At 41.9% G+C, this 144,179-nt stretch overlaps 2 protein-coding genes across 10 annotated transcripts; one reads left to right on the top strand and one right to left on the bottom strand.

The window, feature by feature from the left end:
• Positions 1 to 22,626: 22,626 nt before the first annotated feature.
• On the bottom strand, positions 22,627 to 33,232 carry Nxpe4 (neurexophilin and PC-esterase domain family member 4). Of its 5 annotated transcripts, none has more exons than XM_070038110.1 (7): positions 33,151 to 33,232; positions 32,330 to 32,403; positions 31,991 to 32,096; positions 29,337 to 30,070; positions 28,131 to 28,192; positions 26,738 to 26,944; positions 22,627 to 23,556 (listed from the first exon to the last, which is right to left on the bottom strand). In XM_070038110.1, the coding sequence occupies exons 2-7, from the start codon at positions 32,380 to 32,382 to the stop codon at positions 23,021 to 23,023; spliced, it is 1,698 nt and encodes a 565-aa protein (XP_069894211.1). In that variant the 5' UTR covers positions 32,383 to 32,403; positions 33,151 to 33,232; the 3' UTR covers positions 22,627 to 23,020. The 5 variants fall into 5 exon arrangements, with proteins under 5 accessions (XP_069894211.1, XP_069894213.1, XP_069894212.1 ...); XM_070038112.1 differs by having other exon boundaries at positions 33,178 to 33,209; XM_070038111.1 differs by lacking the exon at positions 33,151 to 33,232 and having other exon boundaries at positions 32,330 to 32,624.
• A 2,837-nt stretch (positions 33,233 to 36,069) lies between these two features.
• On the top strand, positions 36,070 to 80,133 carry LOC138838952 (NXPE family member 2-like). Of its 5 annotated transcripts, XM_070038514.1 has the most exons (9): positions 36,070 to 36,152; positions 36,354 to 36,452; positions 53,776 to 53,895; positions 54,626 to 54,708; positions 64,616 to 64,721; positions 72,151 to 72,884; positions 74,823 to 74,884; positions 77,108 to 77,323; positions 78,049 to 80,133. In XM_070038514.1, the coding sequence occupies exons 4-9, from the start codon at positions 54,686 to 54,688 to the stop codon at positions 78,582 to 78,584; spliced, it is 1,677 nt and encodes a 558-aa protein (XP_069894615.1). In that variant the 5' UTR covers positions 36,070 to 36,152; positions 36,354 to 36,452; positions 53,776 to 53,895; positions 54,626 to 54,685; the 3' UTR covers positions 78,585 to 80,133. The 5 variants fall into 5 exon arrangements, with proteins under 5 accessions (XP_069894615.1, XP_069894616.1, XP_069894617.1 ...); XM_070038515.1 differs by lacking the exons at positions 36,070 to 36,152; positions 36,354 to 36,452 and adding an exon at positions 38,755 to 38,807; XM_070038516.1 differs by lacking the exons at positions 36,070 to 36,152; positions 36,354 to 36,452 and adding an exon at positions 41,320 to 41,399.
• Positions 80,134 to 144,179: the final 64,046 nt, after the last annotated feature.

Genomic DNA, 144,179 nt, shown 5'->3' on the forward strand with positions numbered 1-144,179 from the left:
TAGAATTCACATGTCTTAGTAAGTATGAGTGGATGAAAATTTAGGTCTGATGATTTTCCTGTGCTATTTCTCCTCTCTGGAATGGGATGGGGTAACATTAGTGGTTTGGAAAGCCAGACTGTGGGTAAATAGAACAGGGATTTTGAATCAACCTGTGGGTTCAAATCCAAGTTCTTTGATGTATTCAAGGATGTTGGATGTTGGTAAATTCATTTGTCTGAGTCTCAGTTTCCATTTCTATAAAGTTAATAATGGTTCCTAACACAAAGAATTGTTAAATACTGTGGTTCTGAACTTATCCCTTAGGCCACCATGAGCACGTTTTGTTTTGGCTGCTCCTGGGGTGTGAGCTCAAGGCCTCATACTCGCTCAGTTTTGTATGTTTGGCTGTCACTCTTCAAGTGGAGTCACAACTCCAGCCTTGCTTTTCACCAGTTATTTTGGGGATCAAATATTTTGGACTTCCTGCCCTGGCTGGCTTCCAACCTTAATCCTTAGATCTCAACTTCCTGAGTAGCTAGGATGATAGAGATGAGCCACCAGGAGCACCTTCAATTAACATCCAATGTTTATCAAGGATTTGACTCACCTCCAGGAGGTTTATTCTTCATTGTGATTGGTTAGTGTTGATCACGGGGCATTATCTTAATGTAGTGTTCATTTAATGCTTTTGAAGTGAACTGTGGGAAAGGTCACAAACAACAGTGTGCCCTTGACCTGACTTAGTGTTTCCAGCTAAAATTTTGTCAAGATGGTCTTTTTGCTTACTTCAGCTCTCAGGAATGTTGTAAAGTATTGCAGAAATAGATGTGAAGATGCTGGTCCGGGGAAAGAGAGTCCTAGGGACCAGACACTGCTCTGTGCCTGAGAATTTTTCCACACACCCTGGTAAATGAATATATCAGTTTTTTTTTTAAACTATTGAACCGTGCCATTCAGATAAGGACATTTCAGCTTCCAGTGAGAATTTTAAGTCTTTGTCATGGAATGGCCACTCTGGTGGCTGAATCCTCCATTTTGTACTTTCATTGTACAGTAGAGCTCTCTTGTCCTGCAGATGAAGCTTGGCATCCTAGCGAATGAGCAAGTCTGGTCTGATGCAGGTCTGTAGAAAGACATGATGTGCAGCGATTAGTTCATTATTTATTCTCCTGCTTAAAAAGAAGAAATGTAAATGTGTAGTGCTGGCACTTAGTGTTTCACAGGGGATTCTTGAAGCTATGAAGTGGTTTTTGTGAAATGAACTGCAGTACCAATTGGTTTTAAATATAACTTCAGCTTGAAAAACCCTGAGTGTGCTTGCTTAGCGGAGCCTGCCATTCCTTTGCTCCCGGGGCTGCTTAATGGTGGGGCTTCTGCCTGTGTGGTAATTATCCTGAAAACTTCATTCCCCAAGCCATGCAGATGTGTTTCCCCTGCAGTAGACTCAGAAGTGAATGAACTGGACTGTGCTGATCATCTTGTCCCTCATACTCCTTTCATGCTCCAGCCCTTGTCCTGAGTCTCAGCCAAAAGGCCTCCTTTTCCAGCAGTGGAGCCAGAGGAGATCAGAATGAAATCCAACATGCCTGTTTTCTTACTTACAAAACAATCTATTTTTAAACAGCTGACAGATTCATAGAAGAAATTTGCTCTTGGGCAAACGTAGTGTGTTTTTTTTTTAAATATCCATAAGCCGTAAAGAGAAAATAATAGCTAGTTGTAATGTTCGCATACAGTTTTGTCACACTGATGGCCGCGTGACCTGGGTCACTCCAGATCCCTCGCATTTTGAAATATTAATAATGATCTGAGACAGGGTTGTTGCCAGGATGAGCCATAGGTAGCAGATTGATGGGAGCAAAAGCAATTCTAGTTCTATCACTGTTAATGAGGGCCAAAAGAGTTGTGCTATGTATCTGTTGATAAATACTGTGGCTCTGCTATGACAATGGATTGCATTTTAGTTATGGGAACAAAGCCTTTAATTTACATGGTTCATTATAAACCTGTAGATCGCAGTGGTATATAAATAATAAGGAGCATTTCCTCCCGAGTAAAGGGACAATGTAGCTTGAATCCCCATAAGAAAGAATAGATGGTGTCTTCCAGTTGAAGAAGCCCATGCCTCATGCCTCAGTTACTTTCACAATCGACAGCTCACGTTGAACACAGGTTCAGCGAATGCAGGATTTAGCTTGGGCTGCGGGATAGTTTGTGCATTTTGATCATGCCATGGGTGATCTGGGATATAGAAAATGAGGGCTTCTGAAGGGGAATAGCAAATGAAAACGAGATTGAGAGCTGTGGAGAAGAAACAATGTTCTTTTGTGAGTGAAAACGTGTCATGAGCAGTCCGTGTGAGGGTCCAGGATCAGATACGTGAATTGGGTTGCACAATAATGTGAACGTGTGGCCTAGGTCATCAGCTGTGTGCTTGAATAAGACAGAATATGGTGAGTTTTATGTTTGTTTTTACCCATACACAAAACACACTTAGTTCGCCACAACCATTTTTGGAATGATCTTGTCTTAGAATCAGTGTGTAATGGGCACATCTTGGAGGAGCGGAACATAAACATGATGGATTAGAGCATCTAGAGTGAGACAGTTTTACTGCATGTTTCAAAGTGATTGTGTTATGTTATTTTTATTACTGTTTTGTTTTCTTTTAGTGACCTGCTGCAAGCACGATTTCTGAGTCAAGGCTAACAGTAAGAGAATTAAGATGTTCATGAAAATACACATGGAAAGGCTCACGGGATCTTCAGGCTTTATAATTTTTTTTGGGGGGGGGGACCTGGGCACTGTGCCTGAGTTACTTTTTATTCTACCATTTGAGTCACAGCGTCACTCCCGGCTTTTTCTGTTTATGCGGTACTGAGGAATTGAACCCAGGGCTTCATGCATGCTAGATAAGCACTCTACCAGTAAGCTACATTCCCAGCCCTGTTTTCTTTATTCTGTATTTACTGAATTAAGTTAATGAGACCTAGGTCATTCATGGCATGTTATTGGCTAATGGAAAATTGCTTTTTATTTCATATTATTCCCCATCTGTGATTCCATTCCCTGCCTCTCAATCCCTGCCATATTTAAACTGTTACTTCATACTACTCGTACTCTTGATAATACACAATAGTATGTGTGTATATTAAATTGGCACAAATGCTATTTATTTCTCTTAAATTAATTGCATTTACAAGGGCATATCTACCACTAAATAGGATTTTTGGTTTACACAATATTGAATGTTGAACTTTATTAAATGCCTTCCCTTTGTTTCTTGAGGTAATCATGTTTTCTTCTTTATCTATTCTTGTGCTAAAACACATGAAGATTTTTCCAGACATTAAGGTATCTTTATACTCCTGGAATAAACTAATTAAAGTATTGCTAGGGTTATTTCTTTATAAATATTTGGTTAGATTCTGCACTTGACTACATGGTCAGAGTGTGGTAGTTGATATTTAAGGGATTACCTTCCATGGTAATTTTCTTTTTTATATAATCCTCACCTGATTTTGTCCACCTGAACAATGAACTGGGTGTGGTTCAGTCTTTCTGAGTCCATTCATGTTACATAGAAATAATTGGTTCCAGGTTTGTAGGATTCCCTTGTAAGATCAGGCAGCTTTAAAAAAATTAGATTTTCAGATAACCTTCAATTTCTTTTGCCCTTCATTTCCCTATTCAGGTTTTCTATTTCATAATTAATAATTTTATATTTATTATATTTTCCTCAGTGTCCTTACTGTAGGTTTCCAAAAATATTTGAATTTAAATTCTTAGTAGAACTTTAAAGATCTTTACTTACATTATTTACATATTTATTTGCATTTTATTTTATTAATTTATTTATTTTGGTTAGTTGCCGGTCTTGAACTCTGGGCCTGGGCGCTGTCCCTGCGCTCTTCAGCTCAAGGTGAGTTCTCTACGTCTTGAGCCACAGTGCCACTTCCAATTTTCTAGTGGTTTATTGGAGATCAGAGTCTCATGGACTCTTCTGCCCTGGCTGGCTTTGAACTGCGATCCTCAGCTCTCAGCCTCCTGAGTAGCTAGGATTACAGGCGTGAGCCACCGGTGCCCAGCTTGCATTTTATTTTTATTGAAGTTTGCTTTCCTGATGCTATGTATACTAGTGGGTTTTTTTTTGTTTTTGTTTTTTGTTTTGTTGGTCATGAGGCTTGAATTCGGCCTGGGTGCTGTCCCTCAGCTCTTCAGTTCAAGGCTAGTACTCTACCACTTGAGCCATAGTGCCACTTCCGGTTTTTTGGTGGTTTATTGGAGATAAGAGTCTTATAGACTTTCCTGCTCGGGCTGGCTTTGAACTGCAGTCCTCAGATTCAGCCTCCTGGGTAGCTAGGATTATAGGCATGATACTAGTGGTTTTTTATTTTTATTTTTTAATTTGGTACAAGCTGATGTTTGCACTCTAGTGAGAGTACTTGTACTACTTGAGATACACATCAAGCTATTGTTTGCTATGATTATTTTTCTCATAGAGTCTGACATTCCCTCCCCCTTTACTCCTAGGTAGCCTGGGACTGTAACCTGTCTATGTTTCCTGTGTTGCTGTGATCACAGGCTCACATACACCCAGCTTATTGATCAAAATTGAGTCTTGCTAAATTTTTGCATGGGCTGGCCTTGAACCATGATCTTTCCAACCTCTGCCTCTCAAGTACTATAGTAGTTTTTATTATTGTTGTTGTTGAAGAAGCTTCTGGTGCTATGACTCTGTACCAGTGTATTATTTGTATTCATGTTCTGCCCTTCACTGTTTCCTTCTTTCTTTTCTCCTTGGGTGGGCAGTGGTCCCCAATCTTCAATTTTGTTTCCATGGTTCAGTTACTCATGGGCAAGAAGAAGAGAGCTGAGTACAGAAAGTATTTCGAGAAACATTATAACGTATTATTATGACTGTTATAAATGATTATCTCTTAGTATGCCTCATTTATAAATCTAAATTTTATTATAGGTATGGACTCAAAAGAGAAAGCGCTGTGTGCAGGGTTGGAACTGCCTGTGTTCTCAGACATCTCCGGGGTTCTTGGAGTGTGTTCTCTGTGAACAGGAGGAAGTGCTGTGTTCTTAGCTCATTTTCAGCTTATATTCTGATTAATCACAGTTTTTCTCCTTTTCCTCCTCACCCCCAGGTCCTGCACTTTCTCGTGACTTGTCAGTTTATAGTTGGTATTCTACCATGAGCCACAGCTCCGCTGATTGGAGTCTTAGACCTTCCAGCTCAGGCTGGCTTTGAACCATGATTCTTAGATCTCAGCCTCATGAGCTGCTAGCATTAAGACATGTGAGCCACCGGTACCTCATTTCAAGCAGCTTTTTCAAGTAGAATACGGTTCCCAATAATCTCAGCATCAGCTTTTCTTTCAGTCACACAATGAAGAGTTAAATATCAGAAGACTAATCATTGAGTGTTCTATGAGAATGATTCAATTAAACCATAAATCAGATATTTTGAATTTGCACATTTGTACAACTAAAGATAATTTTTAAATTTTTTTTAAATTTAAATTTTTATTTTTGTTGGTCGTGAGGGCTGAACTCTAGGCCTGGGCGCTGTCCCTCAGCTCTTCAGCTCAAGGATAGTGCCCTACCACTTGAGCCACAGCGACACTTCTGGCTTTTTTCTGCTTATGTGGTGCTGAGGAATCGAAACCTGGGCTTCATGCATGTGAGGCAAGCACTCTACCACGGAGCCACCTTCCCAGCCTTAAAGATAATTTTTAAAAGACAATTTTTTAAAGTTAAAATAAACCCTAAACATCAGTATCTAAAGAGTAACTGAAAGCTGGGCACCAGTAGCTCACTCCTGTAATCCTAGCTGCTCAGGAGGCTGAGATCTGAGGATCGCAGTTCAAAGCTAGCCCAGGCAAGAAAGTCCATGAGACTCTTTATTTCCAATTAATCACCAGAAAACCAGAAGTGGCACTGTGATTCAAGTGGTAGAGCGCTAGCCTTGAGCTGAAGAGCCCAGGGATAGCGCCCAGGCCCAGAGTTCAAGTTCAAGCCCCACAACGGATCCCATCTCCCTCCCCACCCCCTCATCCCCCAAAAAAGATTGTCATAGGGTTCCAAATAAGTCAGGTCACAGAAAAAAAAAAGTAGAAATTAGAAAAGTATTTGAAATATATTGTGGAAATAGCACATATAAAAACTTTAAGATCACAGTTAATGAATGCTTTGAACATTACAGCTATAAATCTTTAGGGAGAAATAAAGGTGAACAGAATAATAAAGTTATGGGCAAAAATGAATGAAATAGTAATAAAACTGACAAACATTTGGCAAGAAGGCTCGAGGAAAAAAAGACAGAACGGTTGGTAGAAATGGAAAGACCTCGAGGGTCCTTTGGAACAGCAAAAGGTAAAGGCCCCACACTCTAACTCTATGGTGACCCGTTGTCCCTGCCAAGGAGCCAAAAAAAAGTCTGAGAGGACCAGTAGTGGAATGAGGACACCGCAGCTACTTCCCGGAGCTGTTTGGTGTTCTCTGAATAGTTAAAACATTTATCCGCTCATTTTATCAAGCACTTCGGTTTCCAGGTGCAGGCACAACTTGTAAATAGATAATGCGAAGTTAATAGCAGCATTATTTACTGAAACAAAAAGCCCGGGAACATTAAATAAAACGTATTCTGAAATCAGTCCTAGCCATCCAAATGAGTGTGCTACTTACATCTATATGGAGAAGTTCCAAAAGGTGGAAAAACAGAAAGATGTCACTTGTCAAAGTGAGCATCATACTCCCTGGGGAACATGTGTATATCTGTTTGGGATATCGTTCAAGAGATATCGTTGATGAGGTAGGCTGGCACGGAGAGCACAGGTGCACAACAATGCCAGCTCTCCAATTGGTTTGAGTAAAACATAAAAGAGCCAGGTGTTGGTGGCTCACAGCTAGACCCTTTAACTACTCAGAGGCTCTACTATGAGGCTCCAGGTTCAAAGCCAACCTAGGCAGGAAAGTGCATGAGATTCTTCCCATTTAACCCCCAAATGCTAGAAATGGAGCCTATAGCTCAAGTAGTAGGTGCCAGCCTTGAGCAAAAAATCCTAAGGAACAGGCCCAGGTCCTGAGTTCAAGCCTTGGTACTTGGTATCAGCACAGAAAACAGTAACGATAGCTTGCATGAACCAATGATCAAAATGCCATGAAACGAGTTATGAGCTCAATACACCCTGAGAAATAATTTAGTATATTGACATAGGGGAAAAGTTCTGTGACCATCTTCATAGGTGTAGAAATGAAGTTTTAGAAATCAATATTCATTCATAATTGATGGAAAATAAACAAGGAAAACAAAGGAATTAACATGGCCATGGTTATCTACAGATACTACTTCAACCATTAGACCTTTTTTTCTCTTTTTGGAAATCGTGAGGATTGAACCCAGGACCTCATTTACCTCATCTAGACTCTACTAGTTGACCCATACCCTAAGTCCTTTTTCTTTTGGTGGTATCAAAATTTGAGTTCAGGTCCTTGCACTTGATTGGCAAGCCTCCTATTGAGCCACACCCCCAGTCATTTTTATTTTTCAGATTGGGTTGCATGATTTTTGCTCCAGACAGCTTTGAACTGCCATCTCCTATCTGCCTTTCCTCTGTAGCTGGGATTACAGGCTTGTACCCTACACCTGTTCTCTGTGATAGGGTTTGTTCATTTACTTGGGTGGCTTTGAACCATGGTCATCTTGGGGTCTGCCTCTTTATTATTTTTTATTTTTATTTTATTTGTACTAGTCAGGGCTTGAACTCAGGGCCTGGGCACTGTCCCTGAGCTGCTTTTGCTCAAGGCTAACACCTTACTACTTGAGTCACAGCACCACTTCTGGCTTTTTCTGTGTATGTGGTACTGAGGAACTGAACCCAGGACTTCATGCGTGCTAGGCAAGCACTCTACCACTGAGCCACATTCCCAGCCCCTATTTTATTTTATTTTTTTTTTGAGAGAAGGTCTTGCTACCTTTGTCTAGTCTGGTCTTTAACTCAAGATCCTCTTGCTAGTACCTCCCAGTGCCTGGGATTACAGTTATGCAACACCATTTCCAGTTTAGGCAGCATTATTATTTTTAATTTTGCCGGTTGTGGGGCTTGAATTCAGAGCCTGGGTGCTGTCCCTGAGCTTTTTCACTAAGATTAGGACTCTACCACTTTGAGCCACAGCACCACTTCCAGTTTTCAGGTGATTAATTGGAGAAGAGTCACATGGACTTTCTTGCCAGGGCTGGCTTGGAACCGTGATCCTCAGATCGCAGACTTCTGTGTAGCCAGGATTATAGGATTGAGCCACCGGTGCCTAGCCTAGGCAGCATTCTTAATGTTGAGGGTTCAAAATATTCTTAGGAGACTGGAAACTTGAAAAGTATGCCCAGTATTTGTGCTGTTTATCATCGCCTGGAGATATTTATGGCAGTGAGTCAATAGAGACATTGGAGATGCTGGGGTTGGGAGGAAAGTAACAAAACTCATTGTCCACAGGTGATGTGGTCATATGGGTGATTTTTTGGAGGGGGGCATCCCAGAAGGATTCCTATCTTCTTGAAATAGGAATTTAAAAGTTGGTTTTTAAAAGCCAAGAGGCAGAAGATAGTTGCATTATAATACAATAGCAAACATCTCATGTACCATTCACAGCAGCATAGAAAAATATGGCACACGTAGGAATAAATTTAACATACAATACTCTTAAGAGAGAAAATGATTTTAAGTGGAGCAGTTATAAAGAAAGTAGGGGTCAAGCTCAGGTTAGTTCCTCCTCTCTGGGAGAGAAGACATTGGAAGAGACTTACACGAAAGTTTCCAAGGATTGGGCAGTATTTTCTTCCCACAAAATGTGATGTTTGCCCATGCATCTGTTTTCTTGTTACTAATCTTGCTCTTTATATTTAGGCTTTGTTTCCATAAATACATTATATGTTACAATAAAACTATGATTGAAGAGTTGGAATGTGATACTCCACAAAGGCCTTAGCAAATGCATGGTGTATAGGAAATACTCAATAAGCATTTATTATTCGTTGTTATTAATATAAAAATGTTTCCCTCTAAATGTAGCTGTGGTTGCATCCACAGATTTTTTTTTCAAGTAGTGCTTTATTTAGCTTGAAGTCTTTTAGAAATTCTCCTGCTTTTCTCTTTAAGATAGGTAGTATGGCCGGGCGCTGGTGGCTCACGCCTGTAATCCTAGCTACTCAGGAGGCTGAGATCTGAGGATCACGGTTCAAAGCCAGCCCGGGCAGGAGAGACCGTGAGACTCCTATCTCCAATAAAACCACCAGAAAACCGGAAGTGGCGCTGTAGCTCAAGTGGTAGAGCACTCGCCTTGAGCTGAAGAGCTAAGGGACAACGCCCAGGCCCAGAGTTCAAGCCCCACGACCGACAAAAAAAAAAAAAAAAAAGATAGGTAGTATGTTGTGGGTTGTATTTGAGTTTGGGGGCATATAGGATGGTTTAATCTATTTTTTCCCTCTTTTCTCTTAAAACAGTGCTGCAGTAGATTTCCAAAACAATCTCTATGAAGGTAATTTTATGACAGTTATTGAATAATTTTTTATTTGTGGCTTGAAACAACAAAATGTACCCAGATGAATAAAAATACCTTTATTGAAGTTCCTGCAGTGAAAATAATTTTGGTATTACAATTTGAAATGCTGTTCTGTTCCCCCTTTGTCTGTTACAGCTTCAATTTTAGTGTCTATTTCTGATCGCCTGAGGTTTCTTAGTGATACACGCATAATCATATCACAGAATAGACTATATTTTTTTTGTTTATGTGTGTTGTTCAGTATTAATTTAGGTTGCCACTTGCAGTGTACATTTCCTTGTCTCTTGGTGGGTAATATTGGGAAATATTCAACAATAGTACTTGGTAATTTGAAAAGATTTTTTTTAGCTATATTCATTCCTTTTAAGTAAAGTTTAACTTTTTTTCCTTTTGTTCAGTTGTTACATTCTCTATGAATTTTTATATCCTTTACTGATTTTCTGTTGTGAACACAGTGTTTTTTTTAAAGACTTAATTTGTAAAACCAATTAACAAGAACATTTATATAAAGAGAGTACCAGTCCTTATTGCAATTGCCCTCTTTCAATTTAGTATTTGCTTTTCAGTTGTAATTTTTTTTTTTTTTGGACTGTTCTTCTTTCCATCCTTCATGAGCACATATCTCTGGCCTTCTTGCTTTCTTTTTTTTTTTTTCTCTTTGCCAGTCCTGGAGCTTGAATTCAGGGTCTGGGCACTGTCCCCGAGCTTCTTTTGCTCAAGGCTAGCGCTTGAGCCTCAGCACCACTTCTGGCTTTTTCTGTGTATGTGGTACTGAGGAATCGAACCCAGGGCTTTCTGTATGCTAGGTAAGCACTCTACCACTAAGCCACCTTCCCAGCCACCTCTTCCTGGTTTCCTGGAGCAGTTTAGTGTTCAGTTATCACAGGGAGAAGATGCTCACGACCCAGTGATGGTTGGGAGTCCAGATTGCAGAACTGAGTTAGAGGCTTGAAGCCCACCAGTTCTGATCTCAATGGTTTCCTAAGACAGTGAATGTCACCTCTGTTCATACAACTTTGGTATAATATATAACTCTGAAATATTATCTCCCCTGTGATGCAATAATAACCCCACATTTAAACATGTCAAGAAAAATGTTCTACTTCCATGTAATTTTTATCTCAAGTGACTTCATACTCTGCACAACTTTTATCGCGAAGTTCAAAGGAATGTATCTATCTATAGTTAAAGCATCATGTTAACGTTTCTCAGAAGTCAGAGCTTTAGAAATTTAACTTACACATGGATCTATAAACGGCTAGCATTTTTATGCTAGTAAAAGTGTTTTGGGACATGTTTTCAAAAACATGTCTTAGCTACTGTGTTTATAAGCACATTGTTTTTCTATTAAAATTTGATGTGTTCCACATTTATTTATTTATTTCTGAATAAAGCCAAATCTTTTTTCAGGGAAAAGGGACTATTTTTTTTTTTTGTGGGGTCCAATCATGGGGCCTGAACTCTGGGCCTGGGCGCTGTCCCTCAGCTCTTCAGCTCAAGGCTAGTGCTCTACCACTTGAGCCACAGCACCACTTCCAGCTTTTTTCTTTTTGCTTATGTGGTACTGAGGAATCGAACCCAGGGCCTCATGCATGCAAGACAAGCGCTCTACCACTGAGCCACCTTCCCAGCCCCCAAAGGGACTGTTTTTAACATCTACCCTAAAACTATGTAGAACAGAGGCGTAGGAGGCCTTCCCAGGCTTCCCCACATGTCTCAGCTGCTCAGTATGGTCACAAACTAGAACAGTTCCTCATGGTTCCAGAAGTGAAGAGGCCATTGTAGGCCACGGTACTGGAGAATATCTTCTGTAATCATAATCGCGATCACACTGTAATACAGGAGGCCCCAGGTTGAAAGAAGACATTAGGACTGGCTTTTTGAAAACTTACTTCCCAGAGGCAATCATGGGAGAGAGCCACTGAAATGATAATCCCTTCAAAAGAGGAGAGGAGAGTTGGTGAGTGTAATGTGGGTCAGAAAAGGCAGATCTGTTTTCTGTCAGGGCTGAGTGGTTTTGATCTTGCATCCTCTGGCATTCTATGTCAGTGATGGTTCAGTGAGTGCTCTTGGTTTTGTGCATCTTTTGTACCTTAGCATGGTTGCATGTCTTCTTTGTTTCAATATCAGCAGCTGGTATTGACAGTTTTTTAGAATAATTTTATTGAGATTTAAGTGATTACATAAATCTCACAGTATTGTGGGATAGTGATATTTAAAGTCCCAAAGACATTTTAACTTTCACGAGGCAAATTGTCATTATCATGGCCTATAAAGTTTGTGCATTCTATAAAACTTTGACAGTACAACTATTTCTTCCAAATCAGGTGATGTGTATATTTATTTCCTTTTGCTTAGTGTAAGCTGTTCCCTCTCATTCCCTCCTTCCCATCAATGCCCTTGAGTTGTTTAGTTCATTTTCATCAATGTCCAGTGCAGCTGACGGACCCCTCTGTTGTATTTTTTTCCCATTTCCCTCTGATTCTGTGTCCTCCTCCTAGCTTCCTTCAGATGTACACATGTTTATACCATTATATAAGGTCAAGAACATGGCAGTTTGGTCTTTTTTATTGTTAAGTAGCACTTCATTGTATGGTTTTACCACAATTTGTTTATCTATTGCCTTTTTGATGGATATTTGGATTGTTTCTAGATGTGGGCTGTAATAAATAAAGATAGCATGTTCAGTTATGAACAAGTAAGTCTTTGAATGGGCATGTGCTCTTGTTTCTTGGGAGAAAAATACCTAGGAATGGGATCTCTGGATCATAAGGTAAGTATATATCTAACATTTTGAGAAACTACGGTTTTCTGAAGTTGTTTTTCTGTTTTCCATTCCCATTGCCTATGTAGAGAGTTTAGTCGCTCCATACTTTCACCAACCATTTAGTATGGCTAGCCTAAATTCTTTAGAATTTTAATCTATCTTAGTAGCTGTGTACTGGTAACTTGTTATATTTCTAATTTGTATTTTCCTAATGCAAATGACAAATGATGTTGAGTATTATTTCTTGGGCTTATTTCTATCCAGGTATCTTCATTGCTGAGGTATCTGTGCACATGTTTTGCCTTTAAAAAAACTGGGTTGTGTATTCTCTAGAGGAAGATGACCAATGGTAGGGCAGGGGAGAGTTGTTTTTGCAGAACTGGCTTATGGGGCTGGCATGTCTGAAAGCCTCAGGAGGCATGCAGACAGATTAGGTCAGCCATTGGCATGGTTTCAAATCCAAAAGCTACCTCCATTTTCAGGAGAAAAAACTTTATTCTCTTAAAGTCTTCAACTCACTTGATGAAGCCTGCCCATATTCCATAAATTACCTTTATTCAAAGACTACTGATTTAAACAATGACAACAACAACCAAATCTTTCACAGTAACATCTAGACTGCTGTCTCAGTTGAGCCTGAGGACCAGGCCCTGCCACACTGACATAAAACCAAGTTTCAAGGGCTTTGATGAGGGTACTTTTCATATTCTGGATTTGTAGTTGGCAAACATTTTCTCTCAATTTTACTTGCATTCTTATTCCATTAGAGTGTTTTTCTAAGAGAATTTCTTAATTTTGATGTGGTCCAGTTATCAATATTTTCTTCTATGGAACAAAATTTTAGTCTTAACCAGACTAAAAGCATAAAGATTTTATCTTTTGTTTTTCCCTAGAGTTTGTATAGTTTTAGGTTTTACTCTTACGTGTATGACATTTTGCGTTAATTTGTATGTGTGTGTGCGTGCGCACATGCGTGCATGCATGTGAACATGTATATATACATGTGCTGGTATTGGGGCTTGAACTCAAGGCTTTGACCTCTCCCTTGACTTTTTCCCTCATAACTGGTGTTTACCACTTGAACCATACCTCCAGTTCCCCATTTATATATAAGATCTGAGTTAAAGTTGACTATTTCTGTATGAATATTCAATTTGTTTCATTACCATTTATCAAAAAGCAGTAGTTTCTTTTTTTTTGTACAAAAATGTGCAAGAAGCTAGGCACTGGTGGCTCACACCTGTAATCCTAGCTACTCAAGATGCTGAGGTCTAGGATCATGGTTCAAAGCGAACCCAGGCAGGAAAGTCTATGAGACTTATCTCCAAGTAACCCCTAAAAAACCAGAAGTGGGGCTGAGGTTCTAGTGGTAGAACATTACTAGCCCTGAGCAAAAGAAATATAGGGACAGTACCCAGGCCCAGAGTTCAAGTCTCAGGGCTGGAGCACACACGCACACACATATACATACACACAAAGTGCAAGACATGTATAAGGAAATACATATAATTATAATGTACCTTCATTTAGAGAGTAGGAAATCCTATGCAGTTTTTCCCCAAATATGTGGGGAGTGGAGTCCTGATTCTTAATTGACAGCTTCTAAACACGGGGTAGAGGGATGGAGCTATGTTTTTGTCTGTTGAGACAACCATAACCTTGCTGTCGACTGTAGTTTACTGCTTGCATTTCTGGAGGCAGGGGGCACAAAGTGCTGGAGTTTGGGAAAATAGAGACTGCCCACTCCCAGATTCACATACCTTTAGTGTTTCTTCCCAAGGTTCAAGGGACAGCTACCACTGCAGACTCATGACATTCATCCAGTCCTGAGAGCGCCACCTACTGGCAGGTAACTGTCCAAGAGCAAGTAACGAATGATTTGCTCTCCCAGGCCAAGTCTTAGCCTGTCATTCTGTCATGACCGGTTTTGTCTTGTTTGGGAAATACTAGAGAAGATTTTCTTTAAAAAAAATTGTAAATCTATTTTCAAATAATATTTCTGGTACTTACTTCAAAGGGGGCTTTACATTTATTTTAATTGCTTCTCATAATTACACATATTTATAGAGTACGGTGTGATATTTTGGTTCATGTATATAATGTGTGAGAAAGCTGGGTAATATGCATATCCACCGCCTCAAACACTCAGCATCTCTTTTTGGGAATGTTCTATTTCTCTCTGGGATATTTTGAGATGTGCAGTGAATTATTTTTAACTATAGTCACCTTACTCTGCTATACATAACTCCTCCTATCTAACTTCAGCTTTCTACTTATGAGCCAACCTCTGCCTCTTCCTCCCCTTGCCCACCAGGAAGTTTTTGTGCAAACAGCTTTGGAGTGCTATTCTTTTTTTGCAGCAGGATATCTGGGTAAGAGGCATGTGGCATTGGTGTAACTGAGGATCAATGGGTAACAGTCACAACCTGCTGATTCTTCGGAGGAAAGGAAGGTTATTAGATGACGAAGCGTGTCAAGTTTCACTGCACATCTCTCTCCACACCTGACTTTCCCCAGGTCAGACTTGGGATAGGGATTAAATCTGATTGGATTAGGTAAAGCATATGCAGTTGTCCTGTCTCCTTCCTAAACAAGTTTAGATGTTCACTCTCTCAATATTCTCTTCTTCAGAACGGGCTCCACAAGTGTAGATATTAAAAGAAACTTTGCAGTAGGCAACGGTGTGTGGTATCAGTGAAATGACAGGTGACATTTGTTGGGTATCTTTGACAGACCCTGGACGTGTTTCATTTCACCTGTGTGAAAGGATAGGGCCATGCAAACTACACTATGCAGAGGAATGGAATCATCAATGGGAAAGATTGTCATCTGTCTATGACCTTTAAACTTGTTTGCTAACATACTCAGAACTTTCATACTGCTATTTATGTATTTAGAAGTGAAAAAATGGCAAGGATAATATTTATAGTATATTATTGAAAGCCTAAACATTGGAAGTTAACATAATCATAAAAAAAAAAAAAACTAATCAAAAATAGTCTAAGGGGCCGGCACTGGTAGCTCGCTCATGCCTGCAATTCTAGCTACTCAGGAGGCTGATACCTGAGGATCTCAGTTCAAAGCCAGCCCGGACAGGAAAGTCCATGAGACCCTTATCTACAATTAACCACCAGAACACCGAAGTGGTGCTGTGGCTCAACTAGGTAGAGTGCTTGCCTTGAGCTGATGAGCTGAGGGACAGCGCCCAGGTCCAGAGTTAAGCCCCATGACTGACAAAAAAAAGAAAAAATTACCTGGCGCCAGTGGCTCATGCCTGTAATCCTAGCTACTCAGGAGGCTGAGATCTGGGGATTGTGGTTTAAAACCAGCCCAGGCAGGAAAGTCCATAAGACTTATCTCCAATAAACCACTAGAAAACGAGAAGTGGCGCTGTGGCTGAGGCGGTAGAGTGTTTGCCTTGAGCTGAAGAGCTGAGGGACAGCGCCCAAGCCCAGAGTTTTAAGCCCAATGGCCGACAAAAAAAGAAAAGAAAAAATTAGTCTGAGGGGCTGGGAAGGTGGCTAAGTGGTCAAGTGCTTGCCTAGCATGCATGAAGCCCTGGGTTTGGTTCCTCAGTATCACATAAATAGAAAAAGCTGGAAGTGGCTCTGTGGCTCAAGTGGTAGAGCACTAACCTTGTACAAAAAGTAGCTCAGGGAGAGTGTCCAGCCTCATTACTGTTTGTGCTGATCCTTTCTCCCATTGAACCAACTTCTGTCATTTTATCACCTCCTCTTTTAATATTGCGAAAGAAAACTATCTCCAAGAGTTGATTTCATGTGAGGTGTGTGCTGGTGTCATTTCCTCTGCGACACCTTCGTCCCTCTATAATAGCTTCTTTCCACAAGTTGGCCACAGTTTTCCCCAGGCTAGAATCTGGTATCTTTCCGGCCATGGCCTTGTCTGTAATTCCCACAGTCAGCTTTCCTACGGTGCCTTTTATAAATGTTCAGTTTGAGTTTCAGTTGAGCAAACCCACTTTCTGATTCTTTACTGCACTTTCCTCTCTGCTGGCTTTATCATTTGTAACCAGGAGTTCTAGGCCACACGCCCAACTCAAGTGGCCCCATATTTCAGGTCCAGACACGTATGCCAATACTCCTAAAGCTCGTGTCTGCACAGAAGCTGGGCTGAAGTGCTTGCTTTGCCCCTCTGATGGCTGCTCCATGTGGCAGTCATCTCTTTTCACTGTCCTTCCCCACTACTTATTTATCTGGAGTATTGGTCTGCCCTTTGTTATCCAGTGATACCTAAGAGGAGAATCTGTCCCTTTTTCATAGAGCTCAGAAAACTGGTTTGGCTAACAAAATGGTGTTTTATCTTCAGTGATGATCTCAGGAAGAGTGATATCCAGCACAACAGACATAGCTGCACACCTGTAATTCTAGCTACTCAGGAAGCTGAAATCTAAGAATTGTGCTTTGAAGCCAGCCCAGGCAGGAAAGTCCCCAAGACTCCAATTAATCACAGAAAAAGCCAATGTAGCTCTGAGGCTCAAGGGGTAGAGTGCTAGCCTGGAGAACTAAGAAGCCTTATTGAGTGGCTGGCCTACATCATCTGAACACTATAATCTTTGCACAGTGATGAAATTCACAGTAGTACCATTCTCAGAACCTACCCCTGTTGTTAAGCAGTACATGCCAGTCTGTAGAAGTTACATTTTTCTTTTTGATTGAATTAATATAGAAATTACACATGCATTTCTAAAATGAGAAAGTATAGGGGCTGGGAAGGTGGCTCAGCGGTAGAGCACTTGCCTTGCATGCATGAGGCCCTGGGTTCGATTCCTCAGCCCCACATAAGCAAAAAGAAAAAAGCCGGAAGTGGCGCTGTGGCTCAAGTGGTAGAGCACTAGCGTTGAGCTGAAGAGCTGAGGGGCAGTGCCCAGGCCCAGAGTTCAGGCCTCACGACCGGACCAAAAAAAAAAAGAGAAAGTATAGCGCAGGACATATTAAAAGAAGTCTTACTCCTGCTTTTATGCTTTTATGAATGACTTTTTAAGTTTACTTTTGATTTATCTTGTGGTTGTGTGTTATTGTTGCTAGCATAACTAAATACATTTAACTATAGCCTTTTTTTTATTACCCCAGAAGTTGCATAATACATATCTTGCAACATTCTTTTCTAACACTATGTCCTAGGGACTACAACGTTGTAGTTAATCATGCGTCCCTTCCTCTCAAAATAGCATTTATTTATTTATTTTTGGGTCTGGTCGTGGGGCCTGAACTCTGGGCCTGGGCACTGTCCCTCAGCTCTTCAGCTCAAGGCTAGCGCTTTACCACTTGAGCCACAGTGCCACTTCCGGCTTTTTTCATTTTGCTTATGTGGTGCTGAGGAATCGAACCCAGGGCCTCAGGCATGCAAGGCAAGCGCTCTACCACTGAGCCATCTTCCCAGCCCCAGCATTTATTTTTTTTGTAGAAATGTATTATCATACTTCGTTTTTCCCATCTTCTCTTGAGGCATTGACTTGTTTTCCTTTTTTTTCATGATTACCAGTCATGTGACAGTAATGTTTTACTAGTTATTTGTTTGTTATCTCTAGACTGGGTCAAAAGGTAAACAAATTAATACATAATTTTTCTAAATATTACCAAATTTCCCTTCTTTGCGACTGTTCCATTTTGAATTCCTATCAGCAATACAGGAGGGAGCCTCTTTCTTCACAGCACTATCAACACAATATACTTTCTAGCCGAGATTCTTGCCAATCTGATAGATGAGAAGTAATTTCTCAGTCAGTGCAATTTTAGTATGTATGTTTTTCTATGCTTAAAGGCGGCTTTATTTTTTACTAAATTTCATACATTTTTTTTGCTAAGTGTCCTTTTGTTTTTAACCATAAAAAGTAATATTTAGAGCTGGGCACTGGGGCTCATGGCTGAGTTCTAAGGATTGCACTTCAAAGCCAGCCTGGGCAGGAAAATTTGTTAGACTCTTAATAAATACTAGTAATAACTACTTAAGAACTCTTAATAAACTACTCAGAAAAAGACAGAACTGGCACTATAGCTCAAGTGGTAGAGTTCTAGCCTAGAGCACAAAGAGGCTCAAGGACAGTGCCCAGGCCTTGAGTTCAAGTCCCAGCACTGGCAAAAAAAATAATAAAATATATATACACACATATGCATACATACACATGTATGTGTATGTATATGTGCATGTGCATATATATGTATGTGTGTATATATAGGCAAGAACACTACCACTAAGCCACACACACACATATATGTATATACATACACATATATATTTAGCTTATTTTTCTCTGTGTACTAGTACTCTTTATTACTTCTTTATTTATTTATTTTTAGGGCCGGGTACTCTTGCTTAGGTTTTTTGCTCAAGGCTGGCATTCTATCACTTGTCCCATACCTCTACTTTTTGCTTTTTGTTAGCTAATTTGAACTAAGAGTGTCATAGAATTTTCTGCTCATACTGGCTTTGAACCAAGAGCCTCAGATCTCACTCCCCTAAGTAGCTAGAATTACAAGTGTGAAGCACCAGTGCTTGGCTACTTTGAGATATAGGTTAAAGTATTTTTCTCATTTGTCATTAATTTTTTGATCTCGCTTATAATTAGAAGGGCACACTCATATACATTTCATTTTATTACTGGATTTCATGCAATCAGACTGAAGATGAAAAAGATTATTGTATTGCAAATGCCTTTTTATGGTTTTCATTTTCTTTAGTAGCGTAGTCTGATGATCAGTTCCTAATTTTAATGTGCTGCCTCCATGCCTGCTCCTCATGGAGTGCTCGGTACTCGGTACTGGGTCAGTTCTTAGGAAACCATTTTGTCTTCATACATGTCATACTCAAAACTAACCTGTCCTTTTTTAGGAAGAGAGACTGTCATTGTCAATATGTGCTTATTTCTTTCTGTTTGTGTCCCCTGAACGTTCCCCCTTTCTTGTCTATTTCTTATTTGAGAATTCTTTGCAGAGACATGGTATTTTTAATTGCTTTTGATTTCCCTCCTCCCTCACAAACCCCAGGCAAGATTAGAGCTAGAATGACAGACCCTCCAGAGTTCTGCTAGTTCCCTGAAGCACAGTCTTCCTTACTTGGGGGGTTGGAAAAGTACCTGAGAATTCTTCCTCCCGCCGTTGTAGCTGGGCAAAACTCATTTCTCTCCCCACCCCCTTGTCTGTAAACAATTTAATTTGTATCAGAATATAGTCATTGTCACTTGATTTATTATTATCTTGGGGCATCGATTTGGAGAGACAATAAAAATTGTACCGAGTTCAGAGTTTCAGGTTGATAGATAGGAGGGTTAAGTCACGTTGTTTTATGGCACAGAATATGGCTATAGATAATAACAACATTGGATAGCAACAAGAGACTATTTGTTCTCACCAAAGAAATAAAAGATAAAATATTAGAGAAGATGGGCATGCTAACTAGCCTCACTTATCTTTCCACAATATACTAATGTATGGTAAAATCACATTGTACCCCATAAACTTACACAGTGATTTGTTAATTTCAAACAAAACTTTTAAGAAAAGAATAGTACAAATTAGGTGGTGATGTAACTCTAAAGCCTCTGGTAACCTGATGTTTCTCAGGAATTGTTTGAGAGTCTTATTTTCTCCCATTTCTTGGAGATGGTAATCTTTTTTTTTTATTGTGAAAATACTGTACAGAGGGGTTACAATTACATGGGCAAGATAATGAGTACATTTCTTATCAAGCAAAATTGTAGCCTCCTCCTTTGTTTCCCCTTCCCACCCCTTCCCATGGAGATGGTAATCTTCATTTTAAGACACCTAAGTTTCTTGAGATCTGAGTGTTAAGCATCCTCAGGGTGGATATGTGGATTTTAAATCCAAAATGCAAGGAGATACGACAAAGTAAACAGGGCTCAAGAAACAAAGGACCTTCACTCAATTTGTCAAATCATTTCTAAATGACTCCATGTTCTTGACAACATATTTGGTGTGTGTGTGTGTGTGTGTGTGTGTGTGTGTGTGTGTGTGTGTGCGCACATCTGAGGGAAGCTAGGAGGAGGACACAGAATGAGAAAGAAATGGGAAAAAAATACATCAGAGGGACCCATCAGCTGCACTGGACATTGATGAAAATGAACTAAGCAACTCAAGGGCAGTGATGGAAGGGAGGGAATGAGAGGGAAAGAGGGAACAGCTAATACAAAGCAAAAGAAAAGAAGTGCACATACCACCTAATGTGGAAGAAATAGTTGTATTGTCAAAGCTCATAGAATTCACAAACATTATAGATGATGATAATGACAGTTTGCCTTGTGAAGGTTAAAAATGAGTTTGTGACTTCAAGTATCATTATCTTACCACACTGAAATTTGTGGAATTTATGTAATCACTTAATGTCAATAAAAAATGGTTAAAAAGAATACTCAGGGTGGTTGTACTGGGAATGTGGCTTAGGTAGTGTGCTTGTCGGGCATGCATGAAGACCTGGGTTCGATTCCTCAGTGCCACATGAGCAAAATAAATTTTAAAAATTTTTGAAAGAATACTCAGGGTGGCTCACCTGCGTGAGTCAACTCACCGCTGAGAAACAGGAGACTGATGACAGCTCCCAGTTAGGGGGTGGGGCTTACTGCTGTGAACGTGCAGAGAGCACTAGACGGTGCAGACATAGTGATTTTTAGCTTATCCAAGAAACAGATGCATAATTACACTGTGGAGTAGAGAACGAAGGTATGGTTCATTTTCTTACTGCCTTCTTCTCCCATTGTAGTTTTGGAAGCTTCCTTTATCTTGTCTCCACTCATTTCCTTTGTCTTTTTTTCTTTTCCCTCCCTGCTTCCTCCTGCCCTCCCTCAACTGTCCATGATAAATAGAATAAATTTCAGATTCCTTCCCATGGCTCATCTAGGGTCTGGCACCTGCTTCCCTCCATCCCTCCCTTCTTTGTACTGATCTCTCTGATCAGCAATACTCTTGGCATCCTGGTCTCCTATTCTTTACACAAAACAATCTGTGCCCTCTCTCCTCCATGTCTCTCATGGCTTTCTCCTTTCCATCATTTTGATCCTGCTTGAAATGCTTTTCGAAGATGTCTCTAGCAAGGCAGTGTCTCCATCACCACAGCATGTGATGCTCTAACCACCTTAGCTGTCACAGACTTCAAATTTGTCAAAGTATTAGGAATTATTCTGCAATATTTTGGTTTCTCTTTTTTTCCTTTGTAGATGAGGTTGGATGGCCAATATTTTCAGGTGTCTTCTTGACCCTTCAATTTTCTAAGAATACACTGGCTATGCCTAAGAATTAATAAATGTTCTAATTGTTGTCTCCCAGATGTAGTGAGAGTGGGTCAGGGCCCAGTGTTAGGAGGTATACATGAAGAGTACAAAGTTATGACAATGATATTGTCTTATTCCATTGAAATTCTTTTTAATCAGTCTTTTTTGGTCAGACTTCTAGAAGTCCTAGAGTAAACAACTGTGATTAAAATGTTAACCATCATGAAAGGTGATATTATAGAAACTGGTATTGTTGATTTCCTACATAATGGCCCTTACCAACTTGTGTGAAAGTATGGAACTTTTTTTTAAAATCAGATCTAATGTTCGCCCAGAAATGCAATATACAGAGAAGATTGACTTTGGCAGAAGTTACAGGGATTCCTGTATTCTGTCCATCCCTCAAAGTAGTGTCCAGAGGACCACTTTCTGGCACCCCACAGCTACACATTTGGGAAACTGAGGCCCAGGGAATTGACTTGACTTGTATAGGGCCTTAAAATGATTGACAACTAGACTAAAGCCCAGCTCCTTGAATGGCAGCATTCTGTGACTTACCTGTTAGTCTCTGTAGAGAATGATTTTGTGTGTGTGTGTGTGTGTGTGTGTGTGTGTGTGTGTGTGTGTGTGTGTGTGTGTGTGTGTGTGTGTGTGTGTGTGTGTGTGTGTGTGTGTGTGTGTGTGTGTGTGTGTGTGTGTGTGTGTGTGTGTGTGTGTGTGTGTGTGTGTGTGTGTGTGTGTGTGTTTGGGGGGGGTGCCCACAGGGAGAGAAGACTGGGGCTTCCAGGACCATGCTCTTCCATGACAGTAGATGAATTACCTGATAGCACCACCCTTCTCATCTGAAGATCCTTTGGGGGGCATATTATTACTGGGAGAAAGAGAAAGACTGCTTTATCTGAATGTTTACTGTGTTACTACTTATTTCTCTGACTGCGTGTATTATAGAGAAGATCTTTACCCCGCGGGTGTCTTCTCATTAGAGAAGAATAGCATGGCTCTGATCAAGAAGGGTAGTGATTTCCAAATGACTCTTCTGAGCTTCATTTTTCAATTTAATTTTAATTATATTTTATTTTTGGGTCCGGTCGTGGGGCTGAACTCTGGGCCTGGGCACTGTCCCTCAGCTCTTCAGCTCAAGGCTAGCACTCTACCACTTGAGCCACAGCGCCACTTCTGGCTTTTTTCTTTTTGCTTATGTGGAGCTGAGGAATCAAACCCAGGGCCTCAGGCATGCAAGGCAAGCGCTCTACCGCTGAGCCACCTTCCCAGCCCCTCAATTTAATTTTTAATTGCTATTATATAAACGTGATAATACCGAAAGGTTACAGTTACTGAGCTTCAGTCCAGTTTAATATAAATTGTTTGGCTCAATTCATAGACCCTGTCAGCCGTAGTACAGATTACCCTCTCAGACGGAGAACAGACCTTTCTGTTAAATAATTTTCTGAGATATGTGAGATCTAGCAAATATAATTTAGGAATATATTAATTTCATTTGCAACTACGTATTGTGGTGGGTGGACGTCATTAGTGCCATATGCAACTGTCATGTCCCAGGCATCAATAATGCCCACATGGAGATCCTCAAAAATGTCCTTGATGACCAGATACTGGATGTATCCGTGGAAGTTGCCAAATCTTTCCACATCTATGTGCATCTCCCTGGTGTTTTCTGTTTTGATGATGACCACAGTGTCTGGGCTTCTCAGAAGAAGTCTCTGTACCGCTTTGTGGATGTTGAGGGCTCTTCGGATGAAAACATTGATGGGGAAGGGTCTGAAATGCTGGCCCAGAGAAATAACAATGAAAGTGTTCTTCTCTCCTCCCGTTCTGTCAATTACTCGTGCCATGTTTTCCATCTCTTTGACGGAATAGACCAATGATCCAATCAAGGGATAGCTATGTTTTTGCCACTGGATGTTGATATTTCTATCCAAATCCACAGCAAGCTGGTGTTTCAATTTTCCAAACTCATGCAGGTCCACGGGCTTCAGTGCTGTTGATAACAGGCGACCGCAAAATGAAATGAGTACAGAATTACAAAGATGTGCTAATCGGTAAGATAGAAGAAAATGTTTTGATGTTTGAATTTAAATAAGCAAATCTGATTTATCTCATTTATTATTACTATATATTATATAACATATATATCTGATTTATTATGTATAATGTCTATTATATGACATTATTATTATTATTCAGGGGGGCATTCTTTTGATGAATACTTAAAGAATTAAACCTACTATATGGACGTAGGAGATCATGCTTAACCTCTTGTAGAACCACACAGAAAATATCAGGGATGGTTAGTCATTGAGAGGAACACCAATGGAGGATAATGTGGTGAGTTTTGTAACAATTGCTTTTTTATAACTCATTAACTGTGGCTTGAACTCATTTGAAATAAAACTTCTAATTGATGTCATTAACATGGAGAGACTGACTTAAACCAATTTCCCCAACTGTAGATTTCATTAAATCTGAGATTATATTCTACACTTCTATTTATTTTCATATACATGAAATATTAACTTAGTATATCATCTTCAAAAAATGATAATAGTGATCATGAACTCCCTTTTAGTTTACAAAACATTTGTTTGGGCTGATACTGTCATGCTCTTCAATAAAAGTTATTGTGTTCATATATATATAATGTTCATAACTATATATATATATACATATGTATATACATATGTATATATATATATATATATATATATATATATATATATATATATATAAAATTGCCATGTTGTATGGAAGCAAACCAAGCAAGGAAGTCAAATTGTCCAAGCTCACACAGTTAGTGAAAATTTTCTGCCTTATTTTGACATTTTTGAAAATAAGCACAACATGCAGACTAAGATGAATTCTTTCCATTTTTATCAAGCTACTTAGATCTTTACCAGAATATCAGGGCTGGCTGTTTTACGCATAGAAATTATGAAAAAGAAGTCAAGTCAATAATTGTTAGTGTTTTGTACACGTACAATCTTAGATGTGAAGGGCTGTCTGAGGTCATAAGACATCGAGTTTGCAAAACAGATACTAAAGCATGTTTGGAGGGCAATGGCAGAGCTATTTGCTTGGTCTGCTTTCAGCTAACTTCAGCTTTCCAAACACTCCAAACATAAAGATGAGAATTTTTTTTGGTTGTTCTGAGACTAGGACTCAAACAGGGTACTGACACTTTGCTCTTTGACTGGCACTCTACCAACTGAACCATTCCTCCAACCCTGAAGGGTTGGTTATTTCCCTTTCCTTTTCTTCTTTTCTTTTCTTTCCTTTCCCTTTCCCTTGCCCTTTCCCTTTCCCCTCTCTCCCTCTCTCCCTCCCTACCTCTCTCTTTTCCTTCCTTCTTCCTTCCTTCCTTCCTTCCTTCCTTCCTTCCTTCCTTCCTTCCTTCTTTCCTTCCTTCCTTCCTTCTTCCCTCTCTTTTTCTTTTTCTTTCTTTCTTTCCTTCCCTCCCTCACTCCCTCTCTCTTTCTTTTTAAAATTTTAACAAAATGTTCAAGATATCTTCTTACTATATTGTGTAAGATGAGCTGAAGAATATAGGAAACATAGTAATTCCATATTTGTATGACCTAAGATGCCCATCATTGTAGAATGTAATGCTAAATGTTATCATGATGGCATCTTTATTTTTCAGCTGAGGGGTCTAAGATGATTAAGAGTTCATCATTTCTTAGAGGCCACAACTTAAAAGTCTCCCTCTGTGAGGAATCTTTTTGCCTGGGCACCAATAGTTCACACCTATAATACTAGCTACTCAGGAGGCTGAGATCTGAGGATCGAGGTTCAGATTATAACCTGGGAAGGAAAGTCCCTGAGACTCTCTGATTAACTACCAGAAAACCGGAAGTGATGCTGTGGCTTAAAAGTAGTTGAGTGCTGCTAGCCTTGAGTGAAAAAGCTCAGGGATAGCATCCAAGCCCTGAGTTCAAGCCCTATGACTGACAAAAAGAAAAGAAAAAAGAATCTTTTTGTAACTTGGTTCCCAAACCCTCCCAATTTCCCCCTTTTTGAGAAGATCAGCTTTTTATTTTGCACTGGAGCTTCCAAGAGTGGTCTCATATCAAGAAGGCCAAGGTAGAGACCTATAACTCTTATCATTGCTTTGTCCTTAATGATAGAGCCCGGGCCCAGACACTTAGATGGGCTGATAGCAATGATTTCTAAGTGAGATGGCTAAGATCTATTAGTGGATTCTGAATGACTGCTGGAACTTGCTTGGTTCAGTACATAAAGCAATGAAATTAGGGGTTTCACAACTGATTTTTGCCCCAACTCTGACATTAATCCATTTTAATAAGTGCTATTGCTATCACTTTTTGAATACTTTCTGTTTGCTAATGTATCTTGCAATATGTGTGATCCTTTCCATTTATTTCCTCCTTTCATTGTTGAAAGAAAGAGCAAGTGATATTATTGTTGTTGTTGTTGTTATTATTTTGATAAGAAAACTAAGGATGAGAAAACAAGCCACAAGCCCAAGGTTTCTAAGTGGCACAGCCCATGACTATTTACTCTCTACCCCATGCTTTTAACTGTATGCCTACTTGATGCACAAATGAGTCCATTAACTGTATGCCTACTGGATGCACAAATGAGTCCCTCACTTCTGCTACTGTCCTATTATCAGGTAATGATTAGACGGCCTATAGCTTGTAATAATGAGAACCTACTCCATGACAGATGGTATTATAAAGGCATCATAAGGATTACCTCAGTTTACCAGGTAGATAGTGCTTTCATTTCCAGTTATCACACTAGGAAACTGGACCTACTAATGCAACTTTTCCCAAGGTCATCCATATGCAATGTGAAGTCATGTTTGAACTCAGTATATTTGCATCTAGAATACCATTTAGTAGGCTAAATAATCTTTGTCTCCATCTGTCATTTTCTAAACATGTTATATAAATACTGAAGAGTAAATTCTCCAGAGATAATAGGCAATAAATATTACCTACACTGACTAGGTAGCCAGCTAACCGCACTAGCTCCCTTCCAGACAGATAAATGTATTCTTTTGAAGGAAAGGTAACCATTTTGTTTGGTGTGTGGTGATCAAGAAACGTGATAAACAAGAGACATTCCCCAAATTCCTTGGAAGTAGAAAGACAGTTTCAGAAAGGGATATGAATAATATAGCTTATGTGGAGCCATACTGTCAATACTGGATGTGAAGTACTCCATCCACTGGCGGATCGTGGAATCTCCTATTAGATAGATGAATTTTCCCCTGAGGCAGTCTTTCATGTTGACTTGAGCCAAACTACAGGAGACCGGGTTCCATGTGTTTTGCCAGACGTGCCCACTGGGGATTGTCGATGTGGTTCCAGGCTTGCATTTCTCTTTCACTGGAACTATTTCTTCTGCCAAAGAATGAACAAGGTAAGGGTCTAACAGCATGTATACTATCTTTCCTAAAAGGGTAGTTAGGGTTGGTGGTAGATAAGGTTTATTAATGCTTCCTCACCTCTGTATTTCAGTAATTTTTTTTCTGATGTGAGTTTCCTATATATTTCCTTTAATGGTAAGGTAACATGTTCTCTCCAAGAAAAGAACAAATGACCTGATGCTACCATGTATTCATCACCCTTGTTATGGAAGCTATATCACTGAGTCATACATAGCATGGAAGCTCCTTTAAACTACTAATTTAACTCACTTTGCCTCTACATCTGTCACACACTCCTGCAGTATCCTTCAGGGCCACCATCACACTATAAATGGTTTGACTTAGAGGCCAGGTGGTATAAAAAAAAAAACAAAAACAAAAAAGTTTTTTATGAATGATTGATTTGGCTTGTAAAGTGACCATGAGGGAAAGGATTTGTCTATAGACTAAAAAGAGCCCTGCAGGTCCAAAAAGGGCTAAGCATTCTTCTTTGGTCACTGGTTTGTGAAGGCTCTGAGCCGTAGGAAGGTGATGTTGGCAGGCTTGGAGCAGTGGCCGTGCGTCACCTCAAAGGAGTAAGTTAGTATTTTTACAGTGGGCATGAGTTTGGCCATGCATCTGGGGTGCAAAGGACCATTCTTCTGTCAGGGGCAATGTTTTTACTTCGGGGTGGACAAGGTTGTTTGGATAATTAGAGATATGTTAATGCTGAATTTAGACATAAAAGTTATTGCCTAAAATCCTTTTAGGTGGAGGTTTTCTAGAAGGTAGTAAATTATGTAGTATGATGTAGTAAGAATGTCTGGAAAGGTGACAAAGGATTTAGGAGGAGATAAGACTCCTAACTGGTAGGCTGGAAGCCTTAGATTGGGCCCATTGGCAACAAGAGATATGGGAGGGAGGTGAAGAATTAGGTAGAGTTCTTGACTTTGAGGTGTTTTAACATTGGCTGGTTAGTCTCAGATGATGAACACTTTGGTTATATTAGATGTAGTTACAGGCAGGTTTGTAAGATCCTCGTTCTTTCATTGCGACCTGGTACCATGGCCAGCCTTAGTTAAGTAGTTGAACAGAATGCAGAGAGGATAGACAGTTCATTGGCCAGTAGAAAAAGGAAACTCTTCAAGTGGTCTTCTAGCAAACAAACTAGGGGCACTTACCTTTGCATTTGGGAACATAAATCGGTTTGAATTTTTCTAAAATCTCCACACCTACATTTGACCTTAAAGAGAAAGATATTGCACACACAATTAGACCAAAGGAGGGTACTCTTAGGAGAGGAACACAAAGGCAAATTCTATGTGCATCTGATCATGTAAAATAATATTTATCAAAAATGAACTCCAGTTGGGCTGGGAAGGTGGCTCAGTGGTAGAGCACTTGCCTTGCATGCATGAGGCCCTGGGTTCGATTCCTCAGCACCACATAAGCAAAAAGAAAAAAAGCCGGAAGTGGCGCTGTGGCTCAAGTGGTAGAGTGCTAGCCTTGAGCTGAAGAGCTGAGGGACAGTGCCCAGGCCCAGAGTTCAGGCCCCACGACCGGACCCCCCCCAAAAAAAACCCAAAAAACAAAAAAAATGAACTCCAGGAAATGGAAACCAGTTTTTTTTTCCTTTTTTGCTATTTTTGATTTCTTTCCTTTTTGTCTTGTTTGTTAATTTATCTATCTTTGGGAAGATAAGGGGGGGGCACAGTTATACAGGGCAAAGGGTGAATAAATGCAGCAGTGGTACTCACCAGACATGATGTTGAAAATGAACTATACAACTTGTGGGTGTATGGGAGGGAAAAACTGGGCAGGAGTGAGGGGAGGGTTAACATGGTACACAAAGAACTATACTCTTTATCTGACTTATGTAACTATAACCCCTCTTTACATCATTGTTATAATAACAATACAATTTTTAAAAAAGACATTGCAATTATTCTACAGGTGCTCAGATCAAAATACACTCAAGAAGCTAGAGTATTCCATTATTAGTGATAATATTGTTATTTGTTAATGATAAACTGATTACTGTGGCTACTGTATCAGGCTACTTAGTGAATTTCCATTTCTCTACCTCTTAGATCGTGGAATATAGTTCCTCAAGAGTGTGCAATTCGGTGTATTGAGATCGAGAAATAATGTATTAGAGCACATACATATGTTTAGTACTCTTTGTAGTGTTCATTTTGCCTGTATTTTTTAAAATTTATTTTTGCCTGTATTTTTTAGCTCATTGATAAGGTCACCAAAGTTTGGTGACCAGCCCCAAATGAATTTATAATTCCTTTCCCAAAGAGCTCCTCTTAAACAATCCCTAAGCTGTGACACAGGGAGAATGTCCTTCTGACATATAGACCAAAACCCAGCAATAGTATCACCTTTCAAAGAGGCTCCTTTCTTGTTTGCTAAGATAGGAGACGTCCTTATTCTTGGAGTGCATGTGCGTGAGGGCAGCGCAGGGGACGTGCGGTGGTTTCACACAGTAGAAAGCTTCTTGGTCTTGAGCATCCAGGTACTGGCACAGCTCAGCACTCGAGTTGAAAGCCAGGGCACAATCGCTATAGACCTTGGTGGTGCCACTGAGAAACTGCCCGGTGAAGATGACCCTGTCATAGCCTTGGTTCCTTGCCCTCCAGAGAGCAGATACCCCTTCACTGGGGTGGATGAGCATGACCGACAGGGAGACCTGGCCTTCCCAGAACAGAGTAAAGCTGACCAGGTAGGTGCCGTTGTTGAAGTCGGTCACCTTTCCCGATGCACCTGCCTTCAGGGCTGGGGAGGACATCCTGGCCCTCAGGAAGTCCCCGCCATATTGCTTCCGATGTCCCAAGTGGTCCTTCATCTCCAGCAGGATGTCTAGCTGATCCCCCTTGCAGTACGTGTCTTGAGGGTTGAGGATGACGGCTCTGCTGTGTTTGGCACTGGTGGTGGTGGTCATGTGGGTGAAGGGTCTGGGTGGGATCATCTGGTTTAGTTTCCCTATGATCTCCTTGACTCTCGGCTCCATGCTAGCTGGTGAAACTGCTGGGTTCAGCGGTGCTTTGGGGCACGAGGACTCTCTGGTGACATTCCCGAGTTGCAAGGGGATGGGAAACTTGAATGAAGTCCATATCTGAAATGACAAGAAACAGGATAGAGCACATAGACAATGTTCCTATTCGTGTACTAATTTTTGTTTTGTAGATTGGCCAACTTTTATCTTCATGGAGTAATGAGAGGCAACAAACATTAAGCAACACTGTAGTTTCATGGTCATATATGTTTTCTATGCCAGGTGTTTTTTCTTTAGAAAGGTGACTTTAATTTTCATTGGCTAATCTATTTTGGAAGAGCTAGTCAACCCCAGACTCCTACAGGGAACTCTGAAAGTGAGGGTTATTAAATCTTCATTACAGGGAAGCTGTGAAAAGTCCATGTAGAGAATGAACGCTTTAACAAAAACCTTAAAACTAAAATTTAGTGAAAAATGATTTATCTCAAACAGAAGCCGAGTTGCTCATCACTACCACACAATCACACACCACATCATACCACAACTACCTTTACACAAAATGCTAAGGGTAGTTCTTGACACTGAAAGAAAAAAATGATATTAACAACACAAAGGCAAACAAAAGGATAAAATACACTGGTAACAATAAGAACCCAGTCAAAATTAAAATACTCTAATAATAACTTTTGTATGTAGGTTAGAAAACAAATACAGCTATCTAAGACAATACTTACTGTACATATACGTACAATATAAAAAAAGATGTACTGTGAAGACTCTCACAGTGAACAAAGCAAACACTGAAGAAAGAAACTGAAGACAGTAGGAGACACAAAGTTCTCATGTTCATGGATTGGCAGAACTAACACTTCCAAAGCCGTCTACAGATTCAATGCAATTCCCATTAAAATCCCACTGCTGTTCTCTGCAGAGACAGAAAAGTCAATCCTAACGTTTGTTTTGAAGCACAGGAGATCCTGATATGTTAAAGCAATTCTCAGCAAAAAGAGCAATGCTGGAGAAATGCTAATACCTGACTTGAAGTCATACTACAGAACCATGGTAACAAAAATCAGCTTGAATATCAGCACAAAAACAGATTGACCAGTGGAATAAAGTAAATGATCTGGGTATTAACTCACACTGTTCATAAGACTATCTCCACAGAAGAAGCTGGGTGTGGTGATGCTCACCCACCAGCTATGGCAGGAAGCATAAATAAGAAGATCATGATCCAGGCTGGCCCGAGCAAAAAGCAAGACCTTATTTCAAAAATAATCAGAGAAAATATGAGGCATAACTCGAGTGGTAGAGCTCCTGCCTTGCAAGAGTTGAAGCCCTGAGTTCAAACCCTAGTACTGTCAAAGGAAAGGACAAAGGTTGTCAAACAGAACATTTAAAAGTGTTCATGGAAGCTGAGCACTGGTGGCTCAAGCCTGCAATCCTCGCTACTCAGGAGACTAAGATCTGAGGACCACTGTTCGAAGCCAGCTCTTGCAGAAGCATGTTAGCGTCTTCTGTCCAATTAACTAGCAAAAAGGCTGAAAGTGGAGGTGTGATTCTAGTGGTAGCCTTGAGTAAAAGCAGGTGAGAGCAGAAGACTGAGTTCAAGCCCCAGTACCAGCACAAAAATCAGCAACTATTTTAGTAAATGTTTGGACAGAGAACAAACAGTCTGATATTAGAGTAGGGAAATGTTTCCCTTGAAAAGCATCAATTATGTTTTAAAGGCAGATACATAAAAACATAAATGCCCTATTCTCTAGAAACTGCCTTACAGGTTTGAAAAGATGGATGTAAATGATCGTTGGGATGCATAGGTCAGTGGAAAGGCGGGATGTCGGTGTGTAAACACCCCCCCACCTTGTCCCCAGCTATACTACTATTGTTTGACAATCAACAGCTGTATTGCTTTGTGTAAGCTGTTCAAACGACACTACTACAGTCTGTAGATCACCAGCCTGAACTTTGCTAGAATAAGAGAAATGCCGAGTAAAAAAGTATACTTTGTTTTTTAAGGACAAAGAAAAGAATCCCTACCTTTGTGGAGTTTCGGAAAACTGTGAAAGTAATCAAGGAGGCTAATATAAGCAATAGTACCAAGAGCGATCTACGACTTGCCACGGCTGTTTTCATGATCGGGATCCTATAGGAAACAATACAAAGAAAGTCACACAAACGTACCATGAAACAACACAAGGGAAACGTGGGAACATGTGGCATTTTTTAATGCCTTCTGATTATTTTCAGTCCTTGGATAAGTTACTTCTGGAACTAAATATTCCCCTCCCAGCTTCCGTCCCTGGCTATCAGCTTGTATGTTCCGTAGAGAAGATGTCCCAGCACCCACCATGAGCTTAAGAAAAACAAGTCAAGAACCTGAAGCATGCCAGCTTGCTGGTGTCCAGTGATGTCTCCAGGTTCCGTGTCATCACACTTCCTTATTCTCTTCCCTTAAACAGCAGGCAAAAAACTTCAACAAACTTTGACATATATTTGTCACAGTGCTCTTCAAGTGTATATTGATCTTTCCTACTTCCTAATTCCTGTTTTACCAGTCTTTGAAGCACTACGAAGCTTTGAAAAGATTTATTTTTTAAAGCTCCCACTTACTACTTTTCAAATACTTTGGAGTCTTTATCAGTGGTGTGTTGTTTCATTTTGTTTTGTGCTTTGTTGTTTTCTTTCCTTCAGATGAGTAGTTTTGGAATTTCAACTTGTCATTTGAAGCCACGATGCTTTACAAGACACTATGTTGAAAATGAACTGTACAACTTTAGGAGGGTGGGGGCAGCAGGAAGGTGGGGAGGGAAGGGATTGGCTGGGGAAAGACAAAGGAGGGTGTAACAATGCTCAAGAGGAAATGTACTGATGACCTTACTCATGTAACTGTAACCCCTCTGTACAGTATCCTTACAATAATATATATATATATATTTTTTAAAAAGCAGTAACATTTTAAAAAAGCCATATTGCTTTGGCTAGGGCTGGAAACCAGCCATAGAGCCTCCGTCTAGCATGCATGAGACCTCAGGCAAAACAAAACAAAACAAAAAAACATTGCATTGTTTCAATGTTGCCTTTCTAAAATTGTGTACCCTTCAAAAGAGCACCTACTTTATTCCTGAACGCCTTGCAGTGTTTTACATATATATTAAAGGGTTTTATGACATCTAAAGAACAAATGTTACCATTCTCACCTGCTCCACTTGTAAGTATTTTCATACCTTGAGTGTGAAGACTTTGTTCTGTCTCATGCCTAGGAACTCAGCAAGCTTAATGTGGAGTTTTTCTTCTGAAACTACCAGTTCACTACTGGGACATTTTCTCTCTGTACCTAAACTAGCAGATATAATAAGTTGCAGTGTGGTGAACACTGTCATTATGATTCATACCTTCTGCCTATTTATGCTTGCAGACGTCAGCATGCCAGCTCCACCTTAAGGAGGGGCCAGGATCACAAACTGGAGTTATCAGATCAAGTGGAAACAGGAGAAATGAAATGCTCCAAGAGTAGATAAAATGATTTCAGTATCCTGAGACTGTAGGATTCTAATGCTAGAAAGCTGGTGATTGATGTCTGACAAGGCAAAAGGGGCTACAGCCAGGAGTTTGAATGATTGCATGGTTACCCGTGGAAGAGGAAAACTTCCTACTTCCCATGTGAGCCTTGTGTTCAAAACCCAACTGCTGGGATTCAAGTGCATATTATCTACTCAAAGACTTTGCTGAATTGAGCTAAAAAGAACCTCAGTTTCAATGAAGTCCAGACAAAATACTGATTATTCCCCATAATAAGAGAATGAAAGCTCAAATTCTTAAGTCTGAGTCTGTCTGGGATTTGGGTACTTGTTAATTTTCTAATTTATTTTTGTGCCTGTGTTGGTACCAGGGCCTGGGTACTTTTCCTTGTCTTTTTCCTCAGGGATAGTGCTCTACCACTTGAGGCACAGGCTCCACTTCTGGCTTTTTGGTAGTGAATTAAGAGATAAGAGTCTCAGACTTTCCGGCCCTTGCTGGCTCTGCATCATGCTGAGCAGCTAAGATTACAGGTGTGAGCCACAGGTACTTGCTGAAATATTCTTAACTACAGGATAGCATACCCAGCTTTTAAACTATTTGAAGGAAAATGCAATGCATAAAAACAGAGCATTTAAAGCATAATCACTAAGAAAGATATTAACTAGAAGGTCTGCCTGAACTTGGCTAGATCACATGAGCAGAATGTTGAAAATGCCATGAAGCTGAGACTCACCCAGTGTCAAACCTCATCAGAAAACCTGGACAAATTATTTCAACGTTTTTCTGTGTACTCTCTTCTCCAAGTCAAGAATGTCTAGTATGCCTATCTCATACAACGATGCAAAATTCACATTAAAAAAAACTAGTGTCTATATGATCAAAGCATATAAAAATCATAAATCTAGGTGACTCAAAGTAGGGTGTTAGCATAAGTGGCCTCTGGCTCCTAAGGAGCAGCAAGTCAAACCCTTTTGCAAATATTCTCTATTATAGATGCCTTGGAGCACAGCTGAGCAACCCTAGACCAGCCATCTCATGTTAAAACAGCTTTAGAATGGTTATTAGGTAAAGACATAAAGAAGTATTAAAGCGAGCTGGGAATGTGGCTTAGTGGTAACATGCATGAAGCCCTGGGTTCAATTCCTCAGTACCAATAAATAGAAAAAGCCAGAAGTAGAGCTGTGGCTCAAATGGCAGAATGCTAGTCTTAAGCAAAAGAAGCTCAGGGACAGTGTCCAGACCATGAGTTCAAGCCCCAGGATTGGCGTGTGTGTATGAGTGAGATTACATAAGTCAGGTAAAGAGTACATTTCTTTCTGTGCGATATCACCCTTTCTTCATTCTCTCCTGATCCAACTTAGCATTTTTGTGTATTATTATTACTTATTTATTTGCTTATTGTTGGTTGTGGGGCTTGAACTCTGGGCCTGGGTGCTGTCCTTGAGCTCTTCAGCTCAAGGGTAGAACTCTACCACTTGAACCACAGTGCCACTTCCAGTTTTCTGGTGGCTAATTGGAGATAAGAGTCTCACGGACTTTCCTGCCAGGGCTGGCTTTGAACCGTGATTCTCAGATCTCAGCCTCCTGTGTAGCTAGGATTACAGGCATGAGCCACTGGCATGGCCTGGCTGTTTTTCTTAAATTATAGTCTTATTATCTTTAAGTAGTTGTACAAAGGGGTTACCATTCATCAGATCAGTTATTTTTGTTTTAGGTGAGGAGACCAAGGCACAAGATTTTTAAGCATAGTAAATGGAAGATGCAGGCTTTGAACCAGATTCCCAGGGTTGTGCTTCAAACCTCCATGAGGTACTTCCAGAAGTTAGGAGATGTTATGTTGCAGAAGAGAGTAGAGAGATATTAACTGCATAAATAGGAGGAAGGAACAACAACAAAAAATACTCCCCTAAATAAAAAATGATTCTGTTAGCAGAATGGTGGCACTTGACATTAAGTCTCCGCTGATGTGGAGTCAAAGCTCACACTAGGGATCAATGCCCTTCCCCCTTGGTCACCTGAAACACTTATGATCTCTGAAGGCACTGGGGTTCAGGGTATGTTGGGAGTCCAAGAAGAAGAACTCTAAGGTTCTCTAAGATGTGAAACTATCCAAGTTACACCAAACCAGTTGCATATAAATATACATACAAATTCTATTTTTATTCACCGACATTATAAAGCAACCTGTTTCCCATGAAGATAAGAAATGAAACAAGAAGACTGTGAGATAAAAACTGTAAGCAATAAGACCTTCTAGTCATATAAATTACAAAGCAAACATGTACCCTTCACCCCCCCTCGCCCCAAAATAAAAAAAAAAGTGGAAAAACTTGAAGGCAGATGATTTAGAAGGGGAAGGATTCCATTTTGTAATGTAGGTATATGCATGGCACATCATTACAAGATTTACTACTATTTGTTTTAGAGATAATGTTTTCTTCATTCTCAGTGTGGAATGTATTTCCCAGGATGTGTAAATTACTGTTTGTCCTTTCAGGGCTCTTTGTGTTCTCATTTAAGCAGCTGCTCATGGTTGACTAGGAATGGAAATACTAGCCAAAGGAGATGGTAGAATAAAGACATACAGGCCTGATTCACCAGTCATCTCTGTTTGGAGAAGATTATGAAGACTAATGGATTAAGTCTTCCCAACAGAGACTGTATTGAGCTATTGATAATAGTGAGTTGGTTTTAGGACTAGATAAACCAGGGGTTGTAAATGTATGCTGAGGATTATAGTCCAATCACCTCGTAGGAGCTTTGGCATAAACCATATCCCATTTGATATGGGGTATGGTTTATCTCTAATACATATTGTGTGAACTTTGCCTCTAATGCATATTATTTGCACTTTATCTCTAATAAATATTGCTTATCCTAGGAAAATGTCTATCTGAGGGGAGGAACTGAAAACTTATAGGGCCTTGCATTTTGGAGATAGACTACTCTTCTCATGGGGAAGTTCAATCTGGAGTTCAAGGTAAGAAGATTCTTAAGTTCTCTTTATTTTTTGAAGGATAAACTTATATTTAGGGAGATGATGGTAATTGTGATTCCTTTCTGATAGAAGACTTGTTGAAAATTATAACTTTATCTCAGCTCTATTTGGAAGAATGAAAATGCCTAAATGTGTTTCAGACAGAGAAAATAGGAAAGAAAGTGACCTGAGACTAATTCAGATCAACAAGATCTTCTATAGTCTCACCAGTGCTACCAACCAGGTAGCACAAGGCTGTTTCTGAGAAGAGATATCATGGCTGTAGTCATATTGGCTTATTTCTAGACCGTCTATTCTGTATCATTGGATTGTGTATCTGTTTTTGCTTACTATGGTCTTTGTTACTGTAGCTCAGTAGTATAATTTGTTTTAATTATCTTTAAGAAGTTGTACCTTGTCAGACATATAGCTGGCAGGTTGTAGTTTTAGCTTAGTAACTATGTCCTTCACTGTGCAGAAACTTTTAACTTGATGGAATCTAATTTATCAATTCTCTCTCTTATTTGCTGTTCACTTAGAATTTTACTTAGGAAGTTCCTGCCTGTGCCAGTAAGTTCTAATTTTTCTTCTATTTGTCTTCTAGCAGTTCCAAGGTCTCAGGTCTTACATCAAGGTATTGGATCCATTTTGAATTAATATTAATACAACTTGACAGGCAGGGATCCAGTTTCAGTTATCTGCATATGGTTGTCCAGTTTTCCCAACACGTGTGTGTGTGTGTGTGTGTGTGTGTGTGTGTGTGTGTGTGTGTGTGTGTGTGTGTGTGTGTGTGTGTGTGTGTGTGTGTGTGTGTGTGTGTGTGTGTGTGTGTGTGTGTGTGTGTGTGTGTGTGTGTGTGTGTGTGTGTGTGTGTGTGTGTGTGTGTGTGTGTGTGTGTGTGTGAAAGTCTTTGTTTGTTTTTTTTGGGTCGGGTCGTGGGCCTGAACTCTGGGCCTGGGCGCTGTCCCTCAGCTCTTCAGCTAGTGCTCTACCACTTGAACCACAGCGCCACTTCTGGCTTTTTTCTTTGTTGCTTATGTGGTGCTGAGGAATTGAACCCAGGGCCTCATGCATGCAAGGCAAGTGCTCTACCACTGAGCAACCTTCCCAGCCCTGTATGAAAGTCTTGTTTATGTGCTGGTACCAAGTTGTTTATATTTCTATGGCTCTGTAGTAAAGCTTGAAGTTTATATGATACTTCTAGCATTACTTTAAAAAAATCAGGATTGCTTTGACTATTTAGGGCCTTTTGTGGTTCCATATGAATTTTTGGGTTATTTTCTCTATCATTGTGAAAATTTGATGGGGTTTGTATTGAATCTGTACATGGCTTTGTGCAGTAAGGTCATTTTCATGATATTAATTCTTCCAATCTATGAACATGGGAAATCTTTCCATCTCCTTGTAGCTTCTTCAATTTCTTTCTTCAAAGTCTTAATAGTTTTTGTTGAAGAGGTCCTTTACTTCCCTGGGTTAGGTTTGTTTCTAGGTACTTTATTTTTTGAGGTTATTGAAAATATAGTTTTCAATTTTCCTCTCCATTTGCTCATTGTTGGTATACAGAAAAGCTGATTTTTGTGGGTTGATTTTTTTTTTGCTGGTCCTGGGACTTGAACTCAGGGCCTGGGCACTGTCCCTGAGCTGTTCTGTGCTCAAGGCTAGCACTCACCACTTGAGCCATAGCACCACTCCTGGCTTTTTCTGTTTATGTGATGCTGAGGGCTTCATTCATGCCAGGCAAGCACTCTACCACTAACCACATTCCTAGCCCTTGTGGGTTGATTTTATATCTTGTTACTTTATGAAAAGTATTTATCAGCTGTAAGAGTTTGGGGTGGAGTTCCTTGGGTCCTTTAGATATAGAATTATATCATCTGCAAATAGGAATTGTTTGACTTCTTTTTCCTATTTGGATCCTTTTTATGTCTAGTTCTTGTTTTATTGCTCTGGCTAGGATTTCCAGTATTATTCCAGTACTATAATGAATAGGAATAGAGAGAGAGAGTGGACATCATTATCTTGTTCCTGATATTAGGGGAAATGGTTTTAGTTTTCATGATTTAGTATGATGTTTGCTGTAGGCTTTCTTAAATAGCCTTTATACTGTAGAACTGTGTTGCTTCTATTTCTAGCTTCTCCAGAACTTTTTTTTTTCAGGCAGGAAAAGTTTATTTACAGAACTGCTGCCCCCCACCCCCCACTGTGGTTGAGAAGGAAGAGGTGTGGCCAGGTAGGTGAAAGGTGTTGGCCACACTGATATGACCTCAGAACCTAGGACCCTCCTATGGCCAGATGGGAGGCGTGACCAGAAGTGGCCCAGGATGTGAAGTAGCAGGAGGGGGAGGTGAATGCTTCCAGGTATGCCAGTTACCTCGATAACAGATACTGGGTGGAAATTAGCCAAGAGGTAAGAAGGTGTCTGCACAGGGCCTGGGTGGCCGAGGGCAGACCTTACATTCCAGCCTTTTGATAATTATGAAAAAGGATAAAGATTCTCTTTGGCTACTTCCTGCTGGCAAGGGGCTCCAATAATAGGGGTAAAAGGCTGAGATGTGGTCCCCTCCACGAGAAGGCAGAAGGCAGTAGCTGTCCCTTGGTGGTAGTTGTTGAAGTCTGGAAGAAGTCCCATGAAGCATTGAGGGTCAGAGTAGTGGTGTGGACGTGGATGTGAAGGGCAGCAATGGTATTAGTGAAAAGTCTCGCATGGTGTCTCAAAGCAGTTCGGCTCATAGAAAAGGGGTAGTTAGGAAATTCTAACATTTCCAACTCAAAAACCCCATCTGAGTCACAGCACCATATGTAAGGCATATTAGAATTAGGTAGATTTCATTAGCTAGCTGATGGAGAGAACACCACGCACTATTCAGGCAGGAAAAGAAGTTTATTTACCGAACTGCTGACCCAGCTATGCATAGTTGAGAGGCAAGGCCAAAAAAAAGCTCCAGAGCTTTTTGTCATAAAAGAATATTGAGTTTTGTCAAAGGCTTTTTCTGTGTCGGTTGAGATGATCATATAATTCTTGTTCTTGATTCTGTTAATGTGCTATATTATGTTTATTGATTTACATTTATTGAACCAGTGTTGTATCCCTGGAATAAAACTGACTCGATCATGGTGTGCAATTTTTTTGAGTAATTGTTGGATTTGGTTAGCAAGTATTCTATTAGGGTGTTTTGCATCTATGTTCATCAAAGATATTGGTGTATAATTTTTTTTCTTTTTTATTGAGTCCGTGTCCTGTTTAAAATGAGTATAAGGCTGGGTTCATAGAATGAGTTTGGTAGTGTTAACTCCCTTTTTTTTCATGGAAAAGTTTGAGGAGTACTGATAATACTTTTTCTCCAAAGGCCTTATAGAATTTAGCAGTGAAACAATCAGGACCTAGGCTTTTCTTTGTTAAGAGACTTACCCCTTTATTTACATCCACTTAGGTTTCATTTAGGTTTTTTTTTTTTTTAAATACCTGTTCTCATTGAGTTCCTTTATTTCTTTTTCAGTATACTCTTTGGGTTCATGAAATTGATTGTAGAGATCCTCTCTCATTTCATTGAACATTTTTATCAACAGTCCTTCGAGCTTAGTGTATGAGGTTTCCTCTGCTTCCTTGTGGTACTATTGTTTCCTGTGTGTGTATGTGGTGGGGGTTGTTATATTTCCCTGCTGTCTCCTCTTTCTGTGTTGGCACTTACTCCTTTGAAGTATGAGTTTTTAGATGCCTGAAATTTTCCTGATGGGTTGGTCTCTGAATTCTCAGTGAGTGGATGGTGTTCCCGCTGCTGTGGGAGGAAGTACCTCAGCTCTAAGGCTTTCTCCAAGTCAACACAGTGACATCTTTACATACTGTAGGATACCATTGGCAGCTTTATCTATATATTCAGTCTCACTGTACACACTGGGGCCTGGGACATTCCATAGTAACGGAGGGGTTAGGAGTAGAGAGACCTAGGGAAGAGATATGAGGAAGGTGGCTGGAGAGTGAATGGGTAGGTATGTAGTTCAGTTGTGAGGAGGGGTGGTGATGTCAGCAGTCAGAAACAAGTAGAAAAGCTGAAGATGCTACGGTAAGTAAAGGGTGAGGTGGGGTAGGTGGAGCAGGGACACAGAGAAAAAGAAAAGGAAGAAAGGAAAGAAGAGGGGGAAGAAAGCAAAAAACCAAAAATCAGTAGCCAACCAAATTGACAAACAATAAAAATAACAAGAGGTAATCCTCAACCCCGGAATAAAATGAAAACCACTCAACCCAAACCAAAACGTTTAAACATACACACAAGGAAAAGCAATGATGATGAGTATTCGTTTTTAAAAAGAATCCTCTCGTCCCACCCCACACAGTCAGCATTCTTTGTTGAGATTCGAATTGATTGCCCACTGAATTCTCTCTTCAAGATGACCTTTCCTGTTCAGTTTCAGCTCCATGATCTGATCTGGCTTGAACCAGTGTAATCGCTGGAGAGGGAGAGGAGGCACGGTCCTTCAGCGCCAGTTAGGATGTCCCTCCTGAGCTGGTGGTACCTCGGGCCAAAATGAGTTTAGCCCTCCACCAGGGCCTAGCATCTCCTTCTGAACTTCCCCACTGGGATCTGCTTGGCTAGCAGACCCTGATGGGACCCTGATGGGGAGGTAGGTGATGACTGGATCCCACAGTGATCACCTCTCTGGCTGCTCAGTATGTGTGGCCACGTGTCCTGGACGTGGGGTATACATTGTGGGGATATGCAGAAGGCTCTCCTCCCTGCTCCAGGGGGTTCTTGGGGAGCAAGTCACTCACCCTCGGTGGATGTTAGCTGGCCTCTTTCCTGGCTTCCTCTACTGCAGCAGCTGGTGTGCACCGAACAAAAATTCCTTTGTTTCCCGCTTCTCTGGGGTCCTCCGGAAATGGCTGCCTCCTTTCTAGGCAGCAGAGGCAGCTCTAGCTCTGGCCTTTGATGAACCTTGGTCCCTTCAGTTTAGGTAAGTTGTGTGCATGTGTGCGTCCACGCGTGCATGTGTGCGTCCACGCGTGCATGTGTGTGTGTGTATGTGTGTACACGTGTGCGCCTTTTCTTCACTTTTAGAAGTTTAGGATTCAATTACTTCTGATCCTTAGTAGACTGTCTGCTTACTGTTCTGCCTGGGTCCTTAAATTGGTTTGCCCTGTTTATGTAAGCCCTTGGGTTACCTGTTGGTTGGAGGAGATCCTTAATTTTCCTTTGTAAGTGCTCCACCACTATCTTCCCCCAAATCTCAATTGTGGACTTGAGTTTCGTAATTTGAAGTTAGTTATTGTCAAGCCTCAAACTTTTTTTTTTTTAATTTCCTTCCTCAGGATCGCTTTGGCTATTCACGGTCTTGTGTGCTTTAATGTGAATTTTTGGATTGATTTTTCTATTTGTTTAGAATTTCTGTGGATATTGCACTGAGTCTGTTGATTGCACACACAGTCCTGCTCATCTGTGAACAAGGGGTATATTTCCAGCGTCTAGTATCTTCTTCAAGCTCTTATAATAATAAACCTTTGCTAGGTTTATTCCTAGTTATTACATTTCTTGAGGCTACCATAAGATTGTTCTCCCGATCTTAGTCTGTTCCTAAAGGCTACCTTACCAAAGGTGTTTATCAAATTAAGGAGATTTTGCGGAATCCCTACAGTCTTTATTTGCAAATAACGAAAATTTAACTTTTCTCTGTGCTATCTGTATCCCTTTTCTTTCTTTCTCTTGCCTCATTGTTCTGGATAAGAATTGTGGCACTATATTGAATAAAAGTGGAGAGAGTGGACATTATTTTTCTCATTCCTGACTTAAACAGAAATGATCTTACTTTTTCTCCATTATGTTGGCTATCAGTTTTTTTTAACATTTATTTTTAAAATTTAATTTGTTTTTAAAATTTTTATGGTTATTATAAAAGTGATGTACAGAAGGGTTACAGTTATATAAGTCAGGTAAAGAGTACATTTCTTTTTGGACAGTGTTATCCTTTCCCTCACTCTCTGTAGCTATAGGTTTTTATAGCCATTATTATGTTGATAAGATTTTTATATCAAATACTTATTAACTACGAAACTATTTTAGTGCACTTGTCTCTTGCCATGTGGTCATCTGCACATTGATACTTTGCCAACAAAGAGGTCATTATCTAAGAGGAGGCATGACCGGAATGGAGAAAGTAAGGGATGGTGAATGCAATCATAATATTCAATGTACGTATGTGAAAATAAAATCAGGTAATCTGAGGGGATGAGTGGGTTGGGAGAGATGGAGGAAAACGATGGAATGCACATTATTCAAACTGCACTATACTCATACATTGACATGTTACATTGAGACAACTTGGTTATGACTATTTAAAGATAATAAAAATTATATACAAAAATTTTAAAAGGTTATTACCAGATGCATCTCCTCAACTGTGGACCCAATTCATCCTATATTTAATTTGTTGCCTTCATATTTCTGTTGCACATTAGTTCTGTGGCTAATTAGCCCATGAGAGAAGTAATAAGGTTATCCCATGAAATGCTTCCCATAACCCCAATCTGATCCTGCTTACCACATTTAGGGAACTCAGATGACACTTTGACCTGGAGTTCAGAACAATTATTTAAAGACGTCTTAGAAATCCATGATGCTAAGAATGTGAGTAGACTTCTTCATAAGGATTGACAGTCAGGCATCACAACTTCGGATGCAGCTAAAGACACACAGGGTTCAGCTGTGAGTCACAGTATTTAATTAACAGCCCCTTCCAGGATCAAAGGATGACTAGGATGTCCCAAACAGTGACCTGGATTAAATATAGCTTCTATTCACAATTATTGAGATGTACAAAATCCCTTGCCTCCTCCCTTTGTGAGCAACTTAGTTTCAGATATGTTGGGTGCCTGTGCCAGTACCTCTGTGCTCCCTTTCTTTTTGTATACTTATGTATACACAGGAGGCTGGAGTTGGCGTGTAGCTCAATACCCATACATTGGTAGTATAGTTATGACTTTAGAGGTTCATTAGCCTCTTTTGATGGGAAAGGACAGAAAAATGTCCTTTTTAGGATACCATTACATGCCCCCAAGAAGGTAATTGTTTAACTGGACTTATTGGAGCATGAAAACAGTTGCTAGAGTAACTCTAGTAGCCAGCAGTGTAACTAGGCATGAATTTACCAAGATTAAATTCTCTTGATGAATGGGAAGCCTATGCAGTGGTTGAATTGTAGATTGGAATATAGGTTTGAGATGATTTTGGAATACATGCTTACTAACTCCCTTGAAATACTGAAATCATCAAGGAGTGTAGAGTTGCAAAAGAAAAAAGAGAAAAAAGAAAGATGCCAATATTCGTATTTAATGTGAAGTCCCAAGAAACTTAGAAAAATAAGAAAGCCAAGGAAACAGAAATGCACATTATTTTCAAGTACATGTGAAAATCAAAAGTAGCCCACATAGTGAGTCACAAAGGAAATCTCAACAATGTGCATATTCATCATTTAAATGGAAATCACAACGAAATTGCAAAATATTTGACAATGAGTAATGATGAAAGTACACCAGGCATTGTGCGATATTCCCAGATTATACCTAGAGGGAAATACATAACTATGAAGGCGGCTATTAAATAGCAATGAAAATTAAAACTAAATGAACAGTGTGTCCAAGTGAAAATAGAAAAAAATAGCACAGTGAATCTGAAGAGAATAGAAATAAGAAGATCACAAATATAAGAGAGTGCATAGAAGGTATACCAAAGAAAAGGACAATTAAAATGATCAACGGAATGAATGGCTAATTCTTAAGAGTCAGACTAAAAAATGTGGGTAACTTTCCAGTAAATTTGATCAAGGGAAAAAGAATATATCCAGATAATTAATTTGGGGAATAAAAAAGGAATATACGACATCTGACATTGGAAATTTTTTTTTTTTATAAATCATAAGAGAACACTGGAATGACTTTATGCCAGCACATTTGCAAGGTATGACCCAGTGGAAATATTTTTCAGGTATATAACCACAAAACTGATTAGAAGAGAAATAATAAGTTCAAATTAAAAAAGTAATTGTTCTGTGCATAGTGACTTCCGTCTAAATAGTACAGCATGGAAAAAGGGGAAAATGTGATAAATTCTACCTCTGCTAGATGACCAGTGTCAACACTAGTGCTCTTAAATCATAATATGTTCCTTTTGTGGCCTTTCTCCCCCAAACCTATAAACCCATAAACCAGGAGACAAATACCAGGCAAAGACCAGTTGAGAACACTCTACATAAAACACCTGGTCAATACTATTCAAAACAAGTTATCAGAACCAAGAAAAGTCTTGGCTCTGAACGAGCTTATGTAAGGACTTAACTACCTAATGTACGACGGGATCTTACGGTGAGAGGGAGGATATTAAGGTAAACACCAAGGAACCCTGAATAAAATATAGATTTATTGACAAAATATGGATGCTGGTCATTAATTGTAACTATATATATATAACATATATATATAACATATATAACATATATATATATATAACATATATATAACTATATATAACTATATATAACTATATATATATATATATATATATATATATATATATATATAGTTTATGTTCCCATAGCAACATACTGTTGGGTTTTTGGGTTTTTTTGGCAATATTCTGTTGTAGGCTACACCTTTTCTGCCATTTTGTTTGGGTATGTTACCTGTTATGAAATCTCTGTATTTAGGGAGTATTAATTACCAGAGTAGGAAGAGATTAATTTTCTCCATACCCAAAGCATCTTGTCCGGAACATATGCATCATCTTTTCTCCTGAGAGCAGATCTAATGGAGAGCTGTCTCTTCTGAGAGACTTTATGTACATACTAAGACAACGTTTGTTTACATGTGCTCTTTCCTTCATCCCTCCCAGTCTGTCATCATTACCCATTCAAGACCCTTGCTATCCAAGCCTCCATTCCTCTCTGTAGTTCAGGAAGTTATTTACCCTCAACCTCTTGGTCTTTGGAGGAAATAATTCTTTGTGTATGGCACTCATGTTGAAGTTTTCTCTTGTGCATGTAAAGAAATTTGTATATGAATTCTTGTTCCTGTAAATCTACAGAGGATAATGGGAAATTTTCTTCATTTCCCTTAAAACATTACAGAATATTGAAGGACATAAAAGAAGGAGCTGAATAAGTGGGCATGTTTAACCAAATTAAGATGGTAGTGTAACAAAAGATACCCTAAAGCAAAGGAAAAAATATAAGGCATAATCCATATATCCAAATAATAAAAACAAAGAATTTTCACAATTCATAAAGAGCTTCCCCAAACTAAATCAGAAGAAAATGCTACCCAATAGACTGCCTATTGACCTAGTTGAACCCCAACTCTGTCCTATCTTGTTTATCTTTGAAGACAGGATGTCTAAAGGCCAAAAATTCCTCTTTAGGTGGGCCAACTGAAGCCAGTTGGATTAAAAATTGCTGCCAGAGTTACTGCTAAATGAACTCTGCATTGTAATCTAATTTCCATACTAACTGATATACCCAGCAGCCTCTAGAACCAGAAACACTAGAACACTAAAGGAAACAAAGGAAGCAACACTCAAGTTCTGAGAAGTCTCTGCCTATTCTAGGAAAATGCACGAATGTGCCACCCCCTGGTTAGCCTCTCTTCTCCCCTGATCCCATCCCATGTATGAACTTTCAACTGCAGTGAGCTGGGAAGTTGATTCTTTTCTGTACTTCCATTGTTAGGCCACTGATAAAAGGCCCTGCATTGTAGGTTAGGCAGAATCAGTCTTGTTATTGAATTTATGATGCAGAATGTAAAAAGGATGCCTTTAGGGTATTTCTCTCTTTAGAGAAGGCCAACAAATCTGTTGGTGACAAAAATGCTTCCTAAGTTGAAGTAGGGGTATCAAATAGAACTACTAATTAGGTTGAGTCCCATTGAGTCCTAGCACAGAGATCAAAGTCCTGGGGTTGTAATGTGTTGCAACTACCCAATGCATTCATAAAAGCTATTGTTTGTAAACCCCCAATCTCAAACTTATTTAAGGTAAAACAAGGCTTCAACGAACATTTCTATTTTCTTAACCTTTATTGCTCTAACTTAAGAGTTTCATTGTGGTTGTTTGCTTATTTTCTTAAGTCAATTTTGGCATTGTCTGTTTGTCCCCCCCCCCACCCCAGAAATGTATCAGTTCTACTAGGTTTTAAATTTTCTGATGAGTAAGTTTATAATATTCTGTCTCAACTTCTTGGGACTATATTGTTATTTATTCTCGCTTGGTATTTGGTTCCTTAAATCTCTCTCCCTGCTCCACCCCTCTTCCCCTTCTCTCTCTCTCCCCCTCTTTCTAGGTCTTTCAATTTGTATTTAAGGGAATTTTTTAAAAGTTTTTTTTCCAGCAAAATAGATTTTAGTTTTGTTAATACACTCTCTATGGTGTGTAAAACACATCTTTGGTCTTTGTCCCCAAAGTTCAGAAAGCATTTCACAGGGCCAATGGCTGCCAGAGAGAGATGGCCCCTTCCCTGGGCTCTCTCCCGGTGCACCTGCACCTGTCACCCAGGCGCGCCTGCGTGTGCGAGGGCCCGCAGGCTTAGGTCATTTCCTCGTCCTCTGACGTCACTTCCGCCTCTGCTGTGGCCACGCCCCTCCCTCCCTCTAGCCCCTCTCTCTGCAGCGCTCCATCTTGCGTGCAGGCAGTTTAGGCCTAGCTCTCTAGCTCCATCAACCCACTTGGGCCCATGGTACGGACAAGGGGAGGGGAGAGGGTCAGGAGCCGCTGGATCCCCATCTGACTCTCTATTTTGGGGGGGCCAAACTGCCTCCTGCCCCCTCCCCCCCAACCCCAACCTGCTGCTGAAGGAAGGAACCCCGCCCGGCCTCTCTTCCCTTTCCATGGCTGGCTGCTGCGAGGGCTACATGGTTCCTGTCCATGTGTGGTGAGTGCCCCTGCCCACCCTCTCCTGCCTGTCCCTTTCCACTCCCCCCCCCACCTGCTCACACAAGGTGGAGGTGTGCAGAGAGAGACAAGGAGTGGGGAGAACTTGCGGTTGAGCGGGATTGTATCGGGAAAGGTGGGAGGAGGTGTGACCCCAGTGGATGCAGAAGGGATCTCCGAGCATGGGGGAGCCTCTCACTGTCGGTTCAGGAAGTGACCTCAGCAGATGAGGAAGTGACCTCAGAGTCTGGAATCCTTTCCTCACTCCCAGTCAGATGATTGACAGTTACTGGTTTCAGGCAGGTGATTTCTGATAAAGCTATGTATGGTCTTTCATGAAGAGGAAGCAGGGGCGGGAGGGTGGGGGAAGCTCTCCTCCCTGGTTGGACCTAACAGCCAGGTGACGAGAAGCTTGTCAAAGTCATGAGAAACTCTTTGCACAACACCCTGGGCTGCTTTCTTCAGGTCCAACCTAGTGACATAGCCTTCCTCAGGAGCATAGCAGGAACCTTCCTAAGGCAAGGTACAAGGCAGCTGGATGTGCAGGAATCCACACAATTGCCGTGATTTAGAGGACAAGGCTGGAGAGCAAAGACTAGTCAATAGACATCCCCCAACCATCATTATCTGGAAAGCTAGTGGTCGGCCTCTAAAACATGAAAAGATCTATGGAGTTGTATGTAGCATTAGATCCATACTCTACTGCAGGCAAAGCCCTGACTGCTCTTAAGAATTTTGAAGTAAGTGATCAATGTGGTAAAACACTGAACAAAGCCAAGACGTATCTCAGCTACAGATCAAATTGATCCAATACTGGTGGTGGTAGGAGCATGCCCTTCCTGGGAAATAAATATTTTCTTCAAAAGTCACTATTTCTTTCTAGGTCTCCTACAGAGTAAAGAAATGAGGTATCAGATAAAGAAGACCGAAAGAATGCTGTATTATTGGAACGACAAGACAGATTTTAATATAGCTGTTTTAATATAGCTTTAATATAGTTATGTTTTAATATAGCTGAAAACCAAAAGGAGAACAAAAAACAAACAAAACCCTGAACACCATGTTATAAGATGTGTATACAGTATCAATTGGTCTAGTATACAATTAATTGAAGGCCTACACCTAAGAAGAGAGATAAGACAAGGACTGAGAAGTTTTCAGGGCTGAGGAATGATACTGATTTATAGACATAAGAAACTCAACAAACCAATCTTTAGAACAAAGCAAAGCCACATCCAACAAGGTCTGGTCACAGTGTGTTACATATCATAGGCATCAATGTTGAGAAGAAAAGAAATCTTAATAATCACCCCTTTCCAAAATGTATCATGCAAAAGGTACGTTAGTCAAACAGAATCAAGAAGGGTGTGTGTGTGTGTCTGTGTATCTGTGTCTGTCTGTCTGTCTATGACTGTAATTATCACAGACTTTATAGTATTAGGAGAAGTACCAAGATTTGCAAAGTGACTGAAAATCAGCAAGCTGGACATCTCAAAGAGCTGCTGGTGCAGCTCTCCTTTGAGAATCAGGACAGCCAGTAATTCCATTATAGACCCAAGGAAAGATTACACAGGTGAGAAAAGTAAGGAGTGAAGAGAGTTCAACAGGTAAAAGCCTGAAAGGGATGCCAGGGTCTTCCAGCCAGGCTGCAGAGGCAATGAAGCACTCTCTTACAACTGAGGTCTCCTTTTATTAGGCACAGGGCGTGAAGTCAGGTGGGACAGGGAGATGGGGTAGTTTGTCACAGGAGAGGCAGTGGCAGGATGGGAATAGGGGAAGGGGCTCTTAGTGCAGAGATTGAATTTTGAGTTATCTGTTTTGAGCAGATATGTCAACTTATGGTAGGAGCCTCATTTCATGGGTTATTTCTTTTACAACTGCAGGATATGTTTGGGGAGACAGAAGCGGGTGGGAGATGATTTAGATTCATCTGGTCTTCAGGAAGGGCAGTTTTATGGTTCTCAGGGGGCAAGGGTGTGAGTGTTTTCAGTTGAAGTCATTTTCTATCAAGATATATGTGTGTGTGTATATATATGATTATATGTGTGTATACACACGTGTCTTTTACGGAAATTGAGCAGATGGAGTTAGTTCTTAACAGGGAGAGGCTTTGTTCTAGTCAAGTCTTTAACTGATTAGATGATGTCCACCCACTTTGCAAAGGATAATCTAACTTAAATGTTATTCTATCCCCAAACATCTTCACCAAAACACCAAGAGGGGACTAGACTTTCTTTAATAACAGATCCAGTCTCTCTACAACTACCTTGTTTTGTGGTTGGTCAATGCAGGGAGGACAGCAAACAGTTATCCCAAGGACCCAGGCAAAAATCTTTGGCTTAAGGAAAGAAGAGCAGAGTACAGTGCTTCTGCCTTGGAAGAGGGACAAGGAACTTGTTCTCAGGTCTTCAGCAGATATCCTTTGCTTCAAGGGAGAAGAATAAGATCTCTACTCCTAAGGATGGGAGAAAGTCATCTTGGCTCAATGCTGGCTGAAAGCCAGCTTAGATCTGCTATCACTGTGGAGACAACTCCCACCCAAAATTAACCATGCAGCTAAGGCAGAATGTAGCTGGGACTCTGAGAAGGAATCTCTCCAAGATCCAGGCACAGAGAACCTAATTATAGTAGCTGAACCAGAAAAACAGAAAATTCCTTAAGAGCTGTTAGAATGTAGTTAGGGTAGCAGTGACACTCCAGTGACTTGAATACCAGGTTGAAATGAAGTTTGGAACTCAGGGGCGTTTCAGGTCTAGATACACAGTATTTCATCTTTTATTTGCTGTTTATTCTTCCACACCAGAGATGATGCTCACTAGTAATATTCAAGATGAGTGAGAGTTGTGCAATGCGAGAAGAGCAGTGATGAAAGAGGCGGGGGAGGGGGGGAGGAGGCTTCAGTTAATAGATGAACCTGTTTATGACTGAGCGTTTATACAGGTTGAGCATCTGAAATGGAAAATGATTCCCTGAAAGCATCCTATCCTTTCTACTTTTCCCCTTTGGACCTGGTATAATCTCAGGACTTGGGAGGCTGAGATGGGAAGATTATGAATTCAAGGTTAGTTCAAAACAATAAGGGCTGTATAGTGAACCCTTGTCTCACATGAGGGAATAAATGAATTAATAAATGATTAATTGAACAAAGTAATAAAAGAATTGCTCCATATCTGAGACTCCAAGAATGGCAGTGTGGTAAAATTGAATAACTATGGGAAGGAAGTTTTTTAAAGGACCATGCTTGGTTGGTAAAGGGTCCACTGAGATCCAGCTCATTCCACTTGGGACTGGTACCCACGCTGAAGCTCAGGCTGGCCTTGATTTGACCATCTTCCTAATCTCTGCCTTTAGAGTGCTGGGATAGCAGACATCTGCCACCATAGCAGGCCTGATCTTTTAAAAATCTAATTTAAAAATTAAAAAAAAACTACAGAAAATAAATCAAAGGTGATTATGAGACACAATACTGAGACCTCTGTACAAGGTCTCAGAGGCTGCCCTGCTATGGAGAGGCTGGGTAGGTACCCATGTTGGCTTGTGCTTTCTCACCAGTTGGCTGAATGAATCCTTAACAAAGTTTTCTAAGACATACATATGCCAATACTGAGCAGTTTAATAACTTTCAAACTTATAAAAGTGTTTGAAGAAAGAGATTTTAAGATGAGAAAGTTCTTGTTCTAGATGTAACAGTTTAAGATTAGGAATGTAGAAAGAAACGTAAGCAAACATTGTGAACATGTTCCATACAAGCCGAAGCTTGGGCAGATTAATTGCTCAAGGAAATGGTAGTGTTGTCAGTTTTATTTTCCCTGCAATCTCAACAGTCTTATGACACAGGCAATAAACCATCTAATTTTCCTCCTTCCCTAAGGATTCTATACTTTCTCTTTTTCTACAAGGTACTTCTCTATCCTTTGCTACTCATCTTCTGATCCTTTGTCTTCTGAGAATTGTCTTATCCTGCTTTCCTTTCCACCTGCCTGTAGAAAGCTTAAGAGTCCAGCTTTTCTAAACAAGATACAGCATCCCATGAAGTCTTAAAAGATGTTTCTTAGCCTGAACAGGAGGTCTGTGTGGAAGGAGGCACACCTGGAGAGAAACGCATGTGCAATGTACGTAGGCAGGAGCATTGTTATATTTGGCGAAGGTGTTGAAGCTGGATGGGGACAGGTGGCATTTGAAACTCAACCATATTAGCTTCCAGGATACAATTGCTCTCCTGAGACATTCAAGGCTTGTTATTTCTGAGCTTTTCCTAATGAGATTACCTGCTTCCTACTCAGAAAGACATCCCAGACTCTTCCTGAGCTGGGCTGAAATCTGTGCTTTAAGTGGTCTCCCTTATTCACGGTTCTGCATTCATTAAAGCCAACTGTGGCAAGGAGATGTACGATACAGTAAGATATTTTGCGAAAGATTGCATTCACATAACTTTTACTGCAATATACAGTTATAAAGAGTTTATTTTATTTTATTGTCAGTCATGGGGCCTGAACCTCTGGGCGTGGGTATTGTCTCTGAGCTCTTCAGCTCAAGGCTAGTGCTCTACCACTTGAGCCACAGCGCAACTTCTGGCCTTTTCTGCTTATGTGGTGCTGAGGAATCGAACCCAGGGCCTCATGCATACAAGGCAAACACTTTACAACTGAGCCACCTTCCCAGCCCCAGTCAGCATCCTACTGGGCTTGATTTATAAGTTCAGCTTTAATATAGGTATGTATGTATGAAAAGATAGAGTACAGGTGGTCTTAGACTTACAATGGCCCCTTACCATTGTATGCTGAAAAAATAAGACAAAGTGGGTTGAATACTATTGAGTATTTTAGCACAGCAGTACAGTACACCACAGTGATGGTGGTCCCTGGTGATCATGGGCCTGGCTGGGAGGTATAGCCTGCAGTTACTACCTAACATTACAAGAGAGTATTGTACTGGGTACAGCCTAGGGAAAGATGAAAATTCAAAGTGTAGTTTCTACTGAAAGCATACTGCTTTGTAGCATCAAAGAGTCTAAAAATAGCAAGATGAACCATCTTCAGTTCTGTCTACATGGAGAGAGTTTGGTACTGTCTCTGGTTTTAGGTATCCACTGAGTGTATTTGCACATACCTACCATAAAGAAGGTGGAAATCGCTAAAGAAGGTGTATAAGCTATGGGATCTTAGAAAGTTGTTTAAAATCATTGGTTCCCAATGACCTCATCTCCCAAATGGGAATCAAGTATGTTGCCTTAGAAAGATGTTATGAGAACTTAATCACATGAAAATACTTATGTTTAAGGCAGTAATCAGTGTCTTAAAAAGCCCTCAATAAACGGTATCTAGTAGTGACAGTGTTTCCAAATGTCAAATTGCTTTCAGTTCTCTAAATGCTAATGCTTATCCTCAGCTGCATAATTTTCTAGAAACCGGGGCTTCCACTTTTAAATTTCTGTTAACCTTTTCTTACCTTCCTGTGTTTGATCTCAGAAGCTGGCTCTCTCTTCTAGCAGAGACATTCCGAATCCCAGGGGCTCCTTGGGGCATTTCACAAGAATCTGTGATTTTGCATGGTAAAAGATTACATCTTTATTTTCACAACACTCAGTTACTTTCTTTAATTTGATCATAAGTAATAAAGTGGAACTGTATTAGTAACATCTGCGCTTTCTACTAATAGGAATACAGTATATCACATGATGCTGAAATTATCCATATATTACAAAAGGTTATTCAATCTCATCATTACATTAAAATGATAGTGATTAGGTCAACTACTAGGTATTGTTATTTAATATTTTAAATAGAAGAGGTATATATTCCCGTATAATTAAAATATATCAGAATTTAATAATATCACAATTATTGTATGAAATATAACACAAATAATACTATAATGGTATATTTTATAACTATAATTCAATATAATTGATTTCTCTTATTACTCTTATATATTTTAAATAAAACTTTTAAAATTTTTGAATGGAAAGCCCATAGATTACAAAATGGTTCCTTCCATGTACCAACTAACCAAACAAACAAAACAGTAAGACCCCTCCTCCTATCCTAGAACTTATCACGATGTATCTTTTACTAATTTAGATAAATATTACTGTTTCCATTTATCAATCAGCCTCTAGGGAACAGAAGTTCTCATAATCTTATTTAATACCATCTTCTCAGTTCAAGGAACATATATCAGCATTACTCACCATTTGTTGTTTGTTGTAGATTCAAAGCCCAGTTAGCTTATTGAAAATGTACTTTAATATTTTGTTCTGTGGTCTAAGGATCTTGACTTCCTAACACACTGATCTTTGGAGATATATCCTAGAGGACTTCCAACTCCATGCAGCTATAGACAGATGATAGCATTCCATCCTTCCTCAGTATCAAGAAAGATGCAGATAATCAACACAATGATAATTTTGTTTAACTTCTCAGCAACTGAGGCCACAGGCCAACCATACACCAACCCAGACAGAAGATCAGCAGGAACACAAGTACTGACTCACTTCTGAAGGGAGAACGAGAAAAAAAAAACTGAGACTTCCATGCAGATGGGTAAGAATAATTTAGCTCATTTTCCTTTCATCTTCCATTCCTATGTTTAATGAAAAGTGTTGCTGAACAGGCAGAAGCCCTTTCCACTGAGCCTGTAAACACCGTGTTCCAGGGTTGGCATCACAGGTAAAACTAGTAATCCTGCATGTCACACGGTCCCTCTCATTTCATTTAAGGTTTTAAGATTAATTGCTAAAGGTTGAATGTGGGCTAGTATGAGACTAGAATTTCCGGGAGTGTAGGCATAAAGAGAGTTTGTACCCACTTGCTGGCTCTTCTCCATCGCCTCCCCTGAGTACTCTTGAGAAATCTTGAGGTTGGGCAGACATCTAGAGTACCTTCCACCCAGGTGCAGGCCTGAGGGAAAGGAGAAGGCCACTTGAGAGGAAATGCACAAAACTTTGCTGTGCAATTTCCTCCTAAGAATCGTCTCCTTAAGCAGGAGGCAGAGCAGCAAGCCCTGTGACTTCTAGGCACACAGGAACATCCACAGTGGGGGAAAAGAAAAGCCAACAAGCCAGAGTTTCTTCAGGAATGGGCAGAAAAGTGTCCTAGGGGACAGGCAGGAAACTGGCCTGGGCCTAGACTGCTAGAGACTGGCCTAATGCCAGAAGGGGACACGATTACTGAGAAAGATTCTGCCTCCCTCCTACACACACAAACAATCAGAAGACACCCTTAATGCTGAAGCTGAGCCAAAATAACGAATGATTCCATTTTATCTCCACAGTAGGCCAGCTGCCCCAATTGCAGGACAGCAGCAAGGTATCGTGGGAGAAGAGACAAGAGCATGAAGATTCTTCTGAGACACAGGTACACAAGGAAGGGCTAGGCCAAGGATGAAGCAGGAAACCTCTTTGTTACAATCATGACTGCCCTAACCACCATGCAGCCTGGGAGAATTTGAACCCCATACTTAATTGAAGTTAGTCAACTCAGCTTCACCTCCCTGTCCCATGAATGATTTAGGAGAAGATGTATACATGCACCTTGTCATAAATTGCTCTCAACTTTATACCTGACAAGCCACATGTGTGTGTATTTGTTCCCAAATAAAACTCAATCACATTTTCTCATTGTAATGGAGATACCTAATTATGCTCACAACAGATACTTTGTGTGTGTGTGTGTGTGTGTGTGTGTGCGTGCGTGCGTGCATGCATGCATGCATGTATGTGCCAGGACTAGGACTTGAAGTGGGTGATGCCCACTGCCTTTGATGCTAACGTCATACCACTTGAGCCACACCTCCACTTCTAGCTTTTTGTTGGTTAATTGGAGCCAAGAGTCTCATGGACTTTTCTGCCTGGGCTGGCCTTGAACTGCAGTTCTTAGATCCCCGCTGAGTAGCTAGGATTACGGGCACGAGCCACCAGTGCCCAGCTCAACTATAGTTTGAGTCTAGTACTGAACTTTATGGACCGGCCTGCTTTCCACTGTGCAGGTGTTTGAAAAGTTTTAAAGGAACTTATTTTTTCTTTACCTTTCTCTATCTCAGTCCTCCCTGAGAGAAAAATCAAGAATATCTTTACAGCTTCAGAGAAGATTCTGATGCCCCTATCCTTGCCCTGCTGGCCACAGAGGCGAAGGAAGGTTTGACCAGTACTGCAGGAATACAGTTTAGGCATGCATTAGGAAATAAGCCAGCCCAAGGCCAGACGAAGGCCTTCCTCCTCTGTGTCATCTGGAAGGTCATCCTTCTGGGCTTTCCTTAAAAAACCCATCCTTCAGTCCTCTATCCCATACCCCCACTGTAGAAATGCAGCTTTTAAGCTAGCTCATAGAGCCCTTATGTTGCCTGGCAAATTTCATAAGCATTTACTTGCTCTTTTTTTCCCAAACCTAGCTTTGATTATTTGTGACTTGGCATTGAGTTCAGGGAACTAACTTTCCAGTATCCTATACTAATTTACACAGGATGTAATGAAAGGTAAGCATAGCGAGAGAAGATGTGAAATCAGTAAATTTTATTTCTCTATGATTTCATGATAGGCAATTTTATGAATATTTAACCTTTGTAATTCAAGTCGTATTTATGGTCTGTTATGTGGCATTTACGCTCACCACCTCAGGTCTGGTCCTGTGAAATCAAACATAAAGCTGGGTTTTATTGTAGGTATACAAAACAGCTTTGCCACTCTGGTCCTGCTTTTATGATAGTGAAATTATCCTAACATACCTTTCTTTCTGTATTGGAAAAACACAGCAAATGAAATGTCTTTTTAAGGAAAATCCAGAAATGTGCAGTCTCCTGTAAAACATCTTTCAACCAAGTTGATGATGAGTATTTGGAAATACTAACTTTCCCCAATAGCATCTCCAGTTACAATGTTATAACCTTACTACATCTGGGTGACGTTTTATCAAGGATGTGGATCCCCAACGTGTCCAAAATTTGAAAGTTTTATGAAGATGATTTATGAATTTCATCCCACTCATAGTTATGCTTTGCATGACTCATATCATCCTTATGCAAGGATATCAGTATTAAAAATGAAGACTGGAAAAAAACAGCTTCCTGAAACATGCAAAGGGGCATGCACTTTTTTTTTTTTTAGTCAGTTGTGGGGCTTGAACTCTGGGCCTGGGCACTGTCCCTGAGCTCTTCAGCTCAAGGTGAGTGCTCTACCACCTGAGCCACAGCACCACTTTGGGTTTTCTGGTAGTTAATTGGAGATAAGAGTCTCACAGACTTTCCTGCCTGGGCTGGCTTTGAACTGTGATCCTCAGATCTCAGCCTCCCGAGTAGATAGGATTATAGGAATGAGCCACCAGCGCCAGGCTTACACGCTTGTTTTTTTTACATGCTAGTTGTAGGGCTTGATTGCAGCCTAGGCACTGTCTCTTCCCCCCTCCCCCCAAGGCTAGCACTCTATCACTTGAGCCACAACTCCACTTCCAGCTATTTTTTCCCCCTTGGTCGTGGGGGCTTGAACTCTTTGGCCTGGGCGCTGCCCCTCAGCTCTTCAGCTCAAGGCTGGCACTCTACAACTTGAGCCACAGCGCTGCTTCAGGCTTTTTCTGCTTATATGGTGCTGAGGATTAGAGATAAAAGTTTCATGAGTTTCACAGACTTTCCTGCTTGTGCTGGCTTCAAACCAAGATCCTCAGATCTCAGCCTCCTAACTTGCTAGGATTATAGACCCAAGCCACTGGTGCCCAGCAGGGCATGCACTTTTTAAACCATCCAGCAATTTCTCTGAAGCCCACACAAGTTAACATCAAGCATCAATAGGGCAGGACATGGAGAACCGGAACTGATTACTGGAGTCAGTGTAGGAGGAAGGCAGTTCAACACCCGATAAGAATTTATCATCGGGGGTTAGCAAAATAGTGTGTAGGTAGCCAGTGTCCAGGGAAAAGTCACAGTCAGAATCTAAAGATTCCGAGAAAAGCTAAGCTTAAAGTTGAAACACTTAATGCACCAGGAGCTTGGCTTGCACTAAAACAATGTGCCTTCAGATAATCTGGGGATTATACTTTTTGTTTTGCAAGTGAGAAAATTGAGCAAATCTCAGAGTCAGGAGTTGAATCTACAACTTTCTAAATTGTGGTGTCTACTTTCTCCACCCTAACCTGCATTTTGGGGTGTTTCCCAAGGCTATTTCCTAGTCATCTGAAACTCTCATTTACCTCCTCAGATAGCCACTTTAAGGCTAAGATAGATAGGTTAGGTAGGGGGAAAGGAGAAATGAAAAATAATAAAAAGTATCAATAAAGGCCAGACTAGGAACTACAACTGAACATTATTCAACTACCCAAAGCTGTATAGGTAAGGGTGTAGATCCTGACCCACAGAGTGACTGAACTGGTTTTTATCTTCTAGAACTTGAAGAAATCTTTTGAGAGTTTTAAACTTGTTCTTTTCATTTTTACAGGTGGCAGTATACACACATTTGTTGTTGTTGTTGTTGTTTTGGTCGGATGTGGAGCTTAAACTCTGGGTTTGGTCCTGTCCCTGAGCTCTTTAAGCTCAAGGCAGGTGCCACACAATGTTTTAAAATAAAAAACAATGATAACGAACTGCACGTGGTTCTCTTAAGTTACTGATATGGGTCTTAATCTGGAATATATTTCTAAGTATTAGTTCAACTAGAGATGATTCGTGAATGAAAACATGCTATGAAATGTGTCCCTAAATTCGTTGATACTCTTCTCAAGAAGTATAACTTAATTCCTCTCCTTTTGAATGGGGCCGGATTCTACTTCCTTCTAACAAATGTAATGTGGTAGAACTGATGGTGCGTAAGTCAGTCAAAAAGATAATTGTAGTTTTCTCTTTGCTTTTTCTCTTGGGTTGCTTGCTTTGGGGGAGAACCAGCTGTGACATTATGAAGATACTCGAGCAGTGTGGCAAAGTCTATATTGTAAGGAACTAAAGTCTTTTGTTAACAGGTAACAGATAGCAAAGAACTGAGACCTGACAACAGAAGGAGGATGAGTGTGCCTCCTTGGAAGTGGATTTTCTAACCATAGTGAAGAGCTCAGGATGAGTGTATCCCCAGCTGCCATCTTTTTTTTTTTTTTTTTTTTTTTTGGCCAGTCGTGGGGCCTGAACTCTGTCCCTCAGCTCTTCAGCTCAAGGCTAGTGCTCTACCACTAGAGCCACAGCACCACTTCTGGCTTTTTTTTCTGCTTATGTGGTACTGAGGAATCGAACCCAGGGCCTCAAGCATGCGAGGTAAGCACTCTTCCACTGAGCCACCTTCCCGACCCCCCTCCCCAGCTGCCATCTTGATCTCATTAGGAAAGCTGAGCCAGTTACTCAGCTAAGCTGTCCAGTCCATCCTAGTTTGCATCTACAGAAACTGGAAGATAACAAATGCTGATTTTAACCATTAAGTTAAACAGCAGTCACAAATGCATGCGAGATCCAGAAATGAGAGATCCAGTTCTTAAGAGTTACATGCACAGGGCTGGGAAGGTGGCTCAGTGGTAGAGCGCTTGCCTTGCATGCATGAGGCCCTGGGTTCAGTTCCTCAGCACATAAGCAAAAAGTAAAAAGCCGGAAGAGGTGCTGTGGCTCAAGTGATAGAGTGCTAGCCTTGAGCTGAAGAGCTGAGGGACAGCGCCCAGGCCCAGAGTTCAGGCCCCATGACCAGATCCAAAAAAAAAAAAAGAGTCACATGCCCAAAAATAGTCCAACACAAAGAAATTGTGATAATGATAAGACTGAAGTTAAGTGCGCACACAAAAAACAGGCCCAACCTAGATTAGCGGGAAGAGTGTTCAGGAAGTTTATTCAAAATGATGTTTGAATAACTCTAGGGCAGATGGATAGTAAGCTTATTATTTAGATATTGCCCCTCAACTCCAAATTACTTTTCCGTAGTCTACTTTGTGATTCTAGGGCTGGGCCTGTGCCATTTGGAGTATGACGGAGAAGCTTCAAAGACTTGACACTTCAAAGACTTTTGTTTTTTAATTTTTTATTGTTAATATAAAGGTGATGGCTCTTAGGGAAAGACTTTTCTGGCCCGTTTACTTCTCCTGCTGCTAACGAAGGCCACCGTGTTAGTGAGAGCTCTGAAGAGAAAAATAGTCACAGTGAAATGTAAGATGTGGTCAAAGCATCCAGGGAAAGGAAACAGGCTAGAAGGATCAGTGTGAATGGCTGAGGACTGGCCCTTCACAAATATCAGTAAATAGTTTATCAGGGGACAACAGATATTATAAATATAAAATCAGACTATTAGGGCAGGATATCCGGAAGTCTGCCCTTCCTCCTCCCTGATCACAATGGGTTACCCTTGCCATCCGCATGACATGGGAACTCCCAAGTAGGGAGTCCAACTAATGGGGCACAATCTTATTTAACTTTTTCTTAAAAAAAAAACAAAAACCCTAACCTTTCTATTTCATTATTTCTATTTCACTGTTTTCTTTTTTCATTTCACTTTTTATTATCTTTAAATAATTGTTGTACAAAGGGGTTTCAGTGTCTGCCTAAGAGAACAATGCGTCCTGATCATTGTCACAACCCTTCCATCATCCTCCCCGCCCCCACTCCCTCCTAACCCATCCCAGTCAGTCCTGTTGTCACCTAGATCCATTTCCACATATGTCCACTGAGTATTATAACTGTATCCATCCACCCCTCCCCTTCCCATCCATCTGTCGCCTCCCCTTAATTCTCCGCTCCTCTCAGACAAGAAAATGTTTCAGCTTCCCAATCATCATTTTGTTACTCTCTGTTAACTGTTCTAAGTGAATACACCATGGAAATCCACCACTTCATATACTATGCTTTAGTCAGTTTCATTATGTCTATGTGCATATCACATATATGTTTGTTTTTTTTTGTTGTTTGTCAGTCGTGGGGCTTGAACTCTGGGCCTGAGAGCTGTCCCTCAGCTCTTCAGCTCAAGGTGAGCGCTCTACCACTTGAGCTACAGCGCTCCTTCCTGTTTTCCAGTGGTTTATTGGAGATAAGAGTTTCACGAACTTTCCTGCCCGAGCTGACTTTGAACCGAAATCCTCAGATCTCAGCCTCCTGAGTAGCTAGGATTACAGGCGTGAGCCACGGGCACCCGGCTCACATAAATGTTTTCATATATATTTGAATTTTAGGTCTGACTGCCACTTATAAGGGAAAATGTGCCTTTGTCTCTCTGAGCCTGATTTCACTAAATATGATGTTTTCCAGGTCCACACATTTCCCTGCAAATGACATAATATTATTCTTCCTGGTGGATGAATTGAAAAATATGTACACATGCTGGGCATTGGTGGCTCACACCAGTAATCCTAGCTACTCAGGAACCTGAGATCTGAGGATCTCGGTTGAAGCCAGCCCAGGCAGGAAAGTCCGTCAGAGTCTTATCTCCAATTAACCACCAGAAAACCAGAAGTGATGCTGAGGCTCAGGTGATAGAGCACTAACCTTGAGCTGAAGAGCTGAGGGATAGTACCCAGGCCCAGAATTCAAACCTCACCCCCCAAAAAGGGGAAAAATGTATACACATATACATACACATATATAAATATATACATATACATACATATCCCTCATTTTCTTGATTCATTCATCCATTGTAGGGCATCTGGTGATGATTCCATTACTTAGCTGTTGGGAATGGTGTTACAATGAATTCTGTACAGGAAACCTGGATTTTAGAAAGAGGACTAATATACTGCATCATCTTGGAGAAGTCACTTGGGAAAAAATGAAGAGAATAATGTCAGTGTATTGGACCTTTACTTACTTTGGAGTAGGGGGTGATACTTATGCAATAACTTTGTATTATGTTCTGCTTAAATTCTCAGAGCCATTCATAGACCATTAACAACATATTTTTCTTTTTTTTAAAAATATAATTTTGTTGTAAAGGTGTTGTACAGAGGGGTTACAGTTACACAAGTAAGGTAATGAGTACATTTCTTGTTAAATATTGTCACCCACTCCTTTGTTTTTCTTCTACCATCCCTCTCCTGCTGCTCCACCCCCCCCCCAAAGTTGTAAAGTTTATTTACAACATAGTGTCTTGTGACTATCACTGTTGCCCTGGTTCACTCCTTGTCCTTGTGTCACCATTTTGTGATTCCCCTTCCCTTCCCCAAATCAGATAAACAAGACTCAAGGTACCAGAATAAAAAAAAAACAGTGACTACCAGGATTAAACCAAAGGGAAACGTATTTTTCATAAATGTAGTAAACTAGAGAAATGTAGTATGCAGGGCCTGGGTACTGTCACTGAGCTTTTCTCCTCAAGGCTAGTGCTCTCCCACAGCTTTACTTCTAGTTTTCTGGTGGTTAATTGTAGGTAGATAAGAGTCTCATGGACTTTCCTGCCTGGGCTGGCTTTGAACCATGCTCCTCAGATCTCAGCCTGCTTAGTAGCTAGGATGGATGACAGGCATGAGCGCTATGGGCGCCTGGCTGCAGAATGATTTTTTTTTAATTTAATTTAATTTTATTTGAGAACATACTGTACAGAGGGGCTACAATTACATGGGCAGGATAATGCGTACATTTCTTACCAAGCATTGCAGCCTCCTCCTTTGTTTACCCTTCACCTCCCTTCCCAGCCTCCTCCTTCCCCCCCACCCAATCATACCCCGCTCCCCCCCCCACACCGACATTGTAAAGCTGGTTTTGACATGACATTTTGTACTTCTCATTGTTGCAACAGGTCCACCTGAATCCTTAAACGACTTGTTTGTCCCCATCTCCTCCACATGTTATACTGACATCAAATATAGTGAAAGCGGGGGTTACACTGTGGGGGAGGGACATACAAAGCAACAAAGAAATAATCTTATAAATGCGTTAGAAACACATGCATGAAAGAAACGAAAACATTAAAATACATATTTAAGGGTTCGTTTTCCTAACATCACATTATCTGACCTTTTCCGCTTGACTCATACCTATACTAGATATTGCAAATAAGGGAAACCATGGGACCTATGTTTCTTTGGGCCCGGCTTACTTCACTTAATAAAATTTTTTCCAAGCCTTTCCATTTCCTAACAAATGGGGCAATGTCATTCTTTCTGATGGAGGCATAGAATTCCATTGTGTATATATACCACATTTTCTTGATCCATTCATGTACTGAGGGGCATTGCAGAATGGTTTTTTAACTGTGTTTCGCAGTGAATTCCTTTCCCCACATAGAATGAGCACAGGGAGTCCAGGTTGAGAAATGCTCCAGTAATTGTTAAAATTACTCAATTTATCATTGCTATTCTATCTCTCGGTACTGATGCAGTAACCCTGAAAGTTCATTAGCTATAGTCACATGTATATATGTACACACCTATAGGTAGGTGCCTGTTTACCTGCATTCGTATAGAGAGGTTTAGGTCTTTGTGCCCTTCTACAGAGCAGATATGTCAGGGTCTGTGTCACACTGAGGGAGCAGGTTCCCTGATGGAGAGCTCTTCTGTACCACTTACTAACACCTCTAACATCAAGAATTTAAGTCCACAGATGTTGATGTTTTGGACATTGTCTTACATTGTGCAAGTTGCAGTTGTATATGGAGTTTGTGGCTGCTCCGCTGTGACCTGAGATTTAATCGAAACCATCATTGTTGGAATGCTTGAAGGAGGTGCTAGTTTACAGCAAGGGAGAAGAGTGTTAAGAAAGTTCCCCACATGGGAGGGTGTGTATGTGGGGGGGGGGGAAGAGTGTAGTTGTGGAGGTGGGAGGGAAGGGATGGTAGGGGAAAAGCAAAGGAGGAGGTAACAATGCTTGATAGGAGATGTACTCATTACCTTGCTCATGTAATTGTAACCCCTCTGTACAGTATTTTTACAATAAAAAACGTTTTTTTTTTAAAAGAAAGTTCTCCATGTATTGAAAGGAACCAGCCAAATAAGTTCGTAGGGATCTAGAACTGTGGAGCAGGGTTTGTCTTTTTCTTCTTTCCTTTTTTGAAATTTACATTTCTACCCTGGGGGGTTGACTGCCTAATCTCACTGGATAGTCAGACAGAAGGCAAGGGAAGTGTACTGTGTGTAAGCAGTGTAAACCTCACGCACAGGTGTTGGTCACTTCCCTGCCCTTAGCTGTCAGTTGTCTAAAAATAAACACCGCAGGAGCTCCCTCCTCACTTCTTTTTCCTAGTTCTTGTAGTGAGAGCAGGAAACTATCCCTGGAAGGACCAACTGGGATTCTAGCTGGCACACTGTAGCCACACACTAGCATGTTCATTTTTGGTCAATGAAGTACATGGAGAATCTCCAACTTTGAGATCAAGGTCGAGACCTCTTTCATCAAGGATACTCTTGGGAAAGCCATTTGTACTGTGGAGAGCATGAGGATATGATGGAGAAAATGGTCATCCGTAGGTGTGTACTGTGACTCGGTGGGCCTTATAGACAGGGAGAGGAGGGAGAATGACGGCATTACAATGGGACATTATTTTCAAAACAGAAAACAGTAGGATGGGATCAAGCAGAATAACTAGAAAATCCCACAGTACATTGCACACAGTAGTGGTAAGTATTGTTTGATGAGAATCTAATAGATATGTGTGCACAAGCTGAACTGGGAATTTTTTGTTTTGGACTAGACTGTGGGTCCAGTCAAAACTAGTTGAGGAGCACACTTTAGCTCTTTGTCACATACTTTTGGGATTGTAAGTTAAAAAAAGTTAAAAGTCAAAATTCTGGCCCCTCAAACCTTGCACTTTTCTGAAGATTAGGGCTATGACTCTTTTTGGGAACTGTTCAACTATTTTGACATGAGGAGATACAAAGCAGAAGTGGAAACTAGGTGCCTAAAAAAATTAAGGAGTGATGTATGACTAAGTCTCTGGAGGCAGATAAAACTAGGGAGAAAGAACACCGTGTGTGTGTGTGTGTGTGTGTGTGTGTGTGTGTGTGTGTGTGTGTGTGTGTGTGTGCGTGCGTGTGCATGCGTGTGTGTGTGCATGTATTAGAATGTTAGGGCTTCTCACTGGAGTGCAGAAAAAATGTTTCTTTGTGTGAACAATTGCTAATAAAAATGTGCTATATGTTAAATTAGGGAAAGCTGGTTGTAACTCCAAGGCTGAAGACTTAGACTGAGAGCTAGAAACCGGAAATCACGCAAACTGCTTTTTTTTGTTCTCTGTTCTCAGGGAAGGGGACTCTCTTTAACCACATACAGGGACTCTGTGAAAGGAATAAAGCTTTTCTGGAAATTACAGAGGAGGACCCAAAGTGTACAGATCCAAATTGTGTCCATCTGACTGAAGAGTGCAATTATTTCTCCCACCCTCTCTTTTAGGATACTTGCTCTATTTCCAAATGCCATAGCTCGAAAATTACTGCTGATGCTGATATTTAGCTTAGTTTTATGGGTCCTTTACTTGTCTTCTGGAGACTACAAAAAGGTAAGAATTTCTTTTTTTGGAATTTCACCAGTTACAATAGCATCACTTGAATGACCTGTTATAAAGGAATCAAAGTTAAAAGTATCATTTCAGCAAGATAATGTACACGAGAGTGCTCTTTGTTCAACATTAATCTCTTTTCACTATGTTTTTGGAGGCACGTTCCTGTGTTTTTAGTATCTCCACCAGTTGTCCGGGTTCATCAACCTGTTTGGCCATTGAGACTTTAATCCAATTAAGCCCACTCTCATCTTTGCTTCCTTTCACAGTATTTGTTTTATGCTCCCTGGAGTCCAGCTTGCGTTTCTTGCATTTCTCCCCTCTGCAGTCTCTCATTTGATCTTATTTCCATTTTGCTTCTTCCGAACCACTGAAAACATTTTTTGTTTGCGTGTTGTCCTCTTTATTCTATTAGCTTACATGAGTTACAGAGGATTTCATGGTTACATTTCCACACCTGTGTACCGTATGTTCTGATCTCTTGATTTAATATTAAAAACAGCTTTACCCCCAACCTCTTTCATGCCTCTTATCCTGCTTGATTTCCTTTTATTTTTCAATACTACTTCTCATTTCCTGTTATTCTATATAATATATTTAACTATTAATTATCAGACCTGTTAATGATTATCATCAATCTACCACCTATCTAATATGTCATCTGTCTATCATCCATTTTAAATATGGAACACTTATGGGTGCCATTCTTGCCCAGAGACCATTCTCATCTTTCTGCATGGCTCCAATTTTAGCATATTGCTGCCAAAGCAGGCACTTCTGATATTCATCGATTACCATCAAACCTGACCTATCATAAGATAACTCCCAAGAGGCAAGATATGGTTGTGTATTTATTTGTTGCTGTAACCCTAATGCCAAGGACAATGCCTGACCCATCCTGGATACCTAGTAAATAATTATTAAAAACCCAACAACTCAGTGATTTGAGCTAGATGAGAGGCAATAGTGACCAGAAATAAAGTAATAATAATGAGAGGGGAGAAAGGCTGAGGAAGTGAAGATAGAATTTGTACCCAAATGCAATGATTTCATATCTTGGTTAAGTGGTTAAGAATCACAACTGGGAAATAGAAGAATGGGAAGAAATTTATTATCTACTTCAGGTAAGTGTACTGGGCTTATTTTCAAAGCAACTCTACTCCGGAACAAAGGCATGATGGAGATTTTGTTCAGGAATATACTCATATTGACATCCAAAAGCACTAGTAGGGGCAGGCACATTTCTGAGCATGCTCAGTTGAAGGTATACATTTCAGAGCCTGCTAAGTAGAAGGTCATAGTTGACATGTTGATAAGAGAAAGCTGATTGTCACAAATACCCTGGACGTGCTCAGTTCAGAGTTTACACTGGGTTGTCTGAAAGAATGAGTCACGATGACTGGAGGACTTTAGCTGCTTCCTTGAAAGTTTTTCCAAAAAAAATTTTTTAGCTGAAACAAAGGAGGGGACAACTTGTTTAAGATGGGGGGGGGTGGGGAAGAGCTTGCATCTTTAGTGCCAGCTTGTGTGACTGTTTACAATCCTAGCACGTGAGAGGCTAAAGAAGGGTCGCCAGTTCAAGACCAGCTAGGGGCTACATAGTGAGGCACTGTTAGAGCAACAATAACAAAAGTAAATGAAATAACAAATAAGGGTAAATCCTTGATTCAGCAGCTAAGAACTAACAAATTCGCCCTGAGACTTTTGACTCCTTGTTCTTGAGGTGTTTGGGGAAGGATGTCATTCTTCTAAGGCTACTTGCTGCTGACTGCGGTCACGTTCTCCTGAAGCCAGCAGACTGGCTGGTGCTGACACAGGGTAAGCCTCAAGCTCCTTAGGCAAAGTTTCGTAACTTGAATTCCCATTGCTGACACTGTCCCGGGACATTGTCATGCACATCTAATTTCAACATACATCCTGAAGAAGATCAGCAACATGGATGTTGTTCTTTTTCTTTTTTTTGAGTTTAGCCCCCAAAATAAAGGCTTAATGTTTTGAAGAATCCAGGTCAAAACACATAAGAAATAGGCCAATGAAAAAGAGGAGGACAGAGGGCTTACTTGCTGTTTAAAGTAGCAGGCAAGTCCTCTTAGTTACAATACAACTGAACTTGAGCAGATAGATTAAAAATACATAAGCAGAGACCAACCAGAACAACAGGGCAAAAAGGTTATCCATGATTGACTCCTTCTGATTGGCTTTAGTGTGAATTCTAGTTCTAACTGGAGTAGGCAGAGTTCTCTGAATCTTTTGGTTCCTGTGTCCCCTTTAGCTTGGTATAAGGAATTTAGGGAGTTGCACCTGTTCATGGAAGGGAAGAGTTAAGGAGTTAGTAAGATTAAATGTGCCCCTGGATTACGCTGGTCACAAGGGGACTCTTACGTTCTTTTAAAATATACCCAACCCCTTGTTTCGTTGGAGGGGAATCTTATTTCTGTAGGAAAAAAAGTTTTAGGTTTAGATACCTCGTAAGGGCACATATAATGGGCCTTTGATTGATTGTGTGTTTTACTGCTGGTTTAACTTCTACATAAAAGTATATTTTAGAATGAGTTCCCCCTGGAAAGAACCTTTCATACAGCCTAAAGTGGTTGGCCTGACTATAAAATCCACCTGCCGGTCTCCCTGGCCTCCTGTCTAACCTGAATTGCCTTTTATAACAGGGGTGCAAGTGGCCTTGTCTGAATGGTTTTTTGTGTTTTTCTTTTTAGTTGGATTTCTATACAAAGTTTTGTTTGTTTGATCTTTTTTCACACCTGGCATCTTTATTACTTTAAAAAGCCAGTTGTGTAGAGTGTGGTTTTTTTTTTTTCATAATGAGTTGAACTATGGTCAAATTTAATAAATTGCCCAGCCCAACTTTTTGACAATCAGACCTTCATCCACTCCCAGGAGACAAGAAACACTCAGAAGCTTACACCCCTCGCCTTTCCTTTGTTTTCTTTTACAATACTTTCCTTCAAGTAGGAGGGATTAGATTTGTAGAGAGACAAGGTGGAGAAAATCTCCAGCAGGAAAGTCTCCACAGAAAAGGCTGCGTGTCTAGGTGCTGCATGGTTGCTGGTTTTGTTTTTATTTTCCCCTTTGATGCTCTCTGAAGTATATAGCAGCTACATTTTTAGGGTCATTTAAGTATCTTTTTCTCTCTTTTTGTGGTACTTGGAATTGAACTCAGGGCCTTGAACTTGCAAGTCAGGTCCTTTACCACTTGTGCCATGCCTCCAGTTCCTTTGTGCCTTGGTTATTTACAAACTCCGGTCACACTGTATGCCTGGGTTGGTTTGAGTTGTGACAAGCACACACTACTGTACCCAACCAGTGGTTGAGATGAAGGCCCAGGAACTTCACCTTAGGGCTGGCCTTGAACTGCTATTTGCCAATCCTTACCTCCCAAGTAGCCAGCATTACAGAGTTGAAGACACATCTGGAGTGCAGGAAGATTAAAAAAATAAATCTGTTCCTTAAACATAGCATTTTGTAGTGCTTATTATGTCTGTGAACATTATGCAATAAAATATAGGTATTAGGAACGACAGGACTTTATGCGACTTTGTTGCCCATATGTCTTGTACAAGTCTGTATTTTCCTACTCCCTTTCCCTCCCCCTCTCCTTCTGTCTCTGTCTCTTCCTCTCTCCCTCTCTCCCTCCTCTCCCTTCCTTCTCTCTCTCTCTTTTTCCTTTTCTTCTTTCTTCCTTTTTTCTTTTTGTATATTGAGGGGCTTGAACACAGGGCCTTGGCACTGTTCCTGATCTCTTTTCCTCAAGTCTAGTGCTCTACCACTTTGAACCACAGCTCCACTTATGGTTTTCTGGTGGTTAATTGGAGATAAGAGTCTCACCAGGACTTTTCTGCCCAGGCTGGCTTTGAACTGTGATCCTCAGATTGCAGCCTTCTGAGTAATTAAGATTACAGGTGTAAGCCACCGGTGCCTGGCTCCTTATTTCTTATCTGGTAGGATATAAATATTATTTAATAAGACCTGCAGGGTCTTAATAAACTTCGTTTAGAAAGCTGATCAAACACAGGTATCATTACGTCAAGGCTCACAAACCTTAAGGGATGTTTGCTCAAGAGAAACAGTTAATAGGATTTAAGATGAGTTACATTTTTTACTCTGAGTGTTCACTCCACCTAGTCTTTTTTTTTTTTTTTTTTTTGTCGGTCACAGGGCTTGAACTCTGTTCCTGAGTGCTGTCCCTCAGCTCTTCAGCTCAAGGCTAGCACTCTACCACTTGAGCTACAGCACCACTTCCTGTTTTCTGAGTGGTTTATCGGAGATAAAAGTCTCACAGAGTTTCTTGCCCGGGATGGCTTTGAACCATGATCTTCAGATCTCAGCCTCTTGAGTAGCTAGGATTAAAGGGATGAGCCACCGACACCTGACTCCACCTAGTCCTTATCCCTGGGTTTCTAGCTGGTCTTGAGTCAGGACAGTCTCTGGTGTTGTTGGCATTTCATGGCATAGTGTCATGAGCTCAGACCCACAACTCTTTAGGAAATAGCATTTCTGAAGATGAACAGTTACTTGGAGTTTGGTTAATAGATACATTTTCTAAGAGGGAGATGTGGCACTCAGGAATGTGTGGAGCACATTCAAATCTCTGAGTCCATTCCACAAGTGAGAGGCTTGAAAAATCATTTAGTTTCTCCCCTTCTTGGCATCTTTCTTATGGTATTTGTGTTTCTGGTCATTGCCATTTTCAGTAACCAGACTCTGTGGCTCTGGTATTGAGTAAAACTCAATTTCTTCTTTAGCTATATCTAAAGTAAGGCAAGATCCCTTAGCAGAATTTGGGGTTGTATTCAAGAGCGCAGTGGGGCACCTCGAGGCCACACCAATCACGCTCTCTAGGAGGGAACTAAGTTAGGCGCAGTGCAAGGCTGAGCACCGTGGTGTGTACCTTTCATCCCCGTGACAAAGGAAAGCTCAAATAGGAGGATCACGGTCCAGACTGGCCAGGGCATAGAATGAGACTCTATCTTGAAAATACTCAATGAGAAAAAGGACCAACAGAGTGGCTTAAATGGTAGAGAGTCTGCACAACAGTTACAAGTCCCTGAATTCAAAGCCCAGTATTGCAGAGAAAGAGAGAGAGGGAGAGACAGACAGACAGACAGACAGACAGACAGACAGACAGAAAACAAAAGGAGTCCTGTTGGTCCCCTCACTTACCACTCAGGGAACAATTTGAACATTCCATTGTCTCTCCCCCTTGAAGAAGGTTCTACCCGAGCTTCACTGGGCTTGTGGAATGCACACTGAAGGCTGGGATTTTCACCCATGGAGTTAAGGGGAGTGAAGTGCAGCTGCTAATAAGGGTGTCTGCCTGGTCTGCTTCCTTGCCTTTTATCTTGCTTTCTTCTTTGGACAAGCCTTTCTTGTTGAGAATCTTGTATGTACTTCCTTGAAGTTGAGACTCACAGCCAGGTCTCTATATAAGGATCACCACCATTACTTATAAACCTTTTTTTTTTTTTTAACTTCATCCAAATGTTTAGTCTTGTTCTTTTTATTTTAGTCATTTTACTAAGGACAAAAACCTTATTTTATCATACAGTCTTTTTTTTTCAAATTTTAAAGCATTTTTATACTAATAACTTCATACATTTCCCCCTCCCCCACCTCTTCTTTTTCTTTTTTTCCCCAGTTGTTGGGCTTGAGCAGGCCCTGGGCACTGTCCTTGAATTTGTTTGTTTGTTTGTTTGTTTTCTCAAGGCTAGTGCTCTACTTCTTGAGCCACTGCGGTACTTCCAGCTTTTGGGGGGATGGTTAGGGAGATAAGAGTCTTAGGGACATTTCTTTGAGCTGCAATCTTCAGATCTCAGCCTCCTGAGAGCTAGGATTGCAGTCCCGAGTCATCAGCACCCAGCTCTTCGTACCTCTTTATCTTCTGATTACTGTTTCTTTTCTTGTTTGTTTTCTTTCTTACATTTTGAAGCCTAGTGTGGGGGGTCATATCTATAATCACAGTAATCAAGAGGCAGAGGTAAGAAGATGCTAAGTTCAAGAGCAGATTTGGCTACATAGTGAGAACCCGTTTCAGAGCAATATATGTTTTTAAACAATCTGTACAAAATTTCAAATGTAGACATATGGGAATTCGAATTCCCTTTGCCACTTTGCTTGTTAATGATGACTCAGGAAGAAAGCAATTTTAATCTGTTTTACCTTGTTACAAAAACACATTTATCAGTAGGCCCGAATGCATCATTTTTACAGAATCTAAGAAGCCAAGTTTATATTTAGCAAGCAGTACTTCTGTATTTAATTTAATTTATTCGGATGTTTTATATTTATTACATAACTTTCAGACATAAATTACATGAAGAGTACACTTTCAACATGTATCTCCTTTACATGTACCTGATTTACTTGCTTTTAACATTACTTCTAAATTATGCTTGAAAAACAAAGTATCAGACAAATGAAAAGCATAATTTGGGTGCTTTTTTGTTTTTTGTGCTTGTGCTGATAGTAAGGCTTGAACTCAGGGCCTTGGAACTGTCTCTTAGCTTTTGCCACTCCAGGCTAGTGTTCTACTACTTGGCCACAGCTTTTTGGTGGTTAATTGGAGATGAGAATCTCACAGACTTTTCCGTCCAGGTTGACTTTGAGTTTTGATCCTCAGATCTCAGTCTCTTGAATAGCTAGGTTATAAGTGTGACCAACTGGTACCTGGCATTGTTATTTTTAAATTAATTTTTTTTATCACCTTTAAGTAGTTGTACAAAAACCCTTCTGTACAATTCAACTAGTATGTTGAATTCAGCAAGTATGATACCAATAAGTGCAATGTATCTTGGCCAGTGTCACCCCTTTCATTGTTCTTCTCCCATCTTTCCCAACCCTACCCATCCCCTCAGATTACACGGTTATTTTAAAACACCTTTTATCTTCCCTCCCTCCCTTCTTTCCTATTTTGGAGGAGGTGGTATGCAATATTGGGGTTTTGACAAGGGTTTCATGTTTGCAAGACTGTTTGCTAGACTGGTGCTCTACCACTTGAGCCATATTGCCACCCTTTTCTTGCTTTAGTTATTTTTCAGGTAAGAGTTTCGGGCTTTTTGGCCAGTGTGGCCTCAGATCAGGATCCCCCTATCTCTGCCTCCTGCTTAGCTAGGTTGCAGCGATCTGCCACCATGCCCAGCCTTCTGTGTCAGATTATGTTTTCTTGATGGAATAATACAAAATCAGTTAAAACAACAACACAAAAACAATGGTCATGGAAATTATATGAATATAATTGAAATACTTAAAGTACATGATGCTAGTTGTAAGACCATAAGTGAAAACTAATTAGAATTGATTTCTGATACCTAATTTTATCACACTGAAAGACATTATGTAATTCATGCTAATTTACTTTGAGAAGCAAGTCCTCTTTTCTGCTGGTAATAAATATAGCCATTTTCTCTCAATCCTTCAGCTCTTGATCCACTGGAGAAACCCAGTTGTTCTGAAACAGTGGAGTGTCTTTAAAAAGTACTTGAGCTGTGAAGACACTCAGAGTCCAGAAGTCTTCCCAACAGATACTGAGCTGAGTGTCATGGAGATCGTAGAAAGACTAGACCAGATGATCCCACCCAGACCCTTCACCCACATGAACACCACCACCAGTGCCAAACACAGCAGAGCCGTCATCCTCAACCCTCAAGACACGTACTGCAAGGGGGATCAGCTAGACATCCTGCTGGAGATGAAGGACCACTTGGGACATCGGAAGCAATATGGCGGGGACTTCCTGAGGGCCAGGATGTCCTCCCCAGCCCTGAAGGCAGGTGCATCGGGAAAGGTGACGGACTTCAACAACGGCACCTACCTGGTCAGCTTCACTCTGTTCTGGGAAGGCCAGGTCTCCCTGTCGGTCGTGCTCATCCACCCCAGTGAAGGGGTATCTGCTCTCTGGAGGGCAAGGAACCAAGGCTATGATCGAATTATTTTCAAAGGCAAATTTCTTAATGGCACCTCTGAAGTCATCACTGAATGTGGTCTGGCCTTAAACTCGAGTGCTGAGCTGTGCCAGTACCTGGATATTCGGGACCAAGAAGCTTTCTACTGTGTGAAACCACCATATGTCCACTGTGAGGCCTTCATTTACATGAGCACCAGAAATAGACACATTTCCTATCTTAGCAAGGAAGAATGGAATCTTTTCCACAGGTAATCATCCTTCATATAGAAACAAGGGATACACCAGAGATGGACTGGTTCAAACCGAACTCAGTCTAAAGTGTTTTTTTCTAGTTAATTTTTTTTTAAAAAATAAGTTTTTTATTGTGAAAATACCGTACAGAGTGGTTACAATTAGATGAGCAAGGTAATGAGTACATTTCTTATCAAGCATTGTTGCCTCCTCCTTTGTTTCCCCTTCCCATCCCTGCCCATCCTTCTCCTGCCCTCCCTACACAATCCTCCCCCCCCCCCACAACCAAAGTTGTAAAGTTCGTTTTTCGACCTAACGACTTGTACATCTCATTGTTGCCATGGGTCCACTTGTATCCCTATTTAAACGATTTGCTTTTTCCCTTCCCCTCCACAAATTATGCCAACACCAAATACACTGAAAACGGGTAATACCATGGGGGAGGAACATACAAAGCAACAAGAAAGAAAAAAACCATCTGTGTCCTTATCTTGGAGTTCATTCCGCCTAACATCATCTTATCTGACATTGTCTGCTTGTCTCAGACATATACTAGTTATTGCAAATAAGGGAAACCATGGGACCTATGTTTCTTTGAGCCTAGCATACTTCACTTAATATAATGTTTTCCAAGTCTTTCCATTTCCTAACAAATGGGGCGATGTCATTCTTTCTGAGGGAGGCATAGAATTCCACATTTTCTTGATCCATTCAGTCTAAAGTTTTGTCTACTCAAACTCCCCTTATCATGTCAATTCTTTGGACTAAGTTAATGGTAGCTTAGTCCTTCAGCATCACCTCAGCTGACGGTATGTTTGCAGGTCTCGTATGTGTCACCTGTAGAACTACTTGCCAGTGAAGTGCACGTGTAGAGTATATACTTATTTTTCTTGGTGAATAGTACTTCCAGGTTTAGTAATTTTTATAATCAATTGTTCCCTCCAATGTGTTCCATTGGTGCTACTTTTATACACTGTTAATGGATGCTGTGCCCAAAAGGTAAATAGTATCATTATTCAGGTCACTCAAATAATTATCCAGTTCTGCCAATCCTATCTCCTCATGGTCTCCTGAACACACTCATCCGTTACTGTTACCTGTATCCTTGTAAAAATCATCCTCAAACCTCAGTTAGATTGTTAACAACCATCTTCAGAGCTGGTTTCTCTGCCTTCAGTCATATTTCTTTATATCTGTTGTCCATACTGTACCTAGATTAATGTTTTAAAAATGTGACTGCTTGTTCTTGTTGCTAAATTTGCAAGGTATCAGGTCATGGTCTGTCTTTAAACCCACCTGGGATGGAGAAAGGAAAATACAGACTTGACTAGGCTCACTTTCCCACTGAGACACATTTTAATCCTGTGCCACATATAGGTCTGATGGGACCCTCATGAAGAATGGTTGCAACTAGTGTTTGCAATGTAATTTCTTTGCAGTGACCCTCAAAGTAGTGTTCCAACATCAGTGGCTTCAGCTTCGCCTCAGAGCTTCTTAGAAATCTAAATTCTTGGGCCTTACCCTCAAAATTACTAAATCAAAAGTTCTGAGAGTAAGGTTCAGCAATCCAATTTATACAATTACTTGAGATAATTCGGATGGAAGCACTGACCTACTGAAAGTTTCATCAAGACCAGAGTTATTACGGAAGGCAAAAGTATGAAAGGAGTGCTTATGGAAGATGACCACGTAGAGGGTGAAATTAAAGGATTGGTAGGTAGGTAGATGGATGGATAGTTTTGATTGAGAGCAAGTGATATTATGGATTAGTCAGTGAATTGTTTTCCAAAGCACTAACCTAGTTACTTTCTTTGGAATATCTTAAATGTATCCAAATAATGACAAAAACATTTACAAAGTGTCAACCTGAAGTTCCTTCCATCTAAACCAGATACTCACTCTTATCTGATTATCTGGATGGATGTTAGGTTAATTCGTTTTCTCATTTCTTGAAGGTCCAACATAGGGATTGAAATGATGAAGAACTTGAACTCCATCAAGGTCTTACCATGTAATAGTAAGTCTAGTGTGCCCTTAAATGTATCTGCAAGTTATTTTTCAGTGGCTATCTTACTTAGAGACATGTTTATTCTACATTAACCATTTAAATCTTTAATTTTTCTGGGACAAATAAAATCAACCACCTTGGGTTTCAAGTGAAAGATTTTATTCTTGGGAATTATTTTCATATTTAAACCAATTTTCATCCAGAGTAAGAAATAAAAGACTAAAGAAACCACTCGTCAGCTGCCTTCACTCAAAACGTTCAGGATGTTTACATTTAAATTTAAGATTTATTCTCTAGAAGCTAATAGGTGGGTACTGGTGTGACATGAAAATAGCTTGAATGAACCATACAGATTCAGAGTTAGGAAATTTCTCTAACAGGTTCTAATTTTTTTTTTAGCTAAGCTGTATCACATAAAAAGTTCCATGAACTAGCAATTTCTGTGGATTTTCTTTATTAAGTTTTCTCATGTAAACTTTAGTGGTCAATATAGTCATTGCATGCATAAAATGATGATTCTGCAACACTGCAATTCAAATTACAACGCAGTAAACAGCAACTAACACCTTCACATTTACCTGTTAAGCTTTGTTCAGGTATTCAGCAACTGTTTACTGAGGATCTATTGTGCACAGAAAATTCTGTTAAACCCTGTGGAAAACATAGGTAGAAATAAATGGTGAGCCCAGACTAAAGCCCATCATGGGTGAAAATGACCCCTTTTCTGCCCCCAAGTGATCACCATCCATCTCTAACTTTTACATCAACAAAGTTCCAGAATCGTTGGGCATCTTGAGTCTTCATTACATTGTTTTTGCTTCCTTTTCTACCTGGACAGTAATTTTTATTTTAAAAAATCAGGAGTTTTTCTTACAAGATAGTACCAGACTATTAGTTTGGGGGATCACCAATAAATCTTACATTTATATGATGGATAAATGTGAGTTCCCCAAGCCTCAGAAATTCAGATCACATGGCCAAGATCTTTTTTTAGGTGGCAAACAGAAAAGTTTTTTTTTGAATCTTACCAGGAGAAAGCTCATTTAGCTTGGGATATTTTCATAGAGAACCATTCAGAGGGAGGAGATAATGGTCCTGTTTATACATACTTACACACATATATCTGTATGCATATATGTATGTATATGGACAGCAAATCTATTTTATATAAATATAATATCAATATATTTCATGTAAATATAATATCAAAATCAATATATTTTATGTAAATATAATATCAATATAAGATCTTGGTCCTGTTTATATATACATACATATATCCATATATATATGCACATGATATCTACACACAGAAAATATATTTTATGTAAATATATTGATAATGTAAATATATCAATAAATATACCAATATATTTTAGCAACATAATATATATTTATATGTAATATTTGTGGTAGAAGATATATATTATTGAGAAGACCATGTAGAAGCTAAAATTAAAGGCTAGGTAGGGGAAGTGATGCTATGGCTCAAGTGGTAGACGGCTAGCCATGAGCACAAAGAGGCTCAGGGACAGCGCCCGTGCCCTGAGTTCAAACCCACAACTGACAAAAAAAACATAAAGGATAGGTAAGTAGGTAAATGGATGGATATGATATACATATATATATAATGTGCCATATATAATGTACATTGTATACATATATGTATATAGTCTCTATAGATTCTATGTATGTATGTATTACATATGTATGTATTCTGTATTGCTCAGACCACATAGAGAATATTGTTTAGTTCTAGACACAGTTAAACTTTTAAGGTTTTTTTTAATAGCCAGAGAACATAATATGATTCTGGTACATCCAGAATAAACCATCTGTGAGACTCTCTACATCAATGTGTTCAAGTTTCTTTCATGGATAAGTGGTTTGAGGAGGAAGGAACTCACCATTTTGGTAAGGCCAAAGTCTCTAAGCCTTGTGATTGTAGAGCCTCATGTTTCTTCCTGACTTTGAGTAGTTCTAGAGTCACGATGGAGTGGTCTTGGGAACTAGGGAAATATGTGACTACCCAAGAAAGAACAGATACATTCCAAAGAGAACCATGGAGTGGAGCTTCTTATTCACTTGTGATTTTAGTAAGCAACTGTTTGTGGATGAACGAAGATAGAGGAGGATGAAAGGTAGAGACAGAAAGGAGAGCAAAGATGAGTAGAGTTTCCCAAATAAGCTATGATAATACAAACGGCTGACAGTGGAAATTTTTGTTGCCAGAGACTGAGGACATAAAAAAGAAATGTCAGATTGGAATGAAGGCTCCTTTCCCCAGTGGGTACGCTTACAAAGGAAACTGGATAACAACATTTTGCAAACTAACGGAGTTCAGTACAACCAAAAATATTCGTGACTGTTTGGGAAGAAAACTCATTTACCTCATGGGAGATTCAACTCTACGTCAGTGGATGTACTATCTACCCAAAGTTGTGGAAAGTATGCATTTTATTCTTATTTTGAAATCAGAGTTGACTTCTTTGAGGATTTTTACAAATAATAATAGAATTCTTTGCTGCTGTTGTTGTTTTTGGTCAGCTTGAACTCAGAACCTGAGTGGTGTTCCTGAGCTTTTACACTCAAGGCTAGCATTCTACCACTTAGAGTCATAGCACCCCTTCTGGTTTTCTGGTGGTTAATTGGAAATAGAAGTTTCATGGACTTTCTTGCCTGGCTGGCTTTGAACTGTGATCCTCAGATCCTCAGATCTGAGTAGCTAGGATTACAGGCATGAGGCAATGGTGCCCAGCTTAATTAGAATTCTTTGCTTTCCTTTTCTGATTTTCATCTTACTATTTTTAATTTGCAACTATTGGCTTTGGAGCTTTAATAAAAAGTTCAATTTGTCTTTGTAAAGTCACAGGTTATTTATTGAATTGAAACACCTCTGTACAGCTACTTCAGGATAATACAAAGAATAATAATAATTTTTAAAACCTTAAAAAATAAAGTCATAGATGTTAACACTTTCTTTTCTTCATGTATTTTGATAAGAAGTTCAAATTTTGGGGAAGGATTAACAGGTTTTAGTAAATTTCTGTACCTTAACAGCAGCAACTCTTCATTTAGAAATGATCTCAGAACTTCATAGCTGTTGCTTGTATTTTTAAATGACATCATGTTATTTTTGTTAACTTAAAATTTACTCATTAATATCCCATCAGCCTTAAAGTATTTCGATCACCATGGAAGTGGGCCCTTTAGAACACATGTTCTTCTGGATATTGAAAAACATAGCTTGATCCAATGGAAAAAGCATAGTCATCCATTTGTTACTGAAAAAGTATTCTCCTTGAAAGATGAAAACTATATCCCACGGGAAATCGACCAGGTGGCAGGAGACAGTAACACAGCAATTGTCATTACCATTGGCCAACATTTCAGACCCTTCCCCATCAACACTTTCATCCGCCGAGCCATCAACATCAGAAAGGCGATTGAACGTCTCTTCTTGAGAAGCCCAGAGACCAAAGTGATACTGAAAACTGAAAATACCAGGGAGCTCCATATCAATGCAGAGCTGTTTAGTGACTTTCATGGTTATATTCAGAATCTTATCATGCGGGACATTTTTGAAGACCTTCATGTGGGTATTATTGATGCGTGGGACATGACAGTTGCACACAGCACTAATAATGTCCATCCACCTGATAATGTTGTTTGGCATCAGATCAGAATGTTCCTCAACTACATTTGCTAGAGGAAACATACAGAAAGCCAGCACTAGCTATTTCCTTTAGATAATCTCACACATGTCGCAAAGATAGATTATGTCATCTGAGGTAGAAAGAAAACAATTTTGGTTGTGTTTTTCTGGTACCAGGGTTTAAACTCAGCCTCACATTGCTCAGCTAGCTTGTTTATCTAGTTCTCTACCCCTTGAGCCACTCATCCATTCTCCATTCCTATTTTTTTCTGTTTATTTTGGTGATGGAGTCTCTCACATATAAGGTATTTTATATTTAGATTTTTGAGGAACCTCCATGCTTTTTTTCCACAGTGATTGAACAAGCTTACATTCCCACCAATTGTGTAATATGGTTCCCTTTTGGCCGAATCCTGCCCAGTATTTGTTATTGTTTGTTTTCTTGATAATGGCCATTCTAATTGGATGAGGTATAATCTCAGTATTGTTTTAATTTGAATTTCCTTTATGTTGAGTATTTCTGCATATGTCTATTGACCATTTGAACCTCCTTTTCTTCTGAGAAGACTCTAAGTCATTATCCCCTTTATTAATTGGGTTGTTATTTCTTTGAGGTTTAATTTTTTTGAGTTCTAAGTATATTCTGACTATCAGGCCTGTGTCTGATGTGTAGCTGGTAAAAATCTTCTCCCAGGGCTGGGAAGGTGGCTCAATGGTAGAGTGCTTGCCTTGCCTGCATAAGGCCCTGGGTTCAATTCCTCAGCACCACATAAACAGAAAAAACCGGAGTGGTGCTGTGGCTCAAGTGGTAGAATGCTAGTCTTGAGCTGAAGAGCTGAGAAACAGTGCCCTGGCCCAGAGTTCAGGCCCCACAACCACAAAAAAAAATCCCATTCTCTAGGTTATCTTTTTACCTTGTTAGCAATGTCCTTACCATGCACAAACTTTTGAGTTTGATGCAGTCCCATTTATTAAGTCTTTCTTTGATTAGTTGTGCTTCTAGATCTTTACTTAGAAAATTTTTACCTGTGCCCAGGAGCCCTAGTATTTCTCCTCTTCTTTCTGTAATAATTTCATGCCTTTTCAGGTCTTTGATCCATTTTGAGTTGATATGGGTACAAGGTGATAGATGGGAATCCAGTTTCATTTTCTGCATGTGGATATCCAATATTGCCAGCACTATCTGTGGAAGAGGCTACTTTTCCAGCCTATGTTTTCAGCTCCCTTATCAAATATTAGATAGCTATAGGTCTGTGAGTTTGTTTCTGGGTCTTCTATTTTGTTCCATTGTTTTTTGTTCCAGTACCAACCTGTTTACATTACTATGGCTCTGTAATAGAGTTTGAAATTTGATATTGTTATTCATCCAACACTATTCTGCCTGCTAAGGTTGCTTTTGCTATTTGGGGTCTTTTGTTGTTCCACAGGAATTTTTGAATTGCTTTCTTTATCTCATTGAAGAATGTTGTATTATCAAGGATCATTTCCTGCATAGTCTGTGTTTTTAATTGAAAGGAAGTGAAATCTTAATGCCAAACCCAAGTGCAAAGACCAGGCATAATATAGTTTAAGCCTTGATTCTTCTAAATAAAGGAAATCCACAATGGAAATTTATTCCCTGCATTGGTCCTAATTATTTAGGAAGCTTTATAATAAATGTAATTATTCTTCCAAACATTGAATTATTAATTGAATTATTATGCTTATGTGAATTACCATTTTGACTCTGAGGCCTTCTCAGATCCCTCAGCCTAGGTGATACAGTTTCCATTTCTTCAAATGTACCCCAGTTTGCCTAGATCACTGGACATCAGGCCTTCCACTCCATTTCTTACCTCAACATAATTATGGATTGGATTTTTAAATATTAAAGCAATTAACAAGCCCTTGCCTAAATAACGAGAGAGAGAGAGAGAGAGAGAGAGAGAGAGAGAGAGAGAGAGAGAGAGAGAGAGAGAGAGGTTTTAAATAGCTAAAGTAGTAGAAAAGAGAGAATTAGAATAAATGCAAGAGAAATAAAAAGGAGTATGAGACTACTATGTAAAATTATATACTGGAAAATTGCATCAAAATGTAGAGGAAATAAGTAAAGCAATCAATGAAAACATACAATCTGCTAAGACTGAATCATGAAGAAATGAAAATATTTACACATATAGTTAGAAAGACATTGAAACAGGAATCAAAACCCTCCAACAAAGAAAAGCCAGGACCAAATGCCTTCATTGAAGAACTCTTCAAAACATTTGAGGATGAATTAACAGCAGTCTTTCTCAAATTCTTCCAAAAGAAGTTTGGGGCATTTCCAAACTTCTTTTGTGATTCCAGCATTATCTTGATGTAAAGACACTGCAAATAAATAAAACTCTTACAGCTACATTTTCCTGATGAACCCAGAAAAACTTTCAAAAATTTTCTAGCAAACTGAATTCCATACACATTGAAAGAAAACCATGAACAAATCCAGACACTGGTGGCTCATGCCTATAATTCTAGCTGCCCAGGAGACTGAGATCTGATAATCATGGTTCAAAGCCAGCTAGGGCAGGAAAGTCTGTGAGACTCTTATCTCTAGTTAAACACTAGAAAACTGGAAGTGGCGTTGGGGCTCAAAGTGGTAGAGTGCTAGCCTTGAGCAAAAGAGCTCAGGGATAGTGCCCAGGACCTGATTTCAACCCCCATGACTGACAGAAAAGAAAGAGAAAGAATGAAAGAAAAGGAAGGAAGGAAGAAAAGAAAACCATGAGCAAGTGAGCAAGTGAAGTTATACCTGAAATACAAAGATGCTATGCAAATCAGTGTGAGATACTACTGTGGATGGCAAAACATTCATGTTCCATTTCATTCAGTGAAGGAAAACAAAGCAATGAAAATCCACAGCTCACATCATATTCAATGAGAAATGACTAGAAATTTTCACTAGGGTTAGGAATGAAAGATGCCCACTGTTCATCAATACTGTATAACATAATACTTGAAATTCTAACAAGAGTAATTAGACAACAAAATGAGTCAAGCAGTTAGACAAGAAAGACAAATTTCTCTGTAGATGGTGCGGTCTTACGTTTCAAAAGTAGAGATTCTGCAAAACATCTGTTCAGAGTAATAGATGGGCTCAGCTGGGTTTCAGGACATAAAATGAACATTCAGAAATCTGTTCCATTTCTGTACATTACAGGACCAATTTGTAATGGAAATTAAGAATATTATTAGGCACAGTGGTACATACCTGTAATATCAGTACTTGGGAGGCTGAGGCAAGGAGAGGAAGTGGGGGAGGAGAGAGAGAGAGAGAGAGAGAGAGAGAGAGAGAGAGAGAGAGAGAGAGAGAGAGAGAGAGAGAGAGAGAGAATTCAATTCTGCACCAAAACTTTGCAGTACTTCATTATAGCCTTAAGTAATGAGGAGTTTTCAGTATAGTTTTGCGTACTGAAAATGATTTTTTAACAAAGAGCTAAAATAAGTCTAGGAATATAAAAATGAATGGGAAAACACCCCATACATGTGACCTGGATGATATATAATAAATAATTTTAGTGTCATAATACCCTAAGCTATACAATTCCTATCAAAACTCCCATGAGATATTTTGAAAAAAATAGAAAAAGAATGCTCTAAAATCCATATGGAATTGGACGCCCATGAAGCCTAAACAGTATTGAAAAAGGAGGAACAAGCCGGGCGCCGGTGGCTCACGCCTGTAATCCTAGCTACTCAGGAGGCTGAGATCTGAGGATTGCGGTTCAAAGCCAGCCCGGGCAGGAAAGACCATGAGACTCTTATCTCCAATAAACCACTAGAAAACTGGAAGCGGCACCGTGACTCAAGCCGTAGAGTACTCGCCTTGAGCTGAAGAGCACAGAGACAGTGTCCAGGCCCAGAGTTCAAGCCCCACAACCGGAAAAAAAAAAAAAAAAGGAAGAACAAAGTTGGCAAGCCATACTCCTTTAGTTGAAGACATAACTCTAAGTCTGGGCATGTACCTCAGTGGTACAGAGCTGGCCTTCCATGCATAAGAGGCCCTGCATTTTGTCCCCATCACCAGAAAACAAACAAAATCCTTCAACCCAACAGTAGTTCAGATGACATGTGGCACTGTCCTAAAATAAACACATGGACCAATGGGAGAGGTTAGAAAAATCCCTAAATCCTAGCATATAAGGCTGAATGATTTTCAGTAAAGGATTCTAGATTGTTATATGAGGGAAATGACAGTATCTTTAACACATACTATGTAGGAAACTGAATACATGCGTAAGAATGAACTCAAACTCTTGCCTCATTTGTCCTTTGCCAGAGTGCAACATTAATGGCCTCTAGCCCAATTCCCCATAGAATCTTTGTTCCCATCTGAAACCTTATGACTCTGGTCTTCACCATCTGCATGCTTATGAGCATTTTCCTCTCCTGACCTCAGGTCAGCCTCACCCAGGAAGCTCTGCCTGCAGCATTCTAAGCTTTCTCCATCCTGCTTCTCCAAACGTGTCCAAATTCCTCCCACAAGCCATTTCCAAAGGCTTTAACAATCACATGGTCAGAAATAGCCACAACCAGGACCCCACTTCCCGCTACCATGTTTCTGTTTGTCAGTATTCCATCCCAGAGGGTGTCAGATCCCTGCAGATTTCTCAGTTGGTACTTTGTTACCAATTTTGTTTTTGATAATGCTTGTAGATACCCTATCTGCTCTCCTGGAGTTCTTAATATATTGCTGCTGAGAATCTACTTCATCAGCTTACATACTAATTTTCTCTGGCAAAGGAGTGCATTTCTTTTCAGTTCTAAATTGTAGTCCAGTTCATTTCAGTCTGAGTTAATGAGACAGCTCTCATGCAGACACTCGGATCCCTGTATTTTAATCCATATTAGAAGATATATTGTTAAAGCTTCCATCATCTTCCATAATCAGGGAGCACTTGAGGTACATTCCCATACACTACTACAATAGTAGGAGTAATTCCAGTGTTCCTTTCCAGTGTGCACCATTAGATCACCAAATGCCATACATGAAAATTCTTAAACAGTACAAGTTTTCAGTGACCGTGGAATGCAAAAAGCCATCAAGTACTTCAGCCTTTAAGATGTTTATCCTGCATTCCCGCCAGGAATTTATTCATACTCTGAATATCAATCGTTCCAACCTACTATAAAGTGACTGTGTCCCAGTACACACATTTTCATTCATTGTGTTTATGGAAGAGTGAGTCCCATTAGATGTGGGGATTTTTGCGAGAATTCCTTCTGATTGAACACTTAACAATGACACGTGTCATCGGTTGGCTATGGACATTTCTTCCTAGTGGTTTGAGCTATACCTCTTTTTCTTGTGATGAGGACATTAATAACTTCACTCATTTTCATTTTAATGGATAAAATCGATCAAGTCTACACTACCGGACAATATCTCGTTCTTGCTTTGGAGCCAGGTCAATGGCTTTCGCAGAGAGATGACTCTGTACATTAGCCATAGCAGAGTGGGGACCGCTTCGTCTAACCATGAGAGAACAACCTTCCGTAGCTTTCGACCTGGGTGGATGACAGATCGTTATACAGGGGATAGAAATCCACTTCAGACTAGCCTGTGGAGGTAGGGAGGCAACGTGCTATCTCCTGGATGAGAAGTGTGGAGAGAGATGCTGAGGGCTGTTACAGCCACACACTTAAAGGCCATGTCCAGGCTTTTCCTGTGCCTCTCCTCGCTCGCTCGCTTGCTCTGCTCTGCTCTTTGGCCTCACTCATTTCAGGTGTGTCCATTATTTGTAGCTGCGTAGCTGTATCAACCATGTGCTTTGTGATTCTAGAGTAATAGATTCCCCGCAGAGTACCCATAGATGCATAAAAAGATTCTAGCACAGATACTGATTTTCCCAATCTAGGTCACAGATCCACGTTGGAACCAATAACACTGATCAGGGGAATAAATTATCTTGCTTATCTAGCTTTGACCATATGTTCACCCTGTGGCCAGATTTTATTGCCAACAGTGAAGGGGAGAATATAGACTATGGGATGGCTTTCTCCTGCAGAAACTATTTGGTAAAATTTCATAAAAAAGAATACCCAACAGGCAAAGAGATTAGGGACCCAATAAAACTTAATAGTCACACGGTTTGCTTAATTGCACAAAGAGTACCACATTTATGGTTAATTTGAAAAGAAGTTCATCACTCTGTGTTTAGAAGTTTATTTGGAGAATGGTTGGAGTCAGCAGCAGTTTCCCTAACAACCATCAGCAGCCATGTTTAGGACAGGGACTGTTAGAGTGGAAGCCAGTTAGGTAAAGGAAACAAGATGAGGTTACTTCTGTGTTCTGACATCACAGACTGGGGCTCTCATCCCTGGAGGCTGCTGGTCCCACTTTCCCCCCTCTGTGCTAACCATCCTATAGTGAAGCCGGGGTTACCCCTGGAGGGACTCGTCCTCACACAGTTATCTTAGTCCTCTCTATGCTTTTGGTTAGTTTGCACACATCTGTGATGTCTGACCTTTGAGAAAGTGTCAAAAATTTAATTTACGGATGAAGTTCCTGACATGCCCTAGTCTTGCTTCTGAGTTGGTGTTAAAGGTTGCTATGAAAATCATATTTTATCTCGACCATTCTTCATGGCCCTGACTTCTTTTCTGGAGGTCAAGAATGCCTGGCAAGCTGGCAGTGTGCTCTGTGCCACCTCTAAAGATGAACAGAACGGTGTGCAGATGAGCTGTGCCACTCTGTCCAGAGATCTTTCGCTCATACAACTGTTTGTCACATGCATATTTGGGCATTTCCACTAGTTCCCTTTTTAAGATTCCTTTGACCAAGTCTCCATTCAAATTTTAAAAGAGGAAAAAAATGGAAGGCGAATTTCAGCAACTGTGAACCGTGTTTATTCATAACAATGAAGCTGTCCAAATAAAAACAGGTGACAGGGCATGATACAGGTAGGGTCTGATGTTTTCCTTTCGAATGTTAGTGAAACTGGAGTTTGTGAGCCTCAGGCCCAAATCCAGGGGTTCCACAGTCAGGACACTCAGGTCATCATGACAAAAAGACAAATGATGGTCAAAGGCAGAGAAAGGAGATTTTTATTTAATGTTTTTACACAGCCCAGGCATACCAATGTCCAGCAGAGACATATAAGCTGTAGGGAAAGAATCTGGGTTAGGGATGAAAGGTATGCATAACTACTGAACAGTTGTGGTCAGAGTGCACCTGGGTGATCATTACCTTAATCCTGCTCTGGGAGGAGCTCTGGAGAAGCTGTTGTCACTGCCCATTCTCCAGGGGAGCAATGTGGTCAGGATAAGCAGGTCATTATTACCTAGAGGATGCTCTGTCCCATAGAGGCTCTGATGTTCCTTTTCTTGGGGGGTGCTTTCCTCCTGTCTGTAAAGATGTTTCCTCCTCTTGTAAAGATGTTAACCATCAATCCTCTACTTCCTGGTTTCCAAGGTGGCTGCAAGGTGAATGGCTCAGAGGAAGACAGATGCAACATGGAGGCAGGGATGACAAGCTTTTCACTCATTCATGGGCCTGAGTAAGTAAGTCAGTGCTTTTCAGCAAACACAGTTTCTAAGTGCTTGTTACAATTTCACCCTTTATGCTGAGTGTTTCTCTCTCTCAAGGAAAGCAGCGTGTCAGCTACTCTGGCTTTATAGACTCCTGTACACAATAAAGGAACAAACAATAACAAGCTGAAGTTTAAGGAACTTACAGAACCTGTGAAAGAATCTGTAGCCTAAGCTCAAAACACATAGACAGCACATAAAGCAGAATACAGGAAGGAGTCAATGCCAGATGACTTCCAATTAAGTAAATTACATAGGGGATCCTCTAACTCCATCCAGGATTAGTAAAAATGTATCTTTGTATCTCCTGTGTGTCAACTGAGGAAACTGAAGTGCAAAGAAGATAAGATTCTCAAAGTTACACAAAGGACAAAGCATTAGTTTCAGATGGGTAAGATTCCTCAACCGCATCCTTTCAACGGCACCATCTTCCATCCATGTTCTCATGGCTGCTCACCTCCCAGTTAGAGTCTCTTCCTGCATTTCTTTCTCCTTTTCCCAGAAGAATGAGAGAAACCAAAGAACTTCAGCACACTGGTACACATTCTATTCCCAGCTCACCCCTGATGGATGATGACATTAGCAGCAGCCAGTGTGTCACCTCCTGTTTTCCATAGTGAAATTGTCAGATTTTATTTTTTTAATCTTTTCAATTGTCTTTAAGTAGTTGTACAAAGGAGCTATCATATAACAAAGCAGTTTATGAATACAATGCATCTTGATCAGTGTCAGCCCCTTCAACATTCTCACCCTCTCACCCTCTTTGACCCACCCCTTCCTTACTATTCTTAATTTTCTGGTATATACAAAGAGATCTTGACTGCATTCTTGCTTCTTTCCTCCCTTCATTCATCTACCCTGTGTCCTTGCTTCCCCCCACCCCGCTGCCCTTCCAAGTACCCATTTCCTGGTGCTGATTTTGTTGGGCTTTGACTTAGTCTTTCTAAAAGAATATCCTATTTGAGCTCACCATAGAATCTATTATACTTCTATTAATTCATTTGTAACCACTTGCATACCACCCAACATGTTTATTTACAGATTTATAGGCACATTCTATCTACCAGAATGAGAGAAAGCATACAACCTTTGATTCTCTGGTCTGGCTTACTTCACTTAAATATAATTTTTTCCAGGTCTTTCCATTTCTTTTTGAATGGTACAATATCATTCTTTCTAATGGAAGAGTAAAATTCCATTGTGTATGTATACTACAATTTCTCGATTCATCCATGGAAGGGCATCTGGGCTGATTCTATATCTTGGATAGTGCTGAAATGAACATGTTTGTGCTGGTGGCTTTACTGTAACCTTGTTTGTGTTCTACTGGAGGTGTGGCTCAGTTGGTAGAGTGCTAGCCAATGAGCAAAAGCATTAGGTACCAAGTTCAAGTCTTAGTCCTTTGTCGGACTTTACATCATTTTCCCCTCATCCTTTATTCCCACCATTCAACGGATCTTTTTCATATAGAGTTTTGAAGCTCAACTATCAGTAGTCCATACCAAGTAGAGATTCTTTTTAACTTTATTGTCATATTTTAATTGACTTTGAATCTCCTCCATCAGGTAGGAGCTTTACACATTTTCCCTGCTCTTCCTAACAAAAATCCTTCCATGTGATCATCCTCAAATGCAAGCCTCTCAGCTCATCAGCTGGCCTGGTATGCCGTTCCTCTATCCTCTCCTCCCTCCCCTCCCCACCTCTCCTCTCTTCTTCACTCCCCTCCCCTCCCTTCTCTCTTCTGTTCTCCTTGCAAAGGTTCTGGAAGGAATATTGCTATGATTTCCATTGCTTTGTTTTAACCTCTAAACACATGCCTTGAAAAATTGTGACTTGTATCCAGATACAAGCAAGTGACACTTGTAACTCAGGAGACAAAGATCAGGAAGATTGTTGTTTGAGGCCAGCCTGAGTAAAATGTTAGTGAGACTCCTACCCCCATCTCAAAAAATAGCTGGACATGGCAGATCATGTATATAACCCAAGCTATATGGGAGGTGTAGGTAGAAGGATTGTGAGCTGAGGCTAGCTCCAGGGAATAAGTAAGATACTCTATCAACACACACACACACACATACACACACACACACACACACACACACACACACACACACACACACACACACACACACACAGCATGGCTTTTAGGGGATGGCTCATGTGATAAAACATTTGCCAAGTAAGTGGGAGGTCCTGAGTTCAAATCTCAGTACTGCTAAAATATATAAAACATATATAAAATACACACACACACACACACACACACACACACATATATTTACAAAGGAACTTGTTACCTCTTAATGCTAACAATGCCAGTGACCTTCAGGGTGTCACCACAGTGCTGTACTTTACACAGAAGCAGGGAGAGTAATATGTCTAAATTTCTCTCTGTTATGCTTTGACATCTGACTTCAGTAGCAACATTGTCTGTGGCTGTTTAAAAGTATACTCTACTCATTCACAATATCCAGGGTCTAGCTCCACTAGACTTTCTTATTCCATGCCACTAAATCATGTAATCATAGAATTTAGAGTTGAAATGAGCAGGAAAGATCATCTATATTAACCTCATAGGTGGCATTAAATTCCTATTTATAGCTAGTGGTTTTCAAACGTCGGCATGTTTTGGAACCACATGGAGAGCTTGTTAACAACAATGTCATAAATTTGTCTAATATGGATCTTGCTTCCACATCTGTTTTCAGACCTGGTATAAACCTATCACCTTCAACAGGATAAAAGAAAAACTTCCATTGCCTGACTGGTTGTTGGCGATGGAGCCTGTTTGTTCCTTATCTCACCATGTAAAACTCAACATACTGCATAGCTGTCAATCATGAAAAAAGCATAGTGACCAACATTCACTTCATCAATATTTTTCTTTAAAATAGTTGATTCACATTCTCCAAAGCCTAAAGGCTAATGCACATTCTTCACACAGCCTAAAGGATAATAAGGTTCTTGCTCTTCTGATTTCTCACTCTGTTTTTTGTTTTTTTTTTTTTTTTTGATCGGTTGTGGGCTTGAACTTGGTCTAGGCATTATCCCCTGATCTTTTTCACTCAAGGCTAGTACTCGACGACTTTGAGCCCACAGCACCACTTCTGGTTTTCTGGTAGTTAAATTGGAGATAAGAATCTCATATGGACTTTCCTGCCCAGGCTGGCTTTGCACTGCAATCCTCAGATCTTAGCCTCCTGAGTAGTTAGGATTACAGGTGTGAGTGGATTTCTCATTCTTTCTCTCTTTGCTTGAGCTTACTGCTGCCTCTGAACTTTGTGAGTCTCATCAGCCCCAAACCCTTTGAGACCTGACAGTAACATGTTTCCTCGGGCTCAAAAATTTTGCACTCATGTCCTCACAGGACCATCTCTGACATACCTACTTAGACCTCCTTCTGCCCAATGAGGCTCTGCTCCCAAGTGGCTTTGTTGACTTATGGCCACTCTGGATAGATAGACTTCAAGCTCAAATTAGAAAGAAAGTGTAACAATAAGAATCCGTTCAATAAAAACTAACAATAAGAATGAACAGATTGTGGTTTGCCTTCTAGATGAACGTGGGCATGTTGGGTGTCCAGTTGACAAGAGGTGACTTTAAGATGTTTAGTCTTGATTGTCCATTGGATTGGTAGGAAGTGTTTTTTTTAAGGCACATCCACTAATGATAAGTTGTTTTCATTTAGTTTATCTGACCATGGTTTATTTTGTTTTTATTCTTTTAAAAAATGTTTTTATTGTAAAAATACTGTACAGAGAGGTACTTTTCCTGTAGAACATTGTTACTTCCTCCTTTGTTTTTCCCCTACCATCTCTTCCCTCCCTACCTCCCCTTTCCTTTTATTCTTGATGGCTATTTTTTTTTTTTTTTGGATACTGAATTCTGTTGACAGTTATTTTCCAGGAGCATTTCCAAGATGTCATTCTACCATTTCTAAGGAATTAAAATCAAGAAGTGGAAGAAGGTATTTGTGTTCAATTCATTCTCAAAGTTTCTCTCCGTGTTCTAGAATAGTTTAAGTAGCACCAGAGGTATTTATTGTTTTAAGTGTTGGTAAAACTCATTTTAAAGAAAGAAACCCCCACAAGTTGAGTTAGAAATAGTGTTGAATGCCAGTAGGTCCATGTCTTGATAAAGGGCTTGAAAGCCCATCCCTTTAAGATAGATACATCTTTGTATCTTTATCATGATGGCTCATGCCGGTAATCCTTGCTCAAGGATATGATGCTCTACCACTTGAACCACAGCTCCATTTCCAGCTTGTATTGGGAGTTTATTGGAGACAAAAATTTCAGACTTTCCTGCCCAAGCTGGCTTAGAACTGTGATCCTCAGATCTGAGAGTCCTGAGTAGCTAGGATTACACTCATAAGCCACTGGTGCACTGGTGACTAATCCTTACATAAGGATTTCCGATATCTTATCTAAGAATTTTTCTTCCTGGCAGAGAAGTTAAATTCCCATACCGTATTTGCTTACCAGCTCTGTGAATGTAGAAACATCACTTACAAATCTGTCTGAGCACAGCTTCCTCAATCTTAGAAGGGTTGGTTAAAATTGTGTGCATTTCACAGGATTGATGTAAACAGGGATGGAGATGCACTGGGCTTGACATGGTACATTGGGATCCATAAATATTAGGTGATGTTTGTTGGGCATTATAATCATTATTGTCATTGTTATCTATGTGTCGAATGCTTTCCCCATCATCATGCACAATTTCTGGCTTAAATTTGTAGCAGCTATCTGGAGTGATCACCTACCACAGGAAACACACCATAGCAGCCCCTCCAAAGGCCTTTGATACAAATATCTCTGTCCTGATCTACTTGATCTTTAGCTGAGTTGGCCTACATGGGCTCTGCTGGCCAGTTAGTGATGCTCCAAGAAGGCACACTTCTAAAACCTGCTTATTGCCTCCTTTCTCTGGAAAGTGATAACCTGCCAACCCCTGAGTGCTAGCAATTTGCAAGGTATCGATTTACTTGACTTTTGCACTCCCTGCTAGAACACACACACTTGCACGCACACACATTGTAAAACTTGTTTCTTCCTCTATACAATTGGATTTCTCTTATTTCCTATGTTCTGACAATAGTCCAATTTCGATCTCTGCCCTGAAATTTTAGTGCTGTTTTCTTTCTAAACCAGTTCTTTCAGCACTGATATCAGCTAATGCCCCAATCCCATCTCTACCAATATCAGCTAATGCTCAAACCCATCTTCACCAATTGAAGCTAATACTTCAAATCCCTCTCCACAGAGATTGGAGTGGATATGAGTCTGGGGCATTAGTGAATGTCCATGCTGAAAAAAGTAGGGTTTAAAAAAAAAGAAACGGGGAAATGCATCCTTGCTGCAAAGATTAAAATCAAAATGTTAATCAAGCCTAAACTTCAATTTGAAATGTGAATTCATGAATACTATAAGGAACATGTCTTGCATTCTTCCAGTATGCCAGTCACTGTGCAAAAACAAATACTTTTCTTGGTTTTCTTTGAATATATTAGTACAAAAGAATTTTTGGAGCAGTTGCTATTGTCTACTACAATTGTCCTCATTGTGTGGATGGAAGAACATTAGAAACTTGGATGAATGACATCACTGTATCACCATAGATCGATCAGTGAATCCTGGATACAAATCTGGGTGGGGCCTATGGGGTTCCTGTAAATAACTAAAACTTTTATCTCCTGTTGAATTCTAAACCAAGTGAGAGGAACAAAATAACGAGAAGGGTAAGAGATCAAGAGATCAGCTCTTTTATACTGATATAAATTAGATTGGTGTACAGAGCAGTGGTTGGCTTCCCGTGTCTCATGTGGCTTTCTCCCTTCCTCCTGGCCTCTCTCAAATATGCACCAATCATAGTGTTGTAGGTGTGGTGAAAAAGAAGTGGGTTTCATGGACAGTCTCCCCCATGAATAGGGGCGCTGAGCCTTCACTCATTGTGTGGGGAGAAGTAGACCATGGGAGTCTCTCTAGGGACTAGAGGTGACATGAGCCTACAGGAAAGTTATTCTTAACTCTCCAAAGGATGTATTCTCAGATGTTTTGCTCTGATGTTGTTCTAATGGTCATTATTATTATGAATGCTGTTCACTTAATGAACAAAATAATCAAGAAGTTTAAAGCAGTTAAATGAGAAAGGGTATAAATTAGTAATTTAGACATGGATAAGAGAAACTGTTAGATGGATAACGTTAGGAAGTTATCTTCTCTTTGTGGATGAATATTTATAAGACATTGCAACAGAATAAGAAAAGTACTATGCCACGCTTATAATATTTATAAAAATTACCCTATGGATATTAAATAAGCTTTAAGGATGTATTTAAATTTTAGTTATGTAATTCAATGCAAGCCAGGTTTCTTTCAAGGAAAAAAAAATTCCTTTGGGGAAGTCTTTACATCTTGTAAGAATGAATTAAGAATGTCAACTCTGTGACCTATTACATTTCATGAGGAGGGAAATTCCGAAATGGAGCATGAAAACTGGATACAGCAAAGAAAACTGGAGTGGCAGATGTGAAGACAGCACTACAGAAAATGTAGGTATCCTTACATTTCTTATTCTTTTATCCCTCTCAATGTTATTTAATCTTACAAATGGCTTCCAGTCACCCTGCCGGGGAGAAGAGAGATTGGAGAATAATATTGGGACTGAAATGATACCCGACACTTTCATTGGCCCTACGGTAGTCGTAAGTGCTGTGGGGTACTTCTCTTGGTCCTGACTTTGAGAGGTCTTCCCCTTTCTCATTTTCTTCCTCAGCCATCCTTGAAGCTGTCTGATGGGAACTGCAGATCTCACAGCCCCTTTGCTGGCTGGTAAAGATTGGGGGCTAAGAATTTTTCACCATCTGTTAAAAGTCTACTTATCTTTATGTGCCAGGAACAGCACCCATGGTCCCAGTTCTTTTTCTCACTTTTTTTAAACTTTAAATGATCATTATTTGGTTTGGAAGTAATCTAAAAAGTACGGGCAAAAGCCAGGTGCTGGTGGCTCATACCTGTAATCCTAGCTACTCAGGAGGCTGAGATCTGAGGATTGCAGTTCAAAGCCAGCCCAGGCAGGATAGTCTGTGAGACTCTTATCTCCAATGAACCACTCAGAAAACTGGAAGTAATGCAGTTGGCTCAAGTGGTAGAGTGCTAGCCTTGAGCTGAAGAGCTGAGGGACAGTGCTCAGACCCAGAGTTCAAGCCCCACGACCACCAAAAAAAAAAAAAAAAGTATAGGCAAGTTTCAAATATGGTATGAAGAATTTTCTTTTTCTTAAGCTATTGGAGGATAAATTGAGAATCTGTTGCTTCATTGTCACCTGGTATGTATATTTCCTATTCATATGGATGTTTTCCTGCGTAGCCTAAATATAACCATCAAAATCAGAATACTAACACTGACATTAGTATTGAGTGCTCTGGTGCATCGAAACGTTACCAGATGTTTCAGAAATATTCTTTACAGTAAAACAATTTGAGATTATGAGTTGTCTCCGGTCCTCCTTCCTCTGGCCCAGGCCCTCTTCCCTTGACTTCCATTCCTGTGACACTCTGGAAGATTATAGATCAATGCTTTTTGCATTGTATTCCTCAGTTCCATTATTTCGTATTTTTCCATCATTGGATTCAAGTTGAACATTTTGTCCAGAAGGCATTTCTCACTGTGCTAATCCTCTGAAATTCCATGATAAGCCACTCTCCATGGGAGGTCTTCTTCATCCTGCTCAGACTTTGGTCTAGTCTCCCCTCCTCCCTCAGTGGGGGTGCTCTACTCAGTCCACTTGGGCCCTGACTTTCACACGGACGTCCAGGTCACCTCTTCCTGTGGTCTCTCCCCTCACTCTCTTTAAGTCCTGACAGCATCTCTTCAATGACTTCCACGTGGATAATCATCTCGCCACATTGAGCTCAGAGGTGGACAACTTTTGTATGCATTCTTCTTTAGATCAGGCTTCTTTACCTTCCAGTGGGGTTCTGAGGGTCCCCAACTTCCACACGTGGCCCAGGGGTCCACCCTGTTCTGCTTATCTCCTGGAAATAGGTAAAAAAATCTTTAAAAGGGGGAAGAGAATTGGAAGATCTCACAGCTCTTTGGAGGCACATTTCACATAGCTGGATGTTTCTTTGCGTTTTCTCTCTCCCATAGCTCTCTTTCTCCAGGCAATCACTCTACTGTGGACAGATTTTTAGCCTTAATATCTGCCATGAGTAATTTCATACAATTGAAAAATGATTTACTGAGCAATATACCCTTAATTTGATCCTTGCCCTTAGGTAATATAATCTGTTGGAAGATTTTATTGGCATCTCCCTTAAATTGCTTTTGGACTTAAATTTTACTATTTGGAGTCTAGAAGCAATTGACTTTTTTTTTCCAGTCCTGCAAAGTCTCAATTCTGAAATTCCTCCATTTCCTTTCATTTCTGCTTTCAAATTGGGGAATTCTTCCCTGGGCTTACTTTTTCTAATACCTAGCCAAACATGACAAAGATCACTAAACAAACCCTAGAACATTATGCTTTCCCCTGGAGCTCTGCTTCCCTCTCCTCACAGTCTGCTTTCTACGTCACATGAATGACAGTTTGACTAAATATCTGCTCATTACAAAACATGAATTACAAGCTTTCTAGCCTCCAGTATTAGTTTCCTAGCCAACGGCCATCTGTGAGATCAGTACCATGTCGTTTGGTTTGCTTGTTACAAGGGCACCCAACTTTGGGTAGCCAGGTCTTCGTTCATCAGAATAGATTGGTTATGGCTGATAAAATGCTTTGCATTTTATGTTCTGCTGTGGGTGGCAGGGGTAGTGTGACATTGACCAGAAAGGACACCAGACCAGCCTTGAAACAAATATTCAGGGTCACATTCCAATAGCCAGAAGTAGTTAGATGGTTCCAACTAGTTGCAAAGGAACTGTGTGTGTGTGTGTGTGTGTGTGTGTGTGTATTTGTGTGTATACATTTTGTTGGCAGATTCTAATTGTGACATTCCACCAAATGTTGCTATTTATAAGGTGTCTTATACTCATTCAACAAATGTTTATTGAAAAACAAGTTTCAGGACTACTCTTCCAGATTGATTATCTGTCTGTCTGTCTGTCTGTCTGTCTGTCTGTCTGTCTGTCTGTCTGTCTGTCTGTCTATCTATCTATCTATCTATCTATCTATCTATCTATCTCTTTCTCTCTCTCTCTAGCTATGTATTTTTCATCTATCCATCTCTATTATCTATTTCTATCACTCTATAATTTCTCTTTTCTGTATCTATAATCTCTATCTATCTATCATCTATCATCTATCTCTAGTTCCTCTCTCTCATCTATCTATGCTGAAGCTTGAACCCAGCCCTGTTTTGTCCTTCAATAGGCTAAGCTTGATATAATAGAATTTTGTAATATGATACAATTATAGTTTAATATTCAACAGAACTTTGTTATAATTTCCCAGTTATTTGTTTACTTTAGAAATTTGGTTATCTGCGGTGGTCTCGCTAGTTAAATGATAAACCTGTCTGAACTATGCCATGATAAAGAGAAGAGAATCAAATGTGCTAAGAATTCCCTGTCAACAGTCTCTGGTGACTTAGAGTGCCCAACTAATGTCATTAATACCAACCATGGTGCCAAATTCTCTAAAGTTTCTGTTGAAAAAGCAATTAAATTAAAAAAAAAAGTTCCATCCCTTTAAGCTCTGATATTACTGAGATTTACTTTTGTATATTAAAAAATCTTTATGGTCGACTAAATCAGGAAAATCATTTGGGAAAGTTTTAATTTGGTGGAATGTGATCCTTCAGGCCAAAAAAGAGGCAGCGCGGTAGTGAAGCGCCTTGGCCACGTGCCCCTTTGAGCTTCTATGTCTATAACAGTGGAGATGGTTAGTCATAATCCCAAAGAGTTGATGTTTTCCAAACACAGAGCCAATACCATTTATATATATATATATATATACATATACATATATATGTATATATATATATATACATATACATATATATGTACAGAATTGCTCTCATTTTTATAATAAAATTATTAATTCCTAAGAAAAGTGTTTGGTAGGTGTTGCTAAGCCCATGCAGTTAAACAGAGGTGAAATTCAAACATTGACTGTGGGATTCCCTGTGGGCACCATCCCTCCCTCCCTTTTGCTGCCTTACCCTTGTCCTCCCTGCCTCCAAGGCCCAGTGCCATGGAGTCTACAGGCCTGTGTGTGAGCACAGACCCCAGGATGAGCACCAGCAGAACCAGACTATGCCTTTGGAGGTGAAAAGATGCTCAGTTGGATACCAGTACCACCAGGGCCACTGGTCTCAAGTGTTGGAACCTATTGGAGCCAGGATCTAATGTGTGGGAGACATTGCAGAAGGCTGGTAGAGACCAGAGAACCCGCCAGCAATACACTGTCCACTGGGTGGTCCTTGGCGCTGGATGTGGTAAGTGGGCAGGGCGGGGGTCACTCTCCCCATGCAGGTGGGGAAAACAGCAGCATACCAGGGAGGAAGGACTATGGGGTGCATACACACTAGTAATTAATGAGGATAAAAATGGCGACATGGGTTCTGGAGTGGGATGTGGAGGCTTCTGCAGGGGCTAGAATTAACTCTTTAATGTGTGGATTTGGGGGAGGTGGGAAATAGGTTGTGAAGAATAGCGATGTTTGTGAAGGTGCTCAGAGGATGCAAAAACTGTGGCTGTTTATCAATATTTGACTGGTTAAATAACCAAGAGAGCTGTAGCAATGTAATAACAGATATTTGCTCTGTGGTTAGTTCAAGCAAGTTGAGATATGACAGATGTTTTTTTCTTTTTTGGTCATGTGGAGGTCATGGTTCCAATGAGTTGTTGGGGTGAGTCTGGTGGGGTGGTGGGGTGAGCCTGGTAGGGTGAGTCCCTGGGAATATATGAAGAGAGCTGGTGATTGTCTAAGGGGATGGTGATTTATAGAAGAGCCAAGAAGTAAGTGGGGCTGGAGATTGGGGAATCAAAAGAGGATTTCTTCAAGGTGGGAGCAAGAACATGTTCGTACACGGATGAGAAAGCTTTTATATGGAGGGGGCTCATGCGCCAACTTCCACAAACGTTTAAGGATGTTTAAGGCTGCGTGTATTATCAGATTGTCTTCTATCATCCTCTCCATGAATTATTACCTGTTCTTTACACTATTGTTTTTTTCTTCTTCTTATGTTATCAATGTTTTATTGATTCATTTCTGTCCATTTTTCTTTATTCTGCCTCTATTTTTAGTGTAAAGTCTGCTTGATAAATCAATAAGCACCTATGTATCCTGAATATCCTGGATAGTGTGTGCACTTTTCTCTACCAGAGAATGGCATTCCAGTACCTTGAACCGTGGCTCAGAAAACTAAATGCCATTCTGTAATTCTTTTTTCAGATCTTTCTCTCTTTCTCTCTCATTGGTCTATCTACCCATCCTTCCATATCCATTTGCCCATCTATGTGCTTTTTCCCCCCAAATCTATCTATCTATCTATCTATCTATCTATCTATCTATCTATCTATCTATCTATCACCTATCTATCTATCTTCATCATCATCATTATCATCACCATCATCATCTACCTTATCTATTTCATTTTAGAAAGTTTAAATCATGTCTATTTGGATATTGGATTGATTTATCTCCTGAAATCATAACCTTAGTTGAATTTTTAAAAATTACTTCTATGAACTCCAAGTTGTATGATTTCACAGCAGGACATCATAATCCAGTGTCTCCCAGTCCCATAGTATAAACTTGATGAAGCATCTCAGGGTGGGAAGCATGGCAAACCTGTGTTGCCCCTCCCAGCCTGGCCTGCCAGGCACCAGAGATGGCCACCACGGACTCCCAAGAAGCTGGGACGACGGGTGTGCACAGCCACATGCTACTAACATCTTGGTTTGATGAGTGAAGCCAAACTGTATTTTGCTAACATTTCTCCAGCTGACAGAAGCTTCACCACCTTGTTTTTTAGCACTTTTTTTTCTCTCCCCAGTCTCTCATTTTTGATATTCCCATAATTTTTTCTGCTTACTTTCTTCCTTCAGAAATAGAGAATAATACGTATAAACCTACAGAAGAGAAGGTATTGTTATTCCCATCAGAAGGGATTAGGAAAGGGCTAGGGTTAATCTACAACAATAATCTTGGACAGCATTTCTTTCTACGGGGAGGTATATAGGAGGTTTAGGTGTATAGATATATGTTTTTTTCTCTCAGATTACATCATTTGGTCATCAAGGCAAGGAGATCAAATGGCGTGCACAGTGGGGAACTCAAATTCCTTTACAAAAGGGTTGGGGCTCTCAGATGGGGCCTCTGTAGAAAATGCTGGAGATGAGGTTATAAACAAATATTTCACATTGGGAAGCAATGACATTTAATGAAATGATTAAGCAGTGATATTAAATGAGTTCTCAGGCCATTTCAGACTGGTTAATGTGGGTGGGTGAAGGCCAGAATTCATCTGAGAGGAAATAGAGGGTTATTTTTCTCTTGATTAAAAGTTGCAAACAATGATGATCATAAAACAATTTCATGGGAAGTTTTGTTTGCCTTTGGTTAAGTAATGTTAATTAATCAGAAGCCCTTCCTCGGGGAGTGAATCTGAGGCCAGCCTGGGATTCAAGAGACTCTGTCAGAAGCACAAAATACAAACAAATCAAAAGACCTTGTCCTCCCCTCTGCCATTGGAGGAATAGAAATATGGATAAACAGATTCCAGGTGGTGGTGGATTGGTTTGCAGACACTCTTAGTTATTCTTCATTCATTCACTTCTCTTATTTCTTGGGTGAATTTTACTGACCCAAGAGTATGGTTTCCTTTTATTTTTTTTAAAGGGCATTGCCTCCCAAGAGCATAGTCATTAAGTACCCACTGGTAGGATTGCTGTGGGTATTCAATAAGGTTTTGAGTAAGATGCTCAGGAGAAAACCAAGTATGTGGCAGCTCTTCAAACCCGTAAAGATGCTCTTGTTGCTCTCCTTATCTTCTGTCTTTGATCTGTAGCTGAAAGAGTCTTCTAGACTCTTTATCTAGCAAGGGTGTTCACAAGGCTCTTGGCTCTGTCACTTGGCAGAAGCAGCTAGCAGGCTGACAGGTGACCCAATCACTTCCCAGCAGTCCTATCTCCTAATACCCTCACCCTGCTGATCAGGTTTCAGCATATGAAGCTGGGTGGGGGCAGGAGGTACACAAACATTCAGACCCTGGACATCAAAAAGAGTTGGGGGAAAGGCCCAAGTTTTCATGCTCTAAGTGCTTTCAGAAACTCTGTCAAGCACAGCAACTCCTGCCTATAATCCCAGCTACTCAGGAGGTGGTGATTGGGTGAATCCAAGGAGTTCAAGGTCAGCTGGGGCACAAAGTTACAGCAAGATCCCATCTCAAAAGAAAAACTAGGGGTGGTGGCACATGTCTGTACTCTTACTTATGTGGGAAGCATAAATAAGAGGATTACAATCCAAAGCAGACACAGAGGAAAAAAAAAACTAGTCCCTTCTGCCAAACGAGGACAGAATGAGAAGTCCCTCTCTATGAAGCAACAGTCCCCCGACAATAAAGATGTCATGACCTTGACCTTGGACTTCCAATCTCCAGAACTGTGGACACAAATGTTTGTTGCTTATGAGCTTCCCAGTCTGTGGTGTTTTGTTTTTAGCACTTCAAACAGACTGAGACAGGACTTCTAGGCCCAGGGGCTTAGATACGAGGAGACAGGAATCTGTAGGGCTTCACTAGCAACTGGTGACAAGTGGGAAAATAAGAGATCCCACCAGTTCCTTAAGCATTTGAGCCAAGACCAAGAGAATGTGAGTAGACAGAGAGGAGTCAAAAGAATCTGCAGCCGATCACTGGTGGCTCACGCCTATAATCCTAGCTACTCAGGAGGCTGAGATCTGAGGATTGTGGTTCAAAGCCTGCCAGGGCAGGAAAGTCCGTGGGACTCTTATCTCTAATAAACCACTCAGAAAACCAGAAGTGGCACAGTGGCTCCAGTGGTAGAACGCTAGCCTTGAGCTGAAGAGCTGAGGGACAGCGCCCAGGCCCAGAGTTCAAACCCCATGACTGACAAAAACAAAACAAAACAAAAAACAAAAAAGAATCTGCAGATATCAAAATGTCCTATTCCACAAAGGGCCCTCACACAGGCCTTACCCCTAAATGGTCCTATAAGATCCCTTCCTCTTGCTCACTTTCCTACTGTTTAACAAGAACATTTGCAGGCAAGGACCAATCAAGGAGTCGTAACACTGGCAGGAAATTTCTAACACCCCCCAACCCCCATGGGAACTTTTTAATCAAAAGAACAGCCCTCCATGTCCCTCCCTGAATGGGTCTTAGCCTCCATCCACCCACATTAATCACTCCAAGAGGGCCCAGAACTTACTTAATGTCACTGCCTAATCATTTTATGAAAGGTCATTTCTCCTGATTGTGAAGTTGTGTTTTGTTTCTCACCCCGACCCATCTATCCCAGAATCTGACTCAGAGGACATTCATTGTCTGATGAAGGGCAACGGCACACTGCCTTTCAGTCCTCAAGGTGGCTGACTTTCTAAACAGCGTTGTGTTCCTGTGCTAGGCAGATCTGCTCCTGACATCTCCCCCACCTTTCTATTTCCTTGCTAGAGGATGGAAACAGGCAAGGGAAGTTCTTTGCAAGCCCACATTGGAGGAAGGCCTTGAGTTTTTATGACTTCCCTAAAGAGAGCAGGAGGTTGAGCCATGGCCTGAGAGAAAAGGCCAAGCCTGGCTCTTTCACAATTGCTGGAACAAGACTGCAATGATGCTCTGTCAGGTAGCCCCTTAAGCCTGCCATCCAGAGCACCTCATGTTTATCAGCATCACACAAGCTCCCCGACATCTCCATGGACCAAGAAGGTCCAAGACAGGCCCAAGAAATCTTGAGTTTTTTCCACGTTTGCTTTACTTTACCTCTTCCTAGTTCTTCCAGTTACTTTACTCAATCCCTTTTATGCTCAATCATTCATTTACTCACCTCCGGTCTGATTTACTGAGCTTTGCCGTGGGCCAAGCACAGGAGCCTGGTTGAAATAACAAAAACAAACAACAACAAAAAAAACCCTTGCTCTCAAGGTACTGAAGATATAGGTCACGAATGGTGGGTAAATAAAGCCAGTGGCTCACGTCTGTAATCCTAGCTACTCAGGAAGCTGAGATCTGAGGATCGTGGTTCAAAGCCAGCCCGGGCAGGAAAGTGTGAAACTCTTATCTCCAATAAACCACTATAAAACTGGAAGTGGTGCTGTGGCTCAAGTGGTAGAGCACTAGCCTTGAGCTGAAGAGCTGAGGGACAGTGCCCAGACTCAGAGTTCAAGCCCCACGACTGATAAAAAATAAATAAGCAGCAAATATAAGCTAAGCACTGGCTTTTTATCATCCTAGCTACTCAGGAGACTGAGATCTCACAGTCTGGGTCTAAAATCAGTCTGGGGTGGGTAGGGGGATGTCAGTGAGACTTATCTCCAGTTAACCACCCAAACTCTAGAAGTGGAGGTATAGCTGAAGTGGTAGAGCTCCAGCCTTGAGCTAGAAAACCAAGCAAGAACACCAGAGGTCCTGAGTTCTAGCCTCAGTACCAACATAAGAGAGAGAGACAGAGACAGAGACAGAGAGACAGACAGAGACAGAGAGGCAAATATAAGGGTGCATTCATGTCTGACATTAAGCATGGAACTACAGGCTTGCCTGAGGGTTCTGAAGAGAAAGGTTTCACAGAGCGGCTGGCTGGCTGTTGAGAAAGAGGTGTTTTCCAGGTAGGTGGAAAGGGAGGGACATTGCGTTGGGCCTTTGTGAGCTGTGCATACATGGGGCTGCATGCTGGACCTATGCATCCTTGCCCCAGAGCTTCTGTGAGTGGTGGGTGATGCCAGCTTATAGGTGCAGGTGTGTGTGTGTGTGTGTGTGTGTGTGTGTGTGTGTGTGTGTGTGCATGCACGTGCATGCACACCCTTTCCACCCCCCGCGTGCATGCATGTGTTCAGGTTCAAGTGTGGTGTGTGTGAGATGTTTAGTATCCTTCCTGCACCATCTGAAGCAGTCTGCCAGGCAACGCGGCTTATTTAACATTCACTGTGGGACAAATAAGAGAAAATTAAAAGAGCAATTTTAAGAGGGAATAATTGTTTTCCATACACCATAATTACAACTGCTTGTAAATGCTGCTATCATAAACGAATCTGCAGTTTAGAGTTCTCTTAAATTCTCTGGTAATGAAACAGACAGGGAAGGAAAGAGTCCTGGGCAGCGTGGATGGGGAAGCTGGGCCTGCACTGACCCCTGGTGTCCGCCTTGGGCAGAGGCCTCTCCCTGCTCTCAGCCAAGCGCCAGGCTGCGGAGATTGCCCTCTCCTTTCTGTCCTTGACATTAGGAAGACCCAGGAGGCCTGGGGGGCAGATGTGCATCTCAGAGTTCTCTAGGTCTCCACGGGTTATTTCTTGATCTTTCTCTGCACTTTCCGTTTTCCTCCTCCCCCTCCCTCCCTCTCTTTCTCTCTCTCCTCCCGTCCCCTCCACTCTCCAAATGGCACCTTTGAGAAGCTGCCATCAGATCTCAGTCATTTTAGGATGTTGCGTTTCCTTCCTTCAGTTCCCTCAGCGGCTGAGGTCTGTGTCTGGAGTGAGCCTCCTGTATCCCTCCCTCCATCCCCCTCTGGACATAGGGGCACCCCGCTTACCACCATCACCTCCGCCCCCTGAGTGGCTTTCTCCATCCTTGCCTGGCCCCTGAGAGCACCTACATTTTAGCTCACAGAAATTTATTCTGCGACTAACCTTTGATGCGTTGGACGGATGGCTGTTAATCGCCTTTAATAAGTCACTGCGTGAACTTGGCTGTGTTGCCTGGGCAATCTTCTCATCTGAAATGAAATTTGGGGCAAGAGCAGGACTTTTTCTGTTTCCATTCCATGAACTTCCGCTTTGAATTCCCTTGGGAGCCTGCCCTTCCCTTTGTTCGTAGATATCCCGCCCACCAAATAAAGTCACCGATTCATGTACAAGCAATTTATTGTACTTTTTAAAAATTAGAGTCCTATGTAGCTGATGATTGGAGCATCTGGTCAGCACGAGATAGCCAATGTTGCTATCAAGAAGGAATACAATCCCAGCTGAAGGCGAAACAAAACTCAGATATTGTATCTAGCCGGGACGGTCTTCCTGTGAGTTAATCTAGCATTTTTTTGTTACTTATCGTGAAATATTAAAATAACACATGACCTGGCATTACTATTATTATAGATTCCTCGTGATAATACTGAAATAAATGACCATTAAGGCCATACCTGGCTCTGAGAGTCTCGGTTTCTCAAGGACTCATTTCTTACCTTCTTCTTCGCATTCTCCAGGGTGACACTAGCCCATCCATCTTCAACTGTACCTGGTCCATAAATAAATACTCCATCCCCTGTGCCAGCTCTAATTAATTAAAAGTTGGGAGGAGTTCACCATGCCGCCTGCAAATTGAGCATATATGTATAAAGATATTAGGACAAATTAATTTCACATAGATTTCGTGATTGATTACTTAACACATGGTGATTAAACATGTGGGGGGAGGGTAAAAAGAGTCTAATTAGTACTAAGTTTTGCACTGCCTGCTCATCTTTCTAATTTCTCTTTTCCTTGTTGGTCCATTAGTTATCTGAATATTGTCACACTCCTGCAGGCTCTGCACCAGTCATCATCATCACCACCATCATCATCATCACCACCACCATCATCATTATCATCATCATCATCACCGTAATGTGTTTACCACTAATCTCAGGTAGGGGTCTAGACTCTGCAACCAAGCAGGTTACCACTGTCTGATACTTCTTTCTTCTTAGTTCTGGCTGATCAGAGACAGGGTACCCAATTCTATGTTGTTTCTTTATGTACTAAACACAGCATCTGGTCCTCCATGTAAGCATCAGTGGGGGTTGGGGAAATAGCTATGAAGTAAATTTCTGAATGACAGGAAAATGTGAGTATCACTCGTATATTGGAGAAAAATGATTGCAGTAATACTAAGTTTGGCTATTAAAAAAAATCACAGTTACCAAGGAAAGAAGGGGTGACATTGTCCAAGAATTGTACTCATGACCCGACTTTATGGAATTGTAACCCCTCTATATAAAACCTTAACAATAACAATAAAATTATATTTTTAAAACTCATAGTTACATAGGGTGAATGAGTCTTGACATGTGATGCGGAACCTGGGATTTCTAGCAAAGAGTATAATTTTATATACTGGAAATAGGCTAAGAGTAAATTTCCTATATCACAAATTAGGTAACTCTGTGAGATCATGGATTTGCTCATTTGCTAAACAGTAGCAGTAACTCCCTAATATAATAGGCATATCAACACGTTGTGTTGTGCATGTTATCTCTGCCCAATTTTAAAATAAAATCATGAAATGATCAAACACACTTAATATCTAGATACAGTTGCCGTACTATAGTTCTGTAACAGCAAAGTGCTTATTCTTAGGAGGTTCATGCTGAAATACTGCTGGAGTGGTAGGATGTCTGCTGCTGCTTTTCAAATGTTTTTTTTGGGGGGGGGCGTGAAAGGAAGTGTGGGGGGGGAAATAAAGAAAAGAAGCCCGATGCGTGGGTGTGCTGTCTGTGTGTGCATTGGTCCATATTCATAGCACGCAGAGCTAATATGGCAAGATGTTAGCAATTGTTCAATCTAGGTGAGGGGCCTCTGGGCGGTCATTATTTGGCCTCCAACGTTTCTTTAAGTGTGAGCTATTTCAAAACACTTGTTAAGAAAAAAAAAAGAATCTTTTTGAATCACTCGGATAGGATCACAGTTATTATTTCCTATCTAATCTTTCCTGAAAAACCCCAACTCTCCCCCCGCTGTCCTAATCTCAGGAGGCAACTTTCTCCGTGTATTCAGTCAGGTTGGGCCAGGTGATGCTGCAGTGACAATCTGGAAATCTCGGCAACTTAAACCATCAAAGGCTTCTTTCTCCCGCGTGCCAGGTGGCCATTTCACATCAGTGGGAGATGAAAGCTGCCTTTGTGAACAGCTCGAATGCCCTCATTCTCACCTCTTAAAAGCCATGTCTGTGAAGTGGACTTTTTTCCCCCCTTTATTTTCAAAGGAAGAGGTTTCTTTCCTCTTATTTAAAGATAACTGCTTCCCATGAACTCTGGACCCCTATCTCCTCTGAGATTTTACTTCCACAATGTCTATCTAGTTCCTCTATCTCTTCATCTTCAGCTTCTTTCTCTATGTGGGTTTCAGTGTCTATGTCTCAGATAGCACCCGTGTTTGATTCTGTTAAACCTTCTCATTTCTGTCCCTTCCTTTCACCTAGGAAAACCCTTTTACACTTAGGATCTTGGTTGACGTGTTTCCTTTCTGACATCCTAGTCTTGGATTCTTATAACAAGTTGGCATTTGCTCCCCCTAGTTCTATTGATTATGTTTCTTTGTGAAATGAATCGCCATTTTAGGCTTCCACCCCATCGTTCCTGGTCTCCATTGGCTCCTCCTTCTCATTCTCTCCTTTGAGCTTGAATGCCTAGCCATGGTAGAATTCTCCCTTTCTCGGATAGGAGCGCTTATTCCTTTGCTTCAATGTCTCATTTCTCGCCTGCCTTTGTGAGGACTTCTCCAGGACCATTCTTCAGCCTTTCTCCCTTTGGGCCTCTAACCAATTCCTTTGTAAACTGATCGACGGTGCCCTCCAGTCTTGGCCTTACTTCTCCACCCAACCTCCTCACCCCTCTTGCTTCTGTGGATTTCCCAAGGACGGAATTGCCAACACCGCTGACAAAACGCATGCTAACAAAGTCATTACACGCCCTCTTTCCAAACGCTGAATATTCCCCCCCCCACACACACACACTCTCGGTACCATCATTTTTCTTCCAGATTCCAGTCCAGTAGAGTATTTGTTACGATTATGTTTATTATCTTGAACTATCTTTCAGTAGTTGTACAAAGGAGTTGCCATCCAACAAAGCAGTTTGTGAACACAATGCATCTTGATCGATGTCACCCCTTCCCTCATTCTCCCCATTCCTCCTCGGGGCTCCTTCCCTTCATTTTCTTAATGTTGTAGGATATACATTGAGTTTTATGATGGAATTCTCCCTCACTTCCTCTCTTTATTTGTCTACACCCAAGCAAAGACTGATAGATCCCTGGCTTGCCCTCTTTCAGCACTACCTTCACTCCTAATATCCTATAATTTCTCTTCAGATGAGCCCTCTCCCTCTTGGTCTTGCTAGGTGCACCATCTTTAGCCTACGAAGGAGTCTGACGGGAACTGTCTTAGTTTTGGCTCTTGGGTCTCTCCGAGTTGCACTGCGGACTGTGACTGTTTATTCTTAGAACCAGCTAAGAAGAGCATCAAATTCATACTCCCCAGGGCTTGTAACGCGCTTCCTCTAGCTCTTCAGGGTCCCGGCTCAGCCCTTCTGGGTTGATCCCAGCCCTCTTTCTGCAATGCTCTGTTTCTTCTGCTTGAGCTTGTCCAATTCCTTTTCACTTTCCTCTCCCTCCTCATCCATTCATTGCCATTATTTCCCTTTCCCCTGTCTGCTTCCCTTCCCCCTCCATTCTTCTTATTGTTCCCTCCTTTTCCTTTCTGCTTTTCCCAATCTTCCCTTCTGGATCTCATTCAGTTCCTACCCACTCCCTGAGGACATTTCTTCCTGCTCAGTTGACACTGGCTTTTTCCTTCTCTCACTGGAACCAGTGATATGGTTTAGTCACAGTTTGGTCATTAGTTATTTGCTCTGTGCTGTTCTTTATTTTCTCCCCAAGGAACTCATGAGCTCTTTGGAATTTTGCAGAGGAACTTCCACAATGCTGGTCACATGACTTTGATCAGCAGATATCTGTGAGTTGATGGATGACCCTGAGATCTGATGGAAAGTAATGGTTTTCTTTTTATTCTGCTACATTAGGAGCAGCTGAAAATATACTTTGTTTTCTCTCTTCAATAGTATATGGAGAAATTTGCCCTCTGAAATAGTGGCTGGTAAGTTCAAAGTCCCAGGACAACTCATTTCCTGCAATATCCACCTAATCCTATATTGCAGGACCATTTGCATTACCTTTATGCCTTATTCATACAGCTTTGCCTTTATGATGATGAATAATAACATTTTCATTTAGGTTAACTCATTTAATCCCTTGTGCAATTCTTTTGGGGTTGGCAATATCAGTAGACCGGCATTATTGTTTCCTGCAAAAAAAAAAAAGATAGTAAAGCTCAAAGAATTTCCACTGACTCAAGGCTCAAACTTAGTTCTACATATTTATTTTATCAGTGCAAAGCTCTTTGCTATTTCTGTTACTCGTAAGTTCATTCTGATCAGATGTACTTCCTCATGGCTCAGGTAATTTCATCTACCAAAGCATTTATTATAAAGCAGTGTGATCATTAATGTACCTCTGTCTCCTTCATTAACCTGTGATTTTGGCAAGAGGAGAGAATGGGTCTTACTTAATATTGTGTTTTCAGTAAACAGTGCAGGACATGTTAGGTTGATGTCTTAGGAAATGAATGAAGAATGAATGAATGGATGAATGGTGAGCCATTCTGATCTGCCCTGTCCTCTTCACAGAGAAACAAGACTTGACACAGATTCTGTGTAAGGAAATTAGTAAGATTCCTTTCCCTCAAGTGTGATGGATATTCTTCTCTTTTGGCAGCCAGAGTCTTCAGTTCCCACCTTGAGTGTATTCCCAGTGTGGCAGCCACTGCTCAGACAGACTTGGGTTCACACTTTTATCTGCTGATGATTGGCTGATGGAGTGGCTTTGCATGAATTATTAGTCTCTTCAAAAGAAAAACCCAACAACAAAGCCGGGCGCCGGTGGCTCACGCCTGTAATCCTAGCTACTCAAGAGGCTGTCAGTGTTGTCATTCACACTTGTATCAATAATTCAACACCAGCCCAGGCAGGAAAGTCCATGAGACTCTTATCTCCAATAAAACCACCAGAAAACTGGAAGTGACACTGTAGCTCAAGTGGTAGAGTGCTAGCCTTGACCCAAAGAGCACAGGGATAGCGCCCAAACCCATAGTTCAAGCCCCATGAAGGACCAAAACAACAACAACAACAACAACAACAACAACAACAAAAACCCCTCAATTCCCTCTTGGTAAAATGGGCATAACCAGAGCAAAATTTCATACAGTTGTTGTGGAAATCGAATGGGACAATTTATGTGAAATCATTGGCACAAACTCTGGAACATAATAATTTGTTCAGTGAAGGTTAACAATTACTGCAATTATTCCAGGCAAGAGAGATGGATGTATTTCTTTTGTCCCCTTCCTATGTATCTCCTGTTGCACTGTGTTCCAAGAGTGGCAGGTGTGTCTGTGTGTGTGTGCGCGTGTGTGAGTATGCGTGTTTGTGATGCTTCTTTTAATGGCCTGAGCTGCTACCTTGTATCCAGAGACAGTGAAATAAAGCATCACCGCTGAAGCACATTTAGCACTTATGTAAATTCATCTCCTGGGGCAGAGAGCCATATAAATAGAGTTAACATCACATTAGTGCTGTTTATCACCCAGTGTAGGGCTTTAGATTTAGATGAAAGGTGGGCCACATCTCCATATAAATTATCTCAGCTTTATTAGAAAATAATAATAATAAAACAAAGAGAACGAGGCCTGCCTCCTTGATCACAGCATCCTCCCCAACCAGTCCATTTTATAAATGAGTAAACTGAGGGTCAGTAAAGAACCATCTACACATCAGCCTGGTCTGAGCAGGGAGGGGCTCTGGCCAGGGTCTTAACTTTCACATTTAATCAGAAAGAGATTATTCTTTAGCATCAGAAGGAAAGACTTAAGTTCAAGTCATTTATTTTCCTGGAACCTTGATTTTTTTTTTTTTCTCTGTATACCATAGGGCAGTGTCACCTCTCAGAGTAATTCAATTATTCATCCATTTTAAATATGCACACTGAAGATCTATAATGTACTGAGCTCTGCTTCTGTGAATTAAGCGGTATTACAGTGCTGGCCAAATGGCAGACATATGGTGGATGCCCCCCGCCCCTCCCCAAGCTTTGGCCTTTCTCCAGGGCAGTCTCCATTCACCCCCTCCCCGTCCCTCCCTCCCTATGAGTCGGACTTAGACCTAGAGTATTTGCAGAGTGACTTCTTTCCCTTTCTCTCCTCCTACTCTCCCTCCACCCTCCAGAACCTCTCCCTCTGGGCTTTTGGGGACTAGAATATCCCCACTAACTCTGACAGATGATCTTTGAGGGGAGAGAAATCTCTGACATTCTCGGCCCTAAGTGACAGCACAAGGATATTCAGGATGATCCTGCTCATACTAGATAAAGGCGACTCGTCAAAAGAGGGGACAGGTTGTTTTCAACATCCGTTCTGGGGAAAGCTGACAACTGAACAGCTCTACACATTCTTGCACAAGGCTTGTGGCTTGCCTTAAAGACGAGAAAGATACCAGGGTCATAGGGAGATAGAAAGCTTGGGAACACAGGTCAATAGAGAGGGAGGATCAACTAAGGGTGAAGGCTACTCAGGCAGTAGGCCCCAGCTCTTGATCTTTGCAAGTACACACTTACATTTCACCTTTGCTCTGAGCACGGTCTCCACCATGCCCCCAAGGATGGCTCACTGTCCCCTCTTCCATCTCCCCGCCACCCCCCAACTCAGCAGCTTCTATGACTGACCCTGTTTCTCTTCCTATTGAGCTCCCAGCCACAGCAGCATACACAAGGAAATACAACAACATAATCCTCTTCACACCACTCAGGCCCCACAGGTCCTTCTCCAGAATTCTCCATTTATCTGGTCATTAGATCTAATTAAATCCATCCAACTTAGAGCACTGATGAGTGGCACCACTTTCTCTCACCAATTAAAATAGAGGAGATTACAGAATGCCCCTGACATTCTATCCTTGTGCGGGTGGTGACAAAGGGAAGAGGCCTGGGGAAGAACGCAGAACTGTCCTTTATCTTTGAAGACAGTGTTGAGGTAATGCGGGCTCCTGCCAGGAAAATGCGCCCTTCCTGTGGCTTTTCCAGCTGTGGTCATGAATGTACATTAAGGAAGTCTGTTGTCTTTTATAGAAATAGCTTCCTCTTCCCATGATGGCTTGAGCAGCTTAAACAAAGGATAGCTGTGATAAGATAACTGAGCTGAGGTGGGGGTGGGGGGAGGGGGACACAACACAAAACAAAAGGAAAACCAGGCTTGCAAAAGAAAAGGAGTTGACAAATGCATGCACACCCAAATATTACCTAGCATGTTTATCACAATTAGCCCCAAATCTGATTGGACGCTCCCAGGAGGGAAGGCAAAAAAGGAAACACAGCATACTCCCACGGTCTCTATGACTTAAAATGGGGAAGTGCATCTTCTAGTCTTCAGGAAAGGGAAAAAAAGATGTCCTGATTCTAAATGCTAAAAGGAACTTGTTGTGTTATTTTATTTTGGAGACATTAGGAGTAATAGATGGTTTATGACAATATTATTTAATATGCTCATTGTCTTACATTTGATAAGGCTAGGTATTAGGTGTTCAGGGCTCTGGAACAGCGATCCCCTGTTTTAAGGATTAATTGTCTACATCTAGTGATGACAACTTTCAGAATAACACTCAGGTCAGCTCCAGACACTGGGTCAAGCCAGGAGCAGAGGAAGTCTATATCCACCTTTGTTGCAAGGTAAATCCAGTTGAGAGAAAACAGAGGAGCCACATTTTGAGAGGTCACATTGGGAGTCTTTTTTGGAGATCTAGTGGCTGCAGGAGGATTCCTGTCTCAAAGACCAGCAGCCCCTCGACCACACTTAACACTGTCAGAAAACTGAGCCACGAGAGCCGGAGAGGAACGAAAGAGCAGAAAAGCAATATCAACAAACCAGATCAACTCCAATGGAGAGCTGAAGAGGGATGCCATGGTGGCCGGAAGAGAGACAGGGGACACAGGAACATGAGGCAGGATGTTCACGGTGCCTGAACTCCTCTGGGCCAAAATAGAGTCAGGGTCAAAGGGCAGGGTCACAGGAAACTCCAGCGTCTCCCTAGTTCAAGGAACAGGACTGACAGGTCCAGAAATCTATGGCTCCAGCCCTGCCTCTAGGAATTCAGGCATGCCCAACACCTGAGAGGTGGGACTTCACCTTCCTCTACCATGAAGACAAGATGATGCCAGTTAAACCCAATTCCCTATCCACCATGTGGCCAAGATGGCACCAGCTAGAGCCAGCCTCCCTAGTTCACCTTCTCATAGGTCTTTCAGAAAATGTTCTGTTCTCATCCCATACTTTGGGTTCAAGGTCAAGCTCACATCTGGCATAAGCTACTCCATCCTGAATACTCATGGCCCTTCACTGGAAGATCTCTGTAGCCTCGGACCTGCTCAGATAGCTGTGTCTTTAAGATGCTCCCAAGTAAGAGCTTCCTTATGCCCTTGACTTGGTCTCATTTAAGGATTCCTCTAAGGAACTGCCTTTCCAATCTCAGCTGCCCCCTCCCCTGCTCTGCTCCTGACTTGGCTTTTCTTCACAATCTTCCAGGATCCCGTGTCTTTCCCTACACTTTGGGTTAGCTCTCTCTACTCCTCTATGTGAAATCACCCGGCATGATGATTAATTTTATGTGTCAGCCAGATTGGGGACATGGAATGCCCAGATATTTAATTTCACTTCATTCCTGGGTGTGTCTATGGAGGTGTTTCTAGATGAAATTAGCATTTGAATCAGTCGACTCAATAAAGGAGATCACCTGGAAAATTCATTCTCTCTGCTTGGTTGCATGAACGGGGACATCTCTTTGTTGTCTTCTGCCTCCGCCTGGAACTTCACAGCCTTGTATCTGCTGTTTCCTGGGCCTTTGGGCTTGGATTGGATTGTACAACCAGCTTCCTGGGACTCTAGCTTTACCCTGCAGATGCTGGGATTTCTCGGCCTCTGTAATTGTGTAGGCCAATTTCTTGACATGCAATGTCCTTGGTGGGTCATTTCACTTTGGAGAATCCCAATACACGGGGGTTCTCTGAGGATGCCCCCTGGATACTGAGAGGAACCCAGAGCCCCGCACTTTGGCTTCTTCCTGTCCACACCTTGTGGGAGTCAAGCCTTGTCTCGCACCGCGTGCACCTGTTCTGATTCCTGTCATTTGCCTAAGAAGAATGCTTCTTCACTAGTGTGACTTCAGGGTTCTCTCCAGCCAAAGCCCCTGGAATCTTCTTGTGCTCATTCTTTATTATAGTAGTGGTTCCTTTTCATTGCAATTTTGGGTGAAAAACTACAGAAAATCTTTGCGAAGAGAACAAGAAAAGAACCGTTGCTTGTCAGCTTTCTACGTTCAAGTGGCACCTATTTAGTCATCAGTAAGAACAAAACTTCCGCGCCCACCCCTGTGTGTCTTTCCTAGGAAAATCCCTCAGATTCTGCATCTCCATTAATAAGCGGGGTAGCAGGCTTATTGGCTGAGAGGGTTTAGTGGGATGATGCCTGTGGAGAGGGTAGCATGGCTCTCGTGACACCGAGGCTGCTCCCTGAAGATCAGCTCTCTCTCCCTCTTCCCTTTTTGCCTTTTCGGGTTCCCTCCCTCCTTTCCACTGTCCCTGTAATCTTGGAACGTTTTTTGGGGGGGAGAAGCTGGTCTTGCCCACTGCAGTAGGCGTATCTCCTCCAAAGGGGGCGCTGTAAGATCAGGAAAAGGGCCTTTAGGGAACTTGACTTCCAAGAGGAACTGTTTCACAAGTACCTATGGCTGGACATTTAAAAAATGACTTTTATGAAATCTTTGCCTTGATATGCTATCAATTTTTCCAGATGCCTTTTCAATATCTGTCTACAGAACTGTATGAAATTATAGTAAGTCCTACAGCTGGAGGCAGGGGGTAGGGGGGGGGCGGGGAGGAGGATGACGGACATCTCTGGGTTGGTTGAGAGAAACTCAAGATGTGTAGTTGGTAGTAGGTCCACTCGGGTGTGTGTGTGTGTGTGTGTGTGTGTGTGTGTGTGTGTGTGTGTGTGTGTGTGTGTGTGTGTGTGTGCATGCCAGTGTGTGTGTGTGTGTGTGTGTGCGTGTGTGTGTGCATGCCAGGCTGCAAGCCACCTGAATGCAGGAGGCAGGACACAGGTCTTTCTAATGCAGGGTTGCAGGGTTGCAGGGTTGCAGGATTGCCTGCAACTGTCACCCCACCCCCCCTTCCCTCTCAGGGCTGTGTCTCCAGGTAGGACACAAATCCAAGTTACAGGCTCTCCGGGAGCCAGCACAGCCCTCCGTCTGCCAGTCAGTCAGACTCAGCACCCTCCAGAGTGGGGGGTGAGGGAGAATGAAGGTCTGACCAGCTTTCTGCACTCCCTCACGGATGGAAGAAAGGGAGGAAGGTGTTAACGGAGATCGGAGATCCGTAAGTTAGAAATTAAAACTCCTCAGCCAGGGTGCATGCTGGGAGAGCAGGTCCTGCACCCCAAGGGCTCGTGATCACTTCCCCATCTCCTTTCTGTAGTCCAGTGCTGGGTGGAGGGAACCCATCCCGCTGAATCAGAAACATGAGATTGTTCTCCACAGGGGAATGCGTGAGAGAAGACAGACACACACCGGGAATGAATACAAAGCCTCTCCCCCCCTCCCCTCCTCTTCCTTCCCCTCCCCTCTCCTTTCCTCTACTCTCCTCTCCTATCCCCTCCCTCCCCTCCCCTCCTCTCCTCTCCCCTCCCCTCCTCTCCCCTCCCTTCCTCTCCTCTCCTCTCCCCTCCCTCCTCTTCCCTCCCTTCCCCTCCCTCCTCTCTTCTCCTTTCCTCTCCCCTCCCCTCCCTCCTCTCTTCTCCTCTCCTCTCCCCTCCCCTTCCCTTCTTTCCCCCCTCCTTTCCCCCCTTCCCTTCCCTTCTCTCTCCCTTCCCTTCCTTTCTTTCTCCCTTCCCTTCCCTTCTCTCCCCCCTCCTCTCTCTCCCTGGAGGACCCCAGCCTTTGAAGCAGCACCCCAAAGAACAGCTCAGGAGGGCAGGAATGTCCCTCTTTCAGCAGGGCCCTGGGAGACTGAGGTGCCCATCTGTGCCCACATGCTCAAAAGATGTAGGAGCTCTGGGTGCCCCTGACTGCACCGCAAACACACCCCCCCCCCCCCCCCCCGCCGCCACTGACCAGAGCAGCCAGGAGGAGGAGGGTCCCAGGCACGCGGCTTCCTAATCACCTGCGCGAGCAGTGTCTCTGAACCGCAGCTGTCAACCTGAACCTGCCTCTCAGAGCTCCGGAGCGGGAGGCTTCCAGGCCGATAACAGATGGCCTTGCATGACGTGCATGAAGCTAAGAAGCTTTACGTGGCCGTGGCTGGGGTGGAGAGACCGAGACCTCTGGCTTGGAGGGCAGCGGAGATACTGTCAATCACAAGCCTGCCCTTCAGGTGTCAGGGCTGGGTGCGCTGGGCGCTGGCTGCCTTGGGTGTTCCTGAAGGACGGGGAGAGAAGGACTGGTGTTGAGAGCTCTGTGAGGCTTGGGCCCCAATCTCCCCCTTCTCCTTCCCTTGCTCCAAGGTGATGTGTGATGGTGGCATCACTCAAGAGACAACCAAGTCTGATGGAGGTGGTCCCGTTTACTGAAAGCGGCCTTTGTCCCTCTACCATGTCAGTGTGGCAGTCCCAGCTTTGAATAACTTGTTCAATTGATAACAACCTTAGCTTTCGTGTAGTTGTTCGTCGTGATCACAGGCCAAAAGAACTAACATCTCCATTAAAAAAATTAGCTAGCACCCAACAACTTATATATATTACTCTTTTAACAATTTAGTAGTCATCCAAACAGTATCAACAGAAAGAGAAAGTAGTATTTCTTTCTGGAATAGTCATGATCACTCACTAATGGGATGGTGCACCTGTTGGGTACTGAACAGCTTCTCAAAAGTTGGATGCCATCCCGTTTTCCTTTCCGTTGTACAGTGAGTTTTGTGAGGTACTAGTTTGTTATCGCAGCAACCAGAGAAAACCTCACATCCAGAAAGCTATGTGCTAATTGATGGGAAATCATGTGATGTAATGTTGAAACTGTCAACTACGTTGAGATAGCAATTTTCTTTGTGTCTGGCCAATGTCAAATCTCCCTATGTTTCCCTCCAGAAGTTAATTTATTGCATGTCCTCATATTGAAGAAAGCGAGTGAGTTAGAAGATGGGTTTGGGAAAACGCATGGAGAGAAAAAAAAAATCCGAGGTTAATTTATGTTGCGTTGTGGAGCTGGTATGTGTGTGTGTGTGTGTGTGTGTGTGTGTGTGTGTGTGTGTGTGTGTGTGTGTGTGTGTGTGTGTGTGTGTGTGCTGTACCAGGGTTTGGATGTGGGGCTTCACAGTCTCAATTGGTTTTCTTGCTCATGACACTGGCATTCTACCACTTGAACCATGCCTCTAGTCCAACATTTTGCTGATTGATTGGAAATGGAGTCTTGCAGACATGGCTACCTCGGAGGGCTTCCAATTTCAGTCCTCCAGGTCTCAGCCTCCTAAGTAGCTAGGATTATAGGCATGGGCCACCAATGCCAAGACCAACTCCTGTCTTTTGTAGAACATATCCTTTGTTCTGCTCCTCCCTTAGATAGACTTTTCTTGGTAGAATGGCAAGGCTGGGAGGGATGAAGACAGAGTAGGATGAATAGGAGAGTTGCATTATTGGGATCATGTCTGATACGCTCCAGCCGCTTCTTCTCCAAATGAGTCTTCTAATGGGTCTGTTTGCAGACCCACTGATCTTCCACCTGTACGAGCTGAATCCAGGGTGAAAGGCAGAATCTGCTCACCATCTTCCATCCCTGTGACTTTAGAGCAGCTTCTGGACTCTGTGCTTCAACTTCTAGTTCTACAAAATAGATTTAATGAAACAATGCACCCTACTTGTTATGAGATCGAAATGACAGAATGGAGACCAGAACAGCATTTTCCATGGCTGTGCAAATCGGCAAAGTAAGACAGGCATTGTAGTCCTGAGGAGAAGATAAATACCAAGCAGGTATTTGCCTGAGCAGTTAATTGGTTACATTTCTGGTGTGTTTCAAAGAGCTGTGTATTATACAGTATGTGAACATAAAACTTGGAGATTTAATGTAATATGTCTTAGAATTCCTCCCAGAATGAATAGCATTTAAGTCAAGACTCCAAAGATAAACAGAAATGAGGCTAGCCAAGACCCAGGGAGTAGAAGAGGTGTGGAAGAATGTTACAAAAACAAGGAAGACCGCGATAAAGACTGTCATACTCTGCTAGATGTCGAGAACACGCTGACCTTGAGAGAGATGAGCAGGCACAAAAGCATCCAGGGTCTTGCTGGTCCTTATTATAGAATCTGAAGTTTTTCTCCCAAGGATGGTGGGAAGTCATTAGAGTAATGGCGTGATTTTTTGTCTGGCTGCTGGTTGAAGAATGGATCTCTGTGGACAAGAGGGGAAACAGAAAGGCCAGTTAGGATCTTATTTGTAAATTGTATGGGGGAGGGGGGAGAGGGCAGATCCGAGAGGCAATTAGGAGGTACCATGGACAGGATAGATGGATTGTGAAGAGAGAGAGAGAGAGACCAGGACAAGCCCATGAGTCTTCTCCAAGCGCTGGGTGGAAGGAAGTGGGAGGGTCCACCAGCATCCTAAAGCGCTGGCAGGCCGTTTTCCCAAGTCACTGTTTGCAAGTAGCTCTTAGGTAGCAGAAGCAAAACAGGAGTTCTGTGTTTATCTTCTGACAATCCGGACGACGGTCTCAGATCTTCACTTTGTACAAAGGCCCAGAGCATCGGGAAGGAGAGAAGAGGACCACCACGGCGGCCAAGAATGTGCTGTGACTTTGGAGTTCTTCACTGACCAGAGATACACATTTAGCGTGATTAGAAAGAAACTCATCAATCTGTTATCACATTGCCGTCCAAGAGCAGGCCGGCCACATACACTCTCAGTTCTCGTCTCCTATCCTCTGTGGCCATCTTTCTTTCTTGTACTTGAGAGAGAGAGAGAGAGAAAAAAGCTCTTGCTATTAATTAAGTTACATGGCAATTTCCTCCCCCTAATTAACGTGGCGCCTTTTCACAGGGCACTTTGAAGTGGAGGGAAGAAACTTCTCACCCCTCGCCAAAGCTCTGTACCGCCTCTCTTTAGTGTTCACTTGAGTCAGAGGAAAACACTTTCTGATAACCAAAAGGGAAGAGTATTAACTTCATCCAATCAACACCCTGGTCAGGAGGGGGTGCAGGTTGCCAGCCCCCAATTCCAGCAGGCTGTGGAGAGTGGGAGGGGCTGGGGAGCCCCCCATTCATGTGTCTGGAATGTAAGCAAGGGAGACAGAGCCGAGGGGTTAGCAGCACCTCACTTCTGCCAACAGCTGGACCTCATCAATGGCTTAAAAAAAAATGAGATGGGATCTCTATATAGTCCAGGCTGGCCTCTACATCTTGATCGTCCTGCTTCAGCCTCCCAAGTGCTAGGACTACAGTAGTGTACCACCTTGCTTGGCCTATTGGCGACTGTGATGGCCTCATTGAAAGGTATAAAAGGTGTCATAGTTGGATTACGGCCTTTCTTGTTGAACTTTCTAGGGACAGTTCCCGGGCTTTGTTTGAGTTTAGAAAACCTCTCAGGAGCCCCAGAGATAAACCAGTGATGATGATCTAATAAAGAAGGGAAAAAATGAGAGAAAAATATAAGAAAATAGGACCTGCAGGAAGACTTTGTTCCTCACTCTCAAAAGTCTGTGCTTGGCTGAAGAGACGTTTTTGACTTTTCTAATCCTGCTGGCCTTGTCCTCTGATTTATTCTTTACCTCCCTGCAAATCTTCTAACCTTTCTAAATGCCTTCAAGGTGTAAAAAGAAGAGAGAAAGAATCTGGTCCCCTCCCTGGCCCAAAACCAATTTCTTAAGAAACCCTCCCAGGGAGGAGGCGAGGTGCTGGTGGCTACGTGTGAATCTCGTGGCCCTGTTTTCCCCTTGGGTATAGACAGCCAGTAAAGCTCATACAACAGACGGAGCCTGCAACAACCCCGTGTCCACCTGCTCCCGCCACACTGTCACGTCCAGAGTGTCAGACGCTTTAATTGGATGGTTGTTGCTTTCCTAGCTGTCCTAGGGGCTCTCGGAGCCCCAAACCCCAGACAAAGGCAAATGGGAGAGCGGAGTGTCTCCTCCCGAGGCACCTGAGGGACGGAGGTGGGCACGGACATATTTTCTGTTTCTACTGGTCCTCTTCGCAGGCTGCCCCTCCAGGGCAGGGGCAGGACCCCAGCTAGAGGCTTCAGCTCCCTCCTTCCCACCTGCCTGCAGGCTGGAGGAGCCCCTCTGCCCGAGGGGGGATGGGTGCCAAAACGAAGGTGCAGTGTTGGGGAAGAGTCCGGAGGCTGATGGGTTTTCCTAATGTCCTCCAGCTGAATTCAGCAGCGGCATATCAAGTCTGTGCAGGCCTGTGGCTTCTCTGGAGTGCATGGCTAGGCTGGGTGGAAAGGAGGAGGAAGGGAAGAAGGAAGGAAGGAAGGGAAGAAGGAAGGAAGGAAGGAAGGAAGGAAGGAAGGAAGGAAGGAAGGAAGGAAGGAAGGAAGGGAGGGAGGGAGGGAGGGAGGGAGAGGGAAAGAAGGGAAGAAAAGGAAGGAAGGAGGGAGGAGAAAAGGAAAGAAGGAAGGAGGGAAGAGAAGGAAAGAAGGATGAGGGGAGAGGAAGGGAAGGAGGGAGGAAAGAATGAAAGGAGGGAGGGAGGAAGACAGAAGGGAGAAAGGGAAGGTGGGAGGGAAGAAGAAGAAGGAAAGGGGAAAAGAGGGAAGAAGGGAGGAAGGAAGAGAGGGAAGAGAGTAAGGGAGGGAGGAAGGAAGGGAGGGAAGAGAGGAAGGGAGGAAGGAAGGAAGGGGTGAGGGAGGGAGGGAGAGAGGGAGGGAGGGAGGGAGGGAGGAGTCCTTGCACCACACCAGATCCTCTGGCCTAGCATGGAAGGGGCTGTGTGCAGTACTTGGTAGATGTAGGAGAATACATCATGTTCTCAAGAAGCAGTGGGAAGGCAAACTAGATTCCAACTAGGGATTATTGAGGAAAGGCAGATGGAGACCATGGTGCTGTGGATTCCACTGCCTGGCTTACACTGGGAGGAGAAGAAAGAATGTCCCTGCCAGAGGGGCCCTGGCAGAGAGGTGCCGAGTGTGAGCCGCCAGGTGCTTGGGCTGTGACTGAGAAGGTGTCGGGGCACACACTGGGTCTGCGGGCACGAGAGAGGGCAGAGAAATGGCAGCTGTACCAGGACTTGTCTCCCAGCCTGAGGAGCCCGGGGCTCCCTTCCTGTCACGGGAGAGGGAGGTGTGGAGTGATGGGATTAGAGCAGTGTTTCCAGCACACTCCTGTCCCTGCCTGACGCGTGCCCCCTAATCCTTTAGCCCTGCCACAGGACTTGCCGTCAGAAAGGCAAGGACCATGTAAACACACTTCAGTGTGTGGCTTACGAGAGATCTGAAGCTGTCCTGTTCCCCGCCCCTGGCCTGGTCCCTGCCTGTCCCCAGCTGCCCCATGAATGATTTCAGCAAAGATCCCAGAGAGCAAAGCGCAGGAGAGCAAATCATTCTTCCCAAGGACTCGTGGTGAAGCCCCATCCCCGCTCTCCTGAGGTGCTGGCTGTGATTAGGGGTTCAAAGAATGACCTGATGAAATAGATACAACCCTGAGTGTTTTCCAAGGAAAGGGTGATAAGAATCGATAGAGAGACAGGGTAAACCTGGGAAGGCTCCCTGAAAGAGAGAGGCCCCTCGAGGAATGGAGGGATCGCTGTCAAGGCAGAAGAGCGAGAAAGTAAGACAAGGGGTAAGATAGCATGCAGCGGGGAGGGGCAGCCAGGTTGTGATAGGTCTCAAAGGCAAGATGCAGGTGGATGGGGGAACTGGAATCCAGATGGAAGAAGATTGGGGTGAAGGGTGGGGAGGGGGGACATTCTAGAAATAATGGATGGTAGCAAGCCATCTCCTAGAGCTCTCTTCCTGCATCTCTCCACCTGGAGCTCAGTCACTCTCCACAGATATAGATGTGCACTCTTCATATTTTAGTAACGAAGCTGTGCTGGCCAGTTGAGAGCTAGGATGGAGTTTCCCATGTGTTCTGAATACCTGAAATTTTCCTTCCGTGCTACTGCTTCCCCAGGAAACATGCAGAGGGACCGATTCAACCCGCACGAACAGCTAGGGAAAATAGTTGGCTGAACAACTGTTTGGTGCTTTGCCGTCTTAAAAAGAATCTACCTACCACTGGATATTATTCAAAGAACCCTTCTAAAGATGCTGGGGTCGATCATATTATCCTTATTATTATTATAGGTAATGAAATGGAGTAATTTTCCCCAACTCCCACAGCTCCTAATTACAGAGGAAAGACTATTCTTTATCTTTGGAGGATAATTCTGGTGGGGTTTTTATTTTTGTTTGTTTGTTTATTTTGTATTATTTTCCCCCTTCAGATACAGTCCTAAGAAATATCAACTCCTCCCCACCAAAACCAAGTAGGGTTCATGACTACTGGAATCCAACACCTAATTCTTTTTGTAGTACTTCTTCTGAAGGGTTGGGTCTTTAGCATTGATGAAAGTCAGATTCCAGCCGGCCAGCCGCAGGAGACACCTGCAGGCATGTCAACCAATGCAGGGCCCTAGAAAGAAAACCCAAGCATTCTTAACCTTTAAAAAGATCTTAGCCTGTGGACAGATAAATTAACTCCGGGGCTCTGGGGAGATTAAATCTTATTTTATGGTTTGCTTGTTAAAAACGCATAACTCCAAATCACACGAGAGATTGCAATTAAGATAACGCAAGGCAGGAGCCCTAGGAGAAGTATTATTTACTCTGGGCTCCCTACAATGTCCAAAACGACAATGGGCTTTTCCATTTCGGAACCTGCAGTCGATCTGAAACCACCTGCCTTTGTCCCTAAATGCTTTAGGACACACGTTTTTCGTCTCCGAGCGTAACTGCTGCGACAGTGATGTTATACTTTGCGGTGGCCCAAGGTAACCATAAAACCCCAAAGTTAAAAAGTTTCCAGGGCCTTAATGTTCAAGAGACACCCAAACAAATGATTTCTACCATCTGCTACTCAACTGTGTGCACGGGAAGGGACTTTTCTCTCTGCATTCCCCTTTGAAAGCCTGGATTGTGCCAGCCACAATAGCTCCCCGATTTCTAGCAAATTCCAAGAAATGGCCACATTATCTCAGAGCAGCCAGATCTTGCTGAAACGTGCCTGAGAGAGAATCATTATGAGTCTTCCCAGCCGTCCCCATTAGAGGGGTGAATACAGTGGAGGATCATGGGACTTTTTATGTTCTAAATTTCCTGAAAAGTTGGCTATTTTGTGTCCTCAAATATCATCATCAAATACTACTCAGATTCGTTATTACCTCTATGATTAGTGGTTCTTCTTTTCCATTCTGTATGCAGGGAGAAGATACATAAGGAATAAGGGCTTAGCTCTGTATGATCTCTTCCTAGATTCTGTCAGGCTGTGAGTATCTTTTCTCAATTCATATTTCCCATCTTAAGGCTCATTTGGGACATTTGATTAATATTCAGATTTCAGAGGTAAAGAGCTATGTAATCAGGTGATTGTGTGTGTGTGTGTGTGTGTGTGTGTGTGTGTGTGTGTGTGTGTGTGTGTGTGTGTGTCTGTCTGTCTGTCTGTCTGTGTGTGTTGATACTGGGGCTTGAACTCAGGGCCTCACACTGTTTCTTAGCTTTTCTACTCAAAGCTGATGCTCTACCATTTGAGCCATAGCTGTAGTTCCAGTTTTTGCTGGTTAATTGGAAATAAGAGTCTCACAGACTTTTCTGCCTGGGCTGATGAGAAGCTGATCCTCACATCTCAGCCTCCTGAGTAGCTATAATTACAAGAGTAAAGCCACTGGATCCTGGAGAGTCTTGTGATTATATATATATATATATATATATATATATATATATATAAAACATATTATATATATATGTATATATACATATACATATATATTACATATTATATATATATATATATATATGGTGTAGTGGGAAAAAAATAAAAACACCAAGTTAGGACAATTGGGTTTTAGACTAATTATTTTTTCTGCTACTGAGGATTGGACCCAGAGCCTCACCTACACCTGGACCAGGGCTCTGCCATTTGAGTTACGGCCATAGCTCTTGTATTTCTTATTTTGTTTTTGAAATAGGGGCAGGTTAACTCTTCCTAGGCTGTCCATAAATTGAAGATCCTCCTTCCTCGGCCTCCTGAGTGGCTGAGAGTACAGGGGTGTGTCACTGTAGCTTTCTTCCACTAATCCTTACTACCTCACTATCCATTCGATCCTGGTCTGGTACAATGCCTTGCTGCTGGTTAAGTCTCTTCTAGTAAAACAAGGAACAGCCATGGAGGAATGGGTGCCAGGAGAGCCTACGAAGTAGCTCAAGGTCACATGGCTCATCAGAGGCGGAATGGAGATTCAAATTGGGGCTGGGGAAACTCGGAAGCCTGTACTATTTTGTGATGCTTCTCTGCTCAGGTAGTTACCACAGCTGTCCTAATCTGCAAGAGTTATGTATTTATTTTTTTCCAATAGCCAAGGAAAAGACTTCACAGGAGAAGTAGCCCTAACACGCCATCTTGTTCAGTCTCTGTCCTGGGTTCATCCTCTCAACTCCTGAATTACACAAAGACTCAGGTCCCACTAAGTCCTGCTTCCCCCCTTTGCCCATTCTCTGGTGATTTACCTGGAGCTGATTGGGTCAAACTTGGAAGTCTGTTGCCTAGCAAGCCCCAGCACATCTGGAGCCCTGCTGTCTCCTCTGCCGCACAGCTGTCCGCAGCAAAGATGCAGTCACCACAGAGCTGCGGCCCAATGGAAAGCCAGAGAGCGATCTTTATATGGATTGGGTCTTTATACCTTTGTGTGGATTTCGCTTCTCACTCACAAAGACAACGGAGCGAGTTAGCAGCAATCATACTGAGATGTGAGTGGCTTTATAACCAGCATGAAGAAGATTTCCACATGAAGAAAAAAAACCCAACAACAACAACAACAAAACCCCAAACCCTCTTCGTTCCTGGTGGCAGACCTGAATTTTTACTCTGGGGGAGGAAGCAACGCTTGCTTGGAGAGCATTTGTGTGGACCTGAGCGCTTTGAAATGCGGACCAGCGAGATGATTCTTCTGAGGTAGAGACACATCGCCAAATAGCGCAGGCCTCAAATTGAAGTTTTGATGACCCTCAATGATTAAAAACGAAACCCAAACCCAAAATGTCCAAAAACTTCAGGAGGCAGAGCCAATTTGAAGCTTCTCTTTTGTGCAACAGGCGGAGGAAGTTTGAAACCTGTAATGAAAGTAAATGAAACAACAACAACAATAACAACAGCAACAAACCCTGAAATAAGGGACTAGTCTGGCTGAGCCCCTCAGGAGAAGGGCCAGGGAATGAAAGTCACAGCAGGGCACTGTTACCTTGCGTTAATCAGGCCTCTGGGAGCACCCTTCTGGACAAAGGAGGCTGATGATCAAAATGGCAGCCAGAACACTGCAAAGACCTGGAGCGAGCGGATATTCCACTGACTACTAAGACGAACATCGCAATGGCTAACCCGGATGGGAGCTTCAATGTCTTCACATTCTCATTTTACTTTATTTACTTACTTATTTTTGTCGGTCGTGGAGCTTGAACTCTGGGCCTGGACGCTGTCCCTCAGCTCTTCAGCTCAAGGCTAGTGCTCTACCACTTGAGCCACAGCAACACTTCTGGTTTTCTGAGTGGTTTATTGGAGATAGGAGTCTCATGGACTTTCCTGCCCGGCTGGCTTTGAACTGCCATCCTCAGATCTCAGCCTCCTGAGTAGCTAGAATAACAGGTGTGAGCCACTGGCACCCGGCTACATTCTCATTTTAGAATTGAGGGAAACTGGCCCACATGCAGGAAAACACCTCCAGAATTATGTAAAAGACCCATAAGGCCCCTGGTGTCATGGGTTCCAGTGAATGTCTCCTTGAGCCAAATGATAGGTCTAATTTGTTTGAATATGAACGACAATGGGGTTGCCTTTATTTCCAGTCTGTATTTGATTGAATGGAACTCATCATCAATGGCTTTGTAAAATATCAATGATACGAAGGCTTCCCACCCCGTGCTTGGCGAATCTGTAATTTCCACTTAGAAACCTACAAAGGTGAGCTGGAAGCATCATCTTCTCACCTGAGTCCCCACCCCTGATCCTGGGCTGAGCATGCCAGGGACCTCATTTATTAATTTCACTTCCCTCTCAGTGGCAAAAGCTGGACACCACCAGAGCTCTGCACATTAGCTGTCAGTGTTGTCATTCACACTCGTAGCAATAATTCTGAGCTCTGACAACCTCCTTTATTTTTAGGCCTACATCCTATTTTATAATATAAATATCACACTCTAGGCAGGGTACCATAAAGCAATTATTGCACTTCCCAGGTGAGGTGAATTTCTTGGCCTCCGCACTTCATGAGAGCTGAAGACATGAGATGTGTTCTAATCACTGCAAGACACTGGGGCAGAAGATTATTATCCGAGTGGCTGGTCTGGGGAAAAGAAGGCACCTGTTCTCCTGGCTGGCGGCCAAGCGCTTCTCTCTAGACAGAACAGTGGAGGTGAGGCTGGTTGTGAGCGCAGGAGAGGGTAAAGACAGGGTGTAGTAGGTCCTTCTCCAGCTAAACCATCACAGTTGGGAAGATCAAGGATGTGTCAGATCTCCATGGCAGCGTTTTGGGTTTGGGGCTCAAAGAATACTAAATGATACTGTCTATACGGCATTTTTCTGGCCTCTGACTGAACGGACTGGGGAAACTGAGGATTTGGAAAGGGAAATTTGGTAGAGCCAGTATTCCAATTAGGTTCTTCCTAATTCCTCATTAGGATCATGTTTCTCACGAATGTGGATTTTTTTTTCCCTTACACCCTAGCAAATTGGGTCAGGCAAAGCTGAGGTTCTGAGTTTCATTCATTGACTCAACATTTGTTGCAATAATAGTGACAGAATGCCAGTAACATAGAGAGCTGGTGGCTCACACCTGTAATACTTAGGAGGCTGAGATCTGAGGATGGCAGTTCAAAGCCAGCCCAGATAGGAAGTTTGTAAGACTCTTATCTTCACTTAGCCACTAGAAAACTGGAAGTAGAGCTATGACTGAAAGTGATCGAGCACTAGCCTTGATCAAGAGAGCGCAGGGTAGCACCTAGGTCCTGAGTTCAAGCCCCATGACTGACATAAAAAAAAAAATCATCCAGTAAGCTGAAAAGAGATATACTTTGTGGTGCTGGCATTTTGAACTCAAGGCCTTGTACTTGCTAGACAGTTACTCTTACGACTTGAGTCATATCCCAAACCCTTTCTTTAGTTTTTCTTTTTTCAAGTAGAGTATCAAGCTCTTGCTGGGGCCTTCCTGAGACTGAAAGCCTCCTGTCTATGTTTCCTGAATCGCTGGAATCAAAGGCATGTACTACCACACACGACCTGTTTTTCAATAAAGGGTCTTGCTAGCTTTTTGTTGTTGTTGTTTATGGCCTGAGATGGCTTTGAAATGCAATTTAAGCCACTTGGCTCAGCCTTCCAAAGAGAATTTCTTTTTTTGTGTGTGCCAGTGCTAGGGCTTGAACTCAAGGCCTGGGAGCTGTCCCTTGGCTTTTTCACTCACGGCTGGCACTCTACCTCTTGAGCCACAGCTCCACTTCTGGCTTTTTGGGGGTTAATTGGAGAGGAGTCTCATGGACTCATGGTTTTTGAGCCATGATCCTCAGATCTCAGTCTCCTAAATAAGGATAAGCATGAGGCACTGGCACCTTCCTGAAAGAGAATTTCTAATGTAAACTTTCATGATTACGGACTCCATATAAACAACTACAAAAAGTCTTTCAGGGAGAAACACGGTTTCCTTATGAAGTAAGCCTTAGGAAGAGAACACTGAAGCTTTCTGTCCTGTGCCCTTCACCTGCCCTTCATGCTCAGTTACCTTCCACAGCTTCTTATGGCCCACTGCAGGAAGAGCCCACCATGCAAGCCGCTCCCAGCTCACACAGTAGTTACACACACACACACACACACACACACACACACACACACACACACACACACACACACACACACACACACACACAGCCTCCCCGGCTCTGTGGATCACCACCAACCTCTTGCATTTCCCTTGGCATCCATCACGCTGTGGTCCCCCAAAGCTCCTCTTCTCTCCTCCCAAGTCCTAGACTGCTGAGACTGCACTGTGGGGGTGGAATGTGTGCCCAAGAGCCACCAACACGCTAGAACATCTGCCTGGCCCGGGGCTAATGTCTCCTTGCCTCTCACAACTCCCCAGCCCCTTCTTCCTGCACACTCAGCAATCACTCCAACCTCTGTGTCACACTTTCCTGGAGCTCCCTCTGACAAGTTTATCAGGTTGAGAGATGACACTGTCAATGGACATATTAAAAAAAAAAAAGCAAGAAAGAAAGAAAAAAAGGAGGTGTGTGTGGGGGAAGTCCGCAGCCTCCCATGGTGTCACAAGGACACATTCCTACACTCCCAAGGTCACGGGGACAGGCTGGGAGAGGCGACCTCATTGTTCACCCTTGCTTGGTTGGGAAGTGCGCCGGCCTCCCCCGTGGGTGCCGGCCGCTGCTGCCCCCTGTGCTCGAGGGTCGGGGCACGCACCCTGCCTGCTTTGGGAGGAGATTGCATGGTGAGACAGAGGCTGAGCTGATAATGCCAGCAAAGTCCTGGCACCAGGGACCTCTTACAATGTGAAGATCCAATCAACTTTAAAATATTACCGTCTAAGGCGGATTTGAGCAGGGGCTCTATCAAACAATTGATTCTGGTGTATTTACTGAGAGCACAGGCACCCTGATGAAATATTAATCTGGGATGGGGAGGTGGGGAGAGAAGGGGCTGCTGGCTTGAGAACACCCAAGTTCTTTCTAAAATCCATTGACGAAATAAATTTAACTGGAGAAACACAGGTACTATCCTATAAACACATACCTACACACTGTAGCCTTTAGCCTGTCTATGCATCTGTTTATGTATGTGTATGTATGTGTGCATGTATGTGTGTATGTATGTATGCATGCATGCATGTATGTATGTATGTATGTATGTATGTATGTATGTATGTATCTATCTATCTATCTATCTATCTATCTATCTATCTATCTATCTATCTATCTATCTATTTATCTATCTACTTGTCTGTCAGTCTACCTGTCTGTCTGTCTGTCTAATATATGTAGTGTCTTTCCACTATGTATGAACTATGTATGTATGGCTCTATCATGATGTGTGAATCTACATGTATGTATGAATCTATCATCTATCATGTATGTATATATGTATATTTATAACTACTACATAAATACTATGGATGCATGAATCTATCATGTATGCATGATTGATCGATCTCTATCTATCTGTCTATCCATCTATCCGTCTGTCATCTTCTCCTGCTCTTCATAAAATTCCAAGAATCACCAACACAGAAGAAACTTGTGATCCGGCCTGGCTCCTTCTTTGCGCCCACCTTAGCGCTGCTCCTTTCCCAGGTACCAAATGTTCTTCAGTAGTTGTCTGGCACGTGGGTGCCCTGTCACTTGCCATCCCATCCATGGCTTTCCTGTCCTCCCCCTCCCCCTCCCCCAGAGGTTCTGCATCTTCAACTCAGGGAAAGAGGACCCAGGCATCGACATTCAGAGGGAGGGAGGGACCTGCAGGGAAGACTGGGGAGACGGAGCCCCAGGCAACACTGAGTGATGCATCCAGCACATGTGTCTGACAGCAACATCAGTCCCCTGCCTCCCAGCCCATGGCAGCGTCAATAATGTCCACAGCACAGCTGCCCCCAGTGTGGGCCTTCCAGTGTGGCCCCGAGAGGAAGGACACAGAGCGGCCTCTTTCCTGGTGGAATGGAGATGATGGCTTACAGTTACTAGGAGGGTCCAGGGAGGCCCAGCTCTGCGGAGAGTGGAAGAATTCCAGTGGTGGATGGACAGGGCCACTGTAGGAGGGCAAAGTGGAACACAGCCGGATGGCTGCAGAGACTCTGCAGCGAGAGCTGTTGGGGAAAAGATTTCTCAGAGCCAATCCTCCTCATCTTCCCAATAAGCATTTCTCTAGTGAGGAGCACTGTTTTCAAAGCTCTGACTGAGCCTCCGGTTATGTGCGGCACAAGGGCATTTTGGTCGAGGCTGGACTACGTATCTGGTGGCTCACCGAGGCAGCTGCAGGCGCCCTGGCTTTGGAAGCACCCTCTCCATGCTATGTGCACAAGGACAAACACCACCCAGCAGTACAAGGACGTGTGAAGGAACACAGGACTGGGTTTTGTCTTGGAGACATTATCCCACTGACTCCCTGAGAACTTCCCTACACTGCTCTCACATCCTTCCGGCTTTGTTGTTCTCTTTGGCTAGAATGCCTGGCTTCGGGGAGGGGGGTCTCTGAGGAACTTCTGGGTCCCATTCAAGGTCACCTTTCTTAGATCACGCTCATCTTCCCTCCTTACCTCTCCAGTGTGGATTTTTTCCCCCAATACTAATCGTCATATTGAGTGGAAGCTCTCTTGCCCGTCTCTTCCTTGGCTTCACCTCTCCGTGAAGGCAAGGAGCTTGGTCTCCACACGGCCCTCAGTTCCTTTCTGGGCTCCCAGTCCATAGCTGGAGTCCAAATTATGCTCCATATTCAGAGCAAGGCCTCTTGGTGTCTCATAGTCACTGCCAGTAAGACATGTTTTCTTCTAAGCTAAATCAATTAATCCATCCATCAATGTTGGGCCAATGAATAAAATATTAGCTTGACAGACAGGAGGAATAAGTTCAAAAGATCTATTGTGTATCACAGTGACATACAGTATATTATGTACTTAACACTCCTAAGATGTTAAGTTTTCTTAACATGCAAAACAGAAATCTGTGGGGTGATGCATATGTTCATTATCATGACATAGCCATTCTACAATATATACATATAACAAAATGTCATGTTGCATGCCACACACACACACACACACACACACACACACACACACACACACACACAATTTTTATCAATGAACAAAGAAAGCACATGTATAGAATATTGGCATGAATCATACGAAATCATTAACTCATAATCACTTTAGAGCTATAAAAATGGTATTTTCCTATCATTTATTCCAATCTATGGTATAGACACTACCATCAAAGAGGAAGAGAATAAAAAGAAACTGGCATTTATTGAGCACCAACTGTGTTCAAGGTACTTTACAAATATCATCTTGTTTCATTTGATTTATTTTTGATTCCAGAGGAAAAATCTAAACTAAACATCCCCATGCGATAAACATTCCCATGTGATTGATAAACATCCCCATATGATAAACATCCCCATGTGATAAATAAACACATGTGATAAACATCCCCATGTGATAGGGCTGGGAAGGTGGCTCAGTGGTAGAACGCTTGCCTTGCATGCATGAGGCCCTGAGTTTGATTCCTCAGCACCACATAAGCAGAAAGAAAAAAACCGGAAGTGGTGCTGTGGCTCAAGTGGTAGAGCACTAGCCTTGAGCTGAAGAGCTGAGGGACAGCGCCCAGGCTCAGAGTTCATGCCCCACGACCAGACCTCCCCCCAAAAAAACCAAAAAACAAAAAAACCCCATCCCCATGTGATAAACATTCCCATGTGATTGATAAACATCCTCATGTAATTGATAAACATTTCCATGCAATGAACATTCCCATGCCATAAACATTCCCAGGAGAAGCCTTGGTGGCCTTGGGAAGGGGAACTGGTGGTCTCGTAGAGGCTGCTTGGAGTTGGGCAGGCCTCTCTTTTTATTGTGCTTACATCCAGTGTAGCCCTCCTCTGGGGCCCTAAAGGGCAGAGGTCATGTTCTTCACCTTTGGAGCCCTATGTCTACAGTGGTGCCCAGTATCCTGGCACGTTGCTCTGCCGATGAAGACGCTAGAGACATCCACGGGAAGAATTTCATCAGAAACGCACAGACTTCCCAGAGTCCCACAGGCATGAGGCTCTGTGGAGTCCTTGCCCGGGGACTTCAGCACTTAGCAGGACCCAGGAGCAGAGGGCCCAAGCCAAGGACTGGGCTGAGCATATAGGAAGATGAGATCCAAGCAAGCAGAATTTCAATTCCAAATGAGGGTCAACAGACACATCCCTTTTCCATTTCCTGTCTTACTTGTATTTTTATTATTGTCAGTGTGTCCTTATGCAAATCCTGACATTACTCCAGACCCCACCATTGTCCCCTTGTGTATACTTACACTAACAGCATTCTGAGATAGATCTCAGCACCCCAATTTTACAGATGGATAAGTAGTAGTCCTGGCTCTGGGTGATACCCTAAAATCCAGGTGTGTCTGATTCTACAGCTTTGTCCTCTTAGTCACTCGGCTTTATTGGTACAAAAGGAAAAAAAAACCCAAAACTCCAGATCTTGGCCGGCCCTGGCTTCCTGGAGTGTCTGGAGGTGGATGTGTTTGTCTGGGCGGAATCTGGCAGCCTGGATAGCGTCAGGGCCAGCCATATACACAGGAGTCTTTCCTGGTTTGGAAACCTGTCCCACAGCCATTGGGACAGGTCAGGCAGACAGCTGAGCATCTTGGCCCATCACCAAGCCTCGCCTCGTGCCAGGTCTCAGAGCCTTTCATTCATCATCCTCTATGAGGAATTAACTCATTGGGGTTGATGTATGGAGATGTGCAGGAGCTTCTACCAGCAGAGTCCCGTGTCTTCCTATCTGGTCCTTCCTGATCCCTGAAGATTCCCACACTGACATTCACACCTCTTTTTGAGTCGCAAATACCAGTTCATTGGAAATGTAAGCCCATGACCTCCTGACCCCCTGTATGGCATGTGCTTTTTTTTTTCTTTCTTTCTTTTTTCTTAATCTCTAAGGAGGTGGATCGCTCAGGGGAAGGTAGAGTTTCACCAGGAGGAGATGGAGTTGGCAGCAAGAACAAACCCTGTGTATGTGAAGAGCTCTGTGGCACACTTTGAGTGACAGTGAAGACACATTGTGTCAAATTACCGCGTCAGTCAAATGCAGCTTAACCCTCACCAACGTTGACAACAGAATGATTTCACTTAAAAAAAAATAAGATGAGAAAAGGTAGGGGGTGGGTAGGTGGGTGGAATTAAACCTCGAGCTACGAACAGGGTTCACGTTCTCATGTGTTCATGTGTAGTCTTCCAACCTTTGCTTCTGTGATTGTATGAGAGAAAGGTCCATGTGCTTTGTGTATGTGTGTCCAGACTTCTCACTGAAAGGAGATTCCCCCTAGAGGAAGATGCTTCTAGAAAGTTCTGCCATCTAGAAACTATGGAAAGCCAGTGGACCAATCAGATGTGATGCTCTGCCAGATGCGTGATTTCCCGGCTGTGGCTGCACCTAATCTGGTCAGAAGGTGAATGCAGGGCTCTCTGGGCCTCTGGATGGGTAGCTGTCACCAGGCAGAGAAACAGGTGTCAATGTTGCTAGAGAAGTAGAGAGGTCAAGTCAAGGTCAGACTGTAGGAGGCTGAGCACGAATTATCAAAGATAGAATGGATAAGGATGGGTGGAAATGGATCTCGGACCCAGCTGTCAACACCTTGAGAACTAGGATGGAGACATCTACAGGCCACACTAGGAGCCTGGGAGGAAGAAGAAAAACTAAAGACACTCTGCAGCACCACATGCTGGACAGGGTTGGAATGGCATGACTTTCTTAAGTCAGGCTGGGCCCTGGATCCTGAGTTGTATTCATTCCACCAAGGAATGCCATTCAGCTCTGGGGGCAGTAGCTGGTGCCTCCTATTGAAATATCTATCGTAATGATGACTGCTGACTGGGTGAGACCCGTTGGCCTGGTTTATTACGTTTGTTCTCTTACAAACTCTTCTTTCTGGATGCCTTTTAAGCCCTGTCTTGCCAGCCTAGAATTCTGACCTCTTATCTATTCCCGATTTTAGGTTTTTCAGCTAAGTAACCTTGATTTCTGATTTCTTGCCTGGATCTGTCTTTGAATAATTCTCGGCTCCTAGCAACAAGTCAGCACTTCTAGATCTTAGATTGTTCCAGTGACTCTTTCCTTGCTACTGTTTGGGGCCCAGTGGAAGCATTCCAATTCACAGAGGAAATAGAAGCCATGTGGCATCAGCCATCCCTGGGTGGTGAGCCATCTCTGTAAATCCGAGTTCACCAGTGAGTAACTCGCTGTCTTCACTATTGTAGAGCCCAAACGACCACGGAATGACTTCACATGGAATGCCTCTCCCATTTGGCATACAAATCCAGTTATGGTAATTATTTCAAAATAATATGCTAACATTCTTTCATTCCGCTAAGCACTTTATGTGTGTCATCTGACTTACCCCTGACATCAGTTTTGTGAGGCAGATGTTGTTATTATCATTTTTTTGGTAGTTACTCAGAGATAAGAGTCTCACAGATTTTACTGCCTGGGCTGGCTTTGAACTTTAATCCTCAGCCTCTTGATTGGCTAGGATTATGGGTATAAGACAGGTGTCCAGCCTTTGGGCCGTCTGGAATTTAACAAAGCACCTCTTAATGCCCTCTCCATATATTTTTCCCCATTTCATCAGTTTTATACCATAGTAATATTAAAAACAAGTTCAAATCAGCCACCTGACAGCTCTCTAAATACCATGTCTCCCATGTTTCTCTTGAAATTTGCAAAATATTCCCAAGTTCAACTTTTCCTCATATGAATGCTCTTGATGATACCTGATGGCTCATTTGCCTTCCAGTATGAAATCCTCAGTAGGGCCTTAATAATTATTTTGTAAATACAAATTACATATTCTATTTTATTTTCTGTGTTGCTATCATTTTTTTTCTCCCTCTCATGTTAGATTTCACAGGCTAATTAAAAGACTTACAAGACAAGGTCCTTGCCCACAAGTGAAAAACTGCTTGTTTTCTTGGATAAAAGACAAGAAGGCAGTATATTTAATACACTGTTTATTGTATGAAACAGGAGGGAAAAATTAGTAAGAAGGAACAGATTTGTCAGGAGCCAACAGGGAAAGCTGTGGCTTAGCTTGGCCATGAGTCGTGGGAGGGAGAATAGAGGTATCTGGACGGCAAACTGTAGAGGTAAATCACAGATATGCACTGAGCACCAAAGGCATGATGGCTCCCACTAAGGAGATCTGGTCCATGAGCATGGGGAACACATTGGATGGTGTAAGAGGACATGAAAAATCACACAGGTCTCTAGGTATCACACAGAGTGGGACCAGAGGAGGATCCTCATAGGAGAGGATCATGTAGGTACCATAGCTATTTATCGAAATGAGCTCTAGGAAATGGAAACAAGAATTTTTTTCTTCCTCTTTGTTGCTGTTTTTGTTTTCATTTCCTTTTGTCTTCTTGTTTGTCTGCCTTTGGGAGGGTATGGGGAAGGACATGGAACTGGTGGGGGAAAAGGGGAACAAATGTAGCAGTGGTACTTACTAGGTGCCATATTGAAAATGAGCTCTACAGCTTGTGGGCGGGGATGGGAGGGAAAGACTAGGAGAAAGCAAGGGAGGGGGTGACGTTGTTCAAAAAGAAATGTACTCATTACAGGACTTAGGTAACTGTAACCCCTCTGTACATCACTGGGACAATAGCAATAAATGGATATTTTTAAGAAGGAGTCAAAGACGGGGGTGGGGCAGAGAGAAGAGTTAGGGACATCTGGATCATGGAGTTGAAGGATTCAGTGTGTGCTACGGAATCAGAAGAGGAGAAGGAGGTTATTTTAAGGTCATTTCCTTCAGTCCAGCTTTAGGTACACCTCATTTTCACCGGCCCACTATTTCTCTGCAGGGCACCAATGCTAATTTCGGTCACCATTCCAATTTACCCCCAGCTGGGTTTTCTGTCTCTGTCGATTTCAATCAGGGCCAGCTCCACTTTCTTTGCCTTTTGCCTGTATCCCACTTTACCTGGCAAGTACTGTAATTCTACAGTTTCACACCCTGCATTACACTCTGAACTACCCACCTACCTCCCGTCCCACCAGTGATGTCTCTGTGTGTATCTGCCAGATAGAGCAGCACGGCTCTAAGTTCAGTCTCTCCCCTTGGCTTTCTATCATCTCAGAACAAGAAGTTCACATTTTCTTCATTTCTAACCACTCCCCTTATGAACCCAGAGCTCAGCAATACCAAGTTCCTTTGGGTTGTTTGATCATGCCATACGCATTCTCTTCCACTACTTCACCTTTGTATTTCTTGCTCATTCTGCACAAGCACCCTTCTCCCTTACTTACCTTGCAATTATATCCTTCAAGATTCAGCTTAGCATGGCCTCGGGGGATACTCTCTTGGTTTTCCCATGATGAATTGAGCTTCTTCCATTTCCAGATGATCTTGTGGCATGTGTGAATGCCCAGTATACTGGATGGGGCATGGAGCACATTGGGCAAAAATAAATAGAAACCAACGTGTCTATCTTACCTTGGTTGGACTCCAGCATTGACCTGGGCCCCTGACGGGTGAACTAGGATTGAAATATAAGAAGGAAACAAATGAAAAGCACAGAAATTGGGCTTCAGGGACCACAGAAAAAGGGGTGACACAGGGGCACCAGTTCTGGGGGCAGCCACTACTACAGGGGTAGACTTGACCTCCCAATATTCCCACCATGGCAGAGAGGGACTTCCCATTCCTGGCAAAACTTTAAGTTGTGGGGTGTCTAGCCTCCATCTTTCCAAAGTCCTCTGCCTTGTTAATAATGGACATGGTTCAAGTCTTTCTTAAAACAGGAGAATGGATGAACGATTGGCCTCACCTGGATTCTGCCGATTAACCTCTCAGCTGTGAACTCTGAAAACGCAGGAAGCAAGTCAGAGCTCAGAGGAACCATCTTTGGGACTTGGAATAGTAAGAGAAAGCTCAACAGTCAGAGTATCTGAGAGATCTCTGATAAACAATCTCCAGCCTTGGAGATAATTCTCACTTAGGTGTCCTGAAGCTTTCATTTGGTGAGTGAGTCTACCATCCATGCCATTTTCACCAAGAGACAAAAGATTGAAGGACAGAAAAAACAAAACGAAACCAAAACAACAACCACCCAGTAAAGTCTTACACATTGCCAATCACAGAAGCTCAAGAAAGGGAGAGGAAAACCTTTAAGTTTGCAAATGTCTGGAAGTAGGAAATTGATGAAGGCTGGATCTACACTCTGCGGTGAACGCAGGAAAAGGACACCAGAGACCTTAGAGATGGGCTTTGTGTATTGGTAGGCTACCCTGTGTCTGGATTCATTCAGCTTGCAAATCCTTCTACTGGGCTGGTCAGTGTCAAAGGGGAACTTTGAGCAGGTCCCTCTCAGAGTCCCAGGGCTTAAAGTTTCCTAACATAGGAGGAATCCTGACACAAGGGAACCTGTTTTATACAACTTCATTTGGTCCTTTGCATGTGTGAAAGTATTGGAAAAGGATTTAAAGTACTGGCTGATGGTGGACATGCCTGCCATCTTGGTACTAAGGACACTGAGGTAGGAGAACTGTGAGTTCAAATTCAGCCTGGGGTATTAGAACAAGTGTGAGGAAGCCTGGCTGTACAGAGATCTTGCCTTAAGAAAAGGAACCAGTGGCCTGGTGTTGGTGGCTCATGCCTGCAATCCTAGCTACTCAGGAGGCTGCAATCTGAGGATTGTGGTTTGAAGCCAGTCTGGGCAGAAAAGTCCCTGTGAGACTCTTGTCTTCAATTAACCACTTAAAAAAAATTGAAAGTGGAGCTGTGGCTTGAAGTGGTAGAGTGCTAGTCTTGAGCAAAAGAGCTCGTAATTATGAGCGCTCATGCCCTGAGTTCAAGCCCCACGACCTTCCCCCCACCCCACCCCCAAAAAAGGCCTTTAGGAAGGAAGCTTGGTTCATAGAGAGGTTATATGTAGGAGACTGTGGCATTCACCACTGCATGACTCACAGTGTATTAACATAACTCTTGATTTGACTCATCTCCCTGCCCACCTACTAGGCTGCAAGTTCCAGGAGAACTAGATGATGACCTATTAATCACTGTATCCCAAGTGCTTAGCATATAGTAGGCACTATATTAATGTCAATGGGGAGGAACAAAACGTATTGCCCCTTCTTTACCTCCTGCAACTGGCATGAGATTAGAAAGGTGATGTAACAGTCCCGTGACAACCAGGAGATGACTTGGCTTGCCGCTCTTGGTTGACAGCACACCTATTATCTCTTCTCCTGCAACCACAGAAGAAGGGGACCCCCTAAGACTTTTCAAGGAGATACTAAAATAAGGGGTTGTACTGTAGCTCCAACCAGGTCCTGAAGTTCTTCCACTTAGTTCCTGACACTCCCGCTTCTATCCATGGGATCCAGAGCTCACCAGATTCACCATTCTTTCCTTAGCATGTACTCTTCAATGCATCTCTCCCCAGAGATGCCCTGGGTGCTGATCTTTAGCCAGAATTTGCTCTTGAGATCAAGTCTACTCATCCCGTAGAGCTGTATAGATTCAGGGTAAAGGGTCATGCATTCTATGAACTTTGAAGTCAGCTCCAAGACAGAGAAGACATTTCCTTCCAGCAATGTTACTCGCTAATGCCCGTGAACTTTGGTAGGGACAATGCTTAGACAGTGATTCTGCTATGAAAACTTTCCACGCTACACCCGTGAAGTTTCCTGGAATTCTAGGCCCAGCGACTCCAGCAGACAGCCTCAGAATGACACAGGTCATTGAAAAGAAACATCCCCCTGCTCTAGCCTGGACCTACTTCTCGGTGTCTACAAAGTCAGTGTTTTGTTTATTTGCACAGAAGCGGAGGGACAAGACAGAGCTGTGGTACACTTGGTCATCAGATTGCCTAGATTCTCCTTTGCCTTGGACACTGGCTTCTATTCACAGGACTTGTTACTTCTAGTCTAAAAGAGAACACTGGTCTGATGCCTGTTGCTATTTTAATAAAAAGCAATTTCATTAGAAACACATCAAGCAATACTTGAATCTTCCGTATTCAGCGCCGAGACTCTCCTTGATATAAGTGGCAGCTTATAAATCCTAAAGTGATCAACATTATTAGGTGACAATTACCTGAATGGCAACTCCTGGCCCCGGGAAATCTGACCAACTTTTAATGACCATGCCTTGCAACCTCCATCTCTTTCTAGCTTTGGGTTTCTCGCTGTTTCTACCACTCACTGCTTAACCATAGTTGACTTCCCACATCTCTCTCTTGGTTCTCCAATCTGTCTCTGTCTCTGGGGATGTTTCTTTGTGTTGCTCTATCCCTTTCTAATATTTCATTCCAGCCCTTGATCTTCCTGCCTTTACTATAGCCATCTCTCTCTCTATGTATACCTTCTATGACTGGGTCTCTACCCCTGGTCGCCCCTCCCTCCAAGATAGAAAGCCATTAAAGCTACTCCACATGCTTCCTTCCCACTGGCTCATTGCTAACGTGGACTCCTTGCCGCTCTCCCCAGAAATAGCTTTTGCCTTTTGTTGCCAAATCAGAATCTTCTCAGCAGTGAAAATGTGGCTTGTGAAAGCAAGTGCCTTGTAATTAAATAAATGGGTAATTTCAGTGTTTTTTATTTTTATTTTTCTTCCCAGGGATTTTCTTAGTGACAGGAAGGGACAGATAGCAGTACTTTAATCCCTATTGATTGAGAAAAGCAAATAAGTTCATCCGTGTTTAGGTTTTATTTGGGTATTTGTGATAATTAATAAGGAGAGAAGGAAACAATCTGTCCTAGAAATGGAGACGATGAGAAGGAATGGAGTTTAAAAAAAAGAAAGAAAGAAAAAAAGATGGGCTGCTTCAGTTAAGACTGCTGGGAACAGATAAGGTTGGCAAAAATACTGGCTGAGTTATAGTTTGGAGAAGAGTCAAGGAAGATAAGAGTTTCATCAAACATATCAGAGGACAGAGTGGTCCTGGGGAGGGAAGCCCACGGATAAATGAGATGGTGATGAGATATGACCATTAGAACCGGTGGATGCCTGGAGGGGTGCAGGAACCAAGGAGAAAATAGATGTATGTAGTCAGGAGGGAGCTACACCCAATAATGGGTCCCCTGCGTGGGAGAGGGGTGAGCCAGTGTGTGCTCTGCGTTGTTGACAATCATTCTTCCTAGCCTCTGCGGCAGAGGGAAGATCATAGGGGCTGCACCCCAGGAATGAGCAGCAAGGAAGTGTGAGGCCAGCACAGAGCCCCAGAGCGTCTGAGAATGGTCAGAGAATAGGGATCTGGAATAGGCCAGAGTAGACAAGGCTCATGGCTTCTCTCCTTCCTTCCTTCCTTCCTTCCTTCCTTCCTTCCTTCCTTCCTTCCTTCCTTCCTCCCTTCCTTCCTCTCTTCCTTCCTTCCTTCCTCTCTTCCTTCCTTCCTCCCTTCCTTCCTTCCTTCCTCTCTTCCTTCCTTCCTTCCTTCCTTCTTTCGTTCCTTCCTTCCTCTTCTTTCCCTATTTCCTTCCTTCCTTCCCTCTTTCCTTCTTTGCTTCCTTTCCTTCCTTCTACTTCCTTCCTTCCCTCTTTCCTTCCTTCTTTCCTTCCTTCCCCCTTTCCATTCACCATCCCTTCCTCCCTCTCCTCTCTCCTTTTCACTTTTTCCAGCTCTTTTCCTTCCTACCTCTCTTCCTAGTTACTCTTCCTTTCTCTCCCATTTCCAAGAAAATCACAACAGAGTCTCTAGGTGTATGACTTTTGGAGCCAATACTATTTCCAATGTTCATAGTTTCGAAGTGTTTCCATTAGTTCTACTTACTAGGAGGCACGATTTGTTTGTAGCAGTGGTGGCTGAAAAGATTGAGAGCTCCTTGTGTGATCTGACATTTGTCCCTGGGAATGAAGTGTTAGGCAACCCCCAAACAATTAAACCTCATACGTGCACAATGTCATTTTTCTTACTCAGAATGCTTTCACAGTGCTTCAACATCACTACAATATACTTAAGTATATATTTTACTTCTGATAAGGTGATACTACATTAAAATGTGAGGCAGACATTGAACTTTAGGACTCTGCCATTCTTCAATGATTCAAAGAATGTTTGTTAACTGATTTTCACAGATCCTCCCAGCAGGTACTCTCTTGGCTCTTGTTTTCAGCAGTGAGGTTTCCATCTAGCAAGCTATTAAAAAAACTTCATGCCTGGTAAGAAGCAAGGTGCTGGCTTTGTCCAATATTTACCTTTCATACTCTTATTACGTTTCCTTTACAGTAGGGGTAGGATGATGTCATGATGAAATACTGACACTGGAATCAGAACTACCAAGTTCAAGTTCAAAGCCCGATTTGACTCGTTGCTGTTGTCTTGGACAAGTCACGTAATCTCTCTGGGTCTCAGTTTCTGATGCTGTTGAAAAGAAAATTAACATAGCTACCTCACAGGTTTTCTGTGAGCACTATATTTACTTAATGTAAAACCCTGTGGCTGGACCCTAGTAAATGCTTAGTAAGTCATTAAGTATCCTAGGTCTTACTGTTAATAGCATTCAGCACACACAGCTTTACAACCTATTAACTTATATAACTGTCAAACTCATTATTTATTTGTGTGTGAAATTATGAGGAAGTCTTTTGGCTCTCTTGGGATCTTCTTTACTGACCAGAGAGAGCAACCCAACACAATAGCTTTTATGCAGTTATTTAACAAATGTTTCTCTGAGGTTACAGCAGTGAACAAAGTCCCTAGTTTGTGATGCTTATAATCTAGTAGAGAAAGAACAGACATAAAGGATGAGTAAGAAAATCCCAGATTGTGATAAGATGCTTAAAACAATGTTACTAAGGAATCAAAGATAATTCAGATTTGGGGGACAGAGCAGGCTTCTTTCTCTGAGGCGTTGGGATGATGAAAAGGAAGCAGACATGCAAACATTCTGGGCAGAGAGGAGCTAACGCGAAGGCCTGAAGGCAGAGAACAAACCTGACAGCTTTGAGGGAGAAGACTTAATTAAGGACGAAGATGAGCTGGAGAGATGGACAGGAGCCAGATCGTGGAGTTTTGTGGACTATGATGAGAAGTCTAGATTTCATTAATTATTGTGGAAGCAATCGTAGGAAATTAAACACCAGAGTGACATTATCTCACTCAGATCTTAAAAAAAAAAAAAGGAGTGGAGATGGAGGAAAACAAGCAGCGAAACCAGTTAGGAGGCTCTTCTGGTAAACACATAGGGAAAGAAGAGATAGGAAGAAGTAGAGGTACATTATAGAGATGCAACCAAGAGCAATGTGGGTACAAGACAGGGAGGCACTGAGGATAACTTTTAGCTTTTGGGTCTGAACAACTGAAAACTACAAGTGGTGTAATTTTCTATGACAGGGAACATGGGATGGAGGCAAGATTACAGGTCTACTTACAAGTTTGATAGTTACCTAAGTTAATAGGCTATAAATCGGTGCTGCAACAACAGCAACCATGGCTAATTTAGTATTTACTATGTTTTGGGAGGCAAGGAAGAGGGAGAGAAGGGTATGGCATTTAATCTTGCACATCAGTTGGGTTGGTTGGAGGGGCACCGAGGAGATTGGTAAAGCACATATCCGGGTGTGTCTGTGAGGGCATGTCCAGAGATGATTGGCAGGTGATACAGAATCTGAGGGGAAAAGATCTGCTCTGAATCTGAGCAGAGAAGATGGAGGACAGATAGAAGAAGCAAGCCAGCTCTGTTCTTCCTAAGCAAGTGCGTCTATTATTCTTTTCTGTGTCAGCAGATGAAAGACTCTAGCTTCTTTTTTTTTTCAACAAGGACTCACGCAGCAACTGTCCAGGAAACTTTCAGGCCTGCTGTGTTGGACAAGGACTGCTTCCTTAGTCCCCCTTGTTCTGAGGCTTCTAAATACCTTGAATGAGCAGCCAGTGCACATAGAATAGCTTGTGCATAGCAGCCAGAGCTATACTGTAGCTCTGCAAACAGCCCTTGTGGGACCATCTAGTCTCCAGCACTGTAAGCCAATCTCCTTTTGCAATTATATATGTATTCTATTGGCTCTTTTCTCCTAGAGCTCCATGACTAATGCAAGGGATGAGTGCTATGGGCGGATATGGCCAATGAGACTGACTGCCACACAACCAAGAGGCATCTTTGAGCAGGAAGCTAGATATATGGAAGAGAAGTCAACAGTAGGGCTCTAAATTGATGCTTTGTCTAGCACACATGGTATTTAAAGTCACACGACTTGATGAGATCACCAAGACAGAGATTAGATAAACAGAAGAAAATGGTTTAATACCGAACATTTGGATGCCTAAGATTTAGAAGTCAATTAGAAGAGGACAATCTAATAAAAAGGAAATTCATTAGGCCAATAAACAACCCAGTTTGGGCAAGAGGGAGACTGACCTCAGGAACCAAATGAGTCTTGCTGGATTGCCAGCAAGTTTTGTCCTTCTTCTCAGTGCTGTGTTCTTGCTTACTATCCTATTTTCTCATGAATCTCTTAAAATTTTTTTTTAACATAAAGGAAACAGCACAAGCAGCTCTAAGTTCCATGTTAGCAATATAAGAGAAGTCGAAGCCTTCCCCTTCTTCTATCTTAAGGAAGATCACTTGATTTGCCCTGACTTGGGTCACATGATCTTCAGTGGAACCAATTATAGGCCAAGAAAACAGAGGTGGTCATTGATTGGCCCAGGCTGGTCATGAGGTCTGGCATGAACTTTCTTCCCAGCAGAGAGTGGCACATTTTGCAGCTGGTCTTGGAATCACTGAGCTGGCAGCATTTTTCAATTTGGGCTTATTCCTAATTATAAACTTGAGGCATCTGTCCATATCTGCAAATATAGTATGACATGATGACTTGGGTTTTAGTTTTTCTTGTTTGATATCTTTAATTAAGTTCAAATAAATAATTTTGTACTTACCCAGAGCTGGGATTGATACATCCAACTTTTATACTGGAAAATGGAGCCAGATCTTGAAAGAAAGGAGGAAAGAGAACCAGAAGGCCAGAAATCGTCTGCAGTCCAAGAACCATCGGATTCCTTATTCCAGCAGCCATGTATGTATTCCCAGACAGATCAAAGCTGAAGACCTTCTCTGCAGATTAGCATATGCCAGAGAAGATTAAGGGAGTACTTTTATAGCACCTTGCCTACCCCAAAAGCACTCCTTCCCCTAATAGGCTGAGCTGAGACCAGGGTAGGGGTTGGCTAGCTCTTGCCAATCCTTCTTGCAACTGCTGTCTGGCTGTATGTGTAGTCAGTCATTTTGTTTCTTTTTTCTTTTCTTTTTTTTTTAACTCTAGTCTGGGCCTAGTCCCAATTCCTTCCTTTTATTCACTGTGCAAGAAAAAAAAAAAGAATTTATTTTTGAGCCTGCATATCTCAAGGGGGACTAAGAACAAGTGATAACTCAAGTTTACTGACCAAAAACTTACGATGTGAATAGCATATTCCACAATAGCCTACTTAGGTGAACTGAACATTTCAGCCCTGTCTTTGTACACTTAGCATATTACAACAAAATAACTGCACATGAGCACATGTATATACAACAGAAATGTATTTCTCACGATTGTGGAGGTTGGAAAGTCTGAGATCAAGGCTGTGGTGGTGTTTGGTGAAGGTTCTCTTCCTCAACGAAGATGTACCCCAGTTCCCATTTGCCAAGTACACTAATGCTGTCATCTTTTTCTTTTTGGCCAGTTGTAGGGCTTGAACTCAGGACCTGGGCGCTGTCCCTGAGCTTTTTCCCTCAAGGCTAGTGCTCTACCATTTTGAGCCACAGCTCTACTTCTGGTTTTCTTGTGGTTAACTTGAGATAAGAGTCTCATAGACTTTCCTTCCCAGAATGGCTTTGAACCTCCATCCTCAGATCTCAGCCTCCTGAGTAGCTAGGATTGCAGATGTGAGCCACCGGTGCTTTCTTTCACAAGGCTAATAATCCTATCCATGAGGCTGTGGCATCCTAATCTAAGGCACTGCCTCTGAAATCCATCCTATTGGAGTTTAGGTTTCAATACCCGATCTATGGCACACACCAACACTCAAACCATAGCCATCCTGCTTCATAGCTGCTAAATGCTTGGCATTCCCAAGATTATCTCTGTAATGTACTCATTGCAATCTGCCATCTCTGTGCTTCTTGGATCAGGTTATTTAAAGGGAACCATGTAAGTGACCCCTAACCCTGAGCATATGGGCAAATGAAACTTCTAAAACATAAAGGAAGACTTTGGAAGATCCACGCTCTATGTTCTCTATTCTCCTAGCCTGACCCAAAGCGTCCTATCACTCAGGAAGACTTGCTGTCATCTGTAGAATGACCTTAAGATCCGGACTCTTAAAGGGCCAGGCAAATCCCTGTCTACCAAGAGGCAGAAGAAGGTAACATAAACAAAACAATTAAAATGCTATTGGTTGGGGGCTGGCTCTTCATATCAACACAATCACGTGTGCGGTGTATTCAGAGGCTTTCTTTTTCTTCAGTTTTTGCTCATTTTGCTCATTGATGGTATTTCTTTTGTTAGTAGTTAGCATATTTGTGTTGTCACTTTTCATTTACCCCTGAAAATGGTTGCTTTTAGAAAGAAAACGTCTGTATAGTAAAACCAAGATGAAGAATAGGAACCAGTTCAGATTGGGGTCAACAAGGTAATTACAGACTGAGCCGTTGTGCTGTTCTTCCTCCTTCCTGAACAAAGAGTTTGATGTTCTTGTGTCCTTGCAAGAAAATGCTCCTGACTCAGGGACATGGCTGGAGGAAGAAAACCATGGCTTCCTGAACAAAAGTTTTGCTGGAGCTCGGTGAGCCTCATCATCCCTAGTCTTCCAGATCTAATGAATCAGAGCCATAGGTGCAGGAGGCATTTGGAAGCATGGTCTCCCTCAGAAAGCCCCAGGGAGCTCTGTCTTCCAGATATGCTTCTGTCTTCCTTGCAGTGGGGGTCCAGGCAGTAAGTCTTGCTCACAGTTGCTCACATAGCCAGAGCTGGCTCCCTAGGTATGAGATGACCTTGTATTTTCCTAGTGTGATGGCCAGGAGCCTTGCCCACAGGTGAACTACCATCGGCTGCTTTTTTGTGTGTGGTGGGGGGGAGTTTTTATAAAGAGAAGAGATCTTTTCACCAAAAGCCTGACCATTACAATGGTGAAGAAAGGAAAATGCAGCAACCAGGTTGGGAAGAGAATGAT

The sequence above is a fragment of the Dipodomys merriami genome, unplaced genomic scaffold, assembly GCF_024711535.1.
Source record: "Dipodomys merriami isolate MVZ:Mamm:240054 unplaced genomic scaffold, mDipMer1.0.p SCAF_29, whole genome shotgun sequence".
Taxonomy (NCBI): Eukaryota; Metazoa; Chordata; class Mammalia; order Rodentia; family Heteromyidae; genus Dipodomys; species Dipodomys merriami.

What these genes read in the sequence shown, in the direction of transcription:
- Nxpe4 (XM_070038110.1), bottom strand. Translation starts at nt 32,382, where the DNA reads ATGACACGGAACCTGGAGACATCACTGGACACCAGCAAGCTGGCATGC. An exon ending in TTTTCCGAAACTCCACAAAG is followed by an intron (nt 30,071 to 31,990) that starts GTAGGGATTCTT and finishes TTGTCATTTCAG; the next exon opens with ATATGGACTTCATTCAAGTT. An exon ending in TTATGTTCCCAAATGCAAAG is followed by an intron (nt 26,945 to 28,130) that starts GTAAGTGCCCCT and finishes ATTCTTTGGCAG; the next exon opens with AAGAAATAGTTCCAGTGAAA.
- LOC138838952 (XM_070038512.1), top strand. Translation starts at nt 63,668, where the DNA reads ATGATGGAGAAAATGGTCATCCGTAG. An exon ending in GAGAAAATGGTCATCCGTAG is followed by an intron (nt 63,694 to 64,615) that starts GTGTGTACTGTG and finishes CCTCTCTTTTAG; the next exon opens with GATACTTGCTCTATTTCCAA. An exon ending in TCTACCCAAAGTTGTGGAAA is followed by an intron (nt 77,324 to 78,048) that starts GTATGCATTTTA and finishes ATATCCCATCAG; the next exon opens with CCTTAAAGTATTTCGATCAC.